The sequence below is a fragment of the Peromyscus maniculatus genome, chromosome X, assembly GCF_049852395.1.
Source record: "Peromyscus maniculatus bairdii isolate BWxNUB_F1_BW_parent chromosome X, HU_Pman_BW_mat_3.1, whole genome shotgun sequence".
Lineage (NCBI taxonomy): Eukaryota > Metazoa > Chordata > Mammalia > Rodentia > Cricetidae > Peromyscus > Peromyscus maniculatus.
This window is the reverse complement of record NC_134875.1, coordinates 37,385,111-37,529,289: the sequence shown is the minus strand read 5'-3', so window position 1 is coordinate 37,529,289 and position 144,179 is coordinate 37,385,111. Positions and strand designations below refer to the sequence as shown.

General features: G+C 42.8%; 6 protein-coding genes across 8 annotated transcripts; all 6 read right to left on the bottom strand.

Annotated features, from left to right (window-relative positions):
- Positions 1 to 26,505: 26,505 nt before the first annotated feature.
- Positions 26,506 to 29,920, bottom strand: LOC143270876 (uncharacterized). The gene is made up of 3 exons (XM_076562129.1): positions 29,359 to 29,920; positions 28,631 to 28,676; positions 26,506 to 26,658 (listed from the first exon to the last, which is right to left on the bottom strand). Exons 1-3 carry the CDS (start codon positions 29,718 to 29,720, stop codon positions 26,539 to 26,541), a joined length of 528 nt encoding a protein of 175 aa, XP_076418244.1. The 5' UTR covers positions 29,721 to 29,920; the 3' UTR covers positions 26,506 to 26,538.
- Positions 29,921 to 36,797: 6,877 nt separating this feature from the next.
- LOC143270673 (paired box protein Pax-7-like) lies at positions 36,798 to 72,913 on the bottom strand. 2 transcript variants are annotated; one of them, XM_076561518.1, is made up of 5 exons: positions 72,757 to 72,913; positions 39,310 to 39,351; positions 38,904 to 39,195; positions 38,239 to 38,284; positions 36,798 to 37,045 (listed from the first exon to the last, which is right to left on the bottom strand). In XM_076561518.1, exons 1-5 carry the CDS (start codon positions 72,797 to 72,799, stop codon positions 36,929 to 36,931), a joined length of 540 nt encoding a protein of 179 aa, XP_076417633.1. In that variant the 5' UTR covers positions 72,800 to 72,913; the 3' UTR covers positions 36,798 to 36,928. The 2 variants fall into 2 exon arrangements, with proteins under 2 accessions (XP_076417633.1, XP_076417632.1); XM_076561517.1 differs by lacking the exon at positions 72,757 to 72,913 and having other exon boundaries at positions 39,310 to 39,689.
- LOC143270793 (uncharacterized) lies at positions 64,475 to 68,440 on the bottom strand. The gene is made up of 3 exons (XM_076561907.1): positions 67,841 to 68,440; positions 67,111 to 67,156; positions 64,475 to 64,713 (listed from the first exon to the last, which is right to left on the bottom strand). Exons 1-3 carry the CDS (start codon positions 68,200 to 68,202, stop codon positions 64,594 to 64,596), a joined length of 528 nt encoding a protein of 175 aa, XP_076418022.1. The 5' UTR covers positions 68,203 to 68,440; the 3' UTR covers positions 64,475 to 64,593.
- Positions 72,914 to 86,408: 13,495 nt separating the features above from the next.
- Positions 86,409 to 90,204, bottom strand: LOC143270970 (homeobox protein Rhox13-like). The gene is made up of 3 exons (XM_076562491.1): positions 89,685 to 90,204; positions 87,779 to 87,824; positions 86,409 to 86,566 (listed from the first exon to the last, which is right to left on the bottom strand). Exons 1-3 carry the CDS (start codon positions 89,930 to 89,932, stop codon positions 86,450 to 86,452), a joined length of 411 nt encoding a protein of 136 aa, XP_076418606.1. The 5' UTR covers positions 89,933 to 90,204; the 3' UTR covers positions 86,409 to 86,449.
- A 3,142-nt stretch (positions 90,205 to 93,346) lies between these two features.
- LOC143270820 (homeobox protein Rhox13-like) lies at positions 93,347 to 116,856 on the bottom strand. Of its 2 annotated transcripts, none has more exons than XM_076561955.1 (3): positions 116,275 to 116,856; positions 115,546 to 115,591; positions 93,347 to 93,595 (listed from the first exon to the last, which is right to left on the bottom strand). In XM_076561955.1, exons 1-3 carry the CDS (start codon positions 116,634 to 116,636, stop codon positions 93,500 to 93,502), a joined length of 504 nt encoding a protein of 167 aa, XP_076418070.1. In that variant the 5' UTR covers positions 116,637 to 116,856; the 3' UTR covers positions 93,347 to 93,499. The 2 variants fall into 2 exon arrangements, with proteins under 2 accessions (XP_076418070.1, XP_076418069.1); XM_076561954.1 differs by lacking the exon at positions 93,347 to 93,595 and adding an exon at positions 113,508 to 113,737.
- A 6,884-nt stretch (positions 116,857 to 123,740) lies between these two features.
- On the bottom strand, positions 123,741 to 126,645 carry LOC143270672 (uncharacterized). Its single transcript, XM_076561516.1, has 4 exons — positions 126,466 to 126,645; positions 125,846 to 126,293; positions 125,181 to 125,226; positions 123,741 to 123,988 (listed from the first exon to the last, which is right to left on the bottom strand). The coding sequence occupies exons 1-4, from the start codon at positions 126,506 to 126,508 to the stop codon at positions 123,893 to 123,895; spliced, it is 633 nt and encodes a 210-aa protein (XP_076417631.1). The 5' UTR covers positions 126,509 to 126,645; the 3' UTR covers positions 123,741 to 123,892.
- Positions 126,646 to 144,179: the final 17,534 nt, after the last annotated feature.

Genomic DNA, 144,179 nt, shown 5'->3' with positions numbered 1-144,179 from the left:
TATATCAGATATTTTAAAGGAAACTATCTAAAAGAGAATTTTTTCCACATTAAAAAACAAATGGGTTTTATGTGTACATTGGAAGAAAATTGGTTTTTGTTCGAAATTTTAGGCAGTCTGGCAATGGAACAACTATATAATAATAGTATTGGTGGAATTATGCACCTTATCACTATAATTATCCACATTTTAATATTTAAAAAGATAGTCAATTTAAGTGCCAGGATAACAGCTTTAGAAGAACTTGTTAAACCTGTAAAAATTCAGACAGAAGAAATTAACAGTGAAGTTGTTTCAAGTCGGGATCATAAGGTTGCAGAAAGAAAGCCTGTTTTCACACAGTCACCCTTAATTTATCCTGTAACTGTACAGCAGATGCCTGATCAAATGGCTACACAAAATACTTGGACTCCAATTGAAATGTTGGATTTAAAAAGGTTTAAGGAGGCAATAGTATCTTATGGCATGCATTCCCCATATGTAAAGCAAATGTTAAACACTTGGTCAACATATAATAGGATAGTACCACAGGACTGGCGGGACCTCGCACAAGGTGTTCTGGAACCCAGCCAGAGACTTCAATTTCTGACTTGGTTTAAGGAGGAGGCTAAAAACATAGAAAAACAATGGAGGGATAAAGGAATACAAGTTTGCCAGGATCAGCTTATGGGCGAAGGCCAATATGCTTCAGCACAAGCACAATGTTTATATGATATCCAAACCCTAATTTTATGTCGAACGGCAGCCTTGAATGCATGGGACAAAGTTGAGGAACCAGGAAAAAAATCTGAGTCATTTACAAAGGTGAAGCAAGGCCCAAAAGAGTCTTTTACAGATTTTTTATAAAGACTGGCTTCAGCAGTAAAGAGAATGGTCTCGGATTCAGAAGCTGGTAAGGCAATAATTGAATCTTTGGCCTTTGAGAATGCGAATGCAGCATGCAAAAGAATAATCAGGCCATTAAGGGCAAGATCTGCACCTATGGAAGATTGGATTAGAGAAACAATTAATGTTGAAGCTGATGAGCATGATGATACATGGGTAGGAGAAGTAATTTCAAAAGGTTTGAGGAGTGTTAGATGTTTTGGATGTGGAAAGCAAGGACATTTGAAAAGGGACTGTAGACAGGTCATTTCCAGAAACAATGTTTCTTCAAGGAACAATGGCAACAGAATGCCCCTTCCTTCTGGAGTATGCAGAAGGTGTGGTAAGGGAAAACACTGGACCAACGAATGTAGATCAACAAAGGACAGACAGGGTAATCCTTTGCCTCAGTCTTCGGGAAACTCCCAGAGGGGCCTCAGGCAGGCCCCCAGTGCAAATCCAGTTCAAACCTTTCCGGCAGCCATAGAGGAAATGCCTGCTCTGGAGAGCGATTAAATAACCAAATGCCTATTGGAATAAATCATGCTGGTCAGAATGATGAAACAGAGAGAATAGAAAATTCAGGAGAAAACATAAAGAAAATTTTTTGGCAAACTTCTATTAATGAACAAAGACCAAAATTAACGATAAAAATAAATGGTGTTTTGTTGTCTGGTCTGGTAGACACAGGTGCGGACGTTACCATAATAGCACCAGAATTTTGGCATCCAACTTGGCCTCTTCAGGAGGTAAACGTTCAACTGTTAGGAATTGGGACATTATCTCAGGTGAAACAGAGTGCAAGATGGCTCAAATGTATAGGTCCAGAAGGACAGAGAGGAAAATTAAAACCATATGTGGCTAACATAACTATGAACCTGTGGGGTCGAGACTTGTTGCAACAATGGAATACTCAGATTAACATCCCTCCAATCTCAGAAACAAATCATAAACTAGCACATGTTACTGAGAGAAATATTAGAAGATATTGTTCTAATGAGTGGTCACCAGCCATCCATATTATACAAGAACAGGGCACAATAACTGATGATCTTCCAAAGACACCAACAGCTCTACCTTTAAAATGGTTAACAGACAAGCCTGTATGGGTCCAGCAATGGCCTTTAACAACAGAGAAACTCCAGGCTTTAGAAGAGCTGGTAGAAGAACAGTAAAATGCTCAGCATATTGAAGAATCAACCAGCCCTTGGAATTCTCCTGTATTTGTTATTAAAAAGAAATCTGGTAAATGGAGAATGGTAACAGACCTTAGAGCAATTAACAAAGTAATTTGGCCGATGGGCTCTCTACAATCTGGGATGCCTTTGCCTACTCTGTTACCAAAAGGATGGCCTCTCATAGTTATTGATTTAAAAGACTGTTTCTTTTCAATACCGTTACAAGAAAAAGACAAAGAAAGATTTGCTTTTACAGTGCCTACTTATAATAATTCTCAACCGGTTAAAAGATTTCAATGGAGGGTCCTCCCACAGGGAATGTTGAATAGCCCAACTCTGTGCCAATATTTTGTACAACAGCCATTGGAAGTGATACGTAAAAAATTTCCTAAATCTATAATTTATCATTATATGGACGATATTTTACTAGCTGACTCAAATGCAGATACTTTAGAAATAATGTTTGAAGAAGTAAAGAAAATTTTGCCTCGCTGGGGATTACAAATTGCTCCTGAAAAGATACAAAGAGGAGATTCTATTAATTATTTAGGATATAAAATAGAGCTACAAAAAATTAGACCCCAAAAGGTGCAAATTCGGAGAGATAGACTACAGACTCTTAATGACTTTCAAAGATTATTTGGAGATATTTCTCATCTACAAACTATTGTTGGGGTAAAAAATGATGAACTGACTAATTTGTTCAAAACCTTAGAAGGTGACAAGGACTTAAATAGTCCAAGAGAATTATCACCTGAAGCTGAGAAAGAATTAGCCTTGGTAGAAAAGAAAGTGCATGAAGGACATGTGAATCGTATTGATCCAAAGCTGGATTGCATTTTGGTTATCTTACCTTCTAGGCGTTCTCCTACTGGAATATTAATGCAGAGGGAAGATATTATATTGGAATGGATATTTTTACCAAATAAACCAAATAAAAAATTAAAAACTTATGTGGAAAAAATCTCTGACTTGATTTACAAAGGAAAAATGAGACTTCGTCAATTAGCAGGCATAGACCCAGCAGAAATTGTCGTACCATTAACTAAGGAGGACATTGAAAAATTATGGACAGAAAGTGAACCTTGGCAAAGAGCTTGCAGTAATTTTTTGGGAGCAATTAACAGCAAATATCCCAAAAGCAATAGAATTGATCTTATAAAGAGAGCTGATTGGATTTTGCCTCGAATTGTACAGCAAAAACCCATATCTGGAGTTCGTACATTTTATACAGATGCCAACAAAGAAGGAAAGGCAGGTTACAAATCAGAAAATTTAAGTAAAGTGGTTCAAAGTCCATATAATTCAGTTCAAAAATCAGAATTGTATGCTATTCTGTTGGTATTAATGGATTTTTCAGAACCTCTCAACATAGTAACTGACTCTCAGTATGCTGAAAGAGTGGTGTTACATATTGAGACTGCAGAATTTATCCCTGATGCTTCAGAATTAACTTCACTATTTATTCAATTACAAGATACAATCAGGAAAAGGAATCATCCTTTATATATAACTCACATTCGATCCCATACTGGTCTGCCAGGCCCTCTAGCACAAGGCAATGATGAGATTGATAAACTATTGATAGGAAATGTGCTGGAGGCCTCAGAATTTCATAAAAAACATCACGTTAATAGTAAAGGTTGCCGGGCGTTGGTGGCGCACGCCTTTAATCCCAGCACTCGGGAGGCAGAGCCAGGCGGATCTCTGTGAGTTCGAGGCCAGCCTGGGCTACCAAGTGAGTCCCAGGAAAGGCGCAAAGCTACACAGAGAAACCCTGTCTCGAAAAACCAAAAAAAAAAAAAAAAAAAAAAAAATAGTAAAGGTTTAAAAAAGGATTTTTCCATAACCTGGCAACAAGCCAAAGAAATAGTAAAGAAATGTCCTACTTGTTCCTTCTACAATCAAACACCATTACCAGCAGGATGTAACCCAAAGGGTACTCAGAGAAATGAAATCTGGCAGATGGACGTGTTTCACTTTGCAGAATTTGGAAAATTGAAATATGTACACCACACTATCGATACTTATTCAGGATTTCAATGGGCAACTGCTTTGAGTTCTGAAAAAGCTGATTCTGTAATCACTCATTTGCTAGAAGTTATGGCCATCATGGGTATACCTGCACAAATCAAAACTGACAATGCTCCATCATATGTCTCTGTTAAAATGAAACAGTTTTTTGCTTATTACAATATAAAGCATATTACAGGCATACCACATAATCCTACAGGTCAAGCAGTTATAGAAAGATCAAACAGAACTCTAAAGGATATGCTAAATAAACAGAAATGGGTAACAAAAACCCCCAGAAATAGACTGCATAATGCTCTTCTAACTTTGAATTTTCTGAATGCCAATGAGAAAGGAACAACAGCTGCAGAGAGACATTGGATAATAGAAAAAACTACAGAATTAAATCAGCCTATATACTTTAAGGATGTGCTGACCTCAGAATGGAAACCAGGGTATGTATTACATTGGGGACGTGGTTTTGCTTTTGTTTCTACAGGAGAAGATAAGCTGTGGGTACCATCAAAATTGATAAAGGTTCGATTTGAGCAAGAGAGACCTCTTAATTAGAGGAGATGATAGTTCATCAACCAGCATGAACATCCAATTTAAACTAACTTGTATCAATAAAACATGCCTTTTCATTTAATCAGATAATAACTTGCCAAAAAGGAACATCCCCAAAATTAGTCTTGGGGAAAGGTTTTTGTTTTTGTCTTTTAGGAGAATGAAGGTTAAGGAATCTGAAGAACACTGGACAAATGAGACAACTGAAGAAAAGGGACAAATCATCTATCCCAAGAAACAGAGTGAAACGGTGTATGGGTATATATTATCTAAAAAAATTTTATGTCTTCCTATATGTTTGTTTCTGCTTTTCTCTAAAGATTTAACACTCTTGGTTTTCTAATAGTCCCAGTTCAATTAAAATTTAAAGCTGACTTTGGAGTTGGAGAATGGCTCTCTCCTTCTTTAAAATCAAGCATGTTGTTAAAAGGAAAATGCAAACTCCCTGTATCATGCCAGAATAAGAGCCATCTTCTGCTATGGTACAGGACAAAAGCAAAATTAATTAAGGGACTATTCTATTACTAATCTCAACTCTTTGATTCTATTCTGATTCTTTAAACTTTTCTCAAAGTATAAATTTTATATCAAAATTTACAAGATTAATATATATATATACATTTTAAACTTTGTTAAGATATGAATGGTTACATAGTGTACTAACTAATTCTAGAAAAAAGGCTAGCTGCATATATATGTTTTTGTGTTCGAGTCTCTTATCAGTTTTCTGCAGGAAATCATGGCCAGGCCTAACATCAACTGAAGTCTCCAGAAAGAAGATGGGGCCCCACAACAACAACAATTCCACGTGGACAATAATAATATCATTAAGCTGACAAACATAATCCATAGATTAGCTTTGAACTATAAGATGCTCAGAGCAAATTTGAGATGACTAGCTGAGATGATCCAGTCTCAAAGACTACTTGAATAAGGACTTGAGATAAACCCTCAACTTTGGCATTATACACAGACTGGATAATGAAGGATATAGTTACCTCTCCTAGAATTTGACAATTAACCTAAAATTTTTCTTTCAGGATAAAGAAAACTTCGCCCATACCCAGCAGGAAGCAATTTTAAGAATACGACGCCCACATTCCCAAAGAGGTGGTGTGGGGCGGGTGGTTTTTTGGTCTTTTTAATGGGTTTTGGGTCTGGGATAATTTTCAGTATTTAGGGGGTTTGGTTACAAGTTATTGTCAAGGGTTAGGAAAAAGGCTAAGCAAAGGAGATTAGATTTAAGGTTCTTGTTTTAAAAAAAAGAGAAAGAAAAGAAAAAGACAATTACTAGTTTTAAATACTTTACATTGGATTGAATTGTTTTATATTGTACACAAATTTGAAACTGATATTGTTAGAAAATGCTATATGTATATTTCTAATTGTATTTATTCCATCCATTTAACAATGTAATGCAAATTTCTGATCCTTGAATGTTATTATTATCAACTATTAGGATATAAAGAAATGAAAGCTAGTAGTTAGACATTATCATAGAACTTGTAGTCATATTAGATATGTTTTAAAATTGAGCAGAGATGTTTTAGACAGGTCATCTTCAAACCCTTCAGAGATCTACAGAATATGGCATTTAAAATGTTTTAATAACTTAGAAAATTTTTCTTTTTTGAGACATGTCGGCTCCTGGCAGTACCAATCTACTTTAGAGAAAATATGGGCATTGAAGAAACTGCATATGGAGTCAACTTTCATTCTGGCAAAAGTTAGCCACTGGACAACAAAGTATCCTCGAATCAACAGGACAAAATGGACAGACAGATCACGAAACAAGGGACTACTGATTCTTGCCAAAACAAGTGTGGTTATGGCTTTATCAAAAGGCATCTTCTGAGGCCAGGACAATATGGCCCCATCCCTGAAGTGGCCTTCGCATCCGGAAAAGGTACGCATCCCTTTTCTTCGAAGGCAGCTTAACAGGCAGAGGGCCGATGGATTCTGTTGTACAATGGAACAGCAGCTGAAAGCTCATGCCTCTCAAAAGTAGACTGGCATTTAATAGAGGGATGTGGAGAAGAAGGGGATGCTGAGATGAAGCCATATATACACAGCCAAGAAGAATGGACAGCTGAATTAAAAAACTGTCAACAATTTCCAGAATTTAAAATCCTGAATCATGACAGGACACTAGTGGAATTCAGGTGTTTCTGGTACGTGGACTGCTCTCACCCAATGTGAGGTTGAACTGTTGACCTTGTGTACATCCTACTTCACAAATGAGTCTGTCAGATACACTAAGCCTATAGGCTGAAGATGATGCCCCAACACTGCGGAGAAACCTCAGGTGACTGCCCAGGCAGCTGGCTGTTTCTGTCAACTCACAAAATTTTTTGGAAGTTGCTTGCATGCACTTCCTGTTTTTATTTTTGTTAGCTAATATTATTCCCTTCTTGGGTCTCTGAGGGAGTTGAAGATTAGTTAGTTATGGTTGAAGATTAGTTAGTTATAGTTGAACATTAATTAGGATAGAAAGTACATTAGATACATCTTGGAATTACCAAAATAGGATAGATAATGGAATTATTTTCTCTGATTTGTCAAATACCTGTTTAGGTATTTATTACTTGTATATATTGTATATAGTTATTGTACTTTTGTATATAGTTTTTCTTTTGTTAGTTATAACCTTTTGCTTTCTTTTTCTTTTTATTAAAATAGAAAGGGGAAATGTGGTGATAATCTAATTGTACTGAATTATTATTTTGATTGTATGTTAATAAATAAAGTTGTATGGGAGTCAGAGCTATTAGAGCCATAGCAAGAGTGTGGCGGTGGTGGCACACGCCTTTAGTCCCATAGATATCTGTGTGTTCAGGGTCAGAGCTATTAGAGCCATAGCAAGAGTGTGGCGGTGGTGGCACACGCCTTTAATCCCATAAGATCTCTGTGTGTTCAGGGATACAGCCAGCATTGGAGACATATGCCTTTAAGACCTAGGGGGCTGTACATTCAGACAGTGACGAGGCAGTCATGTGTTTGGGTTTACAACCAATGAGAAGGCAGAACAACATACTTTAAAAAAACGAACCGACAGGAAGTAGGTCTCTTTTTGTGAAGCTGGGACAGCAGGAGGAAGGGTGAGATTTTAGCTCTGAGCTCTGACTTCTCGGCTTTCTCTTTTACATTGTTTCTGTGTTTCTTATTTAATAAGACGGTTGGATACATCTACAGAGCAAGGCACATCTCTGTGAGTATGAGGCCATTCTGGTCTACAGATCGAGATCCATGACAGGCACCAAAACTACACAGAGCAACCCTGTCTCAACACCCCACCCCCCAAAAAATTATGAACCCCAAGAAGGAGGTTGGAGCTGGGGTTATCCAGCAGTGCCCAGGAGAGAGGCCACTGAGAAGTCAGAAGACTGTGAAGCAGGAAGAGAGATGATGTGAGCATGACTGACTGTGCATCAGTACAGAAGTGAGGCAGGCTACAGGACAGTGGTGGGGATTTCTCATGTAAGTCAGCCTGGTCAACCAGGATCCAGTGTACAGAAGGAAACCTGGGCCTTTGTAAAATCTCCAGGACCCTAAATGTGCCTTTGTGGGGCTCAAAGACCAGTAAAAATGGTTCTGCTGTGTAGATAGTTGACCACATAAACTCCCCTGGTGCTCTCTGAGAGGGGCCTGTTCTTCCTGGATGCAAGTTTAGGCTGGAATGACAAGCTCTCAGATAGTCCTCTCGTGGGGTGGTAAGAACATTCAACTTCTTCAGTGACACCCATGTAGAATGAAGAACACTTACTAGTAGACATTGGTTATAATGACTTAGTGTGTGTTGATTTGGCTGTGATACTCACTGCAGAATTATGTCTAAACAAAACTCTGGGAAGGGCCTTGATATCCTTCATTGGAGAATTTACTCCATAAGCAAAAGTCTTACATGAGGATACATGATTTTACAGAGCATGAACATCATGCTCTCACAAGTGCAGTCAGGGTGATCTTTCCAAAACACCAATCTGACTCTGCTGCTTCTCTGCTCAGACACTGCCCACAGCTGACCTCTGCCCTTCTGACTTTGCCAGAGCCCAACACTGCCCTTCTCTGACCTCATGTTCCATTTGAAGTTGTCACCATCAGTGTTCCTTGGTCCAACTTTGTGCCTTCTGTTTTTATATCTAATTTAACTCCGAGGCCCTGTCGTGTGCACATTTCCTGGCCTTCACACCTGTGTGAGCAGTTCTGTACTGCCACTAGTACCTCCTATTACTGAGTTGGCATCCCTGCGGGCCTCTGGGGATTGGCCTGTCTAGTGTTGGCTGTGTTCCTGTGATTAGAAACTTATGCTGGGAACAAACAAGCAATTAAGCAGGTAGCCTGCTCCCATGTAGGAGGGAATACAGCCCACCAATGTACCTGGGCCAACTCCAGTTTATCTGGGCCTCTCCACAAGCCTGAGGGGGTGGGCATTTTGCTGGCTACCAGATAATAGCAGTCTGCCAGAGGTCTCTTCATGAGGCTATGAGACATTCTTGAAACATCTGTCCCTGTACTTACACAGGAACAAGATATTCAAAACATAATAAAATTAAAAAGGTCAGCAAGATTTGATGGGCTAGAGGAATTGTCTGCAGTTCAGATTACAAGCCTCTTCCCACTGTACACTCAGACAATTATGTGTCATGCAAGTCTTCCCTACACAGAGACATGTGGATGAGCAATGTATGGAGTGGAAAGACAATAAAAGTATGAGGTGTGAGGACCTCCCTCTCTTAAAAGTTAGCTCATGTAGAGTCATGATACATGACCTCAAAAATTCAACCAGAGACTCCTACAGCTGATAAAGTCCTTCAGTAATGTGGTAGGATAGAAGATTTCAACTCAAAAAATCAGTAGCCCTCCTGTATACAAATGATAAATGGGCTGAGAAAGAAATCAGAGAAACATCACCTTTTACAATAGCCACAGATGATAAAAAATACCTTGGGGTAACTCTAACTAAGAAAGTGAAAGACCTGTGTGGTAAGAACTTTAAATCTTGGAAGAAAGGAATTGAAGAAGATATCAGAAACCTGAAAGATCTCCCATGCTCATGAATGGTAGAATTAACAGTAACAATGGCAAACTTACCAAAAGCAATCTACAGATTCAATGCAATCCCCAAAAAATCTGATCACAATTCTTCACAGACCTGGAAAGAAAAATGCTCAACTTCAAATGGAAAAACAAAAAAACCCATGATAGCTAAAGGAATCCTGTACAATAAAGCAACCTCTGGAAGCATCACCATCCCTGACTTCAAGGACTACTATAAAGCTACAGTAATACAAACAGCTTGGTACTGGCATAAAAACTGACATGTGGACCAATGGAATCGATTGTAGACCTGACACCAATCCGCTCTCCGATGAACATATGATTTTTCACAAAGAGGCCAAAACTGTACCATGGAAAAAAGAAAGCATCTTCAACAAAGAGAGCTGCCATAACTGGATGCCAACATGCAGAAGATTGCAAATAGATCTATATCTGTCACCATGCACAAACCCAAGTCCAAGTGGATCAAAGACCTCAACATAAATCCACTTACACTGAACTTGATAGAAGAGAAAGTAGGAAGTAGTCTTGAACGCATTGGCAGAGGAGAACACTTCCTAAATATAATACCAGTAGCACAGACATTGATAGCAACAATTAATAAATAGGACCTCCTGAAACTTAAAAGCTTTTCTAGAGCAAAGGATATGGTCAATAATACAAAACAACAGCTTACAGAATGGAAAAATGTCTTCACCAGACCCACATCTGACCGAGGGCTGAACTCCAAAATATGTAAAAAACTCAGAAATCTAGACTTCAAAATACTCAACAATCCAATTAAAAAATGGGCTACAGAGTTTAACAGGGAATTCTCAACAGAAGAATCTCAAATGGCTGAAAGACATTAAGGAATAGATCAACATCCTTAGTCATCAGGCAAATGAAAATCAAAATGACTCTGAAATACCATCTTATACCTGTCCGAATGGCTAAGATTAAAAACACTCAAGACAGCTTATGTTAGAGAGGATGTGGAGCAAGCAGAACACTCCTTCACTGTTAGTGGGAATGCAAACTTGCACAGCCACTCTGGAAATCAGAATGGTGGTTTATCAGAAAATTTGGAATCAATCTTCCTCAAGACCCAGCTATACCACTCTTGGGCATATACCTAAGGTATGCTCAATCTAACCACAAGGACACAGGCTCAACTATGTTCATATCAGCATTACTCATAATAGCCAGAACCTGGAAACTCCCTGGATGCCCTTCAACTGAAGAATGGATGAAGAAAATGTGGCACATTTACACAATGGAGTACTACTCAGCAGTAAAAAAAAAAAAGCAGTGATATCATGAAATTTGCAGGCAAATGGATGGAAGTAGAAAATATCATCCTGAGTGAAGTAACCCAGACTCAGGACAAAGATGGTAAATACTCCCTCATAAGTGGATACTGGATATAGGGCAATGGATAGCCGGACTGCAGCTCACGGCTCCAGAGAGGCTAGCTGACAGGGAGGGACCCTGGACACAGCAATCATCCAGTGAAGTAGTAGTGGAAGGGATCTGCATTAGCAGGCTGGGAGTGGGGGAGTTGGCAGAGTGCAAGGAATGGAGGGTGAGAACATAGGAAAATGGGAGGGTCGAGCTGGAGCAGGGCTAGAGTGGGAGAGGAGGAAAGGATCTACCATGATATATAAAGACATCATGGGAATAGGAAGAGGCAGGGTGCCAGGAAGCTCTCAGGAATCCACAAGGATGAACCCACCTTGGACTGCTGGCAGTGGTCAAGAGCGTTCCTGGACTGGTCTACTCTGGGGACCAGTCTAGAGAATAGCCTAGCTGTCATCATAGAGACTTTATCCAGTGACCAATGGAAGCAGATGCAGAGATCCACAGTCAGGAGGAGGAAGGAGATGGCATTTGTGGGTGGTATGTAGAGTGAGTAGAAAATTTGTTAATGAAGAAAAAAGAAAAAAAGAAAATCTAATTCATTTGCTTTTGGTTACTGCTTAGGGGACCTGCAATTTTAAATGGTTATTTTATGTTCAGGAAAGTTAGGTGTTATTGATGACTCTCTGGTCTCTTACAAACCCAAGCAAAAATGTGTATGTAGCCTACCTTCTAAATACTGGGTGAATTCATCTACTTTTTCCATGTTATTATGGTGTTCATAATTCACTCTGAAGTTACTCATCGTCTCTATTACCGCAAAATATTTCCATTCTCCATGCTTCTAGGTTTACTGCACTCTAAATGATCGTTCACACAGAATGTTAAACCCCAGCTACTTGTCAGAGAATTAAACATTGTTTTATGTGTAGTGTGTGCACGTGTGTATGTGTGTGCATGTGCATATGCACATGTGTAACTGTAGAGGCAGAAGTAGGGGCCAGAGGTTGACCTAGGATGTCTATCTCGATTGCACTCCACATCATTTGTGAGACAGAATCTCTCACTGGAACTCACTGTTTCACTTAGGCTGGCTGGCTGCCTGGCCAGGGAGCTCCAGTATCTGACTGTCTGCACATCTCTTGTCCCAGCCCTGTGAACACAGACGTGTATGTCACATTCCCTAGATTTTACATAGGTAGGGATCTGAACTTCGATCCTCATGCTTGTGTAGAGCATTTCATTCATCACACCATTTCTTTAGCCCTTGTACAAAATGTAAGACAAAAAAATTGACAGGAATTCCCTCTATCTAATCCTCCAATTCCTTTTTTTGGTATTTTTTTATTTTATTTTATCTTATTTTATTTTATTTTACATTACTATTCAGTTCTACATAACAGTCACAGATGTAATTTCCATAGACATTTTGGGACAGACAGAGAAGGCCTTTGATTTGCTTGAGAAGATGTGGAATGTGCAAGAAACCCTTGAGCAGATTAGCCAAGTCCCACAGTCTTGTGGTCACATGTGGAAGCCAAGTCCCACAGTCTTGTGGTCATATGTGGAAGTCAATTGCCACAGGCTTGTGGTCACATGTGGAACACTCCAGGGACTTTTGGTCAGATAAAGAAGTGAGACTCACCTGAGGAGTACTTGTAGCTATTGATGTTTCTTTGGGAGCAGGAGATGATACAAGGTCCCCCTTTTGCATTAGGGAGAAGGTTGAAACTGTCTTCCTCAGAGGAGATAATACTGACGCCCCCTTGATTGGAAGGATCAACTCTCAACCTCTTTTTGGTAGACATGAGATGCACTTGGTCCACTTTGTTAGAGGGAGACTATCTAATATTAACATCCTTAGAAGGGATATACTTGAAACCCTCTTGTGTGGATGCAGAAGATCGTAAAGCACCTTGGTTGGATATGGTAGATCCTAGGGCCCTTTGTGAGATGGGGAAGGAAGGGTCTATAGCCTCTTACATAGTTGTGGCAGATTTCTGATACTCTTGAAGGGATTGGAACAATCTCACAACCTCCTGTAAAGTGTGTGGAGGTCCTGTGGGTGCTCATGTACAGGTGGAATCAAAGGAATCCCCTTCTCTAGATATGAAAGTTGCTACAGACTCTTGTGTACACCTGTCATATGCCATGGCTCCTTGATCACATAGTGGTTGGATCCAGAACTCTGTGTACAGGTGGACTATGTCCTGGAACATCTTTTGTAGATGTGTTGAATCAGAGAACCATTTCTTAAGGTGGGGATGTGGCTGGAGCCCCTTTTGTAGATGTATCCCTTCCCAAAGTACCTTGATCAGATAATGTAGAACCCTGAGAAAGCTGGCAGGTGGGGAATGTCCTGATATCCCTGGTGTATATGGCAAAATGCCAAGAGCCTCTCCTACAGATGTTGAAAGTCTTAGAGACCCCTGGGAAAGTAGGGAAGGATGTGTTGTGTCAGCACCTTGGGCAGATGGGGAACTTGTGTGTCACACTTGGAGTGTCTTGGAATATATTTGTTTATTTTGGGCCCCATGAGAAGACAGGATGGCCATTTTGGCCAGCAGGGCCTATTTGAAGCCCAAAGACCAGTCATGAGACAGGAGGGACTTTTTGCCCAGCAGTGGATGTATGAAGCTCGCTTGGTCTGATAGGGACACCTTGAAATCCCCTTGGGCAGAGGGAGGATCTCTCCCTCTCCTTTTGCCACAGTGGGAATATGCAGGGTCCCTTTTCATAGCAGGAGAGTGTTTGAAGCTCTTTTTGTGAGAGAGAATAGGTCTTTGACCTCTGCTCTAGATGTGGACAATCCTGGAGTCCCCATGACAGATATGGAAGCATTCAGAATCCCTGGGGAAGATGGTGAAGGTGCTAGAGCCCTTGGTGTGTGTTGAGAAGGCCCAAGCGTCCACTTGGTAGACTTGGGAGTTCCTACCACCTCTTATGTATATGTGGAATTCTCTAGGGCCTCTTCTGAAGAGGGAACAGGTCCTTGAGTCCCCGGTGTAAATGTGGATAGTTTTGTTTCTGCTTGGGCATGTATAAGTGGTATGATGCTCACTTTGGGCAACAAGGGAAGATCTGAGCCCATTTTTAATAGTGGAGGACATTTAAATCCCTCTTGGTTTAATGGGCAAGCAATGAAATTGCCTTGATCAGAGCAGGCACGACTCAAGGGCGCTTCAGCAGAAATAGATTGCTTAGGGTCCTGGTGAGGAGAGGGGGATGTCCTCAACTGTCTTCATTAGAGGGAGTAGCACTACAGCCACGTTGAGAGGCTGTCAAAGGTGTTAAAGTCCCCTGAGGAGAGCTGGTGGGACTCAATCCATTTCAGGAAAATGAGAAATCTGAGAGTCACCCCTTTGGTGAAAGTTTGAAACCCCCTTTGTCTGATGAAGTTTTTTGGAGACTCCTTTGATCAGAAGAGCCTTGTCTAAAACACTTTGGGGGAGACCTCTAACAATTGGTGACCCTTGGGTAGAAGATGAACTTCTGTAACCCCTTCTGGAAGAGGAGACATGTTTGATTTTCTTTTCAACACGAGTGGCAGGTCTCTGAAATGCCTGGGCAAAACAGGAATTGCCCATAGCCCCTTGGTCACATTGGGGTCCTCCCAGAAACTCTTGGGTGGATAGAGATAGTTCCTGTGCATCTTGGGAAGAAGGGGAAGATCCCAGAGCTCCATGGGTAGGTGGGGAGGGTTGCAGGGCCCCTTGAATATGTGGGGATTTTTTTTTTAAAACAATTTTTTCTTTTTTTTTCTTTTATTTTACAATACTATTCAGTTGCACATAACAGCCACAGATTCCCTTGTTCTCCCACTTCCTGCCCCCCTCCCCTCGCCCCAGACCACCCTCCATTCCTACCACCTCCAGATCAAGGCCACCCCCGAGGACTGAGACGGACTTGATAGACCCAGTCCAGGCAGGTCCAGTCCCATCCTCCGAGATTGAGCCAAGCTTCACTGCATAAGTCCCAGGTTTCAAACAGCTATCTCATGCAGCGAGCCCAGGACCTGGTACAACTGGCTAGATGCCTCCCAAACAGATCAAGCCAATCGACTGTCTCACCTATTCAGAGGGCCTGATCCAGTTGGGGGCCCCTCAGCCTTTGGTTCATAGTTCAAGTGTTTCCATTCGTTTTGCTATTTGTCCCTGTGCTTTATCCAACCTTGGTTTCAACAATTCTCACTCATATAAACCCTCCTCTTTCTCGCTAATTAGACTCCTGGAGCTCCACCTGTGGCCTAGCCATAGATGTCTGCATCCAGATTCCTCAGTCCTTGGATGGGGTTTCTGGCACAACTATTAGGGTGTTTGGCCATCCCATCACCAGAGTAGGTCAGTCCCGCCTGTCTCTCGGCCATTGCCAGCAGTCTTTTGTGGGGGTAGCTTTGTGGATTTCTGTGGGCCTCTTCAGTGAATATGTGGGGATATTACTGGTCCATGTTGGTCACTGGGAGAGTCAGCAGAAGATGGCCCAGGCACTGTGTTATCTTTGAATTTTTCATTAGCATCTCCAGCACAGTGTCCTGAAGATGTTACACTTACTCTGGTGTCCAATTGGTCAATGTCCATAGGTTCTTCAAACACAGTAGACATTGCCAGCCTTCTTTTCACCTTCTCAGGTATGGTCCTGGTGACAGACTGTAAGGCAGATGATCTGGGTTCCCTGCTCAATGGCTAACTCCTGCACTCAGCAACCTCCTGCAAAAGTGTAACTTTTCCTCCCTTGTTCTCCTTTATAGGGTCCAGGGTCTTCTTATTGGATTTTCTCTTTATAGAAGCCCTAAGACTGTTGTCTATCTGTAGTACATGAGTGAGGGAGTTTGATTGTTTTGTCCTCAGAGGGATTCTCGCACCTGAACTTGGGCCCAGTCAGTCGAATCACCCTTGGATATCTAATTTCTCTTGGGTCTTTGATGCTGGTCAAGTGCTTCCCCATTTAAGTGAGGTGTCCTTATCCCTTTGGAGGACAATTAAGGGGGTGTCAGGTTGGGGAGGCTGGGAAAACTGTGGTCTATGATCAGAGGGTAACGTCCATGCTGAGGCTCGCTGGCCTCCCTCCACATATCTGGCCATTTAGCCAATAAGGTAGTTGAACAAGGAAAAGGGAAATGGGAAATTACCCCTCTCAAGGGGCAGTGAATGTACTTGCCAATGGTGACTCATGGCAAGCGGCATGTAAGTAGTATCCTCTGAGAAAGGCTCTCCTTTCCCAAGATCTGCGGGCATGTCCAGAAGAAGCACACAGAATCTTAGTGACAGTCTCAGGAATCCAGCAATGCTCCAGAGGTTCCCTTGGAATGGCTGTCCTTGGGCCTCTACTGGACAGTCCCAAGATGCCTCACTGCATGCATTAGCAGGGCAAACATCCAAGTTTTCTGAATGAGGAGGGACACTGAGTATCCTCTCCTCTCCCTTAGTAACAAGGACTGTTGAAAGGGCACCATGATTGGGAAAGGCAAGGGGTGCTTGGGAATCTGTGCTCTCAGGTTCTTCTTGCATTAGGATGGTACACACTGTCAGGAGACCATCAGTGTTGCAGTGAGGTCTGCTCAAACCTCCTAACTGAATGAGAAAGTGTGTAGTTGGTGTTTTCTCCAGTTCTGCTAGGGTCTGCAGCTGCTCAGACCCTTGTAAACACACAGAGATTTATATTACTTATAAACTGTATGGTGTAGATGTAACCAACCATCTTATTAAAATAAGAAACACAGAACCAATGTAAAAGAGAAAGCCGAGAGGTCAGAGCTCAGAGCTAAAATCTTACCTCCTGCAGTGCTCCTAGCTTCCCCGAAAGAGAGCTACTTTCTGTGTGTCTGTCTTTAAATAGTCTTTCTGTTCTGCCTTCTCATTGGTTGCAAACCCAAACACACGAATGCCTCGTCACTGCCTGTAAGTACTGCCCTCCAAGTCTTTAAGGCGTATGTCTCCAATGCTAGCTGTATCCCTGAACACACAGAGATCTACCTAGCTATTCTACCAAGTGCTGGGATTAAAGGTGTGCACCACCACCATCATGCTCTTGCTATGGCACTAATAGCTCTGACCCCTGGGCAACTTTATTTATTAACATACAATGAAAATCACATTTCAGAACAAATAAAATACCACTATAGTATGGTTGTGGCAGGCTTTTTGCTATCTAGTTCTTATATTTTAAATTAACTGATTTCTATAAATCTATACTTTGCCACATGTCTCATGGCTTACTGGTATCTTTACATTTTACTTCTCATGGCAGTGGCAGCAGCAGCTACAGGCATCTCCTGACTTAGCCTTCCACTTCCCATAATTCTCACTTCCTGCCTGGCTACTGGCCAATCAGCATTTTATTAACAATCAATCAGAGCAATAAATTCACAGCATACAGAAAGATATCCTCAGAGATAGGGTTTTCCAGACCTGACCCTCCCTCCTCAGAGACTGTCCTGGCCAGCCAATCTCTGCTTATTGTGCTAGAAAAATATCAAATAATAGCGTTTGAATAGAACATAGGATGCCTGAGATTGATATTACAAATGGTATTCTTCATTTTACACATGGCCTGTCCTGGGATTTTTTAGATAAATATATGACAACTTCTGTGAACGTCTTCCTGTAGGCTGAAATACAAATCTAGATTGCTTAAAAATACTGTAATGTTATTATTATGGAAGTACCTATTATATATATATATATATATATATATATATATATATATATATATTATACATATAGGTGTGTATGTGTATAGTTACACAAGAAGGACAAGAAAAATAATCTCCTTTGAGTAAAATGCAAGTTATTTTTCCAATAGTCTTATCTGCTTTTGCTTAAGTTCACAGATTCAGAACACACACACACACACACACACACACACACACACACACACACACAGTTGCACTCCTGAATGCAGCAGCCCCTGTGGCCTTAAACAATTGCTCAGTCTGTCATGGTTTATATGTTGGGTCCTATAACATTTACATATTTGGGTTGCTTTTGGAAGGTCCTACACTTCCCCTGAAGGAACAATATGGCCAATGGTTCATATTAGAAGCTCTCCATGTGCCATTCACTTTTATTCCAATGACACAGTTGTGGCAGAGTTGAACAGAATGATTTTTTTGAAACCCTTAGTCAAGTTGATTCTTGGAAAGGTCATGTTTATATGGCTGCTGACATACTCAGAGAGTGTAAATTTAAGGATATAGATGAAGATGTTATCTTACTGTAGGAGAAACTTGGTTTGCTTGTTGCACATTTTACCAGTTTTCCTTTGAGCAGTTTTTGTTGTTGCTGGATAAAAGGCTTTTGTTTATTTATTCCAGTGCTGTATTTGTTTTTCTGAAGGCCTTCTGTTTCCCATTGCCTCCACAGACACTCAGGCTTGCATCATTCAGAAGCACTGTGGCACTTTCCTGTCCTCAAATTATCTCCCTCTGCCATTGCCTTAGTGATTTGGCACATGCTTTCTCCTTAGAATTTCTGAATACTTCACAATTCTTTCCATTGTTTAGCCCCAATTTATGTCACTACTTTCAATTTTAAATGTATCTGTCTCCAGGAAACCCATTCCTTTCCTACAATCTGGGATAAATTGACTTCTTGTCTAATTTTATACCTCACTGTGTTTATCTGAATACTAGCATATATCTTACCTCTTGTATAGCTTTGCCTCACTTATCTGAATTTCCTGTTGTTCTTTTGATGTCCTTGAAAACATTGAATTTACATATCAACATAATGCCACTAGGCATTAAAAATTTGGTGTAGTGTAAAATGGACAGAAAATATGAATATCAATCCAGATAACATACACTTTTGAGAATTAGCTTGGCAATTCTAATGTCAGCACAAAGTAGCTTTCTCAATTTAACTTACAATGACCATTTTTAGTTCAGATAATCAGTCAAAGATAAATAGAGCAGTTTATACATACATGAATGACTGTTCTAAAATGGTAATATTTAAAAGAAATTTCAAGTTTTCACTTTGTTAAAGTTGTTCAACTACAATAACATCTATGCATAATGCATTTAATAAAGAAAACAGCTGTTTGAATAGTATATTTTGTAGCACTTAACTCATTCATGAATATTTTTTCTAAAGCGTTTTCTGTTTTATTCATTTTGTCAGATCCAGCAAGGGAGGACCATCATTGAGGCTACTGTCTCAGTGGCTGCTGCCTCATTTGTCTGCCCTGGCTGCTTTGATAACCAGGAATCCCCCTGTTAATGGATTCTGTTTTACAGGAATTTGGGTATCTTTTAGATATGGATAATACTGAAATATTGTTTTATGCTGTTCTGCTTTATTAAAAAGCTGGCTCTGGAGTTGGATTATGGCTCTCCTTTCCCAAATCCAAGCATGTGTCTAAAACCAAACACCCTTTCCTCTCTGTCCTGAGTCAGAGAATCTACCAGATTTTATGACAGGGGAAAGAGGGCAAAGCAAAACAGACAAAAAAAATAGACTACTGGTTTCATTGAACTCTCTAAGACTTTTGCAAAAATATAAACTTTATCTCAATAATACCTTAATAATACCTTCACCTTAATAGTTTGTAAAACTAGGTGACCAGTCCCCCAGCTGCCATCTGTCCTGGAGCTCCCAACCAGGCCAGAGAGCTCTGTCTGGACCAAGAGTGATGATAAGACCAAGAACGAATCTACAAGGAGATGGGCAGAAATCCAGGCAGAAGAACATACAACAAAATAAAGAGCAATACAGCATCACCAGAACCTAGCCCTCCTCCAACAGCAAGACCTGAGCATCACAAAATGGAAGAAACAGAAGAACGCAACCTTTAGAATAACATCATGAAGATGCTAGAGGCCTTTAAAGAAGAAATCAAAAATGAAACTGAGGAAAAGACAAACAAAAAATGGGAAGAACGATATAAAACTAGGGGAAAAGACAAATAAATCAGAGGAAAACAATAAATTCCTGACAGAAAACCATGAAAAAGCAATGAAACAAATAAAGGAAACAGTCCAAGACCTGAAAAGGGAAATAGAAAAAATGAAGAAGACGTAAACAGAGGGAATGTGGAAATAGAAAATCTGAGTAAATGAACAGGAACTACAGATGCAAGTATAATCAGCAGAAGGTAAGAGATGGAAGAGAGAATCGCTGGCGTTGAAGACAGCGTAGAAGAAATAGATTCATCAGTCAAAGAAAACACTAAAGCGAACAAAGTCATGACCCAAATTGTCCAGGAAATTTGGGACACCTTGAAAAGACCAAACCTATGAATAACAGGGATATAGGAAGGAGAAGAATACCAACTTAAAGGCACAGAAAATATATTCAACAAGATCATAGAAGAAAACTTTCCCAACTTAACGAGGGAAATGCATATGAAGATACAAGAAGCCTATAGAACACCAGACTAGACTCCCCCAAAAAAGTCCCCTCGCCACATTAAACAACTAAACACACAGAATAAAGATAGAATATAAAGAGCAGCAAAGAAAAAGGCCAAGTGACTTATAAAGGCAAACCCATCAGAATAACACCCGATTTCCCAATGGAGACTTTGAAAGCCAGAAGGACCTGGACAGATGTAATGAAGACACTAAGAGTCCATGGATGCCAGCCTAGAGTAATATACTCAGCAAAACTTTCCATCATCATAGACAGAGTGAACAAGACATTCTAAGACAAAGCCAGGTTTAAAACTACTTATTCACAAACCCAGCCCTACAGAAAGCACTAGAAGGAAAATTCCAACCTAAGGAAGTCAGATACACCCTCAAAAACACAGACAACAGATAACCCCACAGCAGTAAACACCAAAGCAGAGAAGTACACACACTACCACCAAAACAACAACAACAACAACAACAACAACAACAAACAAAAACCAATAACAGGAATGAACAATCACTGGTCATTAATATCCCTTAATATCAATGGAATTAATTCAACTACAAAAAGACACAGACTAACAGAATGGATACGAAAGCAGACTAATATATCCCATCTCTCTGCTGCATACAAGAAAAACATCTCAAATTCAAAGACAGACACTACCTAAGAATCAAAGTCTGGGAAAAAACCTTCCAATCAAATGGTCTTAAGAAGCAAGAGGGTGTAGCCATCCTAATATCCAGCAAAATAGACTTCAAACTAAAATCAATCAAAAGAGATCAAGAAGGGCATTACATACTCATCACAGGAAAGATCCAGCAAGATGAAGTTTCAATTCTGAACATTTATGCCCCAAACACAAGGGCACCCACATATGTAAAAGAAACATTACTAAAGCTTAAATCACATATAAAACCCCACACATTAATAGTGGGAGTCTTCAACACCCCACTTTTACCACTGGACAGATCTGCCAAATCAAAACTTAACAGAGAAATAAAGGACTTAACTGATGTTATGACTCAAATGGACTTAATCCATATCTACAGAACATTCTATCCTAACAAAAAAGAATATAACTTCTTCTCAGCACCCCATGGAACCTTCTCTAAAATCGACCACATACTTGGCCACAAAGCAAATCTCAACAGATTCAAAACAATTGGAATAACCTCCTGTGTTCTATCAGACCACTATGGTTTAAAGTTAGATTTCCACAACAACAAAAACTATAGAAAACCTACAATCTCATGGACACTGAATAATATTCAACTGAATCACCAATCGGTTAAAGAAGAAATAAAGAAAGAAATTAAAAACTTCCTAGAGTTCAATGAAAATGAATATACCACATAACCAAACTTATGGGACACCATGAAAGCAGTGCTAAGAGGGAAATTCATAGCACTAAATGCCCACATAAAGAAGTTGGATAAATCTCACACTAGTGACTTAACAGCACACTTGAAAGCTCTAGAACAAGAAGAAGCAAAGTCACCCAGGGAGAATAGATGCCAGGAAATAATCAAATTGAGAGCTGAAAACTATAAAATAGAAACAAAGAGAAGTATACAAAAAATTAATGAAACAAAGAGTTGTTTTTTTGAGAAAGTCAACAAGATAGACAAGACCTAATCCAAATTAACCCAAAGACAGACAGAGGCCTTGATCTGGAGGTGGTGGGAATGAGGGGTGGGCTGGGGGGAAAGGGAGGGGGGCATGAAGGGGGAGAACAAGGGAATCTGTGGTTGTTATGTAGAACTGAATAGTATTGTAAAATAAAAAAATGAAAAACAAAACAAAAAACAAAACAAAAAAAAAAGAAAACAAAATCAGAAATGAAAAGGGGGACATAACAACAGACAACGAGGAAATCCAGAGAATCATCAGGTCATACTTCCAAAACCTCTACTCTTTAAAACTGGAAAATCTAAAAGAAATGGATAATTTTCTGGATTGGTACCATATACCTATGTTAAATCAAGACCAGATAAACTATTTAAATAATCCAGTAATCCTTAAGGAAATAGTATCAGTAATTAAAAGTCTGCCAACCTAAAAAAGTCCAGGACCACATGGTTTCAACACAGAATTCTACCAGATCTTCAAAGAAGAGTTAATACTAATACTCTTTAAATGGTTCCACACAATAGAAACAGAAGGAACATTACCAAACTCCTTCTATGAGGCTACAATTACCCTGATTCCTAAACCAAACAAAGATACACCAACAACAAAAAAAGACAACGACAGACTGATCTCCCTCATGAACATTGATGCAAAAATACTCAATAAAATACTGGTAAACAGACTCCAAAAATACATTAAAACAATTACCCACTATGATCAAGTAGGCTTCATCCCAGGGATGTAAGGTTGGTTCAATATACAACAGTCTGTCAATGTAATACACCATATAAACAAACTGAAAGAAAAAAACACATGATCTTCTCACTAGATGCGGAAAAGGCATTTGACAAAATCCAACACCCCTTCATGATAAATGTATTGGAGAGATCAGGAATACAGGGAACATACCTAAACATAATAAAGTCAATTTACAGCAAGCCAACAGCCAAAATCAAATTAAATGGAGATAAACTCAAAGTGATTCCACTAAAATCAGGAATGAGGCAAGGCTGTCCGTGCTCCCCATACTTATTCAATATTGTACTTGAAGTTCTAGCCAGAGCAATAAGACAACATAAGGAGATTAAGGGGATACAAATTGGAAAGGAAGAAGTCAAGCTTTTGCTATTTGCAAACGACATGAGAGTATACATGAGTGACCCCAAAAATTCAACCAAGAACTGATAGAACTTATAAACACCTTCAGTTACACAGCAGGACACAAGATCAACTAAAATAATCAGTAGCCCTCCTATATACAATTGACAAACAGGCTGAGAAGGAAATCAGAGATACATTCCCCTTTACAATAGCTACAAATATTATAAAATGCCTTCGGTAATTCTAACTAAGCAAGTAAAGGACCTATATTACAAGAACTTTAAGTCCATGAAAAAAGTAATTGAAGATGTCAGAAAATGGAAAGATATCCTATGTTCATGGATAGGCAGAATTAACATAGTAAATATGGCAATTTTACCAAAAGCAATATACAGATTCAATACAATCCCTTAAAAATACCAACACAATTCTTCACAGACCTGGAAACAATAATACTCAACTTCAGAGGGAAAAGCAAAAACCCCAGGATAGCCAAAAGAATCCTGTACAATAAAATAACTCTGGAGGCATCATGATCACTGATCTCAAGCTCTAATATAGAGCTACAGTAATAAAAACAGCTTAGTCCTGGCATAAAAACAGACATGTGGAACAATGGAATCGAATTGAATAGCCTGACATTTATCTGAACACCTATGAACATACACTTTTTTGACAAAGAAGCCACAACTGTACTATGGAAAAACGAAAGCATCTTTAACAAATGGTGGTGGCATGACTGGATGTCAACATGTAGAAGGCTACAAATAGATCCATGTGATCCATATCTGTCACCGTGTACAAAACTTAAGTCCAAGTGGATCAAAGACCTCAAAATAAATACAGTTACTCTCAACCTGATAGAAGTGAAAGTAGGAAGTATTCTTGAACACATTGGCATGGAGATCACTTCTTAAATAACACCAGTAACATAGACACTGAGAAAAAGAATCAATCAACGGGACCTCTTGAAACTGAGAAGTTTTTGTAGAGCAAAAGACATGGTCAACAAGACAAAGCGACAGCCTAGAGAGTGGGAAAACATCTTCTCCAATCCCACATCTGACAGAGGGCTGATATGCAGAATATATAAAGAACTCAAGAAATTAGACATCAAAATGCCCAACATTCCAATTAAGAAACTGGCTTGAGCTAAAAATAGATCTCTCCACATAGGAAGCTCAAATAGCTGAAAGACATATAAGGAATTGCTCAAATCCCTAATCATGAGGGAAATGCAAATTAAAATGATTCTGAGATACCACCTATCAGCTGTCAGAATGGTTAAGATCAAAAACACGGAAGACAGCTTATGCTGGACAAGATATGGATCAAGGGGAACTGTCCTCCACCATTGGTGGGAATGCAAGCTTGTACAGCCACTTTGGAAAACAATATGGCGCTTTCTTAGAAAATTGGGAATCAATCTCCCCCAAGACCCAGCTATACCACTCTTGGGCATATACCCAAGGAATGCTCAATCATACCACAACGGCACATGCTCAGCTATGTTTATAGCAGCATTGTTTGTAATAGCCAGAATGTGGAAACAACCTAGATGCCCTTCAACTAAAGAATGGATAAATAAAATGTGGTACATATACACAATGGAGTACTACTCAGCAGAGAAAATCAAAGACATCATGAGGTTTGCAGGCAAATGGATGGATCTAGAAAAAAATCATCCTGAGTGAGGTAACCCAGACTCAGAAATACAAACATTGTATGTACTAACTCATAGGAGGATACTAGATGTAAAACAAAGGACGACTAGAGTGCTACTCACAACTCAAGGGAGGCTCCCTCAAAAACAGGACCCCAAGAAAGATACATGGGTCACCCAATGACAGAGAAATGGATGAGATCTACATGAGCAAACTGAACGTGGGGGTGTAATGAAGGGCAAAGTTCAAGGGAAAGAGAGCTTATGGAGCGGGAGATCCCAGCTGTATCAAGTACAGAGAGGGGAGAACAAGGAAAAAGGGACCATGATAAATGAAAACCCCATGGGAATAGGAAGAAGTAAAGTTCTAGAGCGTTCCCCAGAAATCCACAAAGATATCTTCACAATAGACTACCGGCAATGGTTGAGAGAAAGCACGAACGGACCTACTCTGGTGATAGGATGGCCAAACACCCTAAGTGTTGTGCTAGAAATCTCATCCAATGACTGATGGAAGCAGATTCAGAGATCCACGCCCATACCCCAGGTGGAGGTCCAGGAATCCAATCAGTGAGAAAGAGGAGGGATTGTATGAGTGAGAATTGTTGAGACCAATATTGGAAAAATCACAGGGACAAAGAGCCAAATTAGTGGAAACACATGAACTATGAACCAATAGCTGAGGATCCCCCAACTGGATCAGGCCTTCTAGAAAAGTGAGATAGTTAGTTGTTTAGCTTGAACTATTTGGGAGGTCCCCAGGCAGTGGGACTGGGACCTGTCCTCAGTGCATGAGCTGGCTGTTTGGAACCTGGGGCCTATGCAGGGACACTATGTATGTATGTATGTATGTATATAAGCATGTATGTATTTATTTATTTTGAGTTTTTCAAGACAGGGTTTCATGTGTAGTCCTGGTGGTCTTGGAACTTACACTGTAGACCAGGCTGGCCTCGAACTCATAGAGATCTGCCCGCTTCTGCCTCTTGAGGGCTGGGATTAAAGACATGTACCATAACAGCTTGGCTATTGTTTATTTTATTATTATTCCTAAAATGCCTGTATGTTTTCAACACACACACACACATACACACACACACACACACACAATCTTTATTCTTTGTGAATTTCACATCATGCACCCTAAATCTTTTCATCTCCCAGTCCTCCTTATCCTCCCTTCACCGTTGCATCATCTCTCCCCCATAATAAAATAAAAAAACCAAACTAAACCAACCACCCAACTAACCAACCATCCAAGCAAACACAAAAGCCCACTTCACTCCTCTGTCTCTCCCGCCTATTCAACATCAATTTTCATTAAAAGAAAAAAGAAAGAATTGCTGTGACCCTTCCCCAAATAAAAAATAATCATCACCATCAATAGTTTCTGTGCCCACCTTCTCCTTAGATTCCTTATTTGCAGGGTTGCTATTGAATCCCTTGTTCAAAGATCAAGTGAGCCTGAATCAAGAAGGCTTAAGAGACCCACTGTTTCACAACTAACATGTGTAGGGAATAGTCATCTATGCAAGCAATACTAATGACTTCGAAATGTCACCCCCAAAAAACAGAAGTTGACATTTTGTTTAAATGGCCTTTCCTGAAGAGTGTACAACTATATACTACAAAACCCCAGAAAGCATATGAAATTAAATAACTTGGAAATTCATGATTTTATTGTTAACATGAGTGCTGAATTTTAGTGAAGCTGTACATTGAGTACATACGTCGCCAAATTTCGCTCTTGCTACTCAACAAAGATTGCACTCTAGGGATAGGAGTCCCTATCCCTAAGGATAAGGACCTTTTCAATACGAGAAGGGATGCTCTGTAATACTACACTCTTCTCACTCTTCCTCTCTTCTGCTCTCCGATGGACAAACCATGTCTGAAATCAGAGGAAGACAGGATTGGATTTAGCATTGGCTTTCACCCCAGATCCAGGAGATAAAAACCCACTTTAAGACATATAACACTGACTTTCTATTCATATCATAAAATCAAATATCAGCTGTGTGTCAACTTCTGCAATAGGCCATGATTCTGTCTTTTTCCAGCAGTATAAACACTTCAGTGGTTTCTTTTTTATTGGATGGAACGCTTAGCTTACGACTTGTTCCTTGATGTTAATTCAATATATGGTAACTGGGCAAAGGAAAGTCTTCATTCTGACATTTGATCATCAGCTGTAGAATACCCTCCTCACTAGTGATACATTCCTCTTGTTTGGGCAGAGATTGTAGATCACCAAATGTTGGCACATTTTAAAGTCCTATGGAGGGGAACAGCTTTCTGTTTGTAAAAGCAGTCTTCAGTATGAAGTAGTTAATCAACAGAAACAAGCATGGGAGATTGTTAGAAAGAAAATAGCATTCAAGGGTGCCAACGGGATTGTGGTGCTTGAAATTTCAGGAGAGCGAAAAGGTTGTAGGCAGAGAGGGCCTGGACAATGGTTTGACATTGAAGTCTCCAGTGTTTGTGAAAGTTGACTAACTTAAACTAAATGACATACAGGACACTGAAACCTTTGCCATCTCCAGGAGTTCAGCAGAAAGTGTAACTTCCACCCATGGTTAATCTGAACAGTATGTTCTTTCTTGCTATAAAATGTTCTCCAGGAGCAGGACGAAGCATAATATCGTTGCTTCACCTATATTTCCAGAATCCTGTCCAGCACAGAGGGCACACTAGGTCCTGCTGCATCACCAGGACATCTAAACCCCACCTTTCTTCAAAAGGTAAAGAGTAAGATGGTCCACAACAGTATGGGGAAAGTAGTCATAAATCAGCTCTTACTAAATATGGTCTAGCTATGGAAATACAGTCACAGTTACCTGTGACATGTCACCATCCTCTCAGACTCCTAGTGAATGAGGGGCCATTGTATTGGGAAGTTCTCAAACTGCACATTTGTGACTTCTTGTACTTCCTCTCCCTGCCTATTATGTGGATTTATAATCTAAAGAAGACCAACCAAAGGACCAGAAGCCCTACTACCATCCTGATGCCTCCATGAACTCAAATAAAGCCCCAGTGGCTGACTCATGTGGGCTCACATTAAGTCAGAGTTCCCCCTGTTTGATTCCTAAAGCCTACCTATTACGTTTGTAAGAGGAACGGGGAAATCAGAAGTGAGGGTTTTGGAGAGTCACACTCAAGATTCTGCAAACAGGAGACCGTGGGTGTTTTCTCTTGTGCCTTGTGTCCACCTTCTCTCAGTAGCTGCAGTGCACCCGGCTCTAGAGCTGCAATGTATCAACATCTCTAGAGATGCAGTGCATCAACCTCTCTTGCAAAAAGTAATGAGGCTACAATCGACAACCCAAGAGAAGTCAGGTAAAGAGGAGGTCCCAAAGAGGGACATGCATGGATGACCCCAGGAAGAGAAAACAAATATGATCTCTGTAAACTGGGTAGGGGTTAGAATGGAGGCGATGGGAGATAAGAGCATGAGGGATCTGGATGTCCAAGCTGGAGTAGGAATGGAAAGGGAGCACAATGAAAGAGATATCTTGAGAGAGCCATTATGGGTTTAGGGAGAAACCTGGTGCTAGGGAAATCCCCAAAAATCCAATGCCTTGTTCAGCCTTGATGCATTGAGGAGGGGCTTGGTCCTGCCCCAACTGAATGTGCCAGGTTTGTTGACTCACAATGGAGACCTTACCCCCTATGAGGAGTGGATGTGGGAGTTTGGGGAGGAAGTGGGGATGAGAGCAGGAGATGGGGAAGGAGGGAGAAACTGTGGTTGGTATGTAAAATGAAAAAATTCTTAAATAAAAGAAATGCCTAGGACAAGGCTTCTGAAGACATGAGGAAGGCTGTAGATTGACTGTTCAATGTCTTTGCTTGGATTTACTGACCTTCACTTTGACATCAGGAATATTCAAAACTTGTGCAAGTTCTTTCCTATGGAAACAAAACCACAAATGTTTAGCATGCCATGGTTTGCATGAACTGCAAAGTCATAAATGATTTCTATGCTTTTAAAATATTGCCTTCCTCCCTCACACCCCCATTTAACTTTCATTCTCAGAACTAGTCTTGCTTTTGCAATGATTTCACCTCTTATAAAAGTTTCTAAACAATAAAGATTTTAATTTTAACACACTATTAAAACTTAAATATAAATGCCAAAGTGTACAGTGAGCAAATTGTACTAGATTAAAAAACAGCACCAGGGGAAGGAAAGGGAAACCGAAAGGAATTGATGGATAGGGACACAGTCCCTGAAAAGATGACCAGGCTACTGGTGAGGAGGTCACCCAACAAAGTGTAAATCCTTAACACTGGTGAACTTTACACTAGTGAGTATTTTGGCACACTGTAGTCATGTTTCTATATTTTACAGAAATTAAAATATGACAGGAAACTCGTGGTGCTGACTATGTACACTTGTTTCGAGTCAACACTACACGCTAATACTGACTTTTACACCTACACAAGGCACCCTCCTGTACCCAACACAGATGGAGAAGACAGCAGTGGCTTAGGGAGGGATGATAGGAAACCAGGGCCTAGAAGAACAAAAGGACATCTCAACCTGAGACAACAGGGAGGTTGGGGATAGCTCCTGGTGCCAGACACATACCTGGCCAGCGCATGTGGGTACTTGGTTTCTTTGAACAATTTTTCCATTTCCTCCACCTGCCACAGTGTGAATTTGAATGTTGTTCGCCGCCGCCTTTGTGAGGAACGGCGCCTGGGAATCCTAATCACTGGCTCGGTTGAGGGCCTTGGCTCCTCCTGGTGATGCTCTGACGAAGAGGATTTCGGGTCCATACTGCTCTCCTCAGAGTTGTTTTGGCCCTCACGGACCTGGCGGCCCCCGTTATTTAGTTCAACTTCGCAGCAGCCGTCACCTCCACTAGGGTTGCCACCCACCATCGCCATGGTAGCCTCTAAGGTGGAGACCTCAGCTATCTCCTCACCATTCTCATTCTTGCTAGCCATGACTAGTAGTGGGCCGAAGCCACAGAGAGAAGTGGGGCCCCAGGAATGCCCACACTCAAGGCCTATTGTTCGGTCAGTCTCTACTACTGATGGGTCATTAAGGGAATGCCTGAGGAAAGGGTGACGTCAATGCGTCCTTCTGCGCATGCTCCACACATCTCCACATTCCTCCAGGTTGACCTCAACACGCTCCTCTGCAGATGGGAGCCATAGGCTTTTCCCTCCCTGACTGACTGCTCTGGGCTTTATGACCTCTTGCGGAGGTAGGTGGTATTTGCTTTGGTGCACAAATGGTGGGTTTGGCCCAAAGATGAGGAACTGAGGGAGCCACTGTGAACAGGCTTGTGAAAGGTTGTGTGAAGTTAAACCTTGCTTCCAGGGCATGCATGTAGAATGAGTTTTAGCCTGCATGCACACTGCCTATGCCTCCTAGGTTGTAAAGATGACACTGAAGGGTGAATTGTGTAGCATTGCAAGATAATTGGGGAATAGAGTATGGGAGAAAGGTGGGAACACACAGAGACCACAGGACCCTTGCGTGAACGTGTAGAAAATTTCTGTGGACCTCACCCTCCACCTACCACTGCTGTTCAGAGAATGGGCTAGAACTAAGTGGACATGATCAGATTAGTGGCTAATAGTTCAAGAGTGCCTGTTAGTACACTGAATGCTTGCTAGACATTCTTCTTTATGCTCAACATCAAGATCTTGGAACTGGGTTTGAATATAATTCTAGTTAATGGCACTGCCGAAAACCAAACAAAAGACACTTTGTCCCCTCAAAAGACAAATGATCTGCTTAAGAAATAATTACATCCGATTATAATAGCTTCATAATATCTGTTAAATTCCCCATGTAATATTTGCCTCAGTTCTTATCACTGAGGATGTTGATGCAGTCCCTTAATCTGAGTCTCTAATATCCTTATCTTTGTCTTTTGATTAGTCTGCCTACTCATACTTTTCAAAGAACCAACTTCTAGTTACATTGATTCTTTATTGTTATTTTTGTTTCCATTTAAATAATTCCTGTGTTGATCTTGATTTCTTTTCATCTCCTGATTTGGGGTTTGGCTTATGCTTCATTTTCCAGGGCTCTCCTATGTATCATTTATTTGCACTCTCTGGCTTTTTTGTTGTTGTGTTTTGGAACAGGGTTTTTCTGTGTAACAGTCCTGGCTGTCTGGGAAGTCACTTTGTAGACCTGGCTGACCACAAACTCACAGAGATCGCTCTGCCTCTGCCTCCTGGGCGTTGGGATGAAAAGGGTGCGCCACCACCTCCGTAGTTTCATTCCATTGTGATCAGGTAAACTACAAGGAATTGCTTTCCTGTAGTTGTTGAGACTTGCTTTGTCTCAGAATATGTCATCTATTTTGGAGAAAGTTCCATGGGAAAAATGTGTATTCTGCAGAGTTTGGATGGAATAGTCTGTAGATGTCTGTTAAGGTCATTTGATCTATAATATCTTTAATTTGCATATTTCTGTTTATTTTTTGTTAGGGAGACATATCAATTGGTGAGAATTAGGTATTAAAGTCACCCACTAGTATTGGCCTATAGTTAATCTGGCTTGAATCTAATATTGTTTGTTAGGAAATCAGGTGCACCTGCTTGAGGCATACTTTTAGAATCATAAAGTCCTCTTGCATTCCCTTAGTCCATATGTAGTGACTCTCTTTATATTTTCTCACTAGATTTGGTTGGAAGTCTCTTTCTTTAGCTATTGGAACAGTGTCACCTGCTTGTTTCCTAGGCCCATTTACTCGGAACTTTTTCCATTCTTTCACCCTAGGGTGACATCTGCCTCTTATTGTGACCTCTGCTTCTTGGAGGCAGCAAGTAGATGTTTCCTGTCATTTGATGCAATCTACTAGTCTGTGCTGGTTTTCCTGATGATTTATTTTTATTTTCAATTGTGTGTACCCATGCCTATATGTAGGTCTGTGCATGTGATTGCAGGTGTTCAAAGAGCCCAGTGGTGTGGGAGCCCCTGTAGTTTGGTTGTGGAATTGAGACCATTAGTACTCAGTTATTGTTGAAAAGTAGGTGTTAATTCCTGTGATTTGTTAATTTTGTAGGTTTTTTTTCTTTTCCCCTCTTGCTGAACTATGATCCTAGTGTGGTTTATTCTTTGCTGTGGATTTGTAGAGTAATTTGTTTTCCTCTTCTGTCCAAAAGATTCCTGTAAGTTTTTTCTATGGAGCTAGCTTAGTGCTCATGCATTCCTTTAGCCTATTTTTTTAAAAACCATAGAGTGTGTTTATTTTCCTTTCAGTTACAACAGACCGTATTGCTAGCTATAGTCGTCTGGGTTGGCAACTGAGTCAGAATTGAAATGCATCTGCCCACGCCTCCAGCCTGTAAAGTTGCAGCTGAATAATCGGCTGCCATTCTGCCAGTCTGCCCTATGGGACATGGCGTGTCTGGCTGCTGCTGAGATGATGTCTTTGTTCTGTGTCTTTACTGTTCTAATTGCGAGGAGGACCAATTCTTTCCTGGTCTGTCTCCTGGTGTTCTAAGCACTTCACATCTGGATTGACCTCTCTTTTTCCAGCTATGAGAACTTTTCTGTTATGAGTTTTTTTTTGAAAACATATTTTGCACCTTTAGAACTTGATTCTTCTCCTTCTATGCTCTTGTCATGGATCTCTCAGGGAGTTGAGTGTCTTGGATTCCCACTGATACCTTCTTTGTCTTGTTTTGATTGTTCCAGCAACTTAACTGTATTTAATTTCTCAACCACGTTTACATTTTCCCAGAAAGCTATTTGTGATTAACTTTATTCTGCATGTCTATTCCTTCTTGTTCTTTGCTTTTGATCCTTAACTATTTTATTCTGATTTAAGTTTGTATTTTCTCTGCCACTTTAGAATGGAAGCAGCATGATATAACACACTTTTTATTAATAGTGAGCTGGTTCTTTCATGTGGATTTCCTGCCTTCCCCTCCAGTGCCAGTAATACCCAACAACAGCTCCCAGTTAGTACAACAATGACCAAATATCCAGAGAGGTGTCAGAAGAGACACTCCCAGGTTGGTGGTAACCAACAGGTGTCTATTTGGACTTTTAAGACCCACTCCATAGGAGGGAAATCATCCCTCATCCAAGAAACCTAAACAACGTCCCAGGGCTGGCTAGTGAGGTTATGTATCTTAGAAGAGAATTTACAATTGCCATGATGATAGACTGGAATAATTCAAACCGCATTATTAACCTTATCCTTATATAAGTGTGACTACAACCCCTAATCAGAGAACCCTCTGTCTACAGCAAAGGGAGACCATCAGAGAAGCCACAACTGGGCAGGATGCAGAGAACATTAGCTCATGGGGAGCACAGCCCCAGTGCCTACATCTACATCACAGTTCCTGCATCTATGATTCAGGAAACGCAGGGGAAGAGAGGGGCTGAAAGATTTTAATAGCCTCAATACCAGGATGTCTGCTGTGAAACAGTCACTCACAGAACTGGCTGCATAAATGAGATCTGACCATTTGCCCATATCACCAGACAAGATAATGGAGAGATGGTAAAGTGTCCATGGAAGGAGAGACACTATGTACTGGGATTTTCAGTCTGAGCTTTATTTTGTTCCTAGACAGAGAACTGTGGGCAAGTAGTGACTACAGAAAGAGGGGGAAATGACCTCTCCCAGGGATGAGCCCTCTAAGTGGTTAGTCAAGGCAAAGGAGCAGCCCTGAAATCATATACACACAAACAACTAAAGCCGACTTAGCAGTCCGTATTCACACAGTATTCATACATATATGTCTATATGTAGAAGAGTAAGTGAAAAGAGACAATTAATGTGAGAGTAGTGGGGGAAGACATGGAAGGAGTTGGAAGGAGGGGACTTGGGAGAAATTGAGGGAGGAGAGATTCTATCAGTCCATTTCTTTTATTTAGTTGGCTTTAGTTGGCTTTCTGCTTCTGTAAAAAAACATAGGAACTAAAGCAAACCGGGATGGAAAGGGTTTATTTCCTCTCAGAGCTTACAGTCTATCACTGAGAGAAGTCAGGGTAGGAACTGGAGGCAGGAACTGAGGCAGAAGCTGTGTAGAGATGTTGCTTAATGGCTTGCTCCTCTTGGCTTCTTCAGCCTGCTTTCCAATACACTCCAGGATGTCCTGAACTGGGGTGGCTCCACCCACAGTGGGAAGGACCCTTCCATGTCAATCATTAATCCAGAAAATACTCCTCAGAATTGCTTACTGCATGGAGCCTATTTCCAATGGAGAATCCCTCTTTCTAGATGCGTCTAGCTTCTGGCTACTTGACAAAAAACTTGTCACCACAACAGACACATTGTCCACTGGAAAAAGAAAAGAAAAACCAAAACAATATAAGGAGAAACAGACAAAAATGGTTCTCTCAGATTCTATGGTTGGTATGAAATCCCAGTTATGGCCAGAACCATCTCTGTCTGGATAAACACCACCTCCCTAGAGATTTTCAATGTCCCTCTTGCCCATGTGTGGTACAACATGGTCAGGGTGAGGATGAAAAAACTATGATGGAGGACAGGAGAAGTCATGGGTCAATGTACAAACCCCTTGACAAACTCCCTTGACATAAATGTCTACTGATGCTTACTCTGTGATGTCCCCCCCCACAGAAGGAGACCTTGTCATTTTCTTTAAATGGCATTTCCTTGATAACTGTCATACATACCATACTAATGCAGAAGACACATGAAGAAAGACCATTTATTTCAAATACAGGTTCTTAGGGAAGAAAGATGTATCAACATGTGGGTGGAAGACAAAAATGTATCTACAAGTGGATCCTGGTCAAGGCTGACACAGTGGGGCACCTGCACAATCTTTAGATTGAGGTGGAGCGTGTCCCAGGAGGAGCACTGCTAAGTCCTGGCAGATTCTTCCCTCACCAGATCTGTTCTCTCCTCTTCCTGAACCATCTCTGCAATGAGAGGGAAGAGGGATTTGTTCAGTAGGGTAATCAGGATATAATCAGAAAAGACATCCTGTGACATTAGCTGCTCTCTATAATTTAGATTGCACAGAAGAACCTGCTGTCCCCCTACTCTAGTGCTGTGTGAAGCTGAGGGGCTGGGACAGAGTCCACTGCTTGCCTAGAATGTGGGAGGCTCTGGTTTCCACCCCAGTACTGCAGAACAATCCCTAGACAAATGTCCAAACATTACATGCCCTTCCCCCCTTCCTACAGTTATTTATCCTGAGGGAAGTGAGCAGGATTTTCAGGCAGATGCACCAGCGTGCTTCAAAAATTACAAAGCTGGGTGTACTTATATGTGTGGCCTCTCCAGATGCTTCAAAACAGCAGAGGGACCAGGCATTTGGAATCTATGCTTTCCCATTCCCTTCAGTCTCTGTTTAACCAAGCTTACATCAACATTATCAGTGCTGGGTTCTGCCTGTCCACTATCCACACACCCAAATTACTCCTGTAAGGATAGAATCCATGCTTACTTTTCAGTATTTCAAACATTTTAGGATCATGGAACCCGCAGTTACACTAATTTGAATCCTTTATTGGCCATAACCCCAGGACTGCTCCATAGAAAATCCAAAGGATACCAGCATTAAAGGACTTGAATGTACTCGTACATATATATTGATTTAATTACTGAATGTAAAAAGGACATAAAGAAGTAGGAACATGACTTGCACCTAGTGTAGTGAAAGAAAAGTCTATAATAGATTTGTGGGAGAGCCTAACCAGAGGCAGGGACATCTGGGAGAGTCCAGAGTGGATGAGACGAGACTGATCCATGTGAGGAGAGGAGGAGGGAGGGGAAGGATACAAATGTATCAACATTATAAACAAAGGCATTGTGGTACCCTGAATTATGCCAACCACAACTCAGGCTTCTCCAGCAAAACATTTCTACTTGTTCCACCTAAAAACTACATGAGAACAGCTCCACTCCCAGTTTACATGACTCCCACTCCTGTGTGTAACCATAGGACAGCAAGGCAGGGGTCTTGCAGGCTGGAATGTGTGGGTGGCTTTAGTTCTGGAGGGCAAAATGGAGGCAGACAAAATGGCCAGCAGATGAACATGCCTGCCTTCCAACCTGAGGAGATGATTTTGAGACCAGGACCCACATCCTGCAAGGAGAGAACCAAGTCCTTCCAACTGTCCTCTGATCTCCAAATGTGAGACACAGCTCCTCTTGTCCCACGACACTCATTCCAAGACAAAACAAAACTTCAAAATGTGATCTGAACTTTTCAGTGAATGAAGACAAGAAGGACAGCTGCCAGGAGCCAGAGGCCTCTCTGTACCAGCTTGTTCCCTATGAAAGGACTTGAAGCCACACAAGGTGCTTACCCTTCTTCAGCACTGGATCGTGATTTCTCTGGAAAAGGTGTTCCAACTCCTGCAGCTGTAGCCCTGTCACAGAGGCAGCAGCAGGACCCCAGCGCTGGCACAGACTGCATTTTGGGCACGGTAACTGGAATGGACTGTGCATTGGGTGTCAGAACTGACACAGGCTGGACATGCGGTCCTGTAATGGCACAGGCTGTACATGCTCACAGTAACAGGCACAGGCTGTACCTGGGGCACAGGAACCGGCACAGGCTGTACCTGGGGCACTGCACCTGGCACAGGCTGTACACCAGGCACTGTTACTGACACACACTGTACTCGGGGCACCAGATGTGACATATGCTGTACACAGATCACAAAGCTGCACAGCCTTGGTGCTCCCTATGCTCTCAGGAAATGGCTTCTGAGGTGGATGCTCGTTCTTCTGGCTATTGGGACTGGCACCCTGACTGTCGGTGGGAGCAGCCATGAATAGAAGAAACACAGTGTCCTGTACCGGGGACTTGCCCCACCTGACATTAGAAATAATTGTTCCACAGAGGTGGAGTGAGTTGACAAGACCATGATAAGTGGACAGAGAAACATGTGGAGTCAGCATGAAGCAGCGTAGCACCTGAAAATCTTTCTCACTCAGCAAGGCATAGTGACCACAGTTTGCCAGTGACTCCTTCTGCCATAAATGCCATTTCTGTAATACGCTACTATGGTTCAAATACTTATACCCATATTTTAGTATCCTGAAAAAAATAGAACCAACATACTGAGAATCCACCTCTTTATTGCTGAGATAATTGCAGGGAAGAAAATGATGTCATGGCCAGCATGTGTGGCCGACATACTGGGGGCAGGGCCAGGTTCCAGGTCATCTGGCTCACAACAGAGGTGGCACTCATGTGCTGCTCCAAAATCTTGAGGGATCGTTGTTCTGGGGACCAGGTGGTGCATGGATCAGCACCACCATTCTATTGCTTCTCCTGAAAATGGCTCTCCTGGTCCTAAACCATTCCTACAAACAGAAGAAAGGGTTGCTTTAGTACACTGAACTGTACCACCACTGAAGAACACATGCTGTAACCATGTATACTGGCTCAATTTTACTAACATTTTAAAACATATATGGATTCCATCCCTGGGCCAGAGTGTGCTAGGTATGTGCTCCAGGACAGAGCTACTCCCCTAGAAAAGCACCACATTTCTGATTGCCCAGGAACTGTTTATCTATCTAACCCCAAGAATGGTTAAAGACATACTGCAAGTGTTTAGTGATTGTTCAGAATACTGGAAGCAACAGGTTTTTGTTCTCATGGAACCAGTCAAAACACCCCCATGAAACCCTGAGGACATGGACCACCATACCCAGTCCTTCAGCTGTGGGACAGACCTAGAATATTGACTCTTCACTCTATTATTTGATATTTTTAATGCATTTGTTCAGAAGAGAATGTAGATCTAGTGCGTGGGTTGTTCCTGGTCCCTGCTGTGTGTTGAAAAGTATCAAAAACACCAGAGAACTATCTTAAGGCCCAAAGCTGTCTGTGAAAGGCTCCATGGTGATAGCTTTTTGTGAGTATTCAGAATGCATATTTTATGAGACAAAGGGCACTTCTTCCTGTTCTATGCTTCCTCCCTAGCCTCCAAGCATACAGTCTATAGGCCTTTTCCCTTGTGGGCATGTGGTCTGGAAAAGTCAGGGCTGATTGTAATGGTGAGCACAGTTCACATAAGTAACCAACAAAAAACAGGCAAAAGGTCTATGGGACATTTGAGCTTCCTGGTCCCAGTATTGATTGAGAACTAAGCCAGGCATGCTACATTTGCAGACTAGAACAAAACAAGTCTGTGAAAATGTTTTCTGAGACACGCAGAGTGAAAGAATTGAAAGTGGGCAAGAACATGTTCTCTTCACTTAAGTGAGGCATGCAGGCTGCACAGCCTTCAGAAGGTCATGGAGAACTCACTATGTCCACCAAAGGGACAGACAAAGCACTTTGGCATCTGAGGTTTCAGGTGTCCAGGTTGGCATTTCCTGCCTGAGAAAATGGAGGTCTTTCATTATCTTCAGCCTAGCCCGGCTGTGGACTTGTCTGGCGTCCTTGGGATACAACTTCAGGGTCCCACCCTTCTGCTATAATTATCCTCTAGACAACAACATCACAAGATGTGGAGTCCTTCCAAAACATTATTTTTTTAAATACTGACCTGCACATCTTCTTTTGTCACACCCATAGATCTTGCAAGAGCCTTCCTGAAGTGAAAAGATTCCAATATTTAGGCCATGTGGTGGAAACAAACTATATAAGGACATATTCTGATTCCTTTTAAATGTGTACGTGCTCACACACACAGACACAGACACACACACACACACACACACACACACACTCCAACTGCCACACATACAGTATTCCTCACACCTATTTTGCGACTTACTTTAGAACACGTTTCTTTCAGGGATCAAAATTAAGTGTACCCCCCAAACACAGGTATGTTGCCCATGTACTTAACATGTAAAGCTTCATTAAGAGAGCCGCCACGATGTAAACTGTTAGTCAAATTTTCATCTGAGCTGGAATCCCTCCTGCATTTTCCCAACCACACCTCAGGCTTCTCACTCATACTTACAGAGACTTATTTAGAACAAGCACTGTCTAAATTTCCCACTCAAATGCCACTTACAGAAGCAACAGAACACAGTCTTTCCAGTTGGACTAGGGCACATCCCCTTACTACAGAATCCAATTTCTGCTGGTGGGTGCAGACATGCTTACTTTGTTTCTAGAGAAAACCAGGGGTTCAGGGAGTACCAAAGGACAGCCTGGATGCACTGCCTGAAAACCAGGTGCCTAGCAGGGCGTTCTGCTTACCTTACTTGAAAGCTGGGGAAGTGATTCTCTTCGAAAAGATGCTCCAAGTCCTGCAGCTGAGACTGGGTGAATCTGGTGTGGCTCTGGAAATCCCCAGCCTGGAGACTCTTGGTGCCCTCGGGCATTGCCGCCTCTTGCTGAGGCTGCTGTTGAACACTGCTGCCATGGCCACCTTCTGCCTGGATCCCCTTGTCCATGGGGCCAGAACTACCATCGCCAGCATGTGCTCCTTCAATTTCTTCTTCTTCCTTTTCTCCCTCCTCTACCACTCCTGTGGCTTCCTGAGCAAGACCTGATTGAGAAAGCTCTTCTTGAGCAGGCTTGCTTGGGGCAAGTTCGCTCAGAGCAAGTTTGCCCTGATCAAGCTCACCCTGAGCAAGCTTGCTCTGTACAAGCCCTCTCTTACCTCCTTCCTCTCCAGCCTTCAGGACCACTGCATTCTCACTTGCTAGAGAGAAAAACACAAAGATAAAGAACTGAGCATCTTGGCCATGGATCATTGGAAAGCCTGGAAAGGGGCGACGGGCACAGTGGGGAAATCAAAGCGCCTGGCCACTGGCCTTTCCAACAGATTTGCTTCCCGGACTTTGCCCAAGTCCAATCAGAACCATTTTACTGATCATGCTGTTGTTCTTGTTGCTCATCAGCTCCTGGACTCAGCATCCTGTTGAAACACTGGCTGCAGCCCTGGCGAGTCTCTGTGCAGGGAATCTTTCAATCAGACCCGAGTTCCGAAGCTTTATAGCCAGGTCCTCGCTGTCTGGAGCCACAGGTACAGCTGTGACTCTTGACCGGGAAGGCTTGTCTTCTGGACACTCAACGTAATTACAAGGTGTCCAATCACATTCTGGCCTACACAGACTCAGTGGCTTTCGGCTTGTCCTCTGAGGTGCCTAGCCTTTAGCACATTAGGGCTGAAACAGCAGGGAGTACTTTAAAAAATGCAGTGAGTGTGTGTGGTGGTGGTGCGGAACCTGTGGCTCTGGTTTTCTCCTTAGCTGACAACTCTAGTTTTGTGTAAGGCTGGACTGTTCAAATTCAGTCACAGGGAGTAACACAAAGACCTTCTCAAACTCAGCAGGCCCTTGAGCCCAGATAAATCATTTTATTAAATTATGGAAAAGTCCTTCAAACAAAATGCCCCAATCTTGGCTGTGCTGTCTTGAAGAGCCCTGTATGATGACAAATATGTGGGTAAGCCATGGCAAGATCCTCCTGAGAGACTGTGCTCCCAACAGGGCTGAATTCCGCTGGTATTCACAAGCTCATTCTGATGGTGGAGAACTTGCTCTACCTAGCTGTGCTTGACCGAGGTCCTAGGGTGATCCAGATACCTGAGGACATCAAAGATCGACCCTAGGTACTGGCTCCAAACCTGTCTCACAGCTGTGAAGGTGAAAGACAGGAGGAGTAACTAATTCTGGATGCAAGCTCTACAAGGAATCATTGCAGGAAAGGACAGAACTGAGGATAATTTAGAGAGACTCCCCAGAGTAGGTGACATTCCCAAAATTAAAAATAGCCACTGAGCTCTGTCATTTCGTGGTTTTTGTTTTTAATAGGATCATGGCAGAGTCTGGACAATGGCTGAGGTAATTGTTAGGAGATGGGTTATTTCACTGTGTTAGCATAGGCTGAGACACTGGAGGACCCAAGGTCCACATGGTCTAGCCCACACCAAGGAGATGATCATGCTCTGTTCACCTATTGCCCACCTAGTCAGGGGTGGCTCAACCCCCTCCCACCACAGGCCCATTTATCCATCCTTCACTAGGGCTTTGTGAGTTGTGAGCTTTTACTCTCTGGTCGCAATTATACACTGGGTGCTCTTGCATCCTCTGACATTTGAGCTGTCCAAGGTGATTTTAAATATACTCAGCTCTCTTTCTTCTCAGTCACCAAGAAGCAGCTCCAACTCTCCTTCCTCTTCTTATCTCCTGGGTCATTGTGAAAGGCTTCCCTGAAACACTGAAATGGGAGGCTTTCTTAGACACAGACTTTACTCCCTCTCACAATTAGCTGCTATAGAAGCCAGGCTATATAAGGAGACCATAGTGCGATGTGTGCTTTCCTGAAGGACTTGGTGGCCTGTTTGGACTGCCCACACTAGCTGGGAGCCCTGTCTTTATCAGTGTGAGACAGCTTGACTGTCCTACTGATCACAGAAACTCTTTGTGTCTCATCTTCAGTGTTCCTGGCTTGGCTGTTTCATACCAAGGTTCCTTTTAGCCCTAGCATCCCTGCAACATATGTGAGCAACTTCGAAATTTGAACGTGAGTGCTTTTCCCTCACAAAGGACAGAGACCTAGCTCCTGCATCCATACCAACCCCAGATTCTGAGATAAATTTCCCAAGATGCTGTTCACAGGGATGGTTTGAAGCAGGTAAGCAATCATGCATTCAGGGTGCCCCAGAGACTCTTCATTTCCTCCCTTTTCTAAAGAGCTCACAGGACACTTGGTGTATTCTTTTATTTCTGGCAGTTTGCTCCCAGGACTTAGCAGACAGTGTTGCAGAGGGATATCTCTCACTGATGGGTGACTCAGCATCCTTAAAGATGGATGCTTGCTGTGTAACTCAGAGGAGCTGTGGGGTGCACTATGGGAGTAGATAACATAGGTAAACACCAAGGCCTGCAATGCTCCAATCTGTTATCTGTGTGAGTCTGGAAACCAGCACCCGCCTCTGCCTTTACCCTTGACCATCTTGACTCTGCTGTCCCCGTCTTGGACCTGGGGAAGGGACTCCTCTCTGCTGACTCCTTAGGATGTCTGCTGCTAGCCAGCTGCTATCTAGTAGCCCAATCTTACATATCCTTGATATGACAGGAAATATGTACACTAAGGAGGTTTTGTTATAGAACAGCAGTGATTCATGAGCCCAATTACTGCTCTGTGTGATTTTCCTATAAGTTATCTTTTGTGAGCGACTCTCCAGGATTGAAATGCATTAATGAAATCTTGTGCCTCCTTCATGTTTAGTTACATGCTCAATGCTTTAGGTCAGTGATTCTCAACCTTCCTAATGCTGTGGCCCTTTAATATAGTTACTCATGCTGTGGTGACCCCAACCATTTTCATTGTTACTTCCTAATTGTAATTTTGCTACTGTTATGAGTCATAATACAATATCTTTGTTTTCCAATGGTCTTAGTAAAGTTTTGTAGACCCCAAAAGTAAAAGGGGCTACAACCCACAATTTGAGACCCACTGCTTTAGGTTAAGGCATGTGATTGTGGAGTTTCTACACCATTTTCCCATGGGACTCTGCTCATCATAGTTATTAGATGGGAAACCTACCTGCACACAGATTTTCCTGAGGAATGACTTGATCATCATGCACTCGTCCACACACAGGTGCATTCACAGTCACAACATTCACATGCAGAAACATCTGTAGCCAAACCTTCTCATCCCATTGTCCCATCCCCTAGAGAGAATCTAATCTGCAGAATGTAAGAGTAGTTTTAGAAATATAGAAAGCATAAAAAGAAAGTAGTCCAAAATGTTTCATAAAGCTAGTTACTGCCTGGAAAGGAAACACAAATGAATTCTAAGTCTGTTTTATTGATGGCACAAGTTTAAAAAAAACCCTGGATCACTTCTTAACTGAAATCCAAGACAATATTAAGTTTACCTTGAAGAGTGTTGAGATAATTCAAATGAGCAATTTTAGAAGCAATTTATCAGCTGTAAGAAGAAACACAATTGTGGGATCAGGATCTATACCTGGTGCCTATGCGGCTTTTTGGAGCTCATTACCTATGATGGGACACCTTGCACAGCCTTGGTACAGAGGGGACGGTCTTGGACCTTCCTCAACTGAATGTACCAGGCTCTGCTGACTCCCCATGGGAGCCTTACCTTTTTGGAGGTGGGGATAGGGAGGTAGGTGGGGGGAATGCTGGGGGAAGCGTGAGGAGAGATGAGATGGGGATCTGTGGTTAGTATGTAAAATGAATAAAAAATTTCTTAAAGAAAAAAGAAGAAACATGATTGACAGAATGAATTCTTTGATGAGCTTTGATCTGCGTATGACATCATGTAACATACAGAAAGAATAATAAATGGGGAAGATTTCCTAGATTTGAGTCATCTTACACACACCCGTGGTCAGCATTTTTAGGGACACCTGACAATCAGTGAGCCAGCTGTGCCCAGGTTGGCTCTCCCACGAGGCCTTTGTTTCTCACAGGACAGGATACCCTGACCCCTGCACTGCCGACTTAGTCACAGCTCACTATGTCTTTTCTCTGTTCAGGACTCCATGGCCTGAGTTTTCAAGTCATCAAGTGATAATCATGACTTTGGCAGGAAAGTCAGAGGCTGCCACCTAGCTCATCTGAACAACAACTGCTCTCTCTGTCTGTCTCTCCCTCTCTCTATCTTTCCCCTCTCCCTCTCTCTTTTTGTGTGTATACTGGTGTCTTGTGTAGAAATAATGAAGAGTGAGCCCCTCACTGAACCAGGAAAGGAGTGGACAGTTCAGGGATCCTCCCTTCAGTCTTTCAACCAGCCACATGACTTTGGAGTGTTCTTGCTTTACTCCTCTGGTATGCTGTATCCCAGCAACAGGTTCTGGATCATTCTGGCTGTATCCAGGCCATGGGTCCTATCCCTGGTCATAGGTCTCATCCTACATGGACTCAGTAAGGACTCTTCCTGCTGTTTGTAAGAGGAACATTGTCGAGAGAGACAAGGGTTGATATAGAGGGAGGCAAGGACTGAGAGATGCCTGGGAAGACATCTAGAAGAATCGTATCTGGAGGAAGGAGAGGGTGCAGTGGCTGAAGTGATTTCCAGAGAAGTGTAGCTCTGATAGAGATGATAGAGGTATGGCCAGGAGATGGTCAGGAGACAAGCTGGGCTGGGCCAATTTTCCAGTGGAAAGGAGTCAAGGTTGGGCAAAAAGATGTACCAATTATGAGCCTCGCCTGGCTGTGGTAGCACATGCTTTTAATCCCAGCACTTGAGAAGCAGAGCAAGGCACATAACTGTGAGTATGAGGTCATTCTGGTCTACAAAGCGAGATCCATGACAGGCACCAAAACTACACAGAGCAACCCTGTCTCAACTCCTCCACCCCCAAAAAAATTATGAACCCCAAGTAGGAGGTTGGAGCTGGGATTATCCAGCAGTGCCCAGGAGAGAGGCCACTGAGAAGTCACAAGACTGTGCAGCAGGAAGAGAGATGCTGTCAGCATGACTGACTGTGCATCAGTACAGAAGTGAGGCAGGCTTCAGGACAGTGGTGGGGATTTCTCATGTAAGTCAGCCTGGCCAACCAGGGTCCAGTGTACAGAAGGAAACCTGGGCCCTTGTAAAGTCTCCAGGACCCTAAATGTGCCATTGTGTGGCTCAAAGTCCAGTAAAAATGGTTCTGCTGTGTAGATAGGTGACCACATAATGTCCCCAGTTGCTCTCTGAGAGGGGCCTGTTCTTCCTAGATGCAAGTTTAGGCTGGCATAACAAGCTCTCAGATATCCCCTGGTGGGGTGGTAAGAACGTTCAACTTCTTCAGTCACCCCCATGTAGAATGAAGAACACTTACTAGTAGACATTGGTTATAATGACTTAGTGTGTGTTGATTTGGCTGTGATACTCACTGCAGAATTATGTCTAAACAAAATGCTAGGAAGGGCCTTGATAGCCTTCATTGGAGAATTTAATCCATAGGCAAAAGTCTGACCCGAGGATAGATGATTTTAAAGACAATGAACATCATGCAATCACAAGTGCAGTCAGGGTGATCTTTCCAAAACGCCAACCTGACTCTGTTGCTTCTCTGCTCAGACACCGCCCCCAGCTGACCTCTGCCCTTTTAACTTTGCCAGAGCCCAACACTGCCCTTCTCTGACCTCATGTTCCATTTGAAGTTATCACCATCAGTGTTCCTTGGTCCACCTTTGTTCCTTCTGTTTTTATTTCTGGTATGTCCTACTTTCTAGTTTAACTCTGAAGCCCTGTCCTGTGAATACATCCTGGCCTTCCTGTCTGTGTGAGCACGTCTATACTGCCACTAGTACCTCCTATTACTGAGTTGGCATCCCTGCGGGACTCCGGGGATTGGCTTGTCAAGTGCTGCATGTGTTCCTGTGGTCAGAAACTTATCCTGGGAACAAGCAAGCAATTAGGCAGGTAGACTGCTCCCATTTAGGAGGGAATACAGCCCACCAATATACCTGGGCCAACTCCAGTGTACCTGGGCCTCTCCACAGCCTGAGGAGGTGGGCATTTTGCTGGCTACCAGATAATAGCAGTCTGCCAGAGGTCTCTTCATTAGGCAATGAGACATTCTTGAAACATATGTCCCTGTACTTACACAGGAACAAGATATTCAAAACATAATAAAATTAAAAAGGTCAGCAATATTTGATAGGCTAGATGAATTGTCTGCAGTTCAGATTACAAGCCTCTTCCCACTGTAAACTCAGACAATAACGTGGCATGAAAGTCTTCCCTACACAGAGACATGTGGATGAGCAAAGTATGGAGTGGAAAGATAATAAAAGTATGAGGTGTGAGGAACTCCCTCTCTTAAAAGTTAGCTCATGTAGAGTCAGTATACATGACCTCAAATATTCAACTAGGGACTCCTACAGCTGATAAAGTCCTTCAGTAATGTGGTAGGATAGAAGATTAACTCAAAAAATCAGTAGCCCTCCTGTATACAAATGATAAATGGGCTGAGAAAGAAATCAGAGAAACATCACCCTTTACAATAGCCACAAATGATATAAAATACCTTGGGATAACTCTAACTAAGCAAGTGAAAGACCTGTATGGTAAGAACTTTAAATCTTGGAAGAAAGGAATTGAAGAACATATCAGAAAACTGAAAGATCTCCCATGATCATGAATGGTAGAATTAACATAGTAAAAATGGCAATCTTACCAAAAGCAATCTACAGATTTAATGCAATCCCCAAGAAATCCGATCACAATTCTTCACAGACCTGGAAAGAAAAATGCTCAACTTCAAATGGAAAAACAAAAAACCCAGGATAGTCAAAAGAATCCTGTACAATAAACCAACCTCTGGAAGCATCACGGTCACTCACTTCAAGGTCTAATATAAAGCTTCAGTAATATAAACAGCTTGGAACTGGCACAAAACTGACATGTGAGCCGGGCGTTGGTGGCACACACCTTTAATCCCAGCACTCGGGAGGCAGAGCCAGGCAGATCTCTGTGAGTTCGAGGCCAGCCTGGGCTACCAAGTGAGCTCCAGGAAAGGCAGAAAGGCACAAAGCTACGCAGAGAAACCCTGTCTCGGAAAACCAAAAACAAAAAACCAAAAAAAAAAAAAAAAAAACCAACCCTGACATGTGGACCAATGGAATCGATTGTAGACCTGACATCAATCCGCTCACTTATGAACATATGATTTTTCACAAAGAAGCCAAAACTGGACCATGGAAAAAAGAAAGCATCTTCAACAAATAGAGTTGCCATAACTGGATGTCAACACGCAGAAGATTGCAAATAGATCCATATCTGTCACCATGCACAAACCCAAGTCCAAGTGGATCAAAGACCTCAACATAAATTCACTTACACTGAACTTGATAGAAGAGAAAGTAGGAAGTAGTCTTGAATGCATTGGCACAGGAGACCACTTTCTAAATATAACACCAGTAGCACAGACATTGATAGCAACAATTAATAAGTAGGACCTCCTGAAACTTAAAAGCTTTTCTAGAGCAAAGGATATGGTCATTAATACAAAACAACAGCTTACAAAATCGGAAAATGTCTTCACCAGCTCCACATCTGACAGAGGGCTGAACTCCAAAATATGTAAAAAACTCAGAAATCTAGACTTCAAAATACTCAACAATCCAATTAAAAAATGGACTACAGAGTTTAACAGGGAATTCTCAACAGAAGAATCTCAAATGGCTGAAAGACATTAAGGAATTGATCAACATCCTTAGTCATCAAGCAGATGAAAATCAAAATGACTCTGAAATACCATCTTATACCTGTCCGAATGGCTAAGATTAAAAACACTCAAGACAGCTTATGTTGGAGAGGATGTGGAGCAAGCAGAACACTCCTTCACTTTTAGTGGGAATGCAAACTTGCACAGCCACTCTGGAAATCAGTATGGTGGTTTTTCAGAAAATTTGGAATTAATCTTCCTCAAGACCCAGCTATACCACTCTTGGGCATAAACCTAAGTTATGCTCAATCTAACCACAAGGACACAGGCTCAGCTATGTTCATATCAGCATTACTCATAATAGCAAGAACCTGGAAACTCCCTGGATGCCCCTCAACTGAAGAATGGATAAAAAAAAATGTGGCACATTTATACAATGGAGTACTACTCAGCAGTAAAAAAACCAGTGATATCACGAAATTTGCAGGCAAATGGATGGAAGTAGAAAATATCATCCTGAGTGAAGTAACCAAGACTCAGAAGGACAAAGATGTTAAATACTCCCTCATAAGTGGATACTGGATATAGGGCAAGGGATAGCCAGACTGCAGCTCATGGCTCCAGAGAGGCTAGCTGACAGGGAGGGACCCTGGACACAGCAATCATCCAGTGAAGTAGTAGTGGAAGGGATCTGCATTAGCAGGCTGGGGCTGGGGGAGGTGGCAGAGGGCAAGGAATGGAGGGTGAGAACATAGGGAAATGGGAGGGTCGGGCTGGAGAGGGGCTAGAGTGGGAGAGCAGGGAAGGATATACCGTGATAGATAAAGACATCATTGGAATAGGAAGAGGCAGGGTGCCAGGAAGCTCTCAGGAATCCACAGGGATGACCCCACTTGGACTGCTGGCAGTGGTCAAGAGGGTTCCTGGACTGGTCTACTCTGGGGACCAGTCTAGTGAATAGCCTAGCTGTCATCATAGAGACTTTATCCAGTGACCGATAGAAGCAGATGCAGGGATCCACAGTCAGGAGGAGGAAGGAGATGGCATTTGTGGGTGGTATGTAGAGTGAGTAGAAAATTTGTTAATGAAGAAAAAAGAAAATCTAATTCATTTGCTTTTGGTTACTGCTTAGGGGACCTCCAATTTTAAATGGTTATTTTATGTTCAGGAAAGTTAGGTGTTATTGATGACTCTCAGGTCTCTTACAACCCCAAGCACAAATATGTATGTAGCCTACCTTCTAAATACTGGGTGAATGCATCTAATTTTTCCATGTTATTATGGTGTTCATAATTCACTCTGAAGTTACTCATTGTCTCTATTTCTGCAAAATATTTTCATTCTCCCTGCTTCTGGGTTTACCAAACTCCAAATGATTGGTCACACAGAATGTCAAACCCCAGCTACTTGTCAGAGAATTAAACATTGTTTTATGTGTAGTGTGTGCACGTGTGTATGTGTGTGCATGTATACATGCACATGTGTAACTGTAGAGGCAGAAGTAGGGGCCAGAGGTTGACCTAGGATGTGTACCTCGATTGCACTCCACCTCATTTGTGAGACAGAATCTGTCACTGGAGCTCACTGTTTCACTTAGGCTGGCTGGCTGCCTGGCCAGGGAGCTCCAGTATCTGACTGTCTGCACATCTCTTGTCCCAGCCCTGAGAACACAGACGTGTATGTCACCATCCCTAGATTTTACATAGGTAGGGATCTGAACTTTGATCCTCATGCTTGTGAAGAGCATTGCATTCATCACACCATTTCTTTAGCCCTTGTACAAAATGTAAGACAAAAAAATTGACAGGAATCCCCTGTATCAAATCCTACAATTACTTCTTTTTGGTATTTTTTATTTTATTTTATTTTATTTTATTTTATTTTATTTTATTTTATTTTATTTTATTTTATTTTATTTTATTTTATTTTATTTTACATTACTATTCAGTTCAACATAACAGTCACAGATGTAATTTCCATAGACATTTTGGGACAGACAGAGAAGGCCTTTGATTCGCTTGAGAAGATGTGGAATGTGCAAGATACCCTTGAGCAGAGTAGCCAAGTCCCACAGTCTTGTGGTCACATGTGGAAGCCAAGGCCCACAGTCTGGTGGTCAAATGTGGAAGTCAATTGCAACAGGCTTGTTGTCACATGTGGAACACTCCAGGCACTTTTGGTCAGATAAAGAAGTGAGACTCACCTGAGGGGTACTTGTAGCTATTGATGGTTCTTTGGGAGCAGGAGATGATACAAGGTCCCCCTTTTGCATTAGGGAGAAGGTTGAAACTGTCTTCCTCAGAGGAGTAATACTGACGCCCCCTTGATTGGAAGGATCAACTCTCAACTTCTTTTTGGTAGACACGAGATGTGCTTGGTCCACTTTGTTAGAGGGAGAATATCCAATATTACCATCCTTAGAAGGGATATACTTGAAACCCTCTTGTGTGGATGCAGAAGATTGTAAAGCACCTTGGTTGGATATAGTAGATCCCAGGGCCCTTTGTGAGATGAGGAAGGAAGGGTCAATACCCTCTTACATAGTTGTGGCAGATTTCTGACACTCTTGAAGGGATTGGAACATTCTCACAACCTCCTGTAAACTGTGGGGAGGTCCTGTGGGTGCTCATGTACAGGTGGAATCAAAGGAATCCCCTTCTCAGGATGTGAAAGTTGCTACAGACACTTGTGTACACCTGACATATGCCATGGCACCTTGATCACATAGGGGTTGGATCCAGAACTCTGTGTACAGGTGGACTGTGTCCTGGAACATCTTTTGTAGATGTGTTGAATCAGAGAACCATTTCTTAAGGTGGGGATGTGGCTGGAGCCCCTTTTGTAGATGTATCCCTTCCCAAAGTACCTTGATCAGATAATGTAGAACCCTGAGAAAGCTGGCAGGTGGGGAATGTCCTGATATCCCTGGTGTATATGGCGAAACGCCAAGAGCCTCTCCTACAGATGTTGAAAGTCTTAGAGACCCCTGGGAAAGTAGGGAAGGATGTGTTGTGTCAGCACCTTGGGCAGATGTGGAACTTGTGTGTCACACTTGGAGTGTCTTGGAATATATTTGGTTATTTTTGGCCCCATGAGAAGACAGGAGGGCCATTTTGGCCAGCAGGGCCTATTTGAAGCCCAAAGACCAGTGACGAGACAGGAGGGACTTTTTGGCCAGCAGTGGATGTAAGAAGCTCACTAGGTCTGATAGGGACACCTTGAAATCCCCTTGTTCAGAGGGAGGATCTCTCCATCTCCTTTTGCCACAGTGGGAATATGCAGGGTCCCTTTTCATAGCAGGAGAATGATTGAAGCTCATTTTGTGAGAGAGAATAGGTCTTTGACCTCTGCTCTAGATGTGGACAATCCTGGAGTCCCCATGACAGACATGGGAGAATTCAGATCCCCTGGGGAAAATGGTGAAGGTGCTAGAGCCCTTGGTGTGTGTTGAGAAGGCCCAAGTGTCCACTTGGCAGACTTGGGAGTTCCTACCACCTCTTATGTATATGTGGAATTCTCTAGGGCCCCTTCTGAAGTGGGAACAGGTCCTTGAGTCCCCGGTGTTCATGCAACGAGCCCAGGACCTGGTACCACTGCCTAGATGCCTCCCAATCAGATCAAGCTAATCAACTGTCTCACCTATTCAGAGGGCCTGATCCAGTTGGGGGCCCCTCAGCATTTGGTTCATAGTTCAAGTGTTTCCATTCATTTGGCTATTTGTCCCTGTGCTTTATCCAACCTTGGTTTCAACAATTCTCACTCATATAAACCCTCCTCTTTCTCACTAATTAGACTCCAAGCGCTCCACCTGGGGCCTAGCCATAGATGTCTGCATCCAGATTCCTCAGTCCTTGGATGGGGTTTCTTGCACAACTATTAGGGTGTTTGGCCATCCCATCACCAGAGTAGGTCAGTCCCAGCTGTCTCTCGGCCATTGCCAGCAGTCTTTTGTGGGGGTATCTTTGTGGATTTCTGTGGGCCTCTTTAGCGAATATGTGGGGATATTACTGGTCCATGTTGGTCACTGGGAGAGTCAGCAGAAGATGGCACAGGAACTGTGTTATCTTTGAATTTTTCACTAGCATCTCCAGCAGAGTGTCCTGAAGATGTTACACTTACTCTGGTGTCCAATTGGTCAAAGTCCATAGGTTCTTCAAACACAGTAGACTTAGCCAGGCTTCTTTTCACCTTCTCAGGTATGGGCCAGGTGAGAGACTGTAAGGTAGATGGTCTGGGTTCCCTGCTCAATGGCTAACTCCTGCACTCAGCAACCTCCTGCAAAAGTGTAACTTTTCCTCCCTTGTTCCTCTTTGTAGGGTCCAGGGTCTTCTTATTGGATTTTCTGTTTATAGAAGCCCTAAGACTGTTGTCTATCTGTAGTACATGAATGAGGGAGTTTGATTGTTTTGTCCTCAGAGGGATTCTCGCACCTGAACTTGGGCCCAGTCAGTCGAATCACCCCTGGATGTCTAATGATGGGTCTTTGATGCTGGTCAAGTGCTTCCCCCATTTGAGTGAGGTGTCCTCATCCATTTGGAGGACAATTAAGGGGGTGTCAGGTTGGGGAGGCTGGGAAAACTGTGGTTTATTGTCAGAGGTTAATGTCCATGCTGAGGCTCGCTGGCCTCCCTCCACATATCTGGCCATTTAGCCAATAAGGTAGTTGAACAAGGAAAATGAAATGGGAAATTACCCCTCTCAAGGGGCAGTGAATGTACTTGCCAATGGTAACTCATGGCAAGTGGCATCTAAGTAGTATCCTCTGAGAAAGGCTCTCCTTTCCCAAGAACTGCGGGCATGTCCAGAAGGAGAAGCACACAGAATCTGAGTGACTGTTAGTCTCAGTAATCCAGCAATGCTCCAGAGATTCCCTTGGAATGGCTGTCCTTGGGCCTCTACTGGCCAGTCCCAAGCTGCCTCACTGCATGCATTAGCAGGGCAAACATCCAAGTTTTCTGAATGAGGAGGGACACTGAGTATCCTCTCCTCTCCCTTAGTAACAAGGACTGTTGAAGGGGCACCATGATTGGGAAAGGCAAGGGTTGCTTGGGAATCTGTGCTCTCCGGTTCTTCTTGCACTAGGATGGTACACACTGTCAGGAGGCCATCAGTGTTGCAGTGAGGTCTGCTCAAACCTCCTAACTGAAGGAGAAAGTGTGTAGTTGGTGTTTTCTCCAGTTCTGCTAGGGTCTGCAGCTGCTCAGACCCCTGTAAACACAGAGATTTATATTACTTATAAACTGTATGGTGTAGATGTAACCAACCATCTTATTAAAATAAGAAACACAGAACCATTGTAAAAGAGAAAGCTGAGAGGTCAGAGCTCAGAGCTAAAATCTTACCTCCTGCAGTGCTCCTAGCTTCCCCGAAAGCGAGCTACTTTCTGTGTGTCTATCTTTAAATAGTCTTTCTGTTCTGCTTTCTCATTGGTTGTAAACCCAAACACATGACTGCCTCATCACTGCCTGGAAGTACTACCCTCCAGGTCTTAAAGGCGTATGTCTCCAATGCTAGCTGTATCCCTGAACACACAGAGATCTACCTAGCTATTCTACCAAGTGCTGGGATCAAAGGTGTGCACCACCACCACCATGCTCTTGCTATGACTCTAATAGCTCTGACCCTGGGCAACTTTATTTATTAGCATACAATGAAAATAACATTTCAGAACAAATAAAATACCACTATAGTATGGCTGTGGCAGGCTTTTTGCTATCTAGTTCTTATATTTTAAAATAACTGATTTCTATAAATCGATACTTTGCCACATGGCTCATGGCTTACCGGTATCTTTACATTTTACTTCTCATGCCAGTGGCAGCAGCAGCTGCAGGCATCTCCTGACTTAGCCTTCCACTTCCCATAATTCTCCTCTTTCTTTATCCCACCTACACTTCCTGCCTGGCTACTGGCCAATCAGCATTTTATTAACAATCATTCAGAGCAATACATTCACAGCATACAGAAAGATATCCCCAGAGATAGGGTGGTCCAGACCTGACCCTCCCTACTCAGAGAATGTGCTGGTCAGCCAATCTCTGCTTATTGTGCTAGAAAAATATCAAATAATAGCGTTTGAATAGAACATAGGATGACTGAAATTGATATTACAAATGGCATTCTTCATTTTACACATGGCCTGTCCTGGGATTTTTTAGGTAAATATATGACAACTTCTGTGAATGTCTTCCTGTATGCTGAAATGTACCTCTAGATTGCTTAAAAATACTGTAATGTTATTAGTATGGAAGTACCTATTATATATATATATGTATATATATATATATATATATATTATACACATATGTGGGTATGTGTATAGTTAGACAAGAAGGACAAGAAAAATAATCTCCTTTGAGTAAAATGCAAGTCATTTTTCCAATAGTCTTATCTGCTTTTGCTTAAGTTCACAGATTCAGAACACACACACACATTTGGACTTCTGAATACAGCCCCTGTGGCCTTAAACAATTGCTCTGTCTGTCATGGTTTACATGTTGGGTCCTATAACATTTACATATTTGGATTGCTTTTGGAAGGTCATACAATTCCCCTGAAGGCACAATATGGCCAATGGTTCATATTACTGGCTCTGCATGGGTCATTCACTTTCATTCCAATGACACAGCTGTGGCAGAGTTGAACAGAATGATTTTTTGAAACCCTTCCTCAAGTTGATTCTTGGAAAGGTCATGTTTATATGGCCGCAGACATCCTCAGAGAGTGTAAATTTAAGGATATAGATGAAGATGTTATCATACTGATAGAGAAACTTGGTTTGCTTGTTGCACATTTTACCAGTTTTCCTTTGAGCAGTTTTTGTTGTTGCTGGATGAAAGGCTTTTGTTTATTTATTTCAGTGCTGTATTTGTTGTTGTGAAGGATTTCTGTTTCCCTTTAGCTCCACAGACACTCAGGCTTGCATCATTCAGAAGCACTGGGGCACTTTCCTGTCCTCAGATTATCTGCCTGTGCTATTGCCTTAGTGAGTTGGCACATGCTTTCTCCTTGGAATTTCTGACTACTTCACAATGCTTTCCATTGTTTAGCCCCACTACTTTCAATTTTAAATGTATCTGTCTCCAGGAAAGCCATTCCTTTCCTACAATCTGGGATAAATTGACTTCTTGTCTAATTTTATACCTCACTGTGTTTATCTGAATACTAGCATATATCTTACCTCTGGTATACCTTTGCCTCACTTACCTGAATTTCCTGTTGTTCTTTTGATGTCCTTGAAAACATTGAATTTACATATCAACATAATGCCGCTAGGCAATAACAACATGGTGTAGGGTAAAATGGACAGAAAATATGAATATCAATTCAGATAACATACACTTTTGAGAATTAGCTTGGCAATTCTAATGTCAGCACAAAGTAGCTTTCTCAATTTAACTTGCAATTACCATTTTTAATTCAGATAACCAGTCAAAGATAAATAGAGCAGTTTATACATACATGAATGACTGTTCTAAAATGGTAATATTTAAAAGAAATTTCAAGTTTTCACTTTGTTAAAGTTGTTCAACTACAATAACTTCTATGCAAAGTGCATTTAATAAAGAAAACAGCTGTTTGAATAGTATATTTTGTAGCATTTAACTCATTCATGAATATTTTTTCTAAAGAGTTTTCTGTTTTATTCATTTTGTCAGATCCAGCAAGGGAGAACCATCATTGAGGCTACTGTCTCAGTGGCTGCTGCCTCATTTGCCTGCCCTGGCTGCTTTGATAACCAGGAATCCCTGTTACTGGATTCTGTTTTACAGGAATTTGGGTATCTTTTAGATATGGATAATACTGAAATATTGTTTTATGCTGTTCTGCTTTATTAAAAAGCTGGCTCTGGAGTTGGATTATGGCTCTCCTTTCCCAAATCCAAGCATGTGTCTAAAACCAAACAACCTTTCCTCTCTGTCCTGAGTCAGAGAAGCTACCAGATTTTATGACAGGGGAAAGAGGGCAAAGCAAAACAGACAAAAAAATAGACTACTGGTTTCATTGAACTCTCTAAGACTTTTGCAAAAATATAAACTTTATCTCAATAATACCTTAATAATACCTTCACCTTAATAGTTTATAAAACTAGGTGAGCAGTGCCCCAGCTGCCATCTATCCTGGAGCTCCCATCCAGACCAGAGAGCTCTGTCTGGACCAAGAGTGATGATAAGACCAAGAACGAATCTACAAGGAGATGGGCAGAAATCCAGGCACAAGTACATACAACAAAATAAAGAGCAATACAGCATCACCAGAACCTAGCCCTCCTCCAACAGCAAGACCTGAGCATCACAAAATGGAAGAAACAGAAGAACGCAACCTTAAGAATAACATCATGAAGATGCTAGAGGCCTTTAAAGAAGAAATCAAAAATGAAACTGAGGAAAAGACAAACAAATAATGGGAAGAACGCTATAAAAAACTAGGGGAAAAGACAAATAAATCAGAGGAAAACAATAAATTCCTGAAAGAAAACCATGAAAAAGCTATGAAACAAATAAAGGAAACAGTCCAAGACCTGAAAAGGGAAATAGAAAAAATGAAGAAGACGTAAACAGAGGGAATGCTGGAAATAGAAAATCTGAGTAAATGAACAGGAACTACAGATGCAAGTATAATCAACAGAATGTAAGAGATGGAAGAGAGAATCTCTGGCATTGAAGACACAGTAGAAGAAATAGATTCATTAGTCAAATAAAACACTAAAGCCAACAAAGTCATGACCCAAATTGTCCAGGAAATTTGGGACACCGTGAAAAGACCAAACCTATGAATAACAGGGATACAGGAAGGAGACGAATACCAACTCAAAGGCACAGAAAATATATTCAACAAGATCATAGAAGAAAACTTTCCCAACTTAAAGAAGGAAATGCATATGAAGATACAAGAAGACTATAGAACACCAGACTAGACTCCTCCAAAAAAGTACCCTTGCCACATTAAACAACTAAACACACAGAATAAAGATAGAATATAAAGAGCAGCAAAGAAAAAGGCCAAGTGACTTATAAAGGCAAACCCATCAGAATAACATCCGATTTCCCAGTGGAGACTTTGAAAGCCAGAAGGACCTGGACAGATGTAATGCAGACACTAAGAGACCATGGATGCCAGCCTAGAGTAATATACTCAGCAAAACTTTCCATCATCAGAGACGGAGTGAACAAGACATTCCAAGACAAGGCCAGGTTTAAATAATACTTATTCACAAACCCAGCCCTACAGAAAGCACTAGAAGGAAAATTCCAACCTAAGGAAGTCAGATACACCCTCAAAAACACAGGCAACGGTAAACACCACAGCAGTAAACACCAAAGCAGAGAAGTACACACACACTACCACCAAAACAACAACAACAACAGCAACAACAACAACAATAACAACAACAAACAAAAACCAATAACAGGAAAGAACAATCACTGGTCATTAATATCCCTTAATATCAATGGAATTAATTCAACTATAAAAAGACACAGACTAACAGAATGGATACGAAAGCAGACTAATATATCCCATCTCTGTGCTGCATACAAGAAACACATCTCAAATTCAGAGACAGACACACCTAAGAATCAAAGGCTGGGAAAAGACTTTCCAATCAAATGGTCTTAAGAAGCAAGAGGGTGTAGCCATCCTAATATCCAGCAAGATAGACTTCAAACTAAAATCAATCAAAAGAGATCAAGAAGGGCATTACATACTCATCACAGGAAAGATCCACCAAGATGAAGTTTCAATTCTGAACATTTATGCCCCAAACACAAGGGCACCCACATATGTAAAAGAAACCTTACTAGAGCTTAAATCACATATAAAACCCCACACATTAATAGTGGGAGACTTCAACACCCCACTTTTACCACTGGACAGATCTGCCAAATCAAAACTTACCAGAGAAACAAAGGACTTAACTGATGTTATGACTCAAATGGATTTAATCCATATATACAGAACATTCTATCCGAACAAAAAGATATAACTTCTTCTCAGCACCCCATGGAACCTTCTCTAAAATCGATCACATACTTGGCCACAAAGCAAATCTCAACAGATACAAAACAATTGGAATACCCTCCTGTGTTTTATCAGACTACCATAGTTTAAAGTTAGATTTCAACAACAACAAAAACTACAGAAAACCTACAAATCATGGAAACTCAATAATATTCAACTGAATCACCAATCGGTTAAAGAAGAAATAAATAAAGAAATTAAAAACTTCCTAGAGTTCAATGAAAATGAATATACCACATAACCAAACTTATGGGACACTATGAAAGCAGTGCTAAGAGGGAAATTCATAGCACTAAATGCCCACATAAAGAAGTTGGAGAAATCTCACACTAGTGACTTAACAGCACACTTGAAAGCTCTAGAACAAGAAGAAGCAAAATCACCCAGGAAGAATAGATGCCAGGAAATAATCAAATTGAGAGCTGAAATCTATAAAATAGAAACAAAGAGAAGTATACAAAAAATTAATGAAACAAAGAGTTGGTTTTTTGAGAAAGTCAACAAGCTAGACAAGACCTAATCCAAATTAACCAAAAGACAGACAGAGGCCTTGATCTGGAGGTGGTGGGAATGAGGGGTGGGCTGGGGGGAAGGGGAGGGGTGCATGAAGGGAGAGAACAAGGGAATCTGTGGTTGTTATGTAGAACTGAATAGTATTGTAAAATAAAAAAATGAAAAACAAAACACACAAACAAACAAAATAACAAAATCAGAAATGAAAAGGGGGACATAACAACACACAATGAGGAAATCCAGAGAATCATCAGGTCATACTTCAAAAACCTCTACTCCATAAAACTGGAAAATCTAAAAGAAATGGATAATTTTCTGGATAGGTAAGATATACCTATGTTAAATGAAGTCCAGATAAACTATTTAAATAGTTCAATAATCCTTAAGGAAATAGTATCAGTAATTAAAAGACTGCCAACCAAAAAAGTCCAGGACCACATGGTTTCAATGCAGAATTCTACCAGATCTTCAAAGAAGAGTTAATACTAATACTCTTTAAATTGTTCCACACAATAGAAACAGAAGCAACATTACCAAATTCCTTCTATGAGGCTACAATTACCCTGATTCCTAAACTAAACAAAGATACAACAAAAAAAGACAACTACAGACCGATCTCCCTCATGAACATTGATGCAAAAATACTCAATAAAATACTGGCAAACAGACTCCAAAAATACATCAAAACAATTATCCACTATGATCAAGTAGGCTTCATCCCAGGGATGCAAGGTTGGTTCGATATACAACAGTCTCTCAAAGTAATACACCATATAAACAAACTGAAAGAAAAAAAACCACATTGTCCTCTCACTAGATGTGGAAAAATCATTTGACAAAATCCAACACCCCTTCATGATAAATATATTGGAGAGATCAGGAATACAGGGAACACAACTAAACATAATAAAGGCAATTACAGCAAGCCAACAGCCAACATCAAATGAAATGGAGATAAACTCAAAGTGATTCCACTAAAATCAGGAATGAGGCAAGGCTGTCCGTGCTCCCCATACTTATTCAATATAGTACTTGAAGTTCTAGCCAGAGCAATAAGACAACATAAGGAGATTAAGGGGATACAAATTGGAAAGGAAGTAGTCAAGCTTTTGCTGTTTGCAGACGACATGAGAGTATACATGAGTGACCCCAAAAATTCAACCAAGAACTGATAGAGCTTATAAACACCTTCAGTAACATAGCAGGACACAAGATCAACTAAAAAAATCAGTTGCCCTCCTATATACAATTGACAAACAGGCTGAGAAGGAAATCAGAGATACATCACCCTTTACAATAGCCACAAATATTATAAAATACCTTCGGTAATTCTAACTAAGCAAGTAAAGGACCTATATTACAAGAACTTTAAGTCCATGAAAAAAGAAATTGAAGATGTCAGAAAATGGAAAGATATCCTATGTTCATGGATAGGCAGAATTAACATAGTAAATATGGCAATCTTACCAAAAGCAATCTACAGATTTAATACAATCCCTTAAAAATTCCAACACAATTCTTCTCAGACCTGGAAAGAATAATACTCAACTTCATATGGAAAAGCAAAAACCCCAGGATAGCTAAAAGAATCCTGTACAATAAAATAACTCTGGAGGCATCACGATCACTGACCTCAAGCTCTACTATAGAGCTACAGTAATAAAAACACCTTGGTTCTGGCATAAAAACCGACATGTGGAACAATGGAATCGAATTGAATACCCTGACATTAATCTGCACACCTATGAACATACACTTTTTGACAAAGAAGCCAAAACTGTACTATGGAAAAACAAAAGCATCTTCAACAAATGATGCTGGCATAACTGGATGTCAACATGTAGAAGGCTACAAATAGATCCATATGATCCATATCTGTCACCGTGCACAAAACTTACATCCAAGTGGATCAAAGACCTCAAAATAAATACAGTTACTCTCAACCTGATAGAAGAGAAATTAGGAAGTAGTCCTGAACACATTGGCATGGGAGATCACTTCTTAAATAACACCAGTAACATAGACACCGAGAAAAAGGATCAATCAATGGGACCTCTTGAAACTGAGAAGTTTTTGTAGAGCAAAGGACATGGTCAACAAGACAAAGCGACAGCCTAGAGAGTGGGAAAACATCTTCTCCAATCCCATATCTGACAGAGGGCTGATATCCAGAATATATAAAGAACTCAAGAAATTAGACATCAAAATGCCCAAAATTCCAATTAAGAAATGCGCTAGAGCTAAAAATAGAACTCTCAACATAGGAAGCTCAAATAGCTGAAAGACATATAAGGAATTGCTCAAATCCCTAATCATCAGGCAAATGCAAATCAAAATGACTCTGAGATACCACCTATCAGCTGTCAGAATGGCTAGGATCAAAAACACAGAAGACAGCTTATTCTGGAGAATATATGGAGTAAGGGGAACTGTCCCCCACCGTTGGTGGGAATGCAAGATTGTACAGCCACTTTGGAAAACAATATGGCACTTTCTTAGAAAATTGGGAATCAATCTCCCCCAAGACCCAGCTATACCACTCTTGGGCATATACCCAAGGAATGCTCAATCATACCACAACGGCACATGCTCAGCTATGTTTATAGTAGCATTGTTTGTAATAGCCAGAATGTGGAAACAACCTAGATGCCCTTCAACTGAAGAATGGATAAATAAAATATGGTACATATACACAATGGAGTACTACTCAGCAGAGAAAAACAATGACATCATGAGGTTTGCAGGCAAATGGATGGATCTAGAAAAAAATCATCCTGAGTGAAGTAACACAGACTCAGAAAGACAAACATTGTATGTACTAACTCCTAGGAGGATACTAGATGTAAAACAAAGGACGACTAGACTGCTACTCACAACTCATGGGAAGCTCCTTCGAAAACAGGACCCCAAGAAAGATACATGGATCGCCCAATGACAGAGAAATGGATGAGATCTACATGAGCAAACTGAACATGGGGGTGTAATGAAGGGCAAAGCTCAAGGGAAAGTGAGCTTACGGGAGCGGGAGATCCCAGCTGTATCAAGTACAGAGTGGGGAGAACAAGAAAAAGAGACCATGATAAATGAAAACCCCATGGGAATAGGAAGAAGCAAAGTGCTAGAGAGGTCCCCAGAAATCCACAAAGATATCTTCACAATAGACTAGCGGTAATGGTTGAGAGAAAGCCCGAACGCACCTACTCTGGTGATAGGATGGCCAAACACCCTAAGTGTTGTGCTAGAAATCTCATCCAATGACTGATGGAAGCAGATTCAGAGATCCATGGCCATGCCCCAGGTGGAGGTCCAGGAATCCAATCAGAGAGAAAGAGGAGGGATTGTATGAGTGAGAATTGTTGAGACCAAGATTAGAAAAAGCACAGGGACAAAGAGCCAAACTAGTGGAAACACATGAACTATGAACCAATAGCTGAGGATCCCCCAACTGGTTCAGGCCCTCTAGAAAAGTGAGACAGTTGTTTAGCTTGAACTCTTTGGGAGGCCCCCAGGCAGTGGGACTGGGACCTGTCCTCAGTGCATGAGCTGGCTGTTTGGAACCTGGGGCCTATGCAGGGACACTATGCTCAGTCTGGTAGGACGGAACTAGACCTGCCTGGACTGAATCTACCAGGTGGAGCTGAATCCAGAGAGGTGTCCTTGCCCTGGAGGAGATGGGAATGGGGGGTGGGCTAGGCGTACAATGGGGGTGGGGCAGAAGGGAGGACAGAGGAATCCGTGGCTGATATGTAAAATTAAATCAAATTATAAAATTAAAAAATAAATAAACATGTCAATTTTTAAAAAAACAGTTTGCAAAACTATCCAGTACATTTTCTGTAATTTAAGATTTTAAAGTTTATTGTGTGTAGTTAAAGATCTATAAAATCTACAAGAAAATGGTTAACTTAAAATTTATTACAAAAAGGCTTAATAATTAAATATATGTGTGTGAGTATCCTTAATTTACTACAATATATTCAACACTTGTTAGAAAAAAAGGATTAAAAAAAAGATAACAGCCATTTAATTTCACCATCATCTTGGTCAAGATGTTTTCTAACAAGAGACTTAAAGATGCATTTTATTGTGCTAAAAACATCTCTTTCTTTTATATATACAAAATTTCAGCCCTCTGGGAAAAGGTGTTCAAGTATTTGATTTTGTATTTTTTGAGTCCTCAAGCTTTTACTATGAGTCAAAGGCATGAGTCTACTACATTTTTTACATTTCAGGTTTCTGTACATATTAGAAACAACATTAATAGTAATGTATCTAAAATTTTATCTGTTGTAAATTTTAAAAATCCATATAAGCTATAAAAAGACACAACTTGGATCCACATGTCACACATCAAATGGACTCCAGATAGGTACTCCTCTCAATCAATAGCCTATGCTTCCCTACCTGCTGCTTATTACTGAGGAGAAAGTTCACATCTAAGATTCTCCTTTAAATTTCCAAACTTTAACTTCTGTCCCCAGTCTACATCTGTACCACCAGATTTCCACTCAGCCAACAGACATCAGGAGTGGGCTGCAGACAACAAACTGCTTCAAAGGCCATGAGCCTTGGACTTGCTGAAAGCTTATGTGAACCAGTCCAGCCAATGTGATTTCTCCTTGTCTCCACAGCAAACCAGATGCTTCTGATGAATGCTGTCCACTTCCTGAATGCCTAACATTGGCCTTTGATTTGCTTTACAGCCTTCAGTGTTCCTGACAAGAACATCCTAGTATCAGCTGAGAAGCAGTTACAGAAGAGAGTTTAGTTCCTCACCCTTTATCCTCAACCAAAGGCTGGAATACTGGTCTAAAGGAAACTGGTTTACCTCTATCAAAAAGCTTTAAAAATAACAGGTATGCAACTAGCCCAGGACCTGGTACCACTGCCTAGATGCCTCCCAAACAGATCAAGCCAATCGACTGTCTCACCTATTCAGAGGACCTGATCCAGTTGGGGGCCCCTCAGACTTTGGTTCATAGTTAATGTGTTTCCATTCATTCGGTTATTTGTCCCTATACTTTATCCAACCTTGGTTTCAACAATTCTCACTCATATAAACCCTCCTCTTTCTCACTAATTAGACTCCAAGCGCTCCACCCGGGGCCTAGCCGTGGATGTCTGCATCCAGATTCCTCAGTCCTTGGATGGGGTTTATGGCACAACTATTAGGGTGTTTGGCCATCCCATCACCAGAGTAGGTCAGTGCCGGCTGTCTCTCGACCATTGCCAGCAGTCTTTTGTGGGGGTATCTTTGTGGATTTCTGTGGGCCTCTTTAGCTCTTTGTTTCTTCCTTTTCTCATGTGGACTTCATTTACCATGGTCTCCTATTCCTTGTTCTCCCTCTCTTTTCTTGATCCAGCTAGGATCTCCCACTCTTTCCCTCGACCCTCACCCTTCATTGCTCCCACTCATGTCCAGGCTGTTCATGTAGATCTCATCCATTTCTCTGTGTCTTTCTTGGGGTCCTGTTTTCCAGGTAGCCTCACTGGTGATGTGAGTAGCAGTCCATTCATGCAGGGACACTTGGCTCAATCTGGGAGGAGGGGACTGGACCTGCCTGGACTGAGTCTATCAGGTCGATCCCAGTCCTCGGGGGAGACATTGATCTGGAGGCGGTGGGAATGGGGGGTGGGCTGGGGGGAAGGGAAAGGGGGCAGGAAGGGAGAGAACAAAGGAATCTGTGGCTGTTATGTAGAGCTGAATAGTATTTTAAAATAAAAAAAAATAACAGGTATCCATCACAGAGTCAGATATTTGACTCATGAAACTACTCAAGGGGGCAATGTAATGGTTATCATTACATTGAAAGTTTAGACTTACTTTGCTTGAGAGACCCAAAACAAAAATGCCTCCAACATGCAAGCTCCTAGCATGTACAAGCTGTATCCTAGCAGCTCCTTCTTCCCCCGTTTGTCCAAGACATTGAAGACTGTTCTTAAACTGACTGATCCTGTAAAATCTGCTGTTCTAGCAAGACAATAGGTCATAGGATTAACTACTATTTCTGTTTTTGTAATCCAACTTGCTTACTCTGCTCAATGACCGGGATAACTGCAAGACATATATGTTAAAATAAGAACATGCTTACATGTAGACAGAATACATGTAATCTTGTGGTTTTGACTTTATATGCCTTGGATTAATATGACCAGGGGCTGCAACTTGGGAGTGATCTCAGTTGTAGTCTTGGTGTCATGAGCATCTGGCACAAGTTCTTATTTAATACAGCCTGTTCTAATTTAAATTTATTCATGGTCACAGTGAATCTCTGAGTGACTCCAGACCTACAACATTTTGTTCTATTCTAACATGTTAGTTTTTTTGTTTTATGTATGTGTGTATGTATATATGCATGTATGTATTTATTTATTTTGAGTTTTTCAAGACAGGGTTTCTTTGTGTAGGCCTGGTGGTCTTGGAACTCACACTGCAGACCAGGCTGGCCTTGAACTCATAGAGATCTGCCTGCTTCTGCCTCTCCAGGGCTGGGATTAAAGGCATGTACCACAACAGCTTGGCTATTGTTTATTTTATTATTATTCCTTAAAAGCCTGTATATTTTCAACACACACACACACACACACACACACACACACACACACACAATCTTTATTCCTTGTGAATTTCACATCATGCACCCCAAATCTGTTCATTTCCCAGTCCTCCATATCCTCCCTTCACCCTTGCATCATTCCTCCCCCATAATAAAATAAAAAAACCAAACTAAACCATCCACCCAACTAACCAACCAACCAACCAAACACAAAATCCCACTTCACTCCTCTGTCTCTCCCGCCTCTTCAACATCTATTTTCATTAAAAGAAAAAAGAAAGAATTGCTGTGACCCCTCCCCAAATAAAAAGTAATCACCACCATCAATACTATCTATGCCCACCTTCTCCTTAGATTCCTTATTTGTAGGGTTACTATTGAATCCCTTGTTCAAAGGATCAAGTGAGCCTGAGTCAAGAAGGCTTAAGTGATCCACTGTTTCACAACAAACATGTGTAGGGAATAGTCATCTGTGCAAGTAATACTCATGACTTAGAAATGTCACCCCCAAAAAACAGAAGTTGACATTTTGTTTAAAAGGCATTTCCTGAAGAGTGTACATCTATATACTACAAAACCCCAGAAAGCATATGAAATTTAATAACTTGGAAATTCATGATTTTATTGTTAACATGAGTGCTGAATTTTAGTTAAGCTGTATATTGAGTACATGTGTCACCAGATTTCCCTTTAGCTCATGAACAAAAATTGCACTCTAGGGATAGGAGTCCCTATCCCTAAGGATAAGGACCTTTTCAGTACGAGGAGGTATGCTCTGTAATACTACAGACCTCTCACTCTTCCTCTCTTCTGCTCTCCGATGGACAAACCATGTCTGAAATCAGAGGAAGACAGGATTGGATTTAGCATTGGCTTTCACCCCAGAGACAGGAGATAAAAACACACTTTAAGACATATAACACTGACTTTCTATTCATATCATAAAAGCAAATATCAGCTGTGTGTCAACTTCTGCAATAGGCCATGATTCTGTCTTTTTCCAGCAGTATAAACACTTCAGTGGTTTCTTTTTTATTGTATGGAAAGCTTAGCTTACGACTTGTTCCTTGATGTTAATTCAATATATGGTAACTGGGTAAAGGAAAGTCTTCATTCTGACATTTGACCATCAGCTGTAGAATACCCTCCTCACTAGTGATACATTCCTCTTGTTTGGGCGGAGATTGTAGATCACCAAATGTCAGCACATTTTAAAGGCATATGGAGGGGAACAGCTTTCTGTTTGTAAAAGCAGTCTTCAGTATGAAGTAGATAATCAACAGAAACAAGCATGGGAGATTTTTAGAAAGAAAATAGCATTCAAAGGTGCCAATGGGATTGTTGGTGCTTGAAATTTCAGGAGAGCGTAATGGTTGTAGGCAGAGAGGGCCTGGAAAATGGTTTGACATTGCAGTCTCCAGTGTTTGTGAAAGTTGACTAACTTAACCTAAATGACATACAGGACAATGATACCTTTGCCATCTCCAGGAGTTCAGCAGAAAAAGGTAACTTCCACCCATGGTTAATCTGAACAGTATGTTCTTTCTTGCTATAAAATGTTCTCCAGGAGCAGGACGAAGCATAATATCTCTGCTTCAGCTATATTTCCAGAATCCTGTCCAGCACAGAGGGCACACTAGGCCCTGCTGTGTCAGCAGGACATGTAAAGCCCACCTTTCTTCAAAAGGTAAAGAGTAAGATGGTCCACAACAGTGTGGGGAAAGCAGTCATAAATCAGCTCTTCCTAAATATGGTCTAGCTATGGAAATACAGTCACAGTTACCTGTGACATGTCACCATCCTCTCAGGCTCCTAGTGAATGAGGGGCCATTGTATTGGGCAGTTCTCAAAATGCACATTTGTGACTCCATGTACTTTCTCTCCCTGCCTATTATGTGGATTTATAATCTAAAGAAGACCAACCAAATGACCAGAAGCCCTACTACCATCCTGATGCCTCCATGAACTCAAATAAAGCCCCAGTGGCTGACTCATGTGGGCTCACATTAAGTCAGAGTTCCCCCTGTTTGATTCCTAAAGCCTGTCTATTACGTCTGTAAGAGGAAAGGGGAAATCAGAAGTGAGGGTTTTGGAAAGTCACACTGAAGAGTCTGCGAACAGGAGACCATGGGTGTTTTCTCTTGTGTCTTGTGTCCACCTTCTCTCAGTAGCTGCAGTGCACCAGTCTCTGGAGCTGCAGTTCACCATCTCTAGAGCTGCAGTGTAACATCCTCTCTAGAGCCGCAGTGCACCAGTCTCTAGAGCTGAAGTGCATCATCCTCTCTAGAGCTGCACTGCATCATCCCCTCTAGAGCTGCAGTGCATCATCTCAAGAGCTGCAGTGTAACATCGTCTCTAGAGCTGCAGTGCAACAGTCTCTAGAGCTGAAGTGCATCATCCTCTCTAGAGCTGCAGTACATCATCCTTTCTAGAGCTGCACTGCATCATCCTCTCTAGAGCTGCACTGCATCATCTCCTCTAGAGCTGCAGTGCACCATCTCAAGAGCTGCAGTGCATCCTCCTCTCTACAGCCGCAGTGCACCAGTCTCTAGAGCTGCAGTGCATCAATCTCTAGAGCTGCAGTGCATCATCCTCTCTAGAGCAGCAGTACACCATCTTCTCTAGAGCTGCAATGTATCAACCTCTCTAGAGATGCAGTGCATCAACCTCTCTTGCAAAAAATAATGAGGCTACAATCGACAACCCAAGAGAAGTCAGGTAAAGAGGAGGTCCCAAAGAGGGACATGCATGGATCACCTCAGGAAGAGAAAACAAATATGATCTCTGTAAACTGGGTAGGGGTTAGAATGGAGGGGATGGGAGATAAGAGCATGAGGGATCTGGATGTCCAAGCTGGAGTAGGAATGGAAAGGGAGCACAATGAAAGTGATATCTTGAGAGAGACATTATGGGTTTAGGGAGAAACCTGGTGCTAGGGAAATCCCCAAAAACCCAATGCCTTGATGCATTGGGGAGGGGCTTGGTCCTGACCCAACTGAATGTGCCAGGTTTGTTGACTCACAATGGAGACCTTACCCCCTATGAGGAGTGGATGTGGGAGTTTGGGGAGGAAGTGGGGATGAGAGCAGGAGATGGGGAAGGAGGGAGAAACTGTGGTTGGTATGTAAAATGAAAAAATTCTTAAATAAAAGAAATGCCTAGGACAAGGTTTCTGAAGACCTGAGGAAGGCTGTAGATTGACTGTTCATTGTCTTTGCTTGGATTTACTGACCTTCACTTTGACTTCAGGAATATTCAAAGCTTGTGCAAGTTCTTTTCTGTGGAAAGAAAACCACAAATGTTTAGCATGCCATGGTTTGCATGAACTGCAAAGTCATATATGATATCTATGCTTTTTTAATATTGCTGTGCTCCCTCAGACCCCCATTTAACTTTCATTCTCAGAACTAGTCTTGCTTTTGAAATGATTTCACCTCTTATAAAAGTTTCTAAACAATAAAGATTTTAATTTTAACACACTATTAAAATTTAAATATAAATGCCAAAGTGTATGCTGAGCAAAATTGTACTAAATTAAAAAACAGCACCAGGGGAAGGGAAAGGGAAACCGAAAGGAGTTGATGGATAGAGACACAGTCCCTGAAAAGATGACCAGGCTACTGGTGAGGAGGTCACCCAACAAAGTGTAAATCCTTAACACTGGTGAACTTTACACTAGTGAGTATTTTGGCACACTGTACTTATGTTTCTATAATTTACAGAAATTAAAATATGGCAAGAAACTCGTGGTGTTGACTATGTACACTTGTTTCAGGTCAACACTACACGCTAATACTGACTTTTACCCCTACACAAGGCACCCTCCTGTACCCACCACTGAGGGAGAAGACAGCAGTGGCTTAGAGAGGGGTGATAGGAAACCATGGCCTGGAAGAACAAAAGGACATCTCAACCTGAGACAACAGGGAGGTTGGGGATAGCTCCTGGTGCCAGACACATACCTGGCAAGCGCATGTGGGTACTCGGCTTCTTGGAACATTTTTTCCATTTCCTCCACCTGCCCCAGTGTGAACTGCAATGTGGTTCGCCGACGCCTTCGTGAGGAACGGCGCCTTGGAATCCTAATCACAGGCTCGGTTGAGGGCCTTGGCTCCTCCTGGTGATGCTCTGACGAAGAGGAGTTCAGGTCCCTACTGTTCTCCTCAGAGTTGTTTTGGCCCTCACGGACCTGGCGGCCCCCGTTATTTAGTTCAAATACGCAGCAGGCGTCACCTCCACTAGGGTTGCCACCCACCATCGCCAAGGCAGCCTCTAAGGTGGGGACCTCAGCTATCTCCTCACCAGTATCATTCTTGCTGGCCATGACTAGTAGTGGGCCGAAGCCACAGAGAGAAGTGGGGCCCCAGGAATGCCCACACTCAAGGCCTATTGTTCGGTCAGTCTCAACTACTGATCGGTCATCAAGGGAAGGCCTGAGGAAAGGGTGACGTCAATGCGTCCTTCTGCGCATGCTCCACACTTCTCCACATTCCTCCAGGTTGACGTCAACACGCTCCTCTGCAGATGGGCGCCATAGGCTTTTCCCTCCCTGACTGACTGCTCTGGGCTTTATGACCTCTTGCGGAGGTAGGTGGTATTTGCTTTGGTGCACAAATGGTGGGTTTGGCACAAAGATGAGGAACTGAGGGAGCCACTGTGAACAGGCTTGTGAAAGGTTGTGTGAAGTTAAACCTTGCTTCCAGGGCATGCATGTAGAATGAGTTTTAGCCTGCATGCACACTGCCTGTGCCTCCTAGGTTGTAAAGATGACACTGAAGGATGAATTGTGTAGCATTGCAAGATAATTGGGGAAGAGAGTATGGGAGAAAGGTGGGAACACACACTGACCACAGGACCCTTGCGTGAACATGTAGAAAATTTCTGTGAACCTCACCCTCCACCTACCAATGCTGTTCAGAGAATGGGCTTAGATCTAAGTGGATATGATCAAATTAGTGAATAATAGTTCAAGAGTGTCTGTTAGTACACTGAATGCTAGCTAGCCATTCTTCTTCATGCTCAACATCAAGATCTTGGAACTGGGTTTGAATATAATTCTAGTTAATGCACTGTCGAAATCCAAACAAAAGACAATTTGTCCATTTAAATAATTCCTGCGTTGATCTTGATTTCTTTTCATCTCCTGATTTGGGGTTTGGCTTATGCTTCATTTTCCAGGGCTTTCCTATGTATCATTTATTTGCACTCTCTGGCTTTTTTGTTGTTGTGTTTTGGAACAGGGTTTCTCTGTGTAACAGTCCTGGCTGTCTGGGAAGTCACTTTGTAGACCTGGCTGACCACAAACTCACAGAGATCGCTCTGCCTCTGCCTCCTGGGTGTTGGGATTAAAAGGGTGCGCCACCACCTCCGTAGTTTCATTCCATTGTGATCAGGTAAAGAATTGTTTTTCTGTATTTGTTCAGACATGCTTTGTCTCAGAATATGTGATCTATTTTGGAGAAAGTTCCATGGGAAAAATGTGTATTCTGCAGAGTTTGGATGGAATAGTCTATAGATGTCTGTTAAGGCAAAATAAAACTATAAAATGTAATCTGAACTTTTCAGTAAATGAAGACAAGAAGGACAGCTGCCAGGAGCCAGAGGCCTCTCTGTACCAGCTTGTTCCCTATGAAAGGACTTGAAGCCACACAAGGTGCTTACCCTTCTTCAGCACTGGATCGTGATTTCTCTGGAAAAAGTGTTCCAACTCCTGCAGCTGTAGCCCTGTCACAGAAGCAGCGGCAGGACCCCCATGCTGGCACAGGCTGCATTTTGGGCACGGTAACTGGAATGGACTGTGCACTGGGCGACAGAACTGACACAGTCTGGACATGCGGTCCTGTAATGGCATAGGCTGTACATGCTCACAGTAACATGCACAGGCTGTACCTGGGGCACAGGAACAGGCACAGGCTGTACCTGGGGCACAGGAACCGGCATAGGCTGTACCTGGGGCACTGGACCTGGCACAGGCTGTACACCAGGCACTGTTACTGACACACACTGTACTCAGGTCACCAGATGTGACATATGCTGTACACAGATCACAAAGCTGCACAGCCTTGGTGCCCCCTTTGCTCTCAGGAACTGACTTCTGAGGTGGATGCTCGTTCTTCTGGCTATTGGGACTGGCACCCTGACTGTCTGTGGAGAGAATCCACCTCTTTATTGCTGAGATAATTGCAGGGAAGAAAAGGATGTCATGGCCAGCATGTGTGGCCGACACACTGGGGGCAGGGCCAGGTTCCAGGTCATCTGGCTCACAACAGAGGTGGCACTCATGTGCTGCTCCAAAATCTTCAGGGATCGTTGTTCTGGGGACCAGGTGGTGCATGGATCAGCACCACCATTCTATTGCTTCTCCTGAAAATGGCTCTCCTGGTCCTAAACCATTCCTACAAACAGAAGAAAGGGTTGCTTTAGTACACTGAACTGTACCACCACTGAAGAACACATCCTGTAACCTGGTATACTGGCTCAATTTTACTAACATTTTAGTACATATATGGATTCCATCCCTGGGCCAGTGTGTTCTAGGTATGTGCTCCAGGACAGAGCTACTCCCCTAGAAAAGCACCACATTTCTGATTGCCCAGGAACTGTTTATCTATCTAACCCCAAGAATGGTTAAAGACATACTGCAAGTGTTTAGTGATTGTTCAGAATGCTGGAAGCAACAGGTTTTTGTTCTCATGGAACCAGTCAAAACACCCCCATGAACCCCCTGAGGACATGGACCACCATACCCAGTCCTTCAGCTGTGGGACAGACCTAGAATATTGACTCTTCACTCTATTATTTGATATTTTTAATGCATTTGTTCAGAAGAGGATGCAGATCTAGTGCGTGGGTTGTTCCTGGTCCCTGCTGTGTGCTGAAAAGTATCAAAAAGAGTTCTTTTGGAACCCGGGAGAACTATCTCAAGGCCCATAGTTGTCTGTGAAGGGCTCCATGGTGATAGCCTTTTATGAGTATACAGAATGCACATTTTATGAGACAAAGGGCACTTCTTCCTGCTCTATGCTTCCTCCCTGGCCTCCAAGCATACTGTCTATAGGCCTTTTTCCTTGTGGGCATGTGGTCTGGAAAAGCCAGGGCTGATTGTAATGCTGAGCAGAGTTCACATTCATAATCAACAAAAGACAGGTAAAAGGGCTATGGACCATTTGAGGTCCCTGGTCCCACTATTGGTTCAGAACCCTGCCAAGCATGTGACATTTGCAGACTAGAGCAAGAAGTCTGAGAAAAGGTTTTCTGAGACACGCAGAGTGAAAGAGTTGAAAGTGGACAAGAACATGGTCTCTTCACTTAAGTGAGGCATGCAGGCTGCACAGCCTTCAGAAGGTCATGGAGAACACACTATGTCCTCCAAGGGACAGACAATGCACCGAGGCAACTTATGTTTCAGGTGTCCAGGTTGGCATTTCCTGCCTGAGAAAATGGAGGTCTTTCATCATCTTGAGCCTAGCCCGGCTGTGGACTTGTCTGGCGTCCTTGGGATACAACTTCATGGTCCCACTCTTCTGCTATAATTATCCTCTAGACAACAACATCACAAGATGTGGAGCCCTCCCAAAACATTATTTTTTTTTTTAAATACTGACCTGCAAATCTTCTTCCGTCACACCCATAGATCTTGTAAGGCCTTCCTGAAGTGAAAAGATTCCAACATTTAGGCCTTGTGGTGGAAACACTCTATATAAGGACATATTCTGATTCCTTTTAAATGTGTACGTGCTCACACACACAGACACACAAATACACACACACACACATACACACACTCCAACTGGCACACATATAGTATTCCTCATACCTAATCTGCGACTTATTTTAGTAACAGGTTTCTTTCAGGGATCAAAATTAAGGGTACCCACCAAACACAGGTATGTTGTCCATGTACTTAACATGTAAAGCTTCATTAAGAGAGCCTCCACGATGTAAACTGTTAGTCAAATTTTCATCTGAGCTGGAATCCCTCCTGCATTTTCCCAGCCACACCTCAGGCTTCTCACTCATACTTACAGAGAATTATTTAGAACAAGAACTGTCTAAATTTCCCACTCAAGTGCCACTTAAAGAGGCAACAGAACACAGTCTTTCCAGTTGGACTAGGGCACATCTTCCTACTCCAGTATCCAATTTCTGCTGGAGGGTCCAGACATGGTGGCTTTGTTTCTAGAGGAAATGAGGGGTTCAGGGAGCACCAAAGGACAGCCTGGATGCACTGCCTAAAAACCAGGCGCCTAGCAGGGTGTTCTGCTTACCTTACTTGAAAGCTGGGGAAGTGATTCTCTTCGAAAAGACACTTCAGTTCCTGCAGCTGAGACTGGGTGAATCTGGTGTAGAGCTGTAAAGGCAGCCTGTCCCCAACCTGGAGACTCTTGGTGCCCTCAGGCATTGCCGCCTCTTGCTGAGGCTGCTGTTCAACACTGCTGCTATGGCCACCTTCTGCCTGGATCCCCTTGTCCATGGGGCCAGAACTACCATTGCCAGCATTTGCTCCTTCCATTTCTTCTTCCTTTTCTCCCTCCTCTACCACTCCTGTGGCTTCCTGAGCAAGATCGGACTGAGCAAGATCTTCTTGAGCAGGCTTGCTTGGAGCACGTTTGCCCTGATCAAGCTCACCCTGAGCAAGCTCGCTCTGGACAAGCACTCTCTTGCCTCCTTTCTCTCCAGGCTTCAGGACCACTGTATTCTCACCTGCTAGAGAGAAAAACACAAAGATAAAAATCTGAGCATCTTGGCCATGGATCATTGGAAAGCCTGGAGAGGGGCCACCGGCAGAGCCTGGTAATCGAAGTGCATGGCCACTGGCCATTCCAACAGATTTGCTTCCCGGATTTTGCCCAAGTCCAGTCAGAACCATTTTACTGACCATGCTGTTTTTCCTGTTGCTCATCAGCTCCTGTACTCAGCATCCTGTTGAAACACTGGCTGCAGCCCTGGCGAGTCTCTGTGCAGGGAATCTTTCAATCAGACCCAAGTTCCGAAGCTTTATAGCCACGTCCTCACTGTCTGGAGCCACAGGTACAGCTTTGATTCTTGACCCGGAAAACTTGTCTTCTGGACACTCAACGTAATTACAATGTGTCCAATCACATTCTGGCCTGCATAGACTCAGTGTCTTTAGGCTTGTCCTCTGAGGTGCCTAGCCTGAAGCAAGTTAGGGCTGAAAGAGCAGGGAGTACTTTAAAAAATGCAGTGAGTGTGTATGGGGTGGGGGTGCGGAACCTGTGGCTCTGGGTTGCTCCTTAGCTGACACCTCTAGTTTTGGGTAAGGCTGGACTGTTCAAATTCAGTCACAGGGAGTAACACAAAGACCTTCTCAAACTCAGCAGGCCCTTGAGCCCAGGTAAATCATTTTATTAAATTAAGGAAAAGTCCTTTAAACAAAAAGCCCCAATCTTGGATGTGCTGTCTTGAAGAGCCCAGTATGATGGCAAATATGTGGGTAGGCCAGGGCAAGATCCTCCTGAGAGACTGTGCTCCCAACAGGGCTGAATTCCACTGGTATTCACAAGCTCATTCTGATGGAGGCCTTGCTCTACATAGCTGTGCTTGACCAAGGTCCTAGGGTGACCCAGATACCTGAGGACATGAAAGACTGACCCTAGGTACTGGCTCCAAACCTGTCTCACAGCTGTGAAGGTGAAAGACAGGAGGAGTAAGCAATTCTGGATTCAAGCTCTACGATGAATAATTGCAGGAAGGGGCAGAACTGAGGAAAAGTTAGACTCCCCAGAGTAGGTGACATTCCCAAAATTTAAAAGACCTCTGAGATCTGTCATTTCGTGGTTTTTGTTTTTAATAGGATCATGGCAGAGTCTGGACAATGGCTGAGGTAATTGTTAGGAGATGGGTTATTTCTCTGTGTTAGCATAGGCTGAGATACTGGAGGTCCCACGGTCCACATGGTCTAGCCCACACCAAGGAGATGACCATGCTCTGTTCACCTATTTCCCACCTAGTCAGGGGTGGCTCAACCCCCTCCCACCACAGGCCCCTTTGTGCATCCCTGACTAGGGCTTTGTGAGTTGTGGGCCTTGACTGTCTGGTCACCATTAGACACTACATCATCTTGTCCTCTGACATTTCAGCTGTCCCAGGTGCTTTTAATTATCCTCAGGTCTCTTTCTTCTCAGTCACCAAGAAGCAGCTGCAACTGTCCTTCCTCTTCTCCTTATCTCCTGTGTGGTTATGAAAGGCTTCCCTGAAACACTGAAATGGGAGGCTCTCTTAGACACAGACTTTACTCACTCTCACAACTAGCTGCTGTAGAAGCCAGGCTATATAAGGAGACAATAGTGCCAGGTGTGCTTTCCTGAAGGACTTGGTGGCCTGGTTGGACTGCCCACACTAGCTGGGAGCCCTGTCTTTATCAGTGTGAGACAGCTTGACTGTCCTACTGATCGCAGAAACTCTTTGTGTCTCATGTTCAGTGTTTCTGGCTTGGCTGTTTCAAACCAACACTCCTTTAAGCCCTCCCATCCCTGTAACATATGCGAGCAACTTAGAAATTTGAACGTGAGTGATTTTTCTTACTAAGGACAGACACCTGACTTCTGCATCCATACCAACCCCGGATTCTGATATAAATTTCCCAATGTGCTGTTCACAGGGTTGGTTTGAAGCAGGTAAGCAATCATGCATTCAGGGTACCCCAGAGACTGTTCATTTCCTCCCCTTTCTACAGAGCTCACAGGACACTGGGTGTATTCTTTTATTTCTGGCAGTTTGCTCCCAGGACTTACAAAGAGTGATGCAGAGGGATATTCCTCTCTGATGGGTGACACAGCACCCATAAAGATGAATGCTTGCTGTGTAACCCAGAGGAGCTGTGGGGTGCACTATGGGAGTAGATAACACAGGTAAACATCAAGGCCTGCAATGCTCCAATCTGTTATCTGTGTGAGTCTGGAAACCAGCACCCACCTCTGCCTTTACCCTTGGTCCTCTTGACTCTGCTGTCCCCATCTTGAACCTGGGGAAGGGACTCCACTCTGCTGATTCCTTAGGATGTCTGCTGCTAGCTTGCTGCTATCTAGTTGCCCATTCCTACATATCCGGGCAATGACAGGGAACCTGTATCCATAAGCAGCTTTTGCTGTGTAACAGCTGTGATTCATGAGCCCAATTGCAGCTCTGTATGATTTTCTTATAAGTTATAATCCGTGAGGGACTCTCCATGATTGATATGCATTAATGAAATCTTGTGGCTCCTTCTTGTTTACTTACATGCTCAATGCTTTAGGTCAGTGATTCTCAACCTTCCTAATGCTGTGGCCCTTTAATATAGTTATGCTGTGGCGACCCCAACCATTTTTGTTGTTGCTTCCTAATTGTACTTTTGCTACTGGTATGAATCATAATATAATATCTTTGTTTAACGATGGTCTTTTAAAGGTCTGTGAACCCCAAAATTAAAAGGGGCTGCATCCCCCAAGTAGAGAACCACTGCTTCAGGTTAAGGCATGTGATTTTGGGATTTCTACACAATTTTCCCATGGGACTCTGCTCATCATAGTTGTTAGAGGGGAAACCTACTTGCACACAGATTTTCCTGAGGGATTTCTTGGTCAGCATGTACATATACACACACAGGTGCATTTACAGTCACAACATTCACATGCAGAAACATCTGTAGCCAAAGCCCTCCCATCCCATTGGCTGATCCCCTAGAGAGAGTCTAATATGCAGAATGTAAGAGTAGTTGTAAAAATATGAAAAACATAAAAGAAAAGTGGTCCAAAACGTTTCATAAAGCTAGTTACTGCTGGGGAAAAAAAACACAAATGAATTCTAAGTCTGTTTTATTGATGAGCACAATAAAAAAAAACCTGTTTCACTGCTTAACTGAAACCCAGGACAATATTAAGTTTACCTTGAAGAGTGTTGAGATAATTCAAATGAGCAATTTTAAAAGCAATTTATCAGCTGTAAGAAGAAACACAATTGTGGGATCAGGATCTATACCTGGTACTTGTGCGGCTTTTTGGATCTCATTACCTATGATGGGACACCTTGCACAGCCTTGGTACAGAGGGGAGGGTCTTGGACCTTCCTCAACTGAATGTACTATGCTCCACCCACTCCTCATGGGAGCCTTACCATTTTGGGGGTCGGCATAGGGCGGTAGGTGCAGGGGTTGGGGGAATGGTGACTGAAGCATGAGGAGAGATGAGACAGGGATCTGTTGTTGGTGTGTAAAATGAATAAAAAATTCTTAAAGAAAATGAAGAAACACAATTGACAGAATGAATTCTTTGATGAGCTTATATCTGCATATGACATCATGTAACATACAGAAAGAATAATAAATGGGGAAGATTTCCTAGATTTGAGTCATCTTCAACAAACCCGTGGTCAGCATTGTTAGGGACACCTGAAAATCGGTGAGCCAGCTGTGCCCAGGTTGGCTCTCCCATGGGGCCTTTGTTGCTCACTGGACAGGATACACTGACCCCTGCACTGTCCACTTAGTCAGAGCTCACTATGTCCTTTCTCTGCTCAGCACTCCATGGCCTGAGCTTTCAAGCCATCAAGTGATAATCATGACTTTGCCAGGAAAATCAGAGGCTGCCACCTAGTTCATCTGAGCCACAACTGCTCTCTCTGTCTGTCTCTCCCTCTCTCTATCTTTCCCCTCTCCCTCTCTCTTTTTGTGTGTATACTGGTGTCTTGTGTAGAAATAATGAAGAGTGAGACCCTCTCTGAACCAGGAAAGGAGTAGGAAGGTCAGGGATCCTCCCTTCAGTCTTTCAACCAGCCACATGACTTTGGAGGGTTCTTGCTGAACCCCTCTGGTATGCTGTATCCCAGCAACAGGCCCTGGAGCATTCTTGTTGTATCCAGGCCTTAGGTCCTGTTTCTGGTTGCAGGTCTCTTCCTACAGGGACTCAGTAAGGACTCTTTCTGCTGTTTGTTAGAGAAACATGGTCGAGAGAGACAAGTGTTGATTTAGAGGGAGGCCCGGACTGAAAGCTGTGTTGGAAGACATCTAGAAGAATTGTATCCTGAGGAAGGAGAGGGTGGGAGGCTGAAGTGAGCTCCATGGAAGGGTAGCTCTGAAAGAGATGGTAGAGGCATGGCCAGGAGATGGTCTAGGGACAAGCTGGGCCAGTTTTCCAGTACCAATTATGAGCCTCGCCAGGCAGTGGTGGCACATGACTTCAATACCAGCACTAGAGAAGCAGAGAGAGGCAGATCTCTGTGAGTTTGAGGCCATCCTGGTCTACAGAACGAGATCCATGACAGGCTCCAAAACTACACAGAGAAACTTTGTAAAAACCCAAAAGAAAAATATGATCCCAAAGAAGGAGGTTGGAGCTGGGGTACCCAGCAGTGCCCAGGAGAGAGGCCACTGAGAAGTGAAAAGACTGTGCAGCAGGAAGATGACATGCTGTGAGCATGACTGACTGTGCATCAGTACAGAAGTGAGGCAGGCTGCAGGACAGTGGTGGGTATTTCTCATGTAAGTCAGCCTGGCCAACCAGGGTCCAGTGTACAGAAAGAACTCTGGGCCTTTGTAAAATCTCCATGACCCTAAATGTGCCTTTGTGGGGCTCAAATTCCAGTAAAAATTGTTCTGCTGTATGGACAGTTGACCACATAAATTACCCTGGTGACTCTGAGAGGGTCCTGTTCTTCCTGGATGCAAGCTTAGGCTGGCATAACAAGCTCTCAGATATCCCCTGGTGGGGTGGTAAGAATGTTCAACTTCTTCAGTGACCCCCATGGAGAATGAAGAAACATACTAGTAGAAATTGTTTATAATGACTTAGTGTATGTTGATTTGGCTGTGATACTCATATGTCTAAATAAAAAGCTAGGAAGGGCCTTGATATCCTTCATTGGAGAATTTACTCCAAAGGCAAAAGTCTGACCCGAGGATAGATGATTTTACAGACCATGAACATCATGCTCTCACAAGTGCAGTCAGGGTTTTCTTTCCAAAACACCAACCTGACTCTGCTGCTTCTCTGCTCAGACACTGCCCACAGCTGACCTCTGCCCTTCTGACTTTGCCAGAGCCCAACATAGTCCTTCTCTGACCTCATGTTCCATTTGAATTTGTCACCATCAGTGTTCCTTGGTTCACCTCTCTTCCTTCTGCTTTTATTTCTGACTTGTCCTACTTTCTAATTCAACTCCAAGGCCGTGTAATGTGCACACTTCCTGCCCTTCACACCTGTGTGAGCAGGTCTGTACTGCCACTAGTACCTCCTATTACTGAGTTAGGATCCCTGAGGGCCTCTGTGGATTGGCCTGTCTAGTGCTGGATGTGTTCCTGTGGCCCGTGGACTCATGCTGGGAACAAGGAAGCAATTAGGCAGGTAGCCTATTCCCATATAGGAGGGAATGCAGCCCACCAATGTCCCTGTGCCAACTCCAGGGTACCTGGGCCTCTCCACAAGGCTGAGAGGGTGGGCACTCTGTTGGCTACCGGATAACAGCAGTGTGCCAATATTTTGCTAAGTGAGTGAATGACTTAGGGGTTGGACTTAGGGTTTCTGGCAGGAAAAAAGCACAGGGACCCACAGGGACCCTAGCACAGCCTTCTCACCAAGCTTCAAGGAGCTCCGTGTACTAAGGATCTATGCTCTCCTCCCACAGCTTGCACTGCTGGAGGAACCCTCTGGTGTCCACAGCTCTACAGCCTGCTTGACTCCCTTCCTGTTCCCATTTGTCTGTCCTGAAGCAGCAGTGGGTTCCCCCAGTCTTTGCTGTGGCCTCCCAACATCGGTCAGCTGGATCATGATGCTTCACCACTCCATTTCCATGAGGTGGTCTATTCTTACCTTTATTCCTTGTTTTTCCCTCCCTCCAGGAATAAAGTGGGCAGTCAGTGAAGAATAAAAACAAAGCAAGACCCAAGAGTGGACACTTGACTAGGGAAGTAGAAAGAGGAAGGTAAGTGATGGAGAGATGTTGGTAGTGTTTCAGCACTAAGTTTTCAGCAGGCTTCAGGGTGCCTAGCCAAGCACCATCAACCAGTGTCCCAGTAGCAGGGATCTCGGTATGCCAACTGGGAAGAGGCCCTTGCAGAGCAAGTCTGCAGAGAGCAGGCCACTGAGGAGCACAAGTGGAAGATCTCCCATGTCAGGCATGTCTCAAAGGCTGAAGGAGTTTCCCTGCCTGTGTCTGAAACACCAAGTCTCCAAACCTGTGGCCCAAACTGGATCTCAAAGCAAAAGCAATGACTCTGGGAGCAGTAGTGGGAACTAGAAAAACTCCCCTTATCTGAGAATGATCTCCAGTGAGTTTGTCTCCAGCCGGCTGAGCAGGCCTGGGGAGCAATCTTCTCTAATGAACTTCTAGGAGCCAAGACCTCTGTCAGGGCCTTCCTTCCAGGCTTCCTGGTATGATTGACAGTTGCTATGGACTGAGCCCCTGAGGTCCAAAACCAACAGCAGTTTGGAGCTTCAGTGAGCAGGTTGTGTTTACAGGGAAGGTGCGGCCCTTGGGAAAGTAGAGTGTAGAAGGAGCCTTCCAAGTTGCGTCTCAGCTGAGACCCTGGCCTTGGTGAATTATCTTCCTAGGAAAGTTGTGGGGTCAACTATGGGAACCAATTTGCTGCAAGTAAGAAAAATGCTTCCATGCTCTGCCTTTCCAGGAGCTTGGTCAGGGGTCAGGGTTGCAGGGCCTGCTGGTCCTTCAGCAGGCAGATCAGAGGGCTCATCTTCACCAGGGCTACTGGGGAGGAGTTTAGTAGTACTGTTCAGCCTTCATGAGTGCTGGCAAAAGCTGTGAGAATGTTCATACCTGTGCTCAGGTTCCTCACCTTTCTCTTGTTACCCCCCCCCCACACACACACTTCTAGTGTCTTCTCTGAATGGTCAAAGTGTCAAGAGCAGGCCTTTACACGCTGGTCTCCATCCCAGAACTGTCAGTCAAGCAGCCCCTTCGCTGGCATGTGGTCAGACTGGTTCCAAGGCAGCCAACTATTCCCAACATGTTCTGGTCACTCTTAGAATAGAAGGGACCCTGGAGTACTAGCATGTGTCCAGGAAGTTCCTGTTTTGGGGTGGAAATATTCTGGAGTCCTGGTGCTGGATTTCTTCTCCCAGAAGAGACTTACTTCACAGTTCTAATAACCACCTCACCACTGTCTGTACATGCATGTTTCCTGTTCTTTGTCTTTGCTGTATATAATCTGAATCTGCTGTTGGTGAAGTGTCCAGGGCCCTTAGAATTATTTTTTCTGTTTCTGGGTGTGAGTATAAAGACATTAATTTCTGGGATGAGGTCGTAGCTCATTGTGCCAAGTCTTTGTGCAACATGCATAAAAACCTGGATTAGAGCCCCTCAAATTCCATAAAGTGCCAGGGTGTCCCAGTCTGAAATACTTGTGACACAGAAAGCTCATAACTTCAAAGTCATTCTTGGTTTGAGAGTGAGTTTTAGCTCTGCCTAGGGCATTTTGCCCCCAAAAAATAAATATATAAAAGAACAAAAGAAAGGAAGGAAGGAAATATATATATATATATATATATATATATATATATATATATATATCCATTTCATATTTCATCTTATCAGTTTCATCTCCCACTCCTCATTTTCCTGTGGAGCAGTGAGCAATGGGCCCCAATTTGGTTTTTAAAATTTACTCATGTTTGTTTAAAAAAGCTGTGTGAATATACAGTTTTGTTAAAAGCCTCCTTGGGATCCAGGTGTTTGCATCCCATCTCTAGTGGCCTTGTGTTTTAGGTCCTTAGGGGAGAACTCCACTCCAGCTCCGCCTCTGCTCCCCTGAGCTGCTGGTGCCCCTCTTGCATGTCTCCTGTTCCATGTGAGGGGTCAGAACAAAGCAGTAGTTCAGAGGGCTTGGGGAGCCCTTCCAATCAGTAACCTCCTGAGGAATTCCAGCCCTATGGAAGAGAACATGGCCACTTCTATATCTATAGAAAGCACAGGGGTCTAAGACCTTTGGATGTATGGAAATCCAGCTTCTATTCAGTGTCCCTCTCTACCATGTGTGATCCTGGAAGATCCCAGGCAGTCTCATGAATGCCACAAATAGCTAAAAGGGTAGATACAATACTGGAAAACACCAAGTGTTTCTTGAATTTTTAATGTCATCTCTAGTTTTTTTTATTACTATTGTGTTTTTTTTAACGTTTTTCTTGATTCTTTGTGAATTTCACATCATGCATCCTAATCTCACTCATCTCCCTGTGTCCTCAATTCTGCCCTGTGCCCTTGCCACATGCCCCCAAAAACAAAATTTAAAACTAAAACTAAAACACCCAAAACAAAAACACACACACACAAAAATCACTGGACCTCCTCTTGGATATTCTGATGTTGCCTTGTGTCATGGAGATCCTGCAGCTTTGGGTCTGCAGGACAGGCCCCCTCACATGCTCCAGCAGTTCATAGATGAGGTAGACTACCTTGTTATCCTGGTTCTGGGACTGGGTGGTAGCTGGGTTGGTTCAGCCTGCCAGCTTTCCCTCAATTTCACCATCCAGGCAAAGCTCTCCATGTCTGCGTATGTGGCCCTACTGCACCCTGAGTGTGGGCTGATATCCATGGCCCATGTTGTCACCAAACATCACACTGATGGCCAGGGTCTGGGCTTCCACCGGTGGCCTTCTTGGTGCCTGAGGTCTGTGCTGCTGCCAGGCCCATACAGACCTGAGTGACATGTGCTGCCACCCAGGGTCAGGGCATCACACAGGCCAAGCTGAAGCAGAGGCCATGTCTGTATACAATGAAAGATCCTGTAATAGTATATATTTTCAAGGCATATTTATTTTTCACAACACAGGGAAAAATGTAACTCCATGTCAACATACAAAGGAAAATATATAGTATTTAAGGACTTCAATTTTCTCTTTGTGTTCACTTAACATTAAAAATCCAGATCCAATGCAGCAAACATATTTCATTTATAAATCCCACCATTCACAGAAGTTCTGTGCAGGATCTTCATGGTACTGGCTGATAGCACTCGGGAGGCAATGATAGTCAGAACTCTGTGAGTGTGAGGGCAGCTTGGTCTACAGAGCTAGTTTCAGGACAGCCAAGGCTGTTATACAGAGAAACCATGTCTTGGAAACAAAAGAAAACAACAAAACAAACAACAACAACAACAACAACAACAACAAGGCAGCTGGTGGTGGTACACACCTTTAATCCCGGCACTCTGGAGTCATAGGCAGATTGATCCCTGTGAGTTCAAGGCCAGGCTGCTCTCCAGAACGATATCCAGGAAAGCAGGTGGTACACAGAGTAACTCTGTCTCAACACCCCCAATTCCCCCAAAAATGTCACCTGGAAAGAGGAATTGCCTCCTTCAGATTGGCCCGTGGACATGTCAATGGGGCATTTTCTCATCAATGATTGCTGTGGGAGGGCCCAGCCCAATTGTATGTCAGTGGGGGTGCCCAGCCAAATGTTCCCAGAGAAACCGTGTCTTGAAAGAAAAAGTAGACTGAGAAAACCCTGGGGAACAAGGCAGTAAGCAGCACTCACCCACGGCCTCTGCATCAACTCCTGCCTCCAGCTTCCTGCCTTAGCTTCCCCAGAGGATGGATGGACTATAACCCTTAAGCCAAGTAAGTCAACCCTTTCCTTCTCCAAGTTGCTTTTGATTTGTGTTTTATCACAGCATCAGAAAGCAGACCGGGTTGATCACTTAAGACATTCTACAGGTTAGAATCACTACAAAATTTGAATATTTGGTTAAAGACATGGAAAGGCCAGGCAGTATACAGTGAGTATATGTGCATGCTCCACAAGGTGGCACCCTTTGTATTAAGAGAAAGGTAGCTAAGCTCCACCATAAGGCAGAGCCATACTCTGGCTTGCTGTGGGCCTTGGTTTTCTGCAGTTGGAAGACACAAGCCCAATAGGGTTGGGTTTCTTACAAGATTCCCTTTCCAATTTATTAGCAGTTTCATTGTCTTCTTCTTTTTTTTTTTTTTACAGGCAATTTATTTTGTTCTATTCATTCACAGTTAATACAGAAAATACTTGGAAACATTTCCATATAATGTTTGACACAGAAATCATCAAATAGAAGTATGCAATGTTGACAGGAGGCAGTACATTTATAATTTATAACCCCAAATGTATTTATAAATTAGAAATGGAAAGATCTACAAATGAAATTATGAAGGTTCACCAAAGTCATTTAATCTGTCAGTTTCTCATTCATTTTTATGTCTTAATAATATTCTATTGTATGAATAAGCCACATTTTATTTCTCTCCAGTATTTGATAGCTATTTGAGTTGTTTTAACTTTTTTACTATTAGCAACACACTGCTGTAAACCTTCATGTACATGTTTCATAGGTGCACATTTTCAGTAGTTTGAGGATATATTCCTAAGGGTAGAATTGTTGAGTAACAGAGTAACGATGTTTTGCGTTTTGACCAACCACCAAACTGTTTTGCCAAAGTGGCACACCAATTTACAATCTCACCAAATCCTTGTTTTTAAGGCTCTGATTTTTGTACAAAAGCATTCAATCATTCTGTCAGACCAAACCAGGAAAAGTAAGCTATAGTTCAGAGCTGTTCTAAAGCCCAAGTTGACCTCCAGCAGCAGTTCATTCTATGTTGACAGTGAGAAAACACTTTGCCTGTTAGGATACTGTTACTCGTGGACTGAAATGTTGAAGAAACCCCTCTCCCTATTTTGTTTTTTGCAAAAATCAAGGTATATTCTAGGGTTTCCTGGTTGACCTCAACAGATAAACTGAGATGATAGTTTTAGTTCAGAATTGATCTGAATGTAGATTTACAGTCTACGTGTACAGCTGGCTAAGTGAGATCGCTTTCACAGTTCTGCATGTATCCCATCGGCTCCCCATTAGTCACTGAACTCTTAAAACTGGTATTGTAACATTACCACAATGTTTTGCGCCAATTTTATAAACTTTACAGTGCAATATGTGTTTCTTTTCTGAGGCAAACCAAAGGTATATTTCTCAAGGTTCTGCTTCTATCAGCAGCGTTGATGGAGGATTTTTTATACATTTGTAATAGATAGAAATAAACCAGAAAAAAAAGAAGAAAAAAAAAGTGGTGGAGGAAAAGGTGAACACTGCAAGAATACTCAAAAGGGCTGAGAGTTGCAAACGCCAAGAATGGCTTTGCATAGTAAATGGAATAGAACAGCTCATTGTCTTCTTTAACTTCTATTTGAAGCCTTGATTCAGCAGTTTGCCTGGGCGATCAGGAGGTGTGCCTGATTCTTTCACATAAGGCTTCAGTGTGGGCAGGAAAATATCTACAAACTCTACACATTGCTTTACTTCCTTTGGCATTGTATCCATGAACAGATTTTTTTTCAAGACAGGGTTTGTCTCAGTAACAGCCTTGGCTATCCTGGAACTCACTTTGTAGACTTTGCTGGCCTCGAACTCACAGAGATCCACCTGCCTGGGATTAAAGGCATGCACTACCATTGCCCAGCTATCAGGGATGGATTCTTATGAAGGGAGATACTGGCCAGGAGTGTATCTGAAGCAATTGATTGTTCCCACTGCAATAATTAAGAAAAGTTTGTCTCTCCCCCTTTCTGAGGTGGGGGTCTAACATTTCTTTGGCACCAGCAGTCAGCACACATTTCTGAGGAGGTTTAGGTATGGTTAAATGCACCACCAGCACCTCCCACCTCTTATTGAGTACAAGTACTTCAATTTTATTCTCACTTTCATACTTCAGCATTACATAGTTTTGTTCCACATTTTAATTTGTGAGTGTGTGTGTGTGTGTGTGTGTGTGTGTGTGTGTGTGTGTGCATGTGAGCTCACTCATGTGGAGGGCAACTTGCAGAAGGTTCTGTCCTTTCACCATATGGTTCCTGGGGATGAAACTCACATCCTCAGCTTTGGCACAAGTACCTTCTCCCACTGACTGAGGCATGTTGCCTGCCCTGGGGTGCTTTCATTTTCTTTGTTTGAATTGAATTCATGAAACATCAGCACAAATAAATCTCTATAATAGCTGTTATCTTCGGAACACAAGAGAGAGTTGGAGTGGAGGCTTAAACTTCACACTATCAGGGCCTGAGAGATGGCTCAGTGCTTAAGAGAACTGGCTGCTCTTCCAGAGGACTGGGGCTTGATTCCCAAAATCCACATGGTGACTGACAGTGGTCTATAACTCCCATTCCAGAGGATCTGATCTCCTCTTCTGCCTTCCATGGGCAATGCATGCACATGGTACACAGACATACATGTAGGCAAAACACACATGCACATAAAATAAAGATAATAAATAAATCTTTTAAAATCTTCCATGTTTTTCATCAAAAATCTTAAAATTTCCCAGATCACTAACATTTTGCTGGGAAGATGTTTTATGTCACCATTCTTCTGTTCAAACACACAAACCATTTCTGCTACTCAAATTCAGTTGGAGATCTTTACATCCTTAGCAATGTAACTTCATAACTTCACCCCATGCCTTCACTGTTAAATGCATTTTGCGTCTTTAGTACCTGGTACTCTACCTTTCCACTGTTAAATTGGTGTTGTGTCATTGCCCTTCCACCTTCTACCTCTTTCTACTACTCACTCTTTCCAGATGCTGTTGCTGCGGGCCCATCCAGGAAACACAGCATGTCCAGAACCGTTACACTATACATACCCTGCCAGAGAACCACCTCACTATTCCTTCTGCTAGACTGCCAGTAAACAACAGAGCTCTTTGAATGAAGCTCCTGTTAAGACTCACACTCCAGATGTGTGGCTCTCTCTTTTCTCCTTCATCAGAGGCCAGACCGTCCTCATTTTCGACACTTTTAGGGTCCTGACCAATTATGGAAGAAATTATTTATGAGGCTACAAAAGATAATTAACTAAAATACCTACATCTGTTTCTGAAACTACTAGAAACATATACTTAAATAAAAAATCTAAAGTGAGCTTCTGAGCCAGGGAAGGTGGGCAATATCTTGCATGCTCTGGGCTGGGTGGCAGGAGAGAAGCCTAAGCCTCCCTCCAATCTGGAATGTTTGGAGTCTCCTGTTTCTTTTGAAGCAGCAGGACCTCTGTCTACTTTGGCTCCTAGGGCCATGCTTGCTGCAAAGAAGAAGGGTCAGGTGAGCAGAGACCTGTATTCCCACAGTGAAGATGAATGCTGTCTGATCCAGTGAGTCCTGTGACTGGCCTTAGGAAGATTCAGGTGTGTACTGAACTCATGAGTGTGGGCAGACGGCTGTGCTGTCTGAAAAGGCACTGACCACCTACTGGGGACAATGAGGATCCTTGGACATGTTTCTGCTCCTACGCGTTCAGAATGTGGGTCAGGAGTGAGAGACAGAGAACAAGCCACTTTCTGTGCAAATCCAGAGAGACCAGAGAAACAATTGTGAAGCTCAGGGGCTACTGAAGGTGACACAGGCATGTCACCTCATGAAAGAAGACCTCTTTGTCAATCTGTTTGAATCTTGTGTACAGAGAACTTTTTGCATCTACATTCTACAAAGCAGAAGAAAATATTGTGAAAATCTGTCTTTATTGGTACTGTTATTCCAATGCCAACGATATAAAGAAACATAATTTTCAACAGCCCATCTCCATGTGGCTCCTGGACAAGGATGGCATCCTAGGGCTCCTCCATGTCCTTCATGGAAATATGGTCCTGGATCCCAGGTGGTGCACTCCTGAGCATCGCTTTCTTCTCACTGGCCCTCTGTTTGGCTCTCCTGTTGTTAAACCAAGTCTGAAAGCAGAGGAGAACAGGAAATGTCTCAGCATGCTGGGCACTTTGATGCAAAGAGGCACATCATCAGGACACTGGCATTCTGAATTGCCCATCAGCAGCTGGTTTCCAAATGCTCAGCCACCCAGGGCAGAAGCGGGCAGGGTGTGTTCAGTGTTGGAGGCCATGGCTAGACTCCAGTTAACCCTGCCTTCTTCACAGGAAACTGAAAACAGTACCAGCAATCACTATTTCTGAAAAGTCATAGTATGCCTGCTCCTTCTGATCACACAATAAGAGCAGCAGCCCTGTGCTAAGTTCTGGAAGAGACTCGGTGCAAGACAAGTGCACATTTAATGTGATTTCCAAGGTGCACTTTTATGGGTGTCTTATTCACCGAAGCTGGGTCATCTCTAATGAATTAACTGGTTTTGACTGTTTCATCCCTTAGACAAGGTTTCAATAGCATTAATCCTCACCCGCCATCCACCGCCCTTGGGACAGTTTGTAGATTGTGTTAGGGTGGAGGCAACATCTGAATTGAAACCAATCCTCCAGATGAAAATTGAGTGCTGCTATCTCATGCACACTCACAGAGGAGGAGGAGCAACCACTTGGACTATGAAGCTCTGTCCCCACATCAGTGTCATCATATCATGTGTGAGTTGGTTCTTGTGGGTTCCATGGGCAGATTGGTAACTTGCCCCGATAGCTACTAGATTATCCTTTAGCTAAGTGTGCACAGCTAATTTTTAGTAATTCAAAGCAACTGAATCCTTTGATAGCCCTGTTTGATCCTGCATCAACTTGAGTCTCTACAGCAGCATCCTCAGCCCTGAATGACTCCACATTAGTTTCCTGTAAAGGACAATGGTGGTGAAGGAAGTAAACATGAATACTGCATAAATAGTCATGCACTAACAGGTATGTGTTCTACATGTATATAATTATAGAGCCCTTGCTGTGTAAAGACCTTGGCTTTGCACACAGAACATGGGCAGCAAGTGGTTGCTTTGGGTTTCTGTTTCCACCAGGAAGTCACTTTACTTCCAGGAATAGGCAAGAAGCACTAGCTGAAGTATAGATCTTCCACCTTCCAATGAAGAAGCCAGTGACTGTCATCATAGGAAAACAGAAATTATACTCCTACTGAAAAAGACCCAGGACACTGGTCCAAGACCTGAAGTGCTCCAGATGGCCTACCCTGCCCCATGTTTTCTCAGATTTACTGACCTGCACTTTGGCTTCGGGCACATTCATGCTTCTGGCAAGCACCCGTCTGTGCAGAGAAAGCCACAGAGATCAGTAGTCAATGTTATGAGAAGCATCACAGGCTGAAAACAGTGTGTACTTGTGACAGTCTTTGTCTTCCTGCTAAACTCAAGGATGTGTCACTGATAAAGCGACATATTTTTCAAAGGTTTCATATCATCACAACATTAAAAGTGTTGTGTTGTAGATTGATGATCAAAATGACTCTAATTAGCTTACACAAATAATTTCAATGCAGTATTTTATAAATGAGTACAAAGGCAGAAGTTTATGATAGAGACATTATGTAAATTTTAAGCATAGGAATAGGTAGGAAACATGTGAAAGGCTGCATGATGGCAGGATCTTATTCTCCTGACACTGTTTCCTATAAATTTTGTTTAGTATCTAATGCGAAGACCAGGAAGGAGTCAGGTCGGGGGTAGAGGGGTGGGTGGGGAGAAAATGAGATAAAATAGAGCACATCAAAAATATAATCTTCCGTGTATCATAGGACACAACCAAGAGTGTGTAGCCCGAACTGATAGTGGAGACCTGTAAGTCCAGCTACTTGGGAATCTAAGGCAGAAGGGTCACAATATAAGGCCTGAGTAGGCTCTAGTTTAAGTTCAAGGTCACCCTAAGGAAGGTAGAAAGACCCTATTTCAATCAGTAAGAGGAGGGTCATAGCCAAGACAGGAAGTCTCAGATTTGTATTCCCAGTACTTGAACACCAGAGAGAGGATAGCCTCAAGAACAAGCTTAGCTTGGTTTATACTGGGAGGTCCATTTCAGCAAGGACTCCAAAGGAAGTCTATTTTTAAAGAAACCAAACACCCCCTTAGTATCAACCAAGCAATGGTGGCTGTGGCCATAGATTTAGTGGACTGCCTGTGGAGTGTACACATTCCCTGCCTTCAACCCTCACCACAGACACACAAAAGTGACAAAGACAACCACAGCGTAGGAAAATGTATGGAAAGAACACTGTCACAATCTCTTACCCAGTGGGTAGCTAATACAATCAAGAGGTGTGGATGCAGAGAAAACAGGAGCTTCTAGACTGCGGGTGGAAATATCTACTCATGCACTACATGAGGAAAAGCATTGCTTAGGAAAAGACTCAATCCAGTAACTCCATTTCAGAGTTTACATAGCCAAGACCAGAAGCCTGGAGCTGAAGAGGGTTTTGTCATCCCAGGTAACATCAACCCCACCCCCATAGCCACAAGGCAAAAACAACCCTGAACTCCTCAGAGGAGGGATTCTGACCAAAGACAGGGTATGTTGATACAGTAGTGTGAGATTCAGAAACAAAAATATATGAACAGCAGCAGAAACTACAGCTGAGAAGCCTAAGAACAATGAGTCAAAAACAAATGAGTCAAGAACAAATGAGTCAAAAAATGACTTTGACCTCTATCAGAGGCAGCCTGTAGAGCACTACTGTTTACACCAGGAAGGAAGAAGACATCAGGTTCTGGGGTGGAAGAAGAAGGGAATTTTGATTCAGTTGTTCAAGAGGAATGGACTTCTAGAGCTCTATCAGACAAATCATAACATTGCAGAATTCTAAAGCATCAGAATAGTTTGAGTTCCTACACGATTTTCATTCACCCATGTTGCACCACGGTTGAGAACCAAGATAAAGAAGGACATGAGCAGTAAGCACACCTGTCTCATGCCACCACTGCATGAAAACACTAACCTTGATTCAAACATGAGCTCGATGCCGCAAAGCAAATTCCCCACACCCATCATGGGGTAGAAGACACCTGTGGTTTGGAAATGAATGGGGAGGATGGGCCTCCCCAGAAGGGGTAAAGGACAGGTCAATATGAACACTAGTCTCTGGAGGCCCGGGTGCCTCCTAATGCCAGCCACATACCTTGTGAGCACATCCAGGTACTGGGTTTCTTGGAAAATGGTGTCCATTTCCTGCACCTGCCACTGTGTGAAGTGGAACTGGGTTTGGTGCCTGCTGGGCTGGATCCTTGGAACCTCAGCCAGCAAGATGGCAGGCTCCTCTGGGTCTGCCTCCATGGCAACCTGGTTGCTGTGGTCACCTTCAGGACCCAGGCTCATGTGGCCTCCCTGGTTGAGGTTACCCTGTTGGTTCTCACTGTTGTCCAGCATTATAGCTCCTTCATAGACCCTGCCACCTGATTTAGGTGCTCCCTCATGTTCAGGGTGGGGCCCAATGTCGTCCTCATAGTCCTCCAGATGATGGCAGAAGTTGTCGTTGTAATTGTGGAGGTTCTCCTTGGCTGCTGCTCCTCAGACACCTAGTCACCAGCACCCTCCCTGAGGTGTTTGGAAGGAGCCTTACCCTGGGGGCTTTCAGTGGGTTGCTGACACAAAGGTTCAGGCCCTCCTCTTTCAAGTTTGCTATTGGCTTTCTGAGTGCTTCCTACATTAGTGGGTGTGTCTCTGAAGTGAGAATTGGCTGGGGCGTGGCCCAAGCATGGGATGGGGGAAGGAGAGTGAATCTTACTTTTAGAAGACCTGCTCAGACCTGGCTGCCTGCCCTGGCCCATGTTCTTGAACCTCACAGAACACCTTGGGAATGGGGCTATGGGAGATTGCAGGCTGATTTTAGCATTGAGAGTGGGGAAGGGGGGAAAATCTCACAATGAGCACATGAGGCTTATGTGAATTTCTCAACATCCCAGACCCCACATTTCTGAGTCTCTATGACACATGAGATGAACATTGAGTGGACAGGGTCAGCTCTGTGCGTGTCTGTTCAAGAGTCTTCAAGGACTCTGAAAGCATAGGCCAGTCTCTGACCTCCACCTTCAGCAGTGACATTTTGGTCCTATGTTTACAGTGTGTTGTAAAGCACTGCAAAAAAGCCAGTGCAATCCTTGGAAAAGTTACAAGGGAAGTCATAGAAACTGAGCCTCATGATTTCAGGAAGAAGCTGTGTATGGATTTGGGATTTCTGAGGGAAGGGATGTTTACAAAATGTCCTCAATGAACAGCAGAATGTCTTCACTTCTAAAGTGTCAATGAAAGCTCTTTCTCTTAGACAGATCCCAGCCAGTCATGTGTAGTCGGCTGTCAGAAACACAGATCCCTTTTCACATATATTTACCAGGTCTCCCCACAGTCTCTGTCCATGTTTTATGAAGGTGCCCTCTCACAGACACACAACTGGTCCCTTGCACAGCGATGTAAGCCTCAGAAAAGTGGAGCCTCATCTAATTGATAGGAAGGGCAGTCATAACCTGAGCCAGACATGTGGTCACCTAGAGGATGCCTCAAAAGGGTCTGGCCCTGCAGCTAGATACACATTTTGTGTAGCAGTTTCCTCCAAGATAAGACATTCCATTTGGAGGAAAGCTCCTGAAGACACAAGACATTCCAAAGGGAGGTGAAACATTTCATAATAAGGGAGAGATGGTTAAGACACAGGAAGTAAAAGGCTGGATAGCTCCAACTGGGCTTAGTAGATGTTTGTTCCCAGTTTCTCCTGTCTCCCCAGGAAGAGGGTCAACAGTACATCTCAGTTTTTGGAGCATCAGCACCAGTGAGAACACTGAAGCCACTAGATGTGGCAGCCAGATACTGAAGCAGGTAAGCAGATAACATTCTGTACCTGGAAGATTGGTGGCAAGGGCCCGAATGGAACTCAAGAAAGTCATCTCTTGCTGGAACATCCAATGTGGAGCCTCAGGACCCTTCCTCCTGATGCCTCCAGGGCCCCAGTGAACCCATCTCTCTCTCTCTCTCCTCCCCCACCTTCTCTCTGCTTCTCTAAGTTTTGTCCCCACCATGAGCCCTTTGCGATTATCCTTAGATAAAGCTGATTGCAAAATACCATCCAGAAGTCAATTAGGAGCAGAGGCCGTGGTGGTATTGGTAGCTACAGCCGTGTGTACATGTGAAGGACTGTGGGGGTCTTAGGGAGGAGGAGTGGGCCTCACTGGTGTCGGAACTCTTCTTCCTACAGAGAAACAGTGGAAGCCAGAAGCAGCCAGGGACTCAGGCTCACTGGAGGCAATCTGAGGCCCCCCGAAACCACTGCTTTCACTCCACCCTTACAAGACAGAGAACAGTTTTCAGACTATTCCAAAACCCATGGGACTGTAGAATAAGCACTGAGCTCAATGCAGCCTACACAGCCTGGGGCCAGGGGCTGTGCTCAGACTTCATTCCTCCTTCTAGAGTCCCTTCATCCTCTTCCTGACCAAAGACAAACAGGGGATCCATGGCTGCTGGGCCCATCAGCTTGCACATCACCATGTACATCATATCTCCTGGAGAGCTCAGGGTGGATTTTCTTTGCAGTAGGTGATGTTTAGTACAGAGACCCACAGTTGGTCCATGTGCAGCAGCACACAAGAGAAGGTGGAGCACTCAGGTCTAATGGGACATCTCTGTCATACCCCTTGCTCTCAGTCATAGGGGCCATGAGGATGACTGGTGGAAGATTCTTAAAGCCAGGGGAACTGGTTATCTGTACTGAAATATTCTTTGCTAGACCTGAAAAGGGGAGACCTCAGGTTCAGGGCCATAGATGCTGCCCTAGTGAAATTCTGATACCTGTTACTACAGCAAGGGCTCTCAAATCAGCATGCTGGGAGATATCATAAAGACTCAAATGCAAACTCGCAAGTACCTGCAGCAGGCAAGGTCCCTGGAGCACTCACATTCCCAGAGACTGAATATAGACTAAGGATTGCAAGGGCAGGAGAGCATGGTATTGGGACAACACCATGCAGTAAGTTTGGGGCTGTACACCTAGGCCATAGCTCTCCATCTCACTAAGATGGACTTTTTTATTTGGACCTGCAGCTTCACATATGCAAAGAAGAAGTCCAACTTTTCTATGCACTGACTGACTGTTCCAGAACATTGCTAGAGGCTCAACCTTGTTTACAAATTAGACATGCTATGAAGCAAAGGTCTCCGAAATCTTGATTACTGAGGGTTCTCCAAGGCAGGTGACAAAGTGCAGGGAGAAGGCATATTATTCAAGATCTCTGAGCAGGCGAGGGTGAGACCATATGCTCCCTGAGCTGGAATGGAAGAAATGAGTCAGAAACCTCCATGTGATCTGGATGGATGGATTCTCCTCTCCCTCTCAAGCATCAGGACTCTGGCCAGTGTGGCCCCTAGTGCCCTGGATGTCCACAGAGAGTGTGCAAACTACACATCATGTACCCTTTCCTCCCACTGTCAAACCTGGGACAAGTCTCTGGGAAATTTCCACCTCGGTCTAAGGTGGGACTTACTGGAGTGTGGATGTGAATAGCAATGACTAGAAACACAGTGTCCTGTGCTGGGGACTTGCCCCACCTGACATTAGAAATAATTGTTCCACAGAGGTGGAGTGAGTTGACAAGGCCATGATGAGGGGGCGGAGAATCATGTGGGGTCAGCAAGAAGTTGAATAGCACCTGGAAATCTTCCTCACTTGTCATGGCACAGTGACCACAGCTTGCCAGGGTCATCTCCTACAATAAATGTCATTTCTTGAATAGGTTACTATGGTTCAAATACTTATACCCACATTTTTGTAACCTGAAAACATTGGAACCAACATACTGAGAATCCACCTCTTGATTGCTGAGATAATTGCAGGGAAGAAAAGGATGTCATGGCCAGCACGAGTGGTCCAGATATTGGGGGCAGGGCCAGATACCATGACATCTGTTTCTTGGACAGAGTTGGCAGTCAAGTGCTGCTCTAAAATCTTCAGGGATCGTTGTTCTGGGGACCAGGTGGTGCATTGATCAGCATCACCATTCTATTGATTCTTCTGAAACTGGCTCTCCTGGTCCCAAACCAATCCTACAAGCAGAAGAAAGGGTTCCTATAGTACACTGAACTGTATGACCACTGAAGAACACATGCTGTAACCTTGTATACTGGCTCAATTTTACTAACATTTTAAATCATATATGGATTCCATCCCTGGGCCAGTGTGTGCTAGGTATGTGCTCCAGGACAGAGCTACTCCCCTAAAAAATCACCACATTTCTGATTGCCCAGGAACTGTTTATCTATCTAACCCCAAGAAAGACTGAAGACTTACCTCAAGTGTGTACTGATTGTTCAGAATGCTGGAAGCAATAGGATTTTGTTCTCATTGAAACAGTCAAAACACCCCCATGAAGCCGCTGATGACATGGACCACCACACCCAGTCCTTCAGCTATGGGACAGACACATAATTTTGCTCTTCTCTCCATAAACTGATATTTTTAATGCATTTGTTCAGGAGAGAATGTAGATCTAGTGCGTGGGTTGTTCCTGGTCCCTGCTGTGTGTTGAAAAGTATCAAAAACCCCGGAGAACTATCTCAAGGCCCAAAGCTGTCTGTGAAAGGATCCATGGTGATAGCCTTTTGTGAGTATCCAGAATGCACATTTTATGAGACAAAGGGCACTTCTTCCTGCTCTATGCTTCCTCCCTAGCCCCCAAGTATACAGTGTATAGGCCTTTTCCCTTGAGGGCATGTGGTCTGGAAAAGCCAGGGATGATTGTAATGGTGAGCACAGTTCACATACGTAACCAACAAAAGACTGGTAAAAGGGCTCTGGGACGTTTGAGGTTCCTGGTCCCAGTATTGATTCAGAACTAAGACAGGCATGTGCCATTTACAGACTAGAACAAAACAAGTCTGAGAAAAGGTTTTCTGTGACACGCAGAGTGAACGAGTTGAAAGTGGACAAGAACATGGTCTCTTCACTTAAGTGAGGCATGCAGGCTGCACAGCCTTCAGAAAGTCATGGAGAACACACTATGTCCTCCAAGGGACAGACAAAGCACGGTGGCAACTTATGTTTTCAGGTGTCCAGGTTGGCATTTCCTACCTGAGAAAATGGAGGTCTTTCATCATCTTGAGCCTAGCCCGGCTGTGGACTTGTCTGGCGTCCTCGGGATACAACTTTAGGGTCCCACTCTTCTGCTACAGTTATCCTCTAGACAATGTCACAAGACGTGGAGCCCTCAACAAATATTATTATTTTTAGAATACTGACAAGCACATCTACCTCTGACACACCCATCCATCTTGCAAGATGCTTCCTGAAGAAAAAGATTCCAACATTTAGGCTTTTTGGTGGAAATAAACTGTATAAGGACATGTCCTGTTTGCTTTCAAATGTTTGTGTCCACACTTGTGTGTGCGCACAGGTGTACACACACACACACACACACACACACACACACACACACACACACACACTATTCTTCACACCTGCTTTGTGACTTACTTTAGTAACAGGTTTCTTTTAGGGACCAAAATTAAGGGTAATTCCCCAAACACAAGCATGTCGTCTATGTACTTAACATGTAAACCTTCATTAAGAGAGCCTCCATGATGAAAAGTGTTAGCCAAAATTTAATCTGAGGTGGAATCCCTCCTGCATTTTTTCAGCCACACCTAAGGCTTCTCACTCATTCTTTTTTTTAAATATTTTAATTTCCTATGGCCTTCAAGGTAATTTGAGAATTATATAATTATATTTGTATTTTTGTGCCTTAGTGTTATTTAGTAGAAAAAGTTTAAAAGTCTTTTCATTTTAATTTATTTTTATATTTATAACCCATCCTAATTCTGTTTACATTGTTATTTTTAGTTTGTTATGTTGTACAAAAATAAAAATTGAAAATTGAAGTTTTAGTAATAAAGACAGGATACAATTTGTTATTTTGTTAATGTTATAGTGTGTTATTGAATGGGTGATAATTTAATGATGTAGCCATCTATTAAATATTTTGTAATTTAAGCTGGGCGGTGGTGGCGCACGCCTTTAATCCCAGCACTCGGGAGGCAGAGCCAGGCGGATCTCTGTGAGTTTGAGGCCAGCCTGGCCTATCAAGTGAGTTCCAGGAAAAGGCACAAAGCTACACAGAGAAACCCTGTCTCGAAAAAAAAAATATTTTGTAATTTAAGTAATCTTTCTTTTTTTGACAGCCAAATCGTCTTCATTGAGGGAATAGGTCTCTAGGCCTGGGGCCCTCACTGCACAGCTTGTTCATTGGCACAGCCTCCAGAATCCTATGGCTTCATCACATCTGGAAGCTCCAGAGAACTGGAGAAGGGCTCAGTGTGCAGGGCTTCAAAGGCATCATCTGCTCGGAAGGCCAGGTCCACTGTGGCTGGGGCCTGTATCCAAGCTGTCTGGCTAGTGAACCCACAGTCGCCCAGAGTTTTTCTGTCATCAAGGAGCTGGTCATCCTTGTACAGGCGCTGCTCTTCTGGAGGCCACTGGAGGATGCCTTGGACAACATGCTTTAGCTGGAATACGGTACTCGACTTAGGGGACCTGCAATTTTAAATGGTTATTTTATGTTCAGGAAAGTTAGGTGTTATTGATGACTGTCTGGTCTCTTACAACCCCAAGCACAAATATGTATGTAGCCTACCTTCTAAATACTGGGTGAATTCATCTACTTTTTCCATGTTATTATGGTGTTCATAATTCACTCTGAAGTTACTCATTGTCTCTATTTCTGCAAAATATTTTCATTCTCCCTGCTTCTGTGTTTACCGCACTCCAAATAATCGTTCACACAGAATGTTAAACCCCAGCTACTTGACAGAGAATTAAACATTGTTTTATGTGTAGTGTGTGCATGTGTATATGTGTGTGCATGTGCACATGCACATGTGTAACTGTAGAGGCAGAAGTAGGGGCCAGAAGTTGACCTAGGATGTCTACCTCGATTGCACTCCACCTCATTTGTGAGATAGAATCTCTCACTGGAGCTCACTGTTCCACTTAGGCTGGCTGGCTGCCTGGCCAGGGAGCTCCAGTATCTGACTGTCTGCACATCTCTTGTCCCAGCCCTGAGAACACAGATGTGTATGTCACCTTCCCTAGATTTTACATAGGTAGGGATCTGAACTTCGATCCTCATGCTTGTGTAGAGCATTTCATTCGTCACACCATTTCTTTAGCCCTTGTACAAAATGTAAGACAAAAAAATTGACAGGAATTCCCTGTATCTAATCCTCCAATTACTTTTTTTTGGTATTTTTTATTTTATTTTACATTACTATTCAGTTCTAAATAATAGTCACAGATGTAATTTCAATAGACATTTTGGGACAGACAGAGAAGGCCTTTGATTCGCTTGAGAAGATGTGGAATGTGCAAGAAACCCTTGAGCAGATTAGCCAAGTCCCACAGTCTTGTGGTCACATGTGGAAGCCAAGTCCCACAGTCTTGTGGTCACATGTGGAAGTCAATTCCCACAGGCTTGTGGTCACATGTGGAACACTCCAGGGCCTTTTGGTCAGATAAAGAAGTGAGACTCACCTGAGGAGTACTTGTAGCTATTGATGTTTCTTTGGGAGCAGGAGATGATACAAGGTCCCCCTTTTGCATTAGGGAGAAGGTTGAAACTGTCTTCCCCAGAGGAGATAATACTGACGCCCCCTTGATTGGAAGGATCAACTCTCAACCTCTTTTTGGTAGACATGAGATGCGCTTGGTCCACTCTGTTAGAGGGAGACTATCTAATATTACCATCCTTAGAAGGGATATACTTGAAACCCTCTTGTGTGGATGCAGAAGATCGTAAAGCACCTTGGTTGGATATGGTAGATCCTAGGGCCCTTTGTGAGATGGGGAAGGAATGGTCTATAGCCTCTTACATAGTTTTGGCAGATTTCTGACACTCTTGAAGGGATTGGAACATTCTCACAACCTCCTGTAAACTGTGGGGAGGTCCTGTGGGTGCTCATGTACAGGTGGAAACAAAGGAATCCCCTTCTCAGGATGTGAAAGTTGCTACAGACTCTTGTGTACACCTGTCATATGCCATGGCCCCTTGATCACATAGGGATCCAGAACTCTGTGTACAGATGGACTATGTCCTGGAACATCGTTTGTAGATGAGTTGAATTGGAGAACCATTTCTTAAGGTGGGGATGTGGCTGGAGCCCCTTTTGTAGATGTATCTCTTCCCAAAGTACCTTGATCAGATAAGGTAGAACCCTGAGAAAGCTGGGCAGGTGGGGAATGTCCTGATATCCCTGGTGTATATGGCGAAACTCCAAGAGCCTCTCCTACAGATGTTGAAAGTCTTAGAGACCCCTGGGAAAGTAGGGAAGGATATGCTGTGCCAGCACCTTGGGCAGATGTGGAACTTGTGTGTCACACTTGGAGTATCTTGGAATATGTTTGGTTATGTTGGGGCCATGACAAGACAGGAGGGCCATTTTGGCCAGTAGGGCCTATTTGAAGCCCAAAGACCAGTGACGAGACAGGAGGGACTTTTTGCTTAGCAGTGGATGTATGATGCTCACTAGGTCTGATAGGGACACCTGAAGTCCCCTTGGTCAGAGGGAGGATCTCTCCGTCTCCTTTTGCCACAGTTGGAATATGCAGGGTCCCTTTTCTTGGCAGGAGAATGTTTGAAGCTCTTTTTGTGATAGAGAATAGGTCTTTGACCTCTGCTCTAGATGTGGACAATCCTGGAGTCCCCATGACAGATATGGAAGCATTCAGATCCCCTGGGGAAAATGGTGAAGGTGCTAGAGCCCTTGGTGTGTGTTGAGAAGGCCCACGCGTCCACTTGGCAGACGTGGGAGTTCCTAACACCTCTTATGTATATGTGGAATTCTCTAGGGCACCTTCTGAAGAGGGAACAGGTCCTTGAGTCCCCGGTGTAAATGTGGATAGTTTTGTTTCTGCTTGGGCATGTATAAGTGGTATGATGCTCACTTTGGGCAACAAGGGAAGATCTGAGCCCATTTTTAATAGTGGAGGACATTTAAATCCCTCTTGGTTTAATGGGCAAGCAATGAAATTGCCTTGATCAGAGCAGGCACGACTCAAGGGCGCTTCAGCAGAAATAGATTGCTTAGGGTCCTAGTGAGGAGAGGGGGAATATCCTTAACTGTCTGCATTAGAGGGAGTAGCTCTCCAGGCACCTTGAGCGGCTGTCAAAGGTGTTAAAGTCCCCTGAGGAAAGGTCATGGGACTCAATCCCTTTCAGGAAAATGAGAAATCAAAGAGTCACCCCTTTGGTGAAAGTTTGAAACCCTCTTTGTCTGAGAAGGTTTGTTGGAGACTTCTTTGATCAGAAGAGCCTTGTCTAAAACTCTTTGGGGGAGACCTCTAACAATTGGTGACCCTTGGGTAGAAGATGAACTTCTGTAACCCCTTCTGGAAGAGGAGACATGTTTGATTTTCTTTTCAACACAAGTGGCAGGTCTCTGAATTGCCTGGGCAAAACAGGAATTGCCCATAGCCCCTTGGTCATATTGGGGTCCTCCCTGAAACTCTTGGATGGATAGAGATAGTTCCTGTGCATCTTGGGAAGAAGGGGAAGATCCCAGAGCTCCATGGGTAGGTAGGTAGGGTTGCAGGGCCCCTTGAATATGTGGGGATTTTTTTTTTACTTACAAATTTTTCTTTTTTTCTTTTATTTTACAATACTATTCAGTTCTACATAACAGCCACAGATTCCCTTGTTCTCCTACTTCCTGCCCCCTCCCCTTCCCCCATCCCACCCCCTATTCCTACCACCTCCAGATCAAGGGCACCCTTGAGAACTGAGATCGACTTGATAGACTCAGTTCGGGCAGGTCCAGTCCCCTCCTCCCAGATTGAGCCTAGCGTCCCTGTATAAGTCCCAGGTTTCAAACAGCTATCTCATGCAGCAAGCCCAGGACCTGGTACCACTGCCTAGATGCCTCCGAAACAGATCAAGCCAATCAACTGTCTCACCTATTCAGAGGGCCTGATCCAGTTGGGGGCCCCTCAGCATTTGGTTCATAGTTCATGTGTTTCCATTCATTTGGCTATTTGTCCCTGTGCTTTATCCAACCTTGGTTTCAACAATTCTCACTCATATACACCCTCCTCTTTCCCGCTAATTAGACTCCCAGCGCTCCACCTGGGGCCTAGCCGTAGATGTCTGCATCCAGATTCTTCAGTCCTTGGATGGGGTTTCTGGCACAACTATTAGGGTGTTGGGGCATCCCATCACCAGAGTAGGTTAGTCCTGCCTGTCTCTCGGCCATTGCCAGCAGACTTTTGTGGGGGTATCTTTGTGGATTTCTGTGGGCCTCTTTAGTGAATATGTGGGCATATTACCGGTCCATGTTGGTCACTGGGAGAGTCAGCAGAAGATGGCCCAGGCACTGTGTTATCTTTGAATTTTTCACTAGCATCTCCAGCACCATGTCCTGAAGATGTTACACTTACTCGTTACACTTACTCTGGTGTCCAATTGGTCAATGTCCATAGGTTCTTCAAACACAGTAGACATAGCCAGGCTTCTTTTCACCTTCCCAGGTATGGGCCTGGTTACAGACTGTAAGGCAGATGATCTGGGTTCCCTGCTCATTGGGTAACTCCTGCACTCAGGAACCTCCTGCAAAAGTGTAACTTTTCCTCCCTTGTTCCTCTTTATAGGGTCCAGGCTCTTTTATTGGATTTACTCTTTATAGAAGCCCTAAGACTGTTGTCTATCTCTAGTACATGAGTGAGGGAGTTTGAATGTTTTTTCCTTAGAGGGATTCTGGCACCTAAACTTGTGCCCAGTCAGTCGAATCACCCCTGGATGTCTAATGTCTCTTGGGTCTTTGATGCTGGTCAAGTGCTTCCCCCATTTGAGTGAGGTGTCCTCATCCCTTTGGAGGACAATTAAGGGGGTGTCAGGTTGGGGAGGCTGGGAAAACTGTGGTCTATGGTCAGAGGGTAACGTCCATGCTGAGGCTCGCTGGCCTCCCTCCACATATCTGGCCATTTAGCCAATAAGGTAGTTGAACAAGGAAAAGGGAAATGGGAAATTACCCCTCTCAAGGGGCAGTGAATGTACTTGCCAATGGTGACTCATGGCAAGCAGCATCTAAGTAGTAACCTCTGAGAAATGCTTTCCTTTCCCAAGAACTTTAGACATGTCCAGAAGGAGAAGCACACAGAATCTGAGTGACACTTAGTCTCAGGAATCCAGCAATGCTCCAGAGGTTCCCTTGGAATGGCTGTCCTTGGGCCTCTACTGGCCAGTCCCAAGCTGCCTCACTGCCTGCATTAGCAGGGCAAACATCCAAGTTTTCTGAATGAGGAGTGACACTGAGTATCCTCTCCTCTCCCTTAGTAACAAGGACTGTTGAAGGGGCACCATGATTGGGAAAGGCAAGGGGTGCTTGGGAATCTGTGCTCTCAGGTTCTTCTTGCACTAGGATAGTACACACTGTCAGGAGGCCATCAGTGTTGCAGTGAGGTCTGCTCAAACCTCCTAACTGAAGGAGAAAGTGTGTAGTTGGTGTTTTCTTGAGTCCCGCTAGGAATCTTGAGTCCGCAGCTGCTCAGACCCATGTACACACACAGAGACTTATATTACTTATAAACTGTATGGTTTAGATGTAACCAACCATGTTATTAAAATAAGAAACTCAGAACCAATGTAAAAGAGAAAGCCGAGAGTTCAGAGCTCAGAGCTAAAATCTTACCTCCTGCAGTGCTCCTAGCTTCCCCGAAAGAGAGCTACTTTCTGTGTGTCTGTCTTTAAATAGTCTTTCTGTTCTGCCTTCTCATTGGTTGTAAACCCAAACACATGACTGCCTCCTCACTGCCTGTAAGTACTGCCCTCCAGGTCTTAAAGGCGTATGTCTCCAATGCTGGCTGTATCCCTGAACATGCAGAGATCTACCTAGCTATTCTACCAAGTGCTGGGATTAAAGGTGTGCACCACCACCACCATGCTCTTGCTATGGCTCTAATAGCTCTGACCCCTGGGCAACTTTATCTATTAACATACAATGAAAATCACATTTCACTACAAATAAAATACAACTATAGTATGGCTGTGGCAGGCTTTTTGCTATCTAGTTCTTATATTTTAAAATAACTGATTTCTATAAATCGATACTTTGCCACATGTCTCATGGCTTACTGGTATCTTTACATTTTACTTCTCATGGCAGTGGCAGCAGCAGCTACAGGCATCTCCTGACTTTAGCCCTCCACTTCCCATAATTCTCACTTCCTGCCTGGCTACTGGCCAATCAGCATTATATTAACAATCAATCAGAGCAATATATTCACAACATACAGAAAGATATCCCCAGAGATAGGGTAGTCCAGACCCGACCCTCCCTCCTCAGAGACTGTGCTGGCCAGCCAATCTCTGCTTATTGTGCTAGAAAAATATCATATAATAACGGTTGAATAGAACATAGGATGCCTGAAATTGATATTACAAATGGTATTCTTCATTTTACCTCTGGCCTGTCCTAGGATTTTTTAGGTAAATATATGACAACTTCTGTGAACGTCTTCCTGTATGCTGAAATACACCTCTAGATTGCTTAAAAATACTGTAATGTTATTATTATGGAAGTACCTATTATATATATACATATGTGTATAGTTAGACAAAAAAAAATAATGTCCTTTGAGTAAAATGCAAGTTATTTTTTGATTACTCTTATCTTCTTTTGCTTAGGTTCACAGATTCAGAACACACACACACAGTTGGACTCCTGAATGCAGCCCCTATGGCCTTAAACAATTGCTCTGTCTGTCACGGTTTACATGTTGGGTCCTATAACATTTACATACTTGGATTGATTTTGGAAGGTCATACACTTTCCCTGAAGGCACAATATGGCCTATGGTTCATATTAGTTGCTCTCCATGTGCCATTCACCTTCATTCCAATGACACAGTTGTAGCAGAGTTGAACAGAATGATTTTTTGAAACCCTTAGTCAAGTTGATTCTTGGAAAGGTCATGTTTATAAGGCCGCTGACATACTCAGAGAGTGTAAATTTAAGGATATAGATGAAGATGTTATCTTACTGTAGGAGAAACTTGGTTTGCTTGTTGCACATTTTACCAGTTTTCCTTTGAGCAGTTTTGTTGTTGCTGGATGAAAGGCTTTTGTTTATTTATTCCAGTGCTGTATTTGTGTTTGTGAAGGCCTTCTGTTTCCCTTTACCTCCACAGACACTCAGGCTTGCATCATTCAGAAGCACTGGGGCACTTTCCTGTCCTCAGATTATCTCCCTCTGCCATTGCCTTAGTGATTTGGCGCAGGCTTTCTCCTTGGAATTTCTGAATACTTCACAATGTTTTCCATTGTTTAGCCCCAATTTATGCCACTACTTTCAATTTTAAATGTATCTGTCTCCAGGAAACCCATTCCTTTCCTACAATCTGGGATAAATTGACTTCTTGTCTAATTTTATACCTCACTGTGTTTATCTGAATACTAGCATATATCTTACCTCTTGTATAACTTTGCCTCACTTACCTGAATTTCCTGTTGTTCTTTTGATGTCCTTGAAAACATTGAATTTACATATCAACATAATGCCACTAGGCATTAAAAACTTGGTATAGGGTAAAATGGACAGAAAATATGAATATCAATTCAGATAACATACACTTTTTGAGAATTAGCTTGGCAATTCCAATGTCAGCACAAAGTAGCTTTCTCAATTTAACTTACAGTGACCATTTTTAGTTCAGATAATCAGTCAAAGATAAATAGAGTAGTTTATACATACATGAATGACTGTTCTAAAATGGTAATATTTAAAAGAAATTTCAAGTTTTCACTTTGTTAAAGATATTCAACTACAATAACTTCTATGCATAGTGCATTTAATAAAGAAAACAGCTGTTTGAATAGTATGTTTTGTAGCATTTAGCTCATTCACTAATAATATTTTTCCTAAAGAGTTTTATATTTTCTTCATTTTGTCAGATTCAGCAAGGGAGGACCATCATTGAGGATACTGTCTCAGTGGCTGCTGCCTCACTTGCCTACCCTGGCTGCTTTGATAACCAGGAATCCCCCTTTTACTGGATTCTGTTTTTCAGGAATTTGGGTATCTTTTATATATGGATAATACTGAAATATTGTTTTATGCTGTTCTGCTTTATTAAAAACCTGGGTCTGGAGTTGGATTATGGTTCTCCTTTCCCAAAACCAAGCATGTGTCTAAAACCAAACAAACTTTCCTCTCTGTCCTGAGTCAGAGAAGCTACCAGATTTTATGACAGGGGAAAGAGGGCAAAGCAAAACAGACAAAAAAACAGACTACTGGTTTCATTGAACTCTCTAAGACTTTTGCAAAAATATAAACTTTATCTCAATAATACCTTAATAATACCTTCACCTTTATAGTTTGCAAAACTAGGTGACCAGTCCCCAGCTGCCATCTGTCCTGGAGCTCCCATCCAGACCAGAGATATCTGTCTGGACCAAGAGTGATGATAAGACCAAGAACGAATCTACAAGGAAATGGGCAGATATCCAGTCAGAAGTACATACAACAAAATAAAGAGCAATACAGCATCACCAGAACCTAGCCCTCCTACAACAGCAAGACCTGAGCATCACAAAATGGAAGAAACAGAAGAAAGCAACCTTAAGAATAACATCATGAAGATGCTAGAGTCCTTTAAAGAAGAAATCAAAAATGAAACTGAGGAAAAGACAAACAAATAATGGGAAGAACACTATAAAAAAACTAGAGGAAAAGACAAATAAATCAGAGGAAAACAATAAATTCCTGAAAGAAAACCATGAAAAAGCAATGAACAAATAAAGGAAACAGTCCAAGACCTGAAAAGGGAAATAGAAAAAATGAAGAAGTCATAAACAGAGGGAAGGCTGGAAATAGAAAATCTGAGTTAATGAACAGGCACTACAGATGCAAGTATAATCAGCAGAATGTAAGAGATGGAAGAGAGAATCACTGGCGTTGAAGACAGCGTAGAAGAAATAGATTCATCAGTCAAAGAAAATACTAAAGACAACAAAGTCATGACCCAAATTGTCCAGGAAATTTGGGAGTCCTTGAAAAGACCAAACCTATGAACAACAGGGATACAGGAAGGAGAAGAATACCAGCTCAAAGGCACAGAAAATATATTCAACAAGATCATAGAAGAAAACTTTCCCAACTTAAAGAAGGAAATGCATATGAAGATACAAGAAGACTATAGAACACCAGACTAGACCCCCCCAAAAAAAGTCTCCTTGCCACATTAAACAACTAAACATACAGAATAAAGATAGAATATAAAGAGCAGCAAAGGAAAAAGGCCAAGTGACTTATAAAGGCAAACCCATCAGAATAACACCCGATTTCCCAATGGAGACTTTGAAAGCCAGAAGGACCTGGACAGATGTAATGCAGACACTAAGAGACCATGGATGCCAGCCTAGAGTAATATACCCAGCAAAACTTTCCATCATCATAGACAGAGTGAACAAGACATTCCAAGACAAAGCCAGGTTTAAATAATACTTATTCACAAACCCAGCCCTACAGAAAGCACTAGAAGGAAAATTCCAACCTAAGGAAGTCAGATACACCCTCAAAAACACAGGCAATGGTAAACACCACAGCAGTAAACACCAAAGCAGAGAAGTACACACACACTACCACCAAAACAACAACAACAACAACAACAACAAACAAAGAAACAAAAACAAATAACAGGAATGAACAATCACTAGTCATTAATATCCCTTAATATCAATGGAATTAATTCAACTATAAAAAGACACAGACTAACAGAATGGATACGAAAGCAGACTAATATATCCCATCTCTCTGCTGCATACAAGAAACACATCTCAAATTCAAAGACAGACATTACCTAAGAATCAAAGGCTGGGAAAAGACTTTCCAATCAAATGGTCTTAAGAAGCAAGAGGGCATAGCCATCCTAATATCCAGCAAAATAGACTTCAAACTAAAATCAATCAAAAGAGATCAAGAAGGGCATTACATACTCATCACAGGAAAGATCCACCAAGATGAAGTTTCAATTCTGAACATTTATGCCCCAAACACAAGGGCACCCACATATGTAAAAGAAACATTATTAAAGCTTAAATCACATATAAAACCCCACACATTAATAGTGGGAGACTTCAACACCCCACTTTTACCACTGGACAGATCTGCCAAATCAAAACTTACCAGAGAAACAAAGGACTTAACTGATGTTATGACTCAAATGGACTTAATCCATAACTACAGAACAGTCTATCCTAACAAAAAAGAATATAACTTCTTCTCAGCACCCCATGGAACCTTCTCTAAAATCGACCACATACTTGGCCACAAAGCAAATCTCAACAGATACAAAACAATTGGCATAACCTCCTGTGTTCTAACAGACCACCATGGTTTAAAGTTAGATTTCAACAACAACAAAAACTACAGAAAACCTACAATCTCATGGAAACTGAATAATATTCAACTGAATCACCAATCGGTTAAAGAAGAAATAAAGAAATTAAAAACTTCCTAGAGTTCAATGAAAATGAATATACCACATAACCAAACTTATGGGACGCTATGAAAGCAGTCCTAAGAGGGAAATTCATAGCACCAAATGCCCACATAAAGAAGTTGGAAAAATCTCACACTAGTGACTTAACAGCACACTTAAAAGCTCTAGAACAAGAAGAAGCAAAGTCACCCAGGAAAAATAGATTCCAGGAAATAATCAAATTGAGAGATGAAATCTATAAAATAGAAACAAAGAGAAGTATACAAAAAATTAATGAAACAAAGAGTTGGTTTTTTGAGAAAGTGAACAAGCTAGACAAGACCTAATCCAAATTAACCAAAAGACAGACAGAGGCCTTGATCTGGAGGTGGTGGGAATGAGGGGTGGGCTGGGGGGAAGGGGAGAGGGGCATGAAGGAGGAGAACAAGGGACTCTGTGGCTGTTATGTAGAACTGAATAGTATTGTAAAATAAAAAAATGAAAAACAAAACAAACAAACAAACAAACAAAAAACAAAATCAGAAATGAAAAGGGGGACATAACAACAGACAATGAGGAAATCCAGAGAATCATCAGGTCATACTTCAAAAACCTCTACTCCATAAAACTGGAAAATCTAAAAGAAATGGATAATTTTCTGGATAGGTAAGATATACCTATGTTAAATCAAGAAAAGATAAACTATTTAAATAGTCCAATAATCCTTAAGGAATTAGTATCAGTAATTAAAAGTCTGCCAACCAAAAAAAGTCCAGGACCACATGGTTTCAATACAGAATTCTACCAGATCTTCAGAGAAGAGTTAATACTAATACTCTTTAAATGGTTCCACACAATAGAAACAGAAGGAACATTACCAAACTCCTTCTCTGAGGCTACAATTACCCTGATTCCTAAACCAAACAAAGATACAACAAAAAAAGACAACTACAGACCGATCTCCCTCATGAACATTGATGCAAAAATACTCAATAAAATACTGGCAAACAGACTCCAAAAATACATCAAAACAATTATCCACTATGATCAAGTAGGCTTCATCCCAGGGATGCAAGTTTGGTTCAATATACAACAGTCTGTCAATGTAATACACCATATAAACAAACTGAAAGAAAAGAAACCACATGATCTTCTCACTAGGTGTGGAAAAGGCATTTGACAAAATCCAACACCCCTTCATGATAACTGTATTGGAGAGATCAGGAATACAGGGAACCTACCTAAACATAATAAAGGCAATTTACAGCAAGCCAACAGCCAACATCAAATGAAATGGAGATAAACTCAAAGTGATTCCACTAAAATCAGGAATGAGGCAAGGCTGTCCGTGCTCCCCATACTTATTCAATATAGTACTTGAAGTTCTAGCCAGAGCAATAAGACAACATAAGGAGATTAAGGGGATACAAATTGGAAAGGAAGAAGTCAAGCTTTTGGTATTTGGAGACAACATGAGAGTATACATGAGTGACCCCAAAAATTCAACCAAGAACTGATAGAGCTTATAAACACCTTCAGTAACATAGCAGGACACAAGATCAACTAAAAAAATCAGTAGCCCTCCTATATACAATTGACAAACAGGCTGAGAAGGAAATCAGAGATACATTACCCTTTACAATAGCCACAAATATTATAAAATACCTTCGGTAATTCTAACTAAGCAAGTAAAGGACCTATATTACAAGAACTTTAAGTCCATGAAAAAAGAAATTGAAGATGTCAGAAAATGGAAAGATATCCTATGTTCATGGATAGGCAGAATTAACATAGTAAATATGGCAATCTTACCAAAAGCAATCTACAGATTCAATACAATCCCTTAAAAATACCAACACAATTCTTCACAGACCTGGAAAGAATAATACTCAACTTCATATGGAAAAGCAAAAACCCCAGGATAGCTAAAAGAATCCTGTACAATAAAATAACTCTGGAGGCATCACGATCATTGACCTCAAGCTCTACTATAGAGCTACAGTAATAAAAACAGCTTGGTCCTGGCATAAAAACCGACATGTGGAACAATGGAATTGCATTGAATACCCTGACATTATTCTGCACACCTATGAACATACACTTTTTGACATTAAGCCAAAACTGTACTATGGAAAAATGAAAGCATCTTCAACAAATGGTGCTGGCATAACTGGATGTCAACATGTAGAAGGCTACATATAGATCCATATGATCCATATCTGTCCAAGTGGATCAAAGACCTCAAAATAAATACAGTTACTCTCAACCTGATAGAAGAGAAAGTAGGAAGTAGTCCTGAACACATTGGCATGGGAGATCACTTCTTAAATAACACCAGTAACATAGACACTGAGAAAAAGAATCAATCAATGGGACCTCTTGAAACTGAGAAGTTTTTGTAGAGCAAAGGACATGGTCAACAAGACAAAGCGACAGCGTAGAGAGTGGAAAAACATCTTCTCCAATCCCACATCTGGCAGAGGGCTGATATCCAGAATATATAAAGAACTCAAGAAATTAGACATCAAAATGCCCAACATTCCAATAAAGAAACGGGCTCGAGCTAAAAATAGAACTCTCAATATAGGAAGCTCAAATAGCTGAAAGACATATAAGGAATTGCTCAAATCCCTAATCATGAGGGAAATGCAAATCAAAATGACTCTGAGATACCACCTATCAGCTGTCAGAATGGCTAAGATCAAAAACACTGAAGACACTTTATGCTGGAGAGGATGTGGAACTAGGGGAACTCTCCTCCACTGTTGGTGGGAATGGAAGCTTGTACAGCCACTTTGGAAAACAATGTGGGACTTTCTTAGAAAATTGGGAATCAATCTCCCCCAAGACCCAGCTATACCACTCTTGGGCATATACCCAAGGAATGCTCAATCATACCACAACGGCACATGCTCAGCTATGTTTATAGCAGCATTGTTTGTAATAGCCAGAATGTGGAAACAACCTAGATGCCCTTCAACTGAAGAATGGATAAAGAAAATGTGGTACATATACACAATGGAGTACTACTCAGCAGAGAAAAACAATGACATCATGAGGTTTGCAGGCAAATGGATGGATCTAGAAAAAAATCATCCTGGGTGAGGTAACCCAGACTCAGAAAGACAAACATTGTATGTACTAACTCATAGGAGGATACTAGATGTAAAACAAAGGATGAGTAGACTGCTACTCACAACTCAAGGGAGGCTCCCTCGAAAACAGGACCCCAAAAAAGATACATGAGTCGCCCAACGACAGAGAAATGGATGAGATCTACATGAGCAAATTGAACATGGAGGTGTAATGAAGGACAAAGTTCAAGGGAAAGAGAGCTTAGGGGAGCGGGAGATCCCAGCTGTATCAAGTACAGAGTGGGGAGAACAAGAAATAGAGACCATGATAAATGAAAACCACATGGGAATAGGAAGAAGCAAAGTGCTAGAGTGGTCCCCAGAAATCCACAAAAATATCTTCACAATAGACTACCGGCAATGGTTGAGAGAAAGCCCGAATGGACCTACTCTGGTGATAGGATGGCCAAACACCCTAAGTGTTGTACTAGAAATCTCATCCAATGACTGATGGAAGCAGATTCAGAGATCCACGCCCATACCCCAGGAGGAGGTCCAGGAATCCAATCAGAGAGAAAGAGGAGGGATTGTATGAGTGAGAATTGTTGAGACCAAGATTGGAAAAAGCACAGGGACAAAGAGCCAAACTAGTGGAAACACATGAACTATGAACCAATAGCTGAGGATCCCTCAACTGGATCAGGCCCTCTGGAAAATTGAGACAGTTGTTTAGCTTGAACTGATTGGGAGGCCCCCAGGCAGTGGGACTGGGGCCTGTCCTCAGTGCATGAGCTGGCTGTTTGGAACCTGGGGCCTATGCAGGAACACTATGCTCAGTGTGGTAGGAGGGAACTAGACCTGCCTGGACTGAATCTACCAGGAGGAGCTGAATCCAGAGAGGTGTCCTTGCCCTGGAGGAGATGGGAATGGGGTGTGGGCTAGGCGTACAATGGGGGTGGGGCAGAAGGGAGGACAGGGGAATCCGTGGCTGATATGTAAAATTTAATCAAATTATAAAATTAAAAAATAAATAAACATGTCAATTTTTAAAAAAAACTGTTTGTAAAACCATTCAGTACATTTTCTGTATTTTAAGATTTTTAAGTTTATTGTGTGTGGTTAAAGATCTATAAAATCTACAAGAAAATGGTTAACTTAAAAATTTATTACAAAAAGGCTTAATAATTAAATATATGTGTGTGAGTATCCTTAATTTAGTACAATATATTCAACACTTGTTAGAAAACAAGGATTAAAAAAAGTAACAGCCATGTAATTTCACCATCATCTTGGTCAAGATGTCTTCTAACAATAGACTTAAAGATGCATTTTATTGTGCTAAAAACATCTCTTTCTTTTATATATACAAAATTTCAGCCCTCTGGGAAAAGGTGTTCATATGTTTAATTTTGTATCTTTTGAGTCCTCAAGTTTTTAGTATGAGTCAAAGGCATGAGTCTACTACATTTTTTACAGTTCGGATTTCTGTACATATTAGAAACAACATTAATAGTAATGTATCTAAAATTTTATGTGTTGTAAATTTTAAAAATCCATATAAGCTATAAAAAGACACAACTTGGATCCACATGTCACACATCAAATGGACTCCGGATAGGTACCCCTGTCAGTCAATAGCCTAAGCTTCCCTCCCTGCTGTTTATTACTGAGGGGGAAGTTCACATCTAAGATTCTCCTTTAAGTTCCTAAACTTTAACTTCTGCCCCCAGTCTACAGCTGTACCACCAGATTTCCACTCAGCCAACAGACATCAGGAGTGGGCTGCAGACAACAAACTGCTTCAAAGGCCATGAGCCCTGGACTTGCTGAAAGCTTATGTGAACCAGTCCAGCCAATGTGATTTCTCCCTGTCTCCACAGCAAACCAGATGCTTCTGATGAATGCTGTCCACTTCCTGAACGCCTAACATTGGCCTTTGATTTGCTTTACAGCCTTCAGTGTTCCTGACAAGAACATGCTAATCTCAGCTGAGAAGCAGTTACAGAAGAGAGTTTAGTTCCTCACCCTTTATCCTCAACCAAAGGCTGGAATACTGGTCTAAAGGAAACTAGTTTACTTCTATCAAAAAGCTTTAAAAATAACAGGTATCCAACTAGCCCAGGACCTGGTACCAGTGCCTAGATGCCTCCCAAACAGATCAAGCCAATCGACTGTCTCACCTATTCAGAGGGCCTGATCCATTTGGGGGCCCCTCAGCCTTTGGTTCATAGTTCATGTGTTTCCATTCATTTGGTTATTTGTCCCTATGCTTTATCCAACCTTGGTTTCAACAATTCTCGCTCATATAAACCCTCCTCTTTCTCACTAATTAGACTCCAAGCGCTCCACCCGGGGCCTAGCTGTGGATGTCTGCATCCAGATTCCTCAGTCCTTGGATGGGGTTTCTGGCACAACTATTAGGGTGTTTGGCCATCCCATCACCAGAGTAGGTCAGTGCCGGCTGTCTCTCGACGATTGACAGCAGTCTTTTCTGGGGGTATCTTTTTGGATTTCTGTGGGCCTCTTTAGCTCTTTGTTTCTTCCTTTTCTCATGTGGTCTTCATTTACCATGGTCTCCTATTCCTTGTTCTCCCTCTCTTTTCTTGATCCAGCTAGGATCTCCCGCTCTCTTTCCCTCGACCCTCACCCTTCATTGCTCCCACTCATGTCCAGGCTGTTCATGTAGATCTCATCCATTTCTTTGTGTCTTTCTTGGGGTCCCGTTTTCCAGGTAGCCTCACTGGTGATGTGAGTAGCAGTCCAGTCATGCAGGGACGCTTGGCTCAATCTGGGAGGAGGGGATTGGACCTGCCTGGACTGAGTCTATCAGATCGATCCCAGTCCTCGGGGGAGACCTTGATCTGGAGGCGGTGGGAATGGGGGGTGGGCTGGGGGGAAGGGAAAGGGGACAGGAAGGGAGAGAACAAAGGAATCTATTGCTGTTATGTAGAACTGAATAGTATTTTAAAATAAAAAAAATAACAGGTATCCATCACAGAGTCAGATATTTGACTCATGAAACTACTCAAGGGGGGAATGTAATGGTTATCATTACATTGAAAGTTTAGACTTACTATGCTTGAGAGACCCAAAACAAAAATGCCTCCAACATGCAAGCTCCTAGCTTGTACAAGCTGTGTCCTAGCAGCTCCTTCTTCCCCAGTTTGTCCAAGACATTGAAGACTGTTCTTAAACTGACTGATCCTGTAAAATCTGCTGTTCTAGCAAGACAATAGATCATAGGACTAACTACTATTTCTGTTTTTGTAATCCAACGTGCTTACTCTGCTCAATGACTGGGACAACTGCAAGACATATATGTTAAAATTAGATCATGCTTATGTGTAGACAGAATACATGTAATCTTGTGGTTTTGACTTTATATGCCTTGGATTAATCTGACCAGGGGCTGCAACTTGGGAGTGATCTCAATTGTAGTCTTGGTGTCATGAGCATCTGGCACAAGTTCTTATTTAATACAGCCTGTTCTAATTTAAATTTATTCATGGTCACAGTGAATCTCTGAGTGACTCCAGACCTACAACATTTTGTTCTATTCTAACATGTTAGTTTTTTGTTTTATGTATGTGTGTATGTATATATGCATGTATGTATTTATTTATTTTGAGTTTTTCAAGACAGGGTTTCTTTGTGTAGTCCTGGTGGTCTTGGAACTCACACTGTAGACCAGGCTGGCCTCGAACTCATAGAGATCTGCCTGCTTCTGCCTCTCCAGGGCTGGGATTAAAGGCATGTACCACAACAGCTTGGCTATTGTTTATTTTATTATTATTCCTTAAAAGCCTGTATGTTTTCAACACACACACACACACACACACACACACACACACACACACACACACACACACAATCTTTATTCTTTGTGAATTTCACATCATGCACCCCAAATCTGTTCATTTCCCAGTCCTCCATATCCTCCCTTCACCCTTGCATCATTCCTCCACCATAATAAAATAAAAAAAACAAACTAAACCAACCACCCAACTAACCAACCATCCAAGCAAACACAAAATCCCACTTCACTCCTCTGTCTCTCCCGCCTCTTCAACATCTATTTTCATTAAAAGAAGAAAGAAAGAATTGCTGTGATCCCTCCCCAAATAAAAAGTAATCACCACCATCAATACTATCTGTGCCCACCTTCTCCTTAGATTCCTTATTTGCAGGGTTACTATTGAATCCCTTGTTCAAAGGATCAAGTGAGCCTGAGTCAAGAAGGCTTAAGTGATCCACTGTTTCACAACTAACATGTGTAGGGAATAGTCATCTGTGCAAGTAATACTCATGACTTAGAAATGTCATCCCCAAAAAACAGAAGTTGACATTTTGTTTAAAAGGCATTTCCTGAAGAGTGTACATCTATATACTACAAAACCCCAGAAAGCATATGAAATTAAATAACTTGGAAATTCATGATTTTATTGTTAACATGAGTGCTGAATTTTAGTTAAGCTGTATATTGAGTACATGTGTCACCAGATTTCCCTTTAGCTCATGAACAAAACTTGCACTCTAGGGATAGGAGTCCCTATCCCTAAGGATAAGGACCTTTTCAGTACGAAGAGGTATGCTCTGTAATACTACAGACCTCTCACTCTTCCTCTCTTCTGCTCTCCGATGGACAAACCATGTCTGAAATCAGAGGAAGACAGGATTGGATTTAGCATTGGCTTTCACCCCAGAGCCAGGAGATAAAAACCCACTTTAAGACATATAACACTGACTTTCTATTCATATCATAAAAGCAAATATCAGCTGTGTGTCAACTTCTGCAATAGGCCATGATTTTGTCTTTTTCCAGCAGTATAAACACTTCAGTGGTTTCTTTTTTATTGTATGGAAAGCTTAGATTACAATTTGTTCCAGGTCCTTGATGTTAATTCAATATATGGTAACTGGGTAAAGGAAAGTCTTCATTCTGACATTTGACCATCAGCTGTAGAATACCCTCCTTACTAGTTATATGTTCCTCTTGTTTGGGCAGAGATTGTAGATCACCAAATGTTAGCACATTTTAAAGGTCTATGGAGGGCAACAGCTATCTGTTTGTAAAAGCAGTCTTCAGTATGAAGTAGTTAATCAACAGAATAAATATGGGAGATTTTTAGAAAGAAAATAGCATTCAAAGGTGCCAATGGGATTGTGGTGCTTGAAATTTCAGGATAGCGAAAAGGTTGTAGGCAGAGAAGGCCTGGACAATGGTTTGACATTGCAGTCTCCAGTGTTTGAGAAAGTTGACTAATTTAACCTAAATGACATACAGGACACTGAAACCTTTGCCATCTCTAGGAGTTCAGCAGAAAGGGTAACTTCCACCCATGGTTAATCTGAACAGTATGTTCTTTCTTGCTATAAAATGTTCTCCAGGAGCAGGATGAAGAATAATATCTCTGCTTCGGGTATATTTCTAGAATCCTGTCCAGCACAGAGGGCACACTAGGTCCTGCTGTATCACCAGGACATCTAAAGCCCACCTTTCTTCAAAAGGTAAAGAGTAAGATGGTCCACAACAGTGTTGGGAAAGTAGTCATAAATCAGCTCTTCCTAAATATGGTCTAGCTATGGAAATACAGTCACAGTTACCTGTGACATGTCACCATCCTCTCAGACTCCTAGTGAATGAGGGGCCATTGTATTGGGAAGTTCTCAAACTGCGCATTTGTGACTCCATGCACTTTCTCTCCCTGCCTATTATGTGGATTTATAATCTAAAGAAGACCAACCAAAGGACCAGAAGCCCTACTACCATCCTGATGCCTCCATGAACTCAAATAAAGCCCCAGTGGCTGACTCATGTGGGCTCACATTAAGTCAGAGTTCCCCGTTTGATTCCTAAAGCCTACCTATTACGTCTGTAAGAGGAAAGGGGAAATCAGAAATAAGGGTTCTGGAGAGTCACACTCAAGATTCTGCAAACAGGAGACCGTGGGTGTTTTCTCTTGTGCCTTGTGTCCACCTTCTCTCAGTAGCTGCAGTGCACCAGTCTCTAGAGCTGCAGTTCACCATCTCTAGAGCTGCAGTGTAACATCCTCTCTAGAGCTGCAGTGCATCCTCCTCTCTAGAGCTGAAGTGCATCATCCTCTCTAGAGCTGCACTGCATCATCCCCTCTAGAGCTGCAGTGCACCAGTCTCAAGCTTCAGTGCCTCATCCTCTCAAGAGCTGCAGTGCATCATCCTCTCTAGAGCTGCACTGCATCATCCCCTCTAGAGCTGCAGTGCACCATCCTCACAATGGAGACCTTACCCCCTATGAGGAGTGGATGTGGGAGTTTGGGGAGGAAGTGGGGATGAGAGCAGGAGATGGGGAAGGAGGGGGAAACTGTGGTTGGTATGTAAAATGAAAAAATTCTTAAATAAAAGAAATGCCTAGGACAAGGCTTCTGAAGACATGAGGAAGGCTGTAGATTGACTGTTCAATGTCTTTGCTTGGATTTACTGACCTTCACTTTGACTTCAGGAATATTCAAAGCTTGTGCAAGTTCTTTTCTGTGGAAAGAAAACCACAAATGTTTAGCATGCCATGGTTTGCATGAACTGCAAAGTCATAAATGATATCTATGCTTTTTTAATATTGCTGTGCTCCCTCGCACCCCCATTTAACTTACATTCTCAGAACTAGTCTTGCTTTTGAAATGATTTCACCTCTTCTAAAAGTTTCTAAACAATAAAGATTTTAATTTTAACACACTATTAAAATTTAAATATAAATGCCAAAGTATGCAGTGAGCAAATTGTACTAAATTAAAAAACAGCACCAGGGGAAGGGAAAGGGAAACCGAAAGGAGTTGATGGATAGGGACACAGTCCCTGAAAAGATGACCAGGCTACTGGTGAGGAGGTCACCCAACAAAGTGTAAATCCTTAACACTGGTGAACTTTACACTAGTGAGTATTTTGGCACACTGTACTCATGTTTCTATATTTTACAGAAATTAAAATATGGCAGGAAACTCATGGTGTTGACTATGTACACTTGTTTCAGGTCAACACTACACGCTAATACTGACTTTTACCCCTACACAAGGCACCCTCCTGTACCCACCACTGAGGGAGAAGACAGCAGTGGCTTAGGGAGGGATGATAGGAAACCAGGGCCTGGAAGAACAAAAGGACACCTCAACCTGAGACAACAGGGAGGTTGGGGATAGCTCCTGGTGGCAGACACATACCTGGCAAGCGCATGTGGGTACTTGGTTTCTTTGAACATTTTTTCCATTTCCTCCACCTGCCACAATGTGAACTGCAATGTGGTTCGCCGATGCCTTCGTGAGGAATGGCGCCTTGGAATCCTAATCACAGGCTCGGTTGAGGGCCTTGGCTCCTCCTGGTGATGCTCTGACGAAGAGGAGTTCGGGTCCCTACTATTCTCCTCAGAGTTGTTTTGGCCCTCACGGAACTGGCGGCTTCCGTTATTTAGTTCAAATACGCAGCAGGCGTCTCCTCCTCTAGGGTTGCCACCCACCATCGCCAAGGCAGCCTCTAAGGTGGGGACCTCAGCTATCTCCTCACCAGTATCATTCTTGCTGGCCATGACTAGTAGTGGGCCAAAGCCACAGAGAGAATTGGGGCCCCAGGAATGCCCACACTCAAGGCCTATTGTTCGGTCAGTCTCAACTACTGATGGGTCATCAAGGGAAGGCCTGAGGAAAGGGTGACATCAATGCGTCCTTCTGCGCATGCTCCACACTTCTCCACATTCCTCCAGGTTGACGTCAACACGCTCCTCTGCAGATGGGCGCCATAGGCTTTTCCCTCCCTGACTGACTGCTCTGGGCTTTATGACCTCTTGGGGAGGTAGGTGGTATTTGCTTTGGTGCACAAATGGTGGGTTTGGCACAAAGATGAGGAACTGAGGGAGCCACTGTGAACAGGCTTGTGAAAGGTTGTGTGAAGTTAAACCTTGCTTCCAGGGCATGCATGTAGAATGAGTTTTAGCCTGCATGCACACTGCCTGTGCCTCCTAGGTTGTAAAGATGACACTGAAGGGTGAATTGTGTAGCATTGCAAGATAATTGGGGAATAGAGTATGGGAGAAATGTGGGAACACACACTGACCACAGGACCCTTGCGAGAACATGTAGAAAATTTCTGTGGACCTCACCCTCCACCTACCAATGCTGTTCAGAGAATGGGCTTAGAACTAAGTGGACGTGATCAGATTAGTGGCTAATAGTTCAAGAGTGTCTGTTAGTACACTGAATGCTGGCTAGCCATTCTTCTTCATGCTCAACATCAAGATCTTGGAACTGGGTTTGAATATATTTCTAGTTAATGGCACTGTCGAAAACCAAACAAAAGACACTTTGTCCTCTCAAAAGACAAATGATCTGCTTAAGAAATAATTACCTCCGATTATAATAGCTTCACAATATCTGTTAAATTCCCCTTGTAATATTTGCCTCAGTTCTTATCACTGAGGATGTTGATGCAGTCCCTTAATCTGAGTCTCTAATATCCTTATCTTTGTCTTTTGATTAGTCTGCCTACTCATACTTTTCAAAGAACCAGCTTCTAGTTACATTGATTCTTTATTGTTATTTTTGTTTCCATTTAAATAATTCCTGCGTTGATCTTGATTTCTTTTCATCTCCTGATTTGGCGTTTGGCTTATGCTTCATTTTCCAGGGCTCTCCTATGTATCATTTATTTGCACTCTCTGGCTTTTTTGTTGTTGTGTTTTGGAACAGGGTTTCTCTGTGTAACAGTCCTTGCTGTCTTCGGAAGTCACTTTGTAGACCTGGCTGACCACAAACTCACAGAGATCGCTCTGCCTCTGCCTCCTGGGTGTTGGGATTAAAAGGGTGCGCCACCACCTCCGTAGTTTCATTCCATTGTGATCAGGTAAAGAATTGTTTTTCTGTATTTGTTGAGACTTGCTTTGTCTCAGAATATGTGATCTATTTTGGAGAAAGTTTCATGGGAAAAATGTGTATTCTGCAGAGTTTGGATGGAATAGTCTGTAGATGTCCCTTAAGGCCATTTGATCTATAATATCTTTTAATTTGCATATTTCTGTTTATTTTTTGTTAGGGAGACATATCAATTGGTGAGAATTAGGTATTAAAGTCACCCACTAGTATTGGCCTATAGTTAATCTGGCTTGAATCTAATATTTTTTGTTAGGAAATCAGTTGCACCTGCTTGAGGCATACTTTTAGAATCATAAAGTCCTCTTACATTCCCTTAGTCCATATGTAGTGACTCTCTTTATATTTTCTCACTAGTTTTGGTTGGAAGTCTCTTTCTTTAGCTATTGGAACAGTGTCACCTGCCTGTTTCCTAGTCCCATTTACTCGGATCTTTTTCCATTCTTTCACCCTAGGGTGACATCTGCCTTTTATTGTGACCTCTGCTTCTTGGAGGCAGCAAGTAGATGTTTCCTGTCATTTGATGCAATCTACTAGTCTGTGCTGGTTTTCCTGATGATTTATTTTTATTTTCAATTGTGTGTACCCATGCCTATATGTAGGTCTGTGCATGTGATTGCAGGTGTTCAAAGAGCCCAGTGGTGTGGGAGCCCCTGTAGTTTGGTTGTGGAATTGAGACCATTAGTACTCAGTTATTGTTGAAAAGTAGGTGTTAATTCCTGTGATTTGTTGATTTTGTAGGTTTGTTTTTCTTTTCCCCTCTTGCTTAACTATGATCCTAGTGTGGTTTATTCTTTGCTGTGGATTTGTGGAGGAATTTGTTTTTCTCCTCAGTCCACAAGATTCCTGTATTTTCTATGGAGCTAGCTTAGTGCTCATGCATTCCTTTAGCCTGTTTTTGTTTTTTAAAAACCATGGAGTGTGTTTATTTTCCTTTCAGTTACAACAGTCAGTATTGCTAGATATAGTCTTCTGGGTTGGCAACTGAGTCAGAATTGAAATGCATCTGCCCAGGCCTCCTGCCTGTAAAGTTGCAGCTGAATAATCGGCTGCCATTCTGCCAGTCTGTCCTATGGGACATGGCATGTCTGGCTGCTGCTGAGATGCTGTCTTTGTTCTGTGTCTTTAGTGTTCTAATTGTGAGGAGGACCAATTCTTTCCTGGTCTGTCTCATGGTGTTCTAAGCACTTCACATCTGGATTGATCTCTCTTTTTCCAGCTCTGAGAAGTTTTCTGTTATGAGGTTTTTAAAAAACATATTTTGCACCTTTAACTTGATTCTTCTCCTTCTATGCTCTTGTCATGGATCTCTCAGGGTGTTGAGTGTCTTGGATTCCCACTGATGCCTTCTTTGTCTTGTTTTGATTGTTCCAGCAACTTAACTGTGTTTTATTTCTCAACCATGTTTACATTTTCAGAGAAAGCAGTTTGTGATTAACTTTATTCTGCATGTCTTTTCCTTCTTGTTCTTTGCTTTTGTTCCTTAACTATTTTATTCTGATTTAAGTTTGTATTTTCTCTGCCACTTTAGAATGGAAGCAGCATGATATAACACACTTTTTATTAATAGTGAGCTGGTTCATTCATGTGGATTTCCTGCCCTCACCTCCAGTGCCAGTAATACTCAACAACAACAGCTCCCAGTTAGTACAACAACGACCAAATATCCAGAGAGGTGTCAGAAGAGACACTCCCAGGTTGGTGGTAACCAACAGGTGTCTATTTGGACTTTTAAGACCCACTACACAGGAGGGAAGTCATCTCTCATCCTAGAAACCTAGACAACATCCCAGGGCTGGCTAGTGAGGTTATGTATCTTAGAAGAGAATTTACAATTGCCACGATGATAGACTGGAATAATTCAAACCGCATTATTAATCTTATCTTTATATAAGTGTGACTACCACCCCTAGTCAGAGAACCCTCTGTCTACAGCAAAGGGAGACCATCAGAGAAGCCACACTTGGGCAGGATGCAGAGAACATTGGCTCATGGGGAGCACAGCCCCAGTGCCTACATCTACATCACAGTTCCTGCATCGCTGACTCAGGAAACGCAGGGGAAGAGAGGGGCTGAAAGATTTTAATAGCCTCAATACCAGGATGTCTGCTGTGAAACAGTCACTCACAGAACTGGCTGCATAAATGAGATCTGAACATTTGCCCATATCACCAGACAAGATAATGGAGAGATGGTAAAGTGTCCATGGAAGGAGAGACACTATGTACTGGGATTTTCAGTCTGAGCTTTATTTTGTTCCTAGACAGAGAACTGTGGGCAAGTAGTGACTACAGAAAGAGGGGGAAATGACCTCTCCCAGGGATGGGCCCTCTAAGTGGTTAGTCAAGGCAAAGGAGCAGCCCTGAAATCATATACACACAAACAACTAAAGCCGACTTAGCAGTCCGTATTCACACAGTTGTTCATACATATATGTCTATACGTAGAAGAGTAAGTGAAAAGAGGCAATTAATGTGAGAGTAGTGGGGGAAGACATGGAGGAGTTGGAAGGAGAGGACTTGGGAGAAATTGAGGGAGGAGAGATTCTATCAGTCCATTTCTTTTATTTAGTTGGCTTTAGTTGGCTTTCTGCTTCTGTAAAAAAACATAGGAACTAAACCAAACCGGGAGGAAAGGGTTTATTTCCTCTCAGAGCTTACAGTCTATCACTGAGAGAAGTCAGGGTAGGAACTGGAGGCAGGAACTGAGGCAGAAGCTGTGTAGAGATGTTGCTTAATGGCTTGCTCCTCTTTGCTTCTTCAGCCTGCTTTCCAATACACTCCAGGATGTCCTGAACTGGGGTGGCTCCACCCACAGTGGGAGGGACCCTTCCATGTCAATCATTAATCCAGAAAATGCTCCTCAGAACTGCTTACTGAATGGAGCCTATTTCCAATGGAGAATCCCTCTTTCTAGATGCATCTAGCTTCTGGCTACTTGACAAAAAACTTGTCACCACAACAGACACTTTGTCCACTGGAAAAAAAAAAGAAAAACCAAAATAATATAAAGAGAAACAGACAAAAATGGATCTCTCAGATTCGATGGTTGGTATGAAATCCCAGTTATGGCCAGAACCATCTCTGTCTGGATAAACACCACCTCCCTAGAGATTTTCAATGTCCCTCTTGCCCATGTGTGGTACAACATGGTCAGGGTGAGGATGAAAAAACTATGATGGAGGACAGGAGAAGTCATGGGTCAATGTACACACCCCTTGACAAACTCCCTTGACATAAATGTCTACTGATGCTTACTCTGTGATGCCCCCCCCACAGAAGGAGACCTTGTCATTTTCTTTAAATGGCATTTCCTTGATAACTGTCATACATACCATACTAATGCAGAAGACACATGAAGAAAGACCATTTATTTCAAATACAGGTTCTTAGGGAAGAAAGATGTATCAACATGTGGGTGGAAGACAAAAATGTATCTACAAGTGGATCCTGGTCAAGGCTGACACATTGGGCTACCTGCACAATCTTTAGATTGAGGTGGAGTGTGTCCCAGGAGGAGCACTGCTAAGTCCTGGCAGATTCTTCCCTCACCAGATCTGTTCTCTCCTCTTCCTGAACCATCTCTGCATTGAGAGGGAAGAGGGATTTGTTCAGTAGGTTAATCAGGATATAATCAGAAAAGACATCCTGTGACATTAGCTGCTCTCTATAATTTAGATTGCACAGAAGAACCTGCTGTTTCCCTACTCTAGTGCTGTGTGAAGCTGAGGGGCTGGGACAGAGTCCACTGCTTGCCTAGAATGTGGGAGGCTCTGGTTTCCACCCCAGTACTGCAGAACAATCCCTGGACAAATGTCCAAACATTGCATGCCCTTCCCCCTTTCCTACAGTTATTTATCCTGAGGGAAGTGAGCAGGATTTTCAGGCAGATGCACCAGCGTGCTTCAAAAATTACAAAGCTGGGTGTCCTTATATGTGTGGCCTCTCCAGATGCTTCAAAACAGCCGAGGGACCAGGCATTTGGACTCTATGCTTTCCCATTCCCATCAGTCTCTGTTTAACCAAGCTTACATCAACATTATCAGTGCTGGGTTCTGCCTGTCCACTATCCACACACCCAAATTACTCCTGTAAGGATAGAATCCATGCTTACTTTTCAGTATTTCAAACATTTTAGGATCATGGAACCCGCAGTTACACTAATTTGAATCCTTTATTGGCCATAACCCCAGGACTGCTCCATAGAAAATCCAAAGGATACCAGCATTAAAGGACTTGAATGTACTCGTACATATATATTGATTTAAATACTGAATGTAAAAAGGACATAAAGAAGTAGGAACATGACTTGCACCTAGTGTAGTGAAAGAAAAGTCTATAATAGATTTGTGGGAGAGCCTAACCAGAGGCAGGGACATCTGGGAGAGTCCAGAGTGGATGAGACGAGACTGATCCATGTGAGGAGAGGAGGAGGGAGGGGAAGGATACAAATGTATCAACATTATAAACAATGGCAGTGTGGTACCCTGAATTATCCCAACCACACCTCAGGCTTGTCCAGCAAAACGTTTCTACTTGTTCCACCTAAAAACTACATGAGAACAGCTCCACTCCCAGTTTACATGGCTCCCACTCCTGTGTGGAACCATAGGACAGCAAGGCAGGGGTCTTGCAGGCTGGAATGTGTGGGTGGCTTTAGTTCTGGAGGGCAAAATGGAGGCAGACAAAATGGCCAGCAGATGAACATGCCTGCCTGCCAACCTGAGGAGATGATTTTGAGACCAGGACCCACTTCCTGGAAGGAGAGAACCAAGTCCTTCCAGCTGTCCTCTGAACTACCAATGTGAGACACAGCTCTTCTCTTCCCCACACACACTCATTCCAAGACAAAATAAAACTTCAAAATGTGATCTGAACTTTTCAGTGAATGAAGACAAGAAGGACAGCTGCCAGGAGACAGAGGCCTCTCTGTACCAGGTTGTTCCCTATGAAAGGACTTGAAGCCACACAAGGTGCTTACCCTTCTTCAGCACTGGATCGTGATTTCTCTGGAAAAGGTGTTCCAACTCCTGCAGCTGTAGCCCTGTCAGAGAGGCAGCGGCAGGACCTCTGTGCTGGCACAGGCTGCATTTTGGGCATGGTAACTGGAATGGACTGTGCACTGGTCGTCAGAACTGACACAGGCTGGACATGCGGTCCTGTAATGGCACAGGCTGTACATGCTCACAGTAACAGGCACAGGCTGTACCTGGGGCACAGGAACAGGCACAGGCTGTACCTGGGGCACAGGAACCGGCACAAGCTGTACCTGGGGCACTGGACCTGTCACAGGCTGTACACCAGGCACTGTTACTGACACACACTGTACTCGGGGCACCAGATGTGACATATGCTGTACACAGATCACAAAGCTGCACAGCCTTGGTGCTCCCTATGCTCTCAGGAAATGGCTTCTGAGGTGGATGCTCGTTCTTCTGGCTATTGGGACTGGCACCCTGACTGTGGGTGGGAACAGCCATGAATAGAAGAAACACAGTGTCCTGTACCGGGGACTTGCCCCACCTGACATTAGAAATAATTGTTCCACAGAGGTGGAGTGAGTTGACAAGACCATGATAAGGGGACAGAGAACCATGTGGAGTCAGCATGAAGCAGCATAGCCCCTGGAAATCTTTCTCACTCAGCAAGGCATAGTGACCACAGTTTGCCAGTGTCTCCTCCTGCCATAAATGCCATTTCTGTAATACGTTACTATGGTTCAAATACTTATACCCATATTTTAGTATCCTGAAAAAAATAGAACCAACATACTGAGAATCCACCTCTTTATTGCTGAGATAATTGCAGGGAAGAAAATGATGTCATGGCCAGCATGTGTGGCCGACACACTGGGAGCAGGTCCAGGTTCCAGGTCATCTGGCTCACAACAGAGGTGGCACTCATGTGCTGCTCCAAAATCTTCAGGGATCGTTGTTCTGGGGACCAGGTGGTGCATCGATCAGCACCACCATTCTATTGCTTCTCCTGAAAATGGCTCTCCTGGTCCTAAACCAATCCTTCAAGCAGAAGAAAGGGTTGTTTAGTACACGGAACTGTACCACCACTGAAGAACACATCCTGTAACCTGGTATACTGGCTCAATTTTACTAACATTTTAGAACATATATGGATTCCATCCCTGGGCCAGAGTGTGCTAGGTATTTGCTCCAGGACAGAGCTACTCCCCTAGAAAAGCACCACATTTCTGATTGCCCAGGAACTGTTTATCTATCTAACCCCAAGAATGGTTAAAGACGTACCGCAAGTGTTTACTGATTGTTCAGAATGCTGGAAGCAACAGGATTTTGTTCTCATGGAAACAGTCAAAACACCCCCATGAACCCCCTGAGGACATGGACCACCATACCCAGTCCTTCAGCTATGGGACAGACGTAGAATATTGCCCCTTCTCTGCATCAATTGATATTTTTAATGCATTTGTTCAGAAGAGAATGCAGATCTAGTGCGTGGGTTGTTCCTGGTCCTGCTGTGTGTTGAAAAGTATCAAAAACCCCGGAGAACTATCTCAAGGCCCAAAGCTGTCTGTGAAAGGCTCCATGGTGATAGCCTTTTGTGAGTATTCAGAATGCATATTTTATGAGACAAAGGGCACTTCTTCCTGATCTATGCTTCCTTCCTAGCCTCCAAGCATACAGTCTATAGGCCTTTTCCCTTGTGGGCATGTGGTCTGGAAAAGCCAGGGCTGATTGTAATGGTGAGCACAGTTCACATAAGTAACCAACAAAAAACAGGTAAAAGGTCTATGGGACGTTTGAGCTTCCTGGTCCCAGTATTGATTGAGAACTAAGCCAGGCATGCGACATTTACAGACTAGAGCAAGAAGTCTGAGAAAAGGTTTTCTGAGACACACAGAGTGAACGAGTTGAAGGTGGGCAAGAACATGGTCTCTTCACTTAAGTGAGGCATGCGGGCTGCACAGCCTTCAGAAGGTCATGGAGAACACACTATGTCCACCAAGGTACAGACAAAGCACCTTGGCATCTGAGGTTTCAGGTGTCCAGGTTGGCATTTCCTACCTGAGAAAATGGAGGTCTTTCATCATCTTGAGCCTAGCCCGGCTGTGGACTTGTCTGGCGTCCTTGGGATACAACTTCAGGGTCCCACCATTCTGCTATAATTATCCTCTAGACAACAACATCACAAGATGTGGAGCCCTTCCAAAACATTATTTTTTTTTTAAATACTGACCTGCACATCTTCTTCTGTCACACCCATAGATCTTGCAAGAGCCTTCCTGAAGTGAAAAGATTCCAAAATTTAGGCCATGTGGTGAAAACAAACTATATAAGGACATATTCTGATTCCTTTTAAATGTGTACGTGTTCACACACACAGACACACAGACACACAGACACACACACACAACCACACTCCAACTGCCACACATACAGTATTCCTCACACCTATTTTGCGACTTACTTTAGAACACGTTTCTTTCAGGGATCAAAATTAAGGGTACCCCCCAAACACAGGTATGTTGCCCATGTACTTAACATGTAAAGCTTCATTAAGAGATCCTCCACGATGTAAACTGTTAGTCAAATTTTCATCTGAGCTGGAATCCCTCCTGCATTTTCCCAACCACACCTCAGGCTTCTCACTCATACTTACAGAGACTCATTTAGAACAAGCACTGTCTAAATTTCCCACCCAAGTGCCACTTAAAGAGGCAACAGAACACAGTCTTTCCAGTTGGACTAGGGCACATCCCCTTACTAGAGAATCCAATTACTGCTGGAGGGTGCAGACATGCTTATTTTGTTTCTAGAGAAAACCAGGGGTTCAGGGAGTACGAAAGGACAGCCTGGATGCACTGCCTGAAAACCAGGTGCCTAGCAGGGCGTTCTGCTTACCTTACTTGAAAGCCGGGGAAGTGATTCTCTTCGAAAAGATGCTCCAGGTCCTGCAGCTGAGACTGGGTGAATCTGGTGTGGCTCTGGAAATCCCCAGCCTGGAGACTCTTGATGCCCTCAGGCATTGCCGCCTCTTGCTGAGGCTGCTGTTGAACACTGCTGCCATGGCCACCTTCTGCCTGGATCCCCTTGTCCATGGGGCCAGAACTACCATTGCCAGCATGTGCTCCTTCCATTTCTTCTTCTTTGTTTTCTCCCTCCTCTACTACTCCTGTGGCTTCCTGAGTAAGACCGGACTGAGCAAGATCTTCTTGAGCAGGCTTGCTTGGGGCAAGTTCGCTCAGAGCAAGTTTGCCCTGATCAAGCTCACCCTGAGCAAGCTTGCTCTGTACAAGCCCTCTCTTACCTCCTTCCTCTCCAGCCTTCAGGACCACTGCATTCTCACTTGCTAGAGAGAAAAACACAAAGATAAAGAACTGAGCATCTTGGCCATGGATCATTGGAAAGCCTGGAAAGGGGCGACTGGCAGAGTGGGGAAATCAAAGCGCCTGGCCACTGGCCTTTCCAACAGATTTGCTTCCCGGACTTTGCCCAAGTCCAATCAGAACCATTTTACTGACCATGCTGTTGTTCTTGTTGCTCATCAGCTCCTGGACTCAGCATCCTGTTGAAACACTGGCTGCAGCCCTGGCGAGTCTCTGTGCAGGGAATCTTTCAATCAGACCCAAGTTCCGAAGCTTTATAGCCGCGTCCTCTCTGTCTGGAGCCACAGGTACAGCTGTGACTCTTGACCAGGAAGGCTTGTCTTCTGGACACTCAACGTAATTACAATGTGTCCAATCACATTCTGGCCTGCACAGACTCAGTGTCTTTAGGCTTGTCCTCTGAGGTGCCTAGCCTGAAGCACTTTAGGGCTGAAAGAGCAGGGAGTACTTTAAAAAATGCAGTGAGTGTGTGTGGTGCTGGTGCGGAACCTGTGGCTCTGGTTTTCTCCTTAGCTGACAACTCTAGTTTTGTGTAAGGCTGGACTGTTCAAATTCAGTCACAGCGAGTAACACAAAGACCTTCTCAAACTCAGCAGGCCCTTGAGCCCAGATAAATCATTTTGTTAAATTATGGAAAAGTCCTTCAAACAAAATGCCCCAATCTTGGCTGTGCTGTCTTGAAGAGCCCTGTATGATGACAAATATGTGGGTAGGCCAGGGCAAGATCCTCCTGAGAGACTGTGCTCCCAACAGGGCTGAATTCCGCTGGTATTCACAAGCTCATTCTGATGGTGGAGACCTTGCTCTACCTAGCTGTGCTTGACCAAGGTCCTAGGGTTATCCAGATACCTGAGGACATCAAAGATCGACCCTAGGTACTGGCTCCAAACCTGTCTCACAGCTGTGAAGGTGAAAGACAGGAGGAGTAACTAATTCTGGATGCAAGCTCTACAAGGAATCATTGCAGGAAAGGACAGAACTGAGGAAAATTTAGAGAGACTCCCCAGAGTAGGTGACATTCCCAAAATTAAAAATAGCCACTGAGCTCTGTCATTTCATGGTTTTTGTTTTTAATAGGATCATGGCAGAGTCTGGACAATGGCTGAGGTAATTGTTAGGAGATGGGTTATTTCTCTGTGTTAGCATAGGCTGAGACACTGGAGGACCCAAGGTCCACATGGTCTAGCCCACACCAAGGAGATGATCATGCTCTGTTCACCTATTGCCCACCTAGTCATGGGTGGCTCAACCCCCTCCCACCACAGGCCCCTTTGTCCATCCCTGACTAGGGCTTTGTGAGTTGTGAGCTTTTTGTCTGTCTGGTCGCAATTATACACTGGGTGCTCTTGCATCCTCTGACATTTGAGCTGTCCCAGGTGATTTTAAATATACTCAGCTCTCTTTCTTCTCAGTCACCAAGAAGCAGCTGCAACTGTCCTTCCTCTTCTCCTTATCTCCTGGGTGGTTATAAAAGGCTTCCCTGAAACACTGAAAGGGGAGGCTTTCTTAGACACAGACTTTACTCACTCTCACAATTAGCTGCTGTAGAAGCCAGGCTATATAAGGAGACAATAGTGCCAGGTGTGCTTTCCTGAAGGACTTGGTGGCCTGTTTGGACTGCCCACACTAGCTGGGAGCCCTGTCTTTATCAGTGTGAGACAGCTTGACTGTCCTACTGAACACAGAAACTCTTTGTGTCTCATCTTCAGTGTTCCTGGCTTGACTGTTTCAAACCAACCCTCCTTTTAGCCCTAGCATCCCTGCAACATATGTGAGCAACTTCAAAATTTGAACGTGAGTGCTTTTCCCTCACAAAGGACAGAGACCTAGCTCCTGCATCCATACCAACCCCAGATTCTGAGATAAATTTCCCAAGATGCTGTTCACAGGGATGGTTTGAAGCAGGTAAGCAATCATGCATTCAGGGTGCCCCAGAGACTCTTCATTTCCTCCCTTTTCTACAGAGCTCACAGGATACTTGGTGTATTCTTTTATTTCTGGCAGTTTGCTCCCAGGACTTAGCAGACAGTGTTGCAGAGGGATATCTCTCACTGATGGGTGACTCAGCATCCTTAAAGAGGGATGCTTGATGTGTAACCCAGAGGAGCTGTGGGGTGCACTATGGAAGTAGATAACATAGGTAAACACCAAGGCCTGCAATGCTCCAATCTGTTATCTGTGTGAGTCTGGAAACCAGCACCCACCTCTGCCTTTATCCTTGGTCCTCTTGACTCTGCTGTCCCCATCTTGGACCTGGGGAAGGGACTCCTCTCTGCTGACTCCTTAGGATGTCTGCTGCTAGCCAGCTGCTATCTAGTAGCCCAATCCTACATATTCTTGATATGACAGGAAATATGTACCCTAAGGAGGTTTTGTTATAGAACAGCAGTGCTTTATGAGCCCAATTACTGCTCTGTGTGATTTTCCTATAAGTTATCTTTTGTGAGCGACTCTCCAGGATTGAAATGTATTAATGAAATCTTGTGGCTCCTTCATGTTTAGTTACATGCTCAATGCTTTAGGTCAGTGATTCTCAACCTTCCTAATGCTGTGGCCCTTTAATATAGTTACTCATGCTGTGGTGACCCCAACCATTTTCATTGTTACTTCCTAATTGTAATTTTGCTACTGTTATGAGTCATAATACAATATCTTTGTTTTCCAATGGTCTTAGTAAAGTTTTGTAGACCCCAAAAGTAAAAGGGGCTACAACCCACAAGTTGAGACCCACTGCTTTAGGTTAAGGCATGTGATTGTGGAGGTTCTACACAATTTTCCCATGGGACTCTGCTCATCATAGTTATTAGATGGGAAACCTACCTGCACACAGATTTTCCTGAGGAATGACTTGATCATCATGCACTCGTCCACACACAGGTGCATTCACAGTCACAACATTCACATGCAGAAACATCTGTAGCCAAAGCCCTCTCATCCCATTGTCCCATCCCCTAGCGAGAGGCTAATATGCAGAATGTAAGAGTAGTTTTAGAAATATGGAAAGCATAAAAGGAAAGTAGTCCAAAATGTTTCATAAAGCTAGTTACTGCCTGGAAAGGAAACACAAATGAATTCTAAGTCTGTTTTATTGATGGCACAAGTTTAAAAAAAAACCCTGGATCACTTCTTAACTGAAATCCAAGACAATATTAAGTTTACCTTGAAGAGTGTTGAGATAATTCAAATGAGCAATTTTAGAAGCAATTTATCAGCTGTAAGAAGAAACACAATTGTGGGATCAGGATCTATACCTGGTGCCTATGCGGCTTTTTGGAGCTCATTACCTATGATGGGACACCTTGCACAGCCTTGGTACAGAGGGGACGGTCTTGGACCTTCCTCAACTGAATGTACCAGGCTCTGCTGACTCCCCATGGGAGCCTTACCTTTTTGGAGGTGGGGATAGGGAGGTAGGTGGGGGGAATGCTGGGGGAAGCGTGAGGAGAGATGAGATGGGGATCTGTGGTTAGTATGTAAAATGAATAAAAAATTTCTTAAAGAAAAAAGAAGAAACATGATTGACAGAATGAATTCTTTGATGAGCTTTGATCTGCGTATGACATCATGTAACATACAGAAAGAATAATAAATGGGGAAGCTTTCCTAGATTTGAGTCATCTTACACACACCCGTGGTCAGCATTGTTAGGGAAACCTGACAATCGGTGAGCCAGCTGTGCCCGCTTTGGCTCTCCCACGAGGCCTTTGTTTCTCACAGGACAGGATACCCTGACCCCTGCACTGCCGACTTAGTCACAGCTCACTATGTCTTTTCTCTGTTCAGGACTCCATGGCCTGAGTTTCAAGTCATCAAGTGATAATCATGACTTTGGCAGGAAAGTCAGAGGCTGCCACCTAGCTCATCTGAACAACAACTGCTCTCTCTGTCTGTCTCTCCCCCTCTCTATCTTTCCCCTCTCCCTCTCTCTTTTTGTGTGTATACTGGTGTCTTGTGTAGAAATAATGAAGAGTGAGCCCCTCACTGAACCAGGAAAGGAGTGGACAGGTCAGGGATCCTCCCTTCAGTCTTTCAACCAGCCACATGACTTTGGAGTGTTCTTGCTTTACTCCTCTGGTATGCTGTATCCCAGCAACAGGTCCTGGATCATTCTTGCTGTATCCAGGCCATGGGTCCTATCCCTGGTCATAGGTCTCATCCTACATGGACTCAGTAAGGACTCTTCCTGCTATTTGTAAGAGGAACATGGTCGAGAGAGACAAGGGTTGATATAGAGAGAGGCAAGGACTGGGAGATGCCTGGGAAGACATCTAGAAGAATCGTATCTGGAGGAAGGAGAGGGTGCAGTGGCTGAAGTGATCTCCAGAGAAGTGTAGCTCTGATAGAGATGATAGAGGTATGGCCAGGAGATGGTCTGGAGACAAGCTGGGCTGGGCCAATTTTCCAGTGGAAAGGAGTCAAGGTTGGGCAAAAAGATGTACCAATTATGAGCCTCGCCTGGCTGTGGTAGCACATGCTTTTAATCCCAGCACTTGAGAAGCAGAGCAAGGCACATAACTGTGAGTATGAGGCCATTCTGGTCTACAGAGCGAGATCCATGACAGGCACCAAAACTACACAGAGCAACCCTGTCTCAACTCCTCCACCCCAAAAGAAATTATGAACCCCAAGAAGGAGGTTGGAGCTGGGATTATCCAGCAGTGCTCAGGAGAGAGGCCACTGAGAAGTCAGAAGACTGTGCAGCAGGAAGAGAGATGCTGTCAGCATGACTGACTGTGCATCAGTACAGAAGTGAGGCAGGCTGAGGACAGTGGTGGGGATTTCTCATGTAAGTCAGCCTGGCCAACCAGGGTCCAGTGTACACAAGGAAACCTGAGCACTTGTAAAGTCTCCAGGAGCCTAAATGTGCCATTGTGGGGCTCAAAGTCCAGTAAAAATGGTTCTGCTGTGTAGATAGGTGACCACATAATGTCCCCTGGTGCTCTCTGAGAGGGGCCTGTTCTTCCTGGATGCAAGTTTAGGCTGGCATAACAAGCTCTCAGATATCCCCTGGTGGGGTGGTAAGAACGTTCAACTTCTTCAGTCACCCCCATGTAGAATGAAGAACACTTACTAGTAGACATTGGTTATAATGACTTAGCGTGTGTTGATTTGGCTGTGATACTCACTGCAGAATTATGTCTAAACAAAACGCTAGGAAGGCCCTTGATAGACTTCATTGGAAAATTTAATCCATAGGCAAAAGTCTGACCTGAGGATAGATGATTTTACAGACCATGAACATCATGCAATCACAAGTGCAGTCAGGGTGATCTTGCCAAAACGCCAACCTGACTCTGCTGCTTGTCTGCTCAGACACTGCCCACAGCTGACCTCTGCCCTTCTGACTTTGCCAGAGCCCAACACTGCCCTTCTCTGACCTCATGTTCCATTTGAAGTTGTCACCATCAGTGTTCCTTGGTCCACCTTTGTTCCTTCTGTTTTTATTTCTGGCATGTCCTACTTTCTAGTTTAACTCTGAAGCCCTGTCCTGTGAATACTTCCTGGCCTTCCTGTCTGTGTGAGCAGGTCTGTACTGCCACTAGTACCTCCTATTACTGGGTTGGCATCCCTGCGGGCCTCTGGGGATTGGCTTGTCAAGTGCTGCATGTGTTCCTGTGGTCAGAAACTTATCCTCGGAACAAGCAAGCAATTAGGCAGGTAGCCTGCTCCCATTTAGGAGGGAATGCAGCCCACCAATATACCTGGGCCAACTCCAGTGTACCTGGGCCTCTCCACAGCCTGAGGAGGTGGGCATTTTCCTGGCTACCAGATAATAGCAGTCTGCCAGAGGTCTCTTCATTAGGCAATGAGACATTCTTGAAACATCTGTCCCTGTACTTACACAGGAACAAGATATTCAAAACATAATAAAATTAAAAAGGTCAGCAAGATTTGATAGGCTGGATGAATTGTCTGCAGTTCAGATTACAAGCCTCTTCCCACTGTACACTCAGACAATAACGTGGCATGAAAGTCTTCCCTACACAGAGACATGTGGATGAGCAAAGTATGGAGTGGAAAGATAATAAAAATATTAGGTGTGAGGAACTCCCTCTCTTAAAAGTTAGCTCATGTAGAGTCAGTATACATGACCTCAAATATTCAACTAGGGACTCCTACAGCTGATAAAGTCCTTCAGTAATGTGGTAGGATAGAAGATTAACTCAAAAAATCAGTAGCCCTCCTGTATACAAATGATAAATGGGCTGAGAAAGAAATCAGAGAAACATCACCCTTTACAATAGCCACAAATGATATAAAATACCTTGGGATAACTCTAACTAAGCAAGTGAAAGACCTGTATAGTAAGAACTTTAAATCTTGGAAGAAAGGAATTGAAGAAGATATCAGAAAATTGAAAGATCTCCCATGATCATGAATGGTAGAATTAACATAGTAAAAATGGCAATCTTACCAAAAGCAATCTACAGATTTAATGCAATCCCCAACAACTCCGATCACAATTCTTCACAGACCTGGACAGAAAAATGCTCAACTCCAAATGGAAAAACAAAAAACCCAGGATAGCCAAAAGAATCCTGTACAATAAACCAACCTCTGGAAGCATCACGGTCACTCATTTCAAGGTCTATTATATAGCTTCAGTAATACAAACAGCTTGGTACTGGCACAAAACTGACATGTGAGCCGGGCATTGGTGGCACACACCTTTAATCCCAGCACTCGGGAGGCAGAGCCAGGCGAATCTCTGTGAGTTCGAGGCCAGCCTGGGCTACCAAGTGAGCTCCAGGAAAGGCGGAAAAGCACAAAGCTACACAGAGAAACCCTGTCTCGGAAAACCAAAAACCAAAAACCAAAAAAAAAAAAACAACCCTGACATGTGCACCGATGGAATCGATTGTAGATCTGACATCAATCCGCTCACCTATGAACATATGATTTTTCACAAAGAAGCCAAAACTGGACCATGGAAAAAAGAAAGCATCTTCAACGAATAGAGTTGCCATAACTGGATGTCAACACGCAGAAGATTGCAAATAGATCCATATCTGCCACCATGCACAAACCCAAGTCCAAGTGGATCAAAGACCTCAACATAAATTCACTTACACTGAACTTGATAGAAGAGAAAGTAGGAAGTAGTCTTGAATGCATTGGCAGAGGAGACCACTTTCTAAATATAACACCAGTAGCACAGACATTGATAGCAACAATTAATAAATAGGACCTCCTGAAACTTAAAAGCTTTTCTAGAGCAAAGGATATGGTCAATAATACAAAACAACAGCTTACAGAATCGGAAAATGTCTTCACCAGCTCCACATCTGACCGAGGGCTGAACTCCAAAATATGTAAAAAACTCAGAAATCTAGACTTCAAAATACTCAACAATCCAATTAAAAAATGGACTACAGAGTTTAACAGGGAATTCTCAACAGAAGAATCTCAAATGGCTGAAAGACATTAAGGAATTGATCAACATCCTTAGTCATCAAGCAGATGAAAATCAAAATGACTCTGAAATACCATCTTATACCTGTCCGAATGGCTAAGATTAAAAACACTCAAGACAGCTTATGTTGGAGAGGATGTGGAGCAAGCAGAACACTCCTTCACTGTTAGTGGGAATGCAAACTTGCACAGCCACTCTGGAAATCAGTATTGTGGTTTTTCAGAAAATTTGGAATTAATCTTCCTCAAGACCCAGCTATACCACTCTTGGGCATAAACCTAAGTTATGCTCAATCTAACCACAAGGACACAGGCTCAACTATGTTCATATCAGCATTACTCATAATAGCCAGAACTTGGAAACTCCCTGGATGCCCCTCATCTGAAGAATGGATAAAAAAAAATGTGGCACATTTACACAATGGATTACTACTCAGCAGTAAAAAAAAACAGTGATATCATCAAATTTGCAGGCAAATGTATGGAAGTAGAATATCATCCTGAGTGAGGTAACCCAGAGTCAGAAGGACAAAGATGGTATATACTCACTCATAAGTGGATACTAGATGTAGGGCAAGGGATAGCCAGACTGCACCTCACGGCTCCAGAGAGGCTAGCTGACAGGGAGGGACCCTGGACACAGCAATCATCCAGTGAAGTAGTAGTGGAAGGGATCTGCATTAGCAGGCTGGGGGTAGGGGAGGTGGCAGAGGGCAAGGAATGGAGGGTGAGAACATAGGGAAATGGGAGGGTCAAGCTGGAGCAGGGCTAGAGTGGGAGAGCAGGGAAGGATATACCGTGATAGATAAAGACATCATTGGAATAGGAAGAGGCAGGGTGCCAGGAAGCTCTCAGGCATCCACAGGGATGACCCCACTTTGGACTGCTGGCAGTGGTCAAGAGGGTTCCTGGACTGGTCTGCTCTGGTGACCAGTCTAGTGAATAGCCTAGCTGTCATCATAGAGCCTTTGTCCAGTGACCGGTGGCAGCAGATGCAGGGATCCACAGTCAGGAGGAGGAAGGAGATGGCATTTGTGGGTGGTATGTAGAGTGAGTAGAAAATTTGTTAATGAAGAAAAAAGAAAAAAAGAAAATCTAATTCATTTGCTTTTGGTTACTGCTTAGGGGACCTCCAATTTTAAATGGTTATTTTATGTTCAGGAAAGTTAGGTGTTATTGATGACTCTCTGGTCTCTTACAACCCCAAGCACAAATGTGTATGTAGCCTACCTTCTAAATACTGGGTGAATTCATCTACTTTTTCCATGTTATTATGGTGTTCATAATTCACTCTGAAGTTACTCATTGTCTCTATTTCTGCAAAATATTTTCATTCTCCCTGCTTCTGGGTTTACCAAACTCCAAATGATTGGTCAAACAGAATGTCAAACCCCAGCTACTTGTCAGAGAATTAAACATTGTTTTATGTGTAGTGTGTGCACGTGTGTATGTGTGTGCATGTGCACATGAACATGTGTAACTGTAGAGGCAGAAGTAGGGGCCAGATGTTGACCTAGGATGTGTACCTCGATTGCACTCCACCTCATTTTTGAGACAGAATCTTTCACTGGAGCTCACTGTTTCACTTAGGCTGGCTGGCTGCCTGGCCAGGGAGCTCCAGTATCTGACTGTCTGCACATCTCTTGTCCCAGCCCTGAGAACACAGACGTGTATGTCACCATCCCTAGATTTTACATAGGTAGGGATCTGAACTTTGATCCTCATGCTTGTGTAGAGCATTTCATTCATCACACCATTTCTTTAGCCCTTGTACAAAATGTAAGACAAAAAAATTGACAGGAATCCCCTGTATCAAATCCTACAATTACTTCTTTTTGGTATTTTTTATTTTATTTTATTTTATTTTACATTACTATTCAGTTCTACGTAACAGTCACAGATGTAATTTCCATAGACATTTTGGGACAGACAGAGAAGGCCTTTGATTCGCTTGAGAAGATGTGGAATGTGCAAGAAACCCTTGAGCAGATTAGCCAAGTCCCACAGTCTTGTGGTCACATGTGGAAGCCAAGTCCCACAGTCTTGTGGTCACATGTGGAAGTCAATTCCCACAGGCTTGTGGTCACATGTGGAACACTCCAGGGCCTTTTGGTCAGATAAAGAAGTGAGACTCACCTGAGGGGTACTTGTAGCTTTTGATGGTTCTTTGGGAGCAGGAGATGATACAAGGTCCCCCTTTTGCATTAGGGAGAAGGTTGAAACTGTCTTCCTCAGAGGAGTAATACTGACGCCCCCTTGATTGGAAGGATCAACTCTCAACTTCTTTTTGGTAGACACGAGATGCGCTTGGTCCACTTTGTTAGAGGGAGAATATCTAATATTACCATCCTTAGAAGGGATATACTTGAAACCCTCTTGTGTGGATGCAGAAGATCGTAAAGCACCTTGGTTGGATATAGTAGATCCCAGGGCCCTTTGTGAGATGAGGAAGGAAGGGTCAATACCCTCTTACATAGTTGTGGCAGATTTCTGATACTCTTGAAGGGATTGGAACATTCTCACAACCTCCTGTAAAGGGTGGGGAGGTCCTGTGGGTGCTCATGTACAGGTGGAATCAAAGGAATCCCCTTCTCAGGATGTGAAAGTTGCTACAGACACTTGTGTACACCTGACATATGCCATGGCACCTTGATCACATAGGGGTTGGATCCAGAACTCTGTGTACAGGTGGACTATGTCCTGGAACATCTTTTGTAGATGTGTTGAATCGGAGAACCATTTCTTAAGGTGGGGATGTGGCTGGAGCCCCTTTTGTAGATGTATCCCTTCCCAAAGTACCTTGACCAGATAAGGTAGAACCCTGAGAAAGCTGGGCAGGTGGGGAATGTCCTGATATCCCTGGTGTATATGGCAAAACGCCAAGAGCCTCTCCTACAGATGTTGAAAGTCTTAGAGACCCCTGGGAAAGTAGGGAAGGATGTGTTGTGTCAGCACCTTGGGCAGATGTGGAACTTGTGTGTCACACTTGGAGTGTCTTGGAATATATTTGGTTATTTTGGGCCCCATGAGAAGACAGGAGGGCCATTTTGGCCAGCAGGGCCTATTTGAAGCCCAAAGACCAGTGACGAGACAGGAGGGACTTTTTGGCCAGCAGTGGATGTATGAAGCTCACTAGGTCTGATAGGGACACCTTGAAATCCCCTTGTTCAGAGGGAGGATCTCTCCGTCTCCTTTTGCCACAGTGGGAATATGCAGGGTCCCTTTTCATAGCAGGAGAATGATTGAAGCTCATTTTGTGAGAGAGAATAGGTTTTTGATCCTCTGCTCTAGATGTGGACAATCCTGGAGTCCCCTTGACATATATGGGAGAATACAGATCCCCTGGGGAAATGGTGAAGGTGCTAGAGCCCTTGGTGTGTGTTGAGAAGGCCCAAGTGTCCACTTGGCAGACTTGGGAGTTCCTACCAACTCTTATGTATATGTGGAATTCTCTAGAGTCCCTTCTGAAGTGGGAACAGGTCCTTGAGTCCCCGGTATTCATGCAACGAGCCCAGGACCTGGTACCACTGCCTAGATGCCTCCCAAACAGATCAAGCTAATCAACTGTCTCACCTATTCAGAGTGCCTGATCCAGTTGGGGGCCCCTCAGCCTTTGGTTCATAGTTCATGTGTTTCCATTCATTTGGCTATTTGTCCCTGTGCTTTATCCAACCTTGGTTTCAACAATTCTCACTCATATAAACCCTCCTCTTTCTCGCTAATTAGACTCCCAGCGCTCCACCTGGGGCCTAGCTGTAGATGTCTGCATCCAGATTCCTCAGTCCTTCGATGGGGTTTATGGCAACTATTAGGGTGTTTGGCCATCCCATCACCAGAGTAGGTCAGTGCCAGCTGTCTCTCTGCCATTGCCAGCAGTCTTTTGTGGGGGTATCTTTGTGGATTTCTGTGGGCCTCTTTAGCGAATATGTGGGGATATTACTGGTCCATGTTGGTCACTGGGAGAGTCAGCAGAAGATGGCCCAGGCACTGTGTTATCTTTGAATTTTTCACTAGCATCTCCAGCAGAGTGTCCTGAAGATGTTACACTTACTCTGGTGTCCAATTGGTCAAAGTCCATAGGTTCTTCAAACACAGTAGACATAGCCAGGCTTCTTTTCACCTTCCCAGGTATGGGCCTGGTGACAGACTGTAAGGCAGATGATCTGGGTTCCCTGCTCAATGGGTAACTCCTGCACTCAGCAACCTCCTGCAAAAGTGTAACTTTTCCTCCCTTGTTCCTCTTTATAGGGTCCAGGGTCTTCTTACTGGATTTACTCTTTATTGAAGCCCTAAGACTGTTGTCTATCTGTAGTACATGAATGAGGGAGTTTGATTGTTTTGTCCTTAGAGGGATTCTCGCACCTGAACTTGTGCCCAGTCAGTCGAATCACCCCTGGATGTCTAATGTCTCTTGGGTCTTTGATGCTGGGCAAGTGCTTCCCCCATTTGAGTGAGGTGTCCTCATCCTTTGGAGGACAATTAAGGGGGTGTCAGGTTGGGGAGGCTGGGAAAAGTGTGGTCTATGGTCAGAGGGTAACGTCCATGCTGAGGCTCGCTGGCCTCCCTCCACATACCTGGCCATTAGCCAATAAGGTAGTTGAACAAGGAAAAGGGAAATGGGAAATTACCCCTCTCAAGGGGCAGTGAATGTACTTGCCAATGGTGACTCATGGCAATCCGCATCTAAGTAGTATCCTCTGAGAAAGGCTCTCCTTTCCCAAGAACTGCGGGCATGTCCAGAAGAAGCACACAGAATCTTAGTAACAGTTCGTCTCAGGAATCCAGCAATGCTCCAGAGGTTCCCTTGGAATGGCTGTACTTGGGCCTCTACTGGCCAGTCCCAAGATGCCTCACTGCATGCATTAGCAGGGCAACCATCCAAGTTTTCTGAATGAGGAGGGACACTGAGTATCCTCTCCTCTCCCTTAGTAACAAGGACTGTTGAAGGGGCACCATGATTGGGAAAGGCAAGGGGTGCTTGGGAATCTGTGCTCTCTGGTTCTTCTTGCACTAGGATGGTACACACTGTCAGGAGGCCATCAGTGTTGCAGTGAGGTCTGCTCAAACCTCCTAACTGAAGGAGAAAGTGTGTAGTTGGTGTTTTCTCCAGTTCTGCTAGGGTCTGCAGCTGCTCAGACCCCTGTAAACACAGAGATTTATATTACTTATAAACTGTATGGTGTAGATGTAACCAACCATCTTATTAAAATAAGAAACACAGAACCATTGTAAAAGAGAAAGCCGAGAGGTCAGAGCTCAGAGCTAAAATCTTACCTCCTGCAGTGCTCCTAGCTTCCCCGAAAGAGAGCTACTTTCTGTGTGTCTGTCTTTAAATAGTCTTTCTGTTCTGCCTTCTCATTGGTTGCAAACCCAAACACACGAATGCCTCGTCACTGCCTGTAAGTACTGCCCTCCAGGTCTTAAAGGCATATGTCTCCAATGCTAGCTGTATCCCTGAACACACAGAGATCTACCTAGGTATTCTACCTAGTGCTGGGATTAAAGGTGTGCACCACCACCATCATGCTCCTGCTATGGCTCTAATAGCTCTGACCCCTGGGCAACTTTATTTATTAACATACAATGAAAATAACATTTCAGAACAAATAAAATATCACTATAGTATGGCTGTGGCAGGCTTTTTGCTATCTAGTTCTTATATTTTAAAATAACTGATTTCTATAAATCGATACTTTGCCACATGTCTCATGGCTTACCGGTATCTTTACATTTTACTTCTCATGGCAGTGGCAGCAGCAGCTACAGGCATCTCCTGACTTAGCCTTCCACTTCCCATAATTCTCACTTCCTGCCTGGCTACTGGCCAATCAGCATTATATTAACAATCAATCAGAGCAATATATTCACAACATACAGAAAGATATACCCAGAGATAGGGTAGTCCAGACCCGACCCTCCCTCCTCAGAGACTGTGCTGGCCAGCAAATCTCTGCTTATTGTGCTAGAAAAATATCATATAATAACGGTTGAATAGAACATAGGATGCCTGAAATTGATATTACAAATGGTATTCTTCATTTTACATCTGGCCTGTCCTGGGATATTTTAGATAAATATATGACAACTTCTGTGAAAGTCTTCCTGTATGCTGAAATACACCTCTAGATTGCTTAATAATACTTACTCCAATGTTCTTATTATGGAAGTACCTATTATACATTGAGGAGAAGAAAAACAATCTTCTTTGAGTACAGATGCAAGTTGTTTTTCCAGTACTCTTATCTGCTTTTGCTAAAGTTCGCAGATTCAGAACGCGCGCACGTGCGTGCGCGCACACACACACACACACACACACACACACACACACACACACACACACACAGTTGGACTCCTGAATGTAGCCCCTGTGGCCTTAAACAATTGCTCTGTCTGTCACGGTTTACATGTTGGGTCCTGTAACATTTACATATTTGGATTGCTTTTGGAAGGTCATATACTTCCCCTGAAGGCACAATATGGCCAATGGTTCATATTAGAAGCTCTCCATGTGCCATTCACCTTCATTCCAATGACACAGTTGTGGCAGAGTTGAACAGAATGATTTTTTGAAACCCTTCCTCAAGTTGATTCTTGGAAAGGTCATGTTTATATGGCCGCAGACATCCTCAGAGAGTGTAAATTTAAGGATATAGATGAAGATGTTATCATACTGATAGAGAAACTTGGTTTGCTTGTTGCACGTTTTACCAGTTTCCCTTTGAGCAGTTTTTGTTGTTGCTGGATGAAAGGCTTTTGTTTATTTATTTCAGTGCTGTATTTGTTGTTGTGAAGGATTTCTGTTTCCCTTTAGCTCCACAGACACTCAGGCTTGCATCATTCAGAAGCACTGGGGCACTTTCCTGTCCTCAGATTATCTTCCTGTGCTATTGCCTTAGTGATTTGGCACATGCTTTCTCCTTGCAATTTCTGAATACTTCACAATGCTTTCCATTGTTTAGCCCCAATTTATGCCACTACTTTCAATTTTAAATGTATCTGTCTCCAGGAAACCCATTCCTTTCCTACAATCTGGGATAAATTGACTTCTTGTCTAATTTTATACCTCACTGTGTTTATCTGAATACTAGCATATATCTTACCTCTTGTACACCTTTGCCTCACTTACCTAAATTTCCTGTTGTTCTTTTGATGTCCTTGAAAACATTGAATTTACATATCAACATAATGCCGCTAGGCATTAAAAACATGGTATAGGGTAAAATGGACAGAAAATATGAATATCAATTCAGATAACATACACTTTTGAGAATTAGCTTGGCAATTCTAATGTCAGCACAAAGTAGCTTTCTCAAATTAACTTGAAATTACCATTTTTAATTCAGATAACCAGTCAAAGATAAATAGAGCAGTTTATACATACATGAATGACTGTTCTAAAATGGTAATATTTAAAAGAAATTTCAAGTTTTCACTTTGTTAAAGTTGTTCAACTACAATAACTTCTATGCAAAGTGCATTTAATAAAGAAAACAGCTGTTTGAATAGTATATTTTGTAGCATTTAACTCATTCATGAATATTTTTTCTAAAGAGTTTTCTGTTTTATTCATTTTGTCAGATCCAGCAAGGGAGAACCATCATTGAGGCTACTGTCTCAGTGGCTGCTGCCTCATTTGCCTGCCCTGGCTGCTTTGATAACCAGGAATCCCCGTTACTGGATTCTGTTTTACAGGAATTTGGGTATCTTTTAGATATGGATAATACTGAAATATTGTTTTATGCTGTTCTGCTTTATTAAAAAGCTGGCTCTGGAGTTGGATTATGGCTCTCCTTTCCCAAATCCAAGCATGTGTCTAAAACCAAACAACATTTCCTCTCTGTCCTGAGTCAGAGAAGCTACCAGATTTTATGACAGGGGAAAGAGGGCAAAGCAAAACAGACAAAAAAACAGACTACTGGTTTCATTGAACTCTCTAAGACTTTTGCAAAAATATAAACTTTATCTCAATAATACCTTAATAATACCTTCACCTTAATAGTTTGTAAAACTAGGTGAGCAGTGCCCCAGCTGCCATCTGTCCTGGAGCTCCCATCTAGACCAGAGAGCTCTGTCTGGACCAAGAGTGATGATAAGACCAAGAACGAATCTACAAGGAGATGGGCAGAAATCCAGGCACAAGTACATACAACAAAATAAAGAGCAATACAGCATCACCAGAACCTAGCCCTCCTCCAACAGCAAGACCTGAGCATCACAAAATGGAAGAAACAGAAGAACGCAACCTTAAGAATAGCATCATGAAGATGCTATAGGCCTTTAAAGAAGAAATCAAAAATGAAACTGAGGAAAAGACAAACAAATAATGGGAAGAACGCTATAAAAAACTAGGGGAAAAGACAAATAAATCAGAGGAAAACAATAAATTCCTGAAAGAAAACCATGAAAAAGCTATGAAACAAATAAAGGAAACAGTCCAAGACCTGAAAAGGGAAATAGAAAAAATGAAGAAGACGTAAACAGAGGGAATGCTGGAAATAGAAAATCTGAGTAAATGAACAGGAACTACAGATGCAAGTATAATCAACAGAATGTAAGAGATGGAAGAGAGAATCTCTGGCATTGAAGACACAGTAGAAGAAATAGATTCATTAGCCAAATAAAACACTAAAGCCAACCCAAACTGTCCAGGAAATTTGGGACACCTTGAAAAGACCAAACCTATGAATAACAGGGATACAGGAAGGAGACGAATACCAACTCAAAGGCACAGAAAATATATTCAACAAGATCATAGAAGAAAACTTTCCCAACTTAAAGAAGGAAATGCATATGAAGATACAAGAAGACTATAGAACACCAGACTAGACTCCTCCAAAAAAGTACCCTCGCCACATTAAACAACTAAACACACAGAATAAAGATAGAATATAAAGAGCAGCAAAGAAAAAGGCCAAGTGACTTATAAAGGCAAACCCATCAGAATAACATCCGATTTCCCAGTGGAGACTTTGAAAGCCAGAAGGACCTGGACAGATGTAATGCAGACACTAAGAGACCATGGATGCCAGCCTAGAGTAATATACTCAGCAAAACTTTCCATCATCATAGACGGAGTGAACAAGACATTCCAAGACAAGGCCAGGTTTAAATAATACTTATTCACAAACCCAGCCCTACAGAAAGCACTAGAAGGAAAATTCCAACCTAAGGAAGTCAGATACACCCTCAAAAACACAGGCAACGGTAAACACCACAGCAGTAAACACCAAAGCAGAGAAGTACACACACACTACCACCAAAACAACAGCAACAACAACAACAATAACAACAACAAACAAAAACCAATAACAGGAAAGAACAATCACTGGTCATTAATATCCCTTAATATCAATGGAATTAATTCAACTATAAAAAGACACAGACTAACAGAATGGATATGAAAGCAGACTAATATATCCCATCTCTCTGCTGCATACAAGAAACACATCTCAAATTCAGAGACAGACACACCTAAGAATCAAAGGCTGGGAAAAGACTTTCCAATCAAATGGTCTTAAGAAGCAAGAGGGTGTAGCCATCCTAATATCCAGCAAGATAGACTTCAAACTAAAATCAATCAAAAGAGATCAAGAAGGGCATTACATACTCATCACAGGAAAGATCCACCAAGATGAAGTTTCAATTCTGAACATTTATGCCCCAAACACAAGGGCACCCACATATGTAAAAGAAACCTTACTAGAGCTTAAATCACATATAAAACCCCACACATTAATAGTGGGAGACTTCAACACCCCACTTTTACCACTGGACAGATCTGCCAAATCAAAACTTACCAGAGAAACAAAGGACTTAACTGATGTTATGACTCAAATGGACTTAATCCATATCTACAGAATATTCTATCCTAACAAAAAGAATATAACTTCTTCTCAGCACCCCATGGAACCTTCTCTAAAATCGACCACATACTTGGCCACAAAGCAAATCTCAACAGATACAAAACAATTGGAATAACCTCCTGTGTTTTATCAGACCACCATAGTTTAAAGTTAGATTTCAACAACAACAAAAACTACAGAAAACCTACAATCTCATGGAAACTCAATAATATTCAACTGAATCACCAATCGGTTAAAGAAGAAATAAAGAAAGAAATTAAAAACTTCCTAGAGTTCAATGAAAATGAATATACCACATAACCAAACTTATGGGACACTATGAAAGCAGTGCTAAGAGGGAAATTCATAGCACTAAATGCCCACATAAAGAAGTTGGAGAAATCTCACACTAGTGACTTAACAGCACACTTGAAAGCTCTAGAACAAGAAGAAGCAAAATCACCCAGGAAGAATAGATGCCAGGAAATAATCAAATTGAGAGCTGAAATCTATAAAATAGAAACAAAGAGAAGTATACAAAAAATTAATGAAACAAAGAGTTGGTTTTTTGAGAAAGTCAACAAGCTAGACAAG

Bases quoted from the DNA above. Each gene is read 5' to 3' on its own strand.
- LOC143270970 (XM_076562491.1), bottom strand. From the start codon at position 89,932: ATGCTGGACAACAGTGAGAACCAACAGGGTAACCTCAACCAGGGAGGC. The intron at 87,825-89,684 runs GTATGTGGCTGG...TTCTCTGCACAG, and splicing joins TACCTGGATGTGCTCACAAG to ACGGGTGCTTGCCAGAAGCA. The intron at 86,567-87,778 runs GTCAGTAAATCT...CTCTGCTTTCAG, and splicing joins TGCCCGAAGCCAAAGTGCAG to ACTTGGTTTAACAACAGGAG.
- LOC143270876 (XM_076562129.1), bottom strand. From the start codon at position 29,720: ATGGCTAGCAAGAATGAGAATGGTGAGGAGATAGCTGAGGTCTCCACC. The intron at 28,677-29,358 runs GTATGTGTCTGG...TTGTTTCCATAG, and splicing joins TACCCACATGCGCTGGCCAG to GAAAGAACTTGCACAAGTTT. The intron at 26,659-28,630 runs GTCAGTAAATCC...CTCTGATTTCAG, and splicing joins TTCCTGATGTCAAAGTGAAG to ACATGGTTTGTCCATCGGAG.
- LOC143270820 (XM_076561954.1), bottom strand. From the start codon at position 116,636: ATGGCCAGCAAGAATGATACTGGTGAGGAGATAGCTGAGGTCCCCACC. The intron at 115,592-116,274 runs GTATGTGTCTGC...TTCTTTCCACAG, and splicing joins TACCCACATGCGCTTGCCAG to AAAAGAACTTGCACAAGCTT. The intron at 113,738-115,545 runs GTCAGTAAATCC...CTCTGATTTCAG, and splicing joins TTCCTGAAGTCAAAGTGAAG to ACATGGTTTGTCCATCGGAG.
- LOC143270673 (XM_076561517.1), bottom strand. From the start codon at position 39,403: ATGATCCATGGCCAAGATGCTCAGTTCTTTATCTTTGTGTTTTTCTCT. The intron at 38,285-38,903 runs GTAAGCAGAACG...TTTTCACTTCAG, and splicing joins TTCCCCAGCTTTCAAGTAAG to GAAGGCTCTTGCAAGATCTA. The intron at 37,046-38,238 runs GTCAGTATTTAA...TTCTGTTTGTAG, and splicing joins TGACAAAAGAAGATGTGCAG to GAATGGTTTAGGACCAGGAG.
- LOC143270793 (XM_076561907.1), bottom strand. From the start codon at position 68,202: ATGGCCAGCAAGAATGATACTGGTGAGGAGATAGCTGAGGTCCCCACC. The intron at 67,157-67,840 runs GTATGTGTCTGG...TTCTTTCCACAG, and splicing joins TACCCACATGCGCTTGCCAG to AAAAGAACTTGCACAAGCTT. The intron at 64,714-67,110 runs GTCAGTAAATCC...CTCTGATTTCAG, and splicing joins TTCCTGAAGTCAAAGTGAAG to ACATGGTTTGTCCATCGGAG.
- LOC143270672 (XM_076561516.1), bottom strand. From the start codon at position 126,508: ATGCTGAGTCCAGGAGCTGATGAGCAACAAGAACAACAGCATG. The intron at 125,227-125,845 runs GTAAGCAGAACG...TTTTCACTTCAG, and splicing joins TTCCCCGGCTTTCAAGTAAG to GAAGGCTCTTGCAAGATCTA. The intron at 123,989-125,180 runs GTCAGTATTTAA...TTCTGCTTGAAG, and splicing joins TGACAGAAGAAGATGTGCAG to GATTGGTTTAGGACCAGGAG.